This window comes from Neospora caninum, chromosome X (assembly GCF_000208865.1).
Source record: "Neospora caninum Liverpool complete genome, chromosome X".
NCBI lineage: Eukaryota > Apicomplexa > Conoidasida > Eucoccidiorida > Sarcocystidae > Neospora > Neospora caninum.
The window spans coordinates 6,291,003-6,412,898 of NC_018396.1; the positions used below are offsets into that span (position 1 = coordinate 6,291,003).

Sequence of the window (121,896 nt, forward strand, 5' to 3'; positions counted from 1 at the left end):
GGGTGTCAGCTGAGCCTTTCGAGAGCTCGGGACGCGAGCGGTCGCCCTCGCAGGGGTAGGCGGCAGGATGGCGCGCCGGCACGCGTGGCAGCCGTGAGGCGGCAGACACTTGCTGCTTCTCCGCAGGAAAGAAGGCGAACAGAGAGGCAAGTGACGCAGAGGGAAAACGAGGTTGTGTGAAGGAACCTGCCTCGGTCGCGAGACCCGTGCAATCACGAGGCACTGGCGGCAAGAAGAAGACGTTTCCCCGCCGAGCCGTAGAGATCGCCTCGGGAGGGGAAACCACACTGCGATAATACAACAAAGCGAGAGGAGGCGGTTTGCTTGCGGCTGTAGGCGGGGCGTCGAAGAGCCATGCAGCCACGAGAGAGACGAGACACAGCTGCCAAAATGGCAACTTGCGCGGCACGCACTGACGGGTGGTGCCGTTCGCAGAGAAAAGCTGTGACGAAAAGGGAAGAGCGAAGGAGGAAAGCTGGAGGCGAAGGAGGGAAAAAAGGAGAAGCGTGGGCAGGACAAGGAGACGGCAGGCACAGTCAAGTGGGGCTCGATGCGCGTTCGGAGGCGGGGCTTTTTTTTCGCTCCCCGTAAAAAAGGGGGGGAAAGCCGGGTGTGTCATTCTGAGTCATTTTCGGACTCAACACTTTGACGCAGAAAGTGATGATGTCTTGCCATCGTTCTTTTAAGTGGATTTGCTCAGGCGACCCTGGAACGCTGTGACGATTCCTGAAGAGAAGACACGCGGGAGACACACAAGCGAAGGCATCCGGGGCTGGGTTAAGGTGTCCCCCTCGAGCGTGCATGCGAAGGCTTTGAACCGGCGAAACCGACAGTGCCCCACTTTGGAAGTTGAAGTCGGCGCTTCACAATAGTTGTCTTCGTTCCACAACGCGTTCTTTTCATGGCATTTGTTGTTGTTCCATCGTGCAACGTCCATATACATGCACCGGTATGGCCCTCGGCGCTACGCTTCATTCTGTGCGAGTCGAGCTCTGCTGATGAAGCCGTTGACACACGTGGTTGAAATAGGCAAGAGTCTTTGGTACCTGAAGGATTACAAAACCTGCTTCTTATGTCCCCTTTTATTTGACTTAAAGATCTGTTGGGACGGGACTGTCGTTTCCGCCCCCCTCCGCAGGTACGACTTCGACCGGTGCGGTAAACTCAGAAGAATCGATTCTGAACTGCTAAATCCATCCAAAAGAGAGCGTACATCCAATTGGTCTGGGTCCCTCGAACGTTAACTCTAGCCTGTAGCCAACCTTCTTAGAAGTCTGCATTGTTTTAGTGTATTTCATCACGCTGGACGACCAGGTATATGGGAGAACCAAAGCGTAGTATCGGGACAGATCCCCGATGAGGGTCTGGAAGCCTGGAGACTTAAAGTCTTGCAGCCTGCACAAGCAAGCAACTAAAAAGACGCATGCAGAGGGTATCAGCGTGGTGATGCCCTGCGTGGTGTCCAGGGAGAAATCGCACTTTTGGGCAGATTTCCCTCCAGTATGATTGACCCAACACGCAGCCGCGCACCAGCATGATCCTAAGTAGCAAGGATCCCTGATCCACGGACGAAGGGATACCCCTTTGTATCAAGGCTGTTCGTACCAGTAAATGCGGTTGAAGAATTAAGGCAGACCTTCATTCAGGTGACCAAGTATGTGGCCAAGAACCGCAGGTGGAACGTGCATAGACGCGTCTGTTGATAGCTGAACGCCATTGACTGCTGAGACAACGGACCGAGATAGGTGCTCATCTGGATTGCAAACATCCCAAAAATTGCTGCTGACCACGCCGCCAGCGAGGAACCAGCCAACGAAAGCAAACGCAAACAGCCTACTGCCGGAGTCGAACCGACGACCTTCCGCTTACTAGGCGGATGCTCTACCAACTAAGCTAAGCAGGCGAGCCACTGTACGGCACCTCTCCCTGTCATGGCGAGATCGTTCAACACACGGGCGGACCGCGTTGCAGCTTGCAGACTCGATTACTTCACTCCATTGCAGTTGCTTTCTCGTCCAATCGACTGGAACAGTTCCGTCGTAGGCAGCTGAGGTCCACTGCGAATGAGTAACCGGCAACGCCGCCTGGCGTTGTGTGTACTGGCGGTATTGTCTTACGGTACTTCTTGTCACACAGCAGTCAGGATTGCGTATAACAGTATTGATCGTGACGCTGACTTCACAAAATCCACTCTTTGTGTAAGGCTGAACATGAGATGGCATCTGTCGCGGGAATCTGTGCAGTCGACCGTGTGAACACACCACAGGTTCGCCTCTTTCCACGTGCTAGTCCTCTGTCTTGTTGAGCACCTTTACTCCTCAATACTGCCACCAGATGATCGAAATAAAGTTGATCTTCGAAATTCAGTCTGAATCGAAAAACGAGACATTGCGTATCAAAGAAGCCTACTGCCGGAGTCGAACCGACGACCTTCCGCTTACTAGGCGGATGCTCTACCAACTAAGCTAAGCAGGCGTGAGTGCTGTCCGCGGATGAGCAGTGGTAGGCCGATAAAAACCTTCGGAAAAAAAGGATGCTTTTCTCAGTGCACTGTTGTTTTCTCTTCCGGGTTAAGTTAGTTATGTAATTGCCATGTACAGAGTTGTCTCCGCATGTTTGTATGTGCAACCTGGAACGGTGTAAGGTAAACTTCATGGTCTGCATGCAGCTCCAGTCACTCTACCGCGGTCCCAGGGTATCCTGGGTCACTGCCGATGGCCGTACTAGAGAAGCAGGCAATGTGAATGATTTACCAGTCCGTTTTCTCACCCCGTTGTATTCTGTCAGTGGTCAGGTGACCTGCGCTTAGTCGATGAGGACGGTTACTCCGTTCTCTGATCTGCCTGTGTCAACTGTCCGTGCCAGGGTGGCGAGTTCTCACAAAAGATCGAGGCGTAAGGCATATGTACCAGAAAGAAAGTTGTTTACTTGTACAAATCCTATTGGCTGACAAATTTGTCAATCCGAATACTGGAACAAACGTGGGTGACGTCGACCTGCTGTGTGCATCTTCTGTTTTCCGTTTATATAGGAGCGTGCATGCTTGTCTGTGCCGAGCGTGCCTGTCTCGTCACCGTCCGATTTCGCCGGCTTGGACGGCGTGTTTTTCCTTCCACAAATCAACGGATCCACTTGTCTTTCATTTTTCACTGTGGAGCGCTTCAGAATCTTTCTCCTTCTCCTTAGTATTCCGCTGTGTCTCCACTGTGTCGGCTGCAGGGGTAAGGTTCCCCTCCAGAAGGGCGGAGAGTTCGTCGCGAAAAGGCTTCCGAAAATTGCCGTCGCAAGGCTAACGCGGATTGAAACTTTCCTTTTTCCATTCCGCTGGACACGCTTGTGACTTGCCCTCATAGCCGCCGGTTCCGTCCCATGTGCTGAGACACACTCGTCCGGTCGTGGATCGAGAAACCGTCGTCCGCCCAAGCAAAAAGACGTTCAACGCTGTTCGCTAGATCAGTTCGTCCGCATCCGTGCAGACACAGAAACAACGTGCCTAAACGGTAATTCTTCTTTGCACATATGTAAGGGTTCGCCTTTTGCCGTCGCTTGCTGAGGTTCACCTTGGAGCACGGAGCAAGTGTGGCGACCCCCTGGCGGTGGCTCCGAACGGCGAGTTGTCGAAACCCAGTAGTTCGCCCCTCCCCGTCTACCAGCAAATCAAGATGATTAAGGCAGTTATCGTGGTGAACAATCACGGAAGGCCGAGGCTTCTCCGCTTCTATGATGGCACCGTGAGTCGCGCCGTGCAATCCTGTCGGCGAGGAAGTAACTGTCCTTTCTCACTGTCTGGAAACGATAGTCGGCTCCGGAGGCGGTTCAAGAGGCCGCGACAGTAGGGTTCTTTGTTTTCGACCGCGAAGGACCGACGAGGAAGATTTCCTCTGACTTCAGGTTCATCCTTCCTCGTCGAGTTCATCTCCGCACGGGACCTGAGAAAGAGTTTCGCAGTGGTGGTGTCATCGACAAACTCTGGCCTCGGTCTTCCTGCGGACGGACAATTCTTCCTGGGGGCTGTGTCACTCTCGGGGGAAATGAGGCGACGGCGCGGGTGGAGGGAGAACGCGACGAGAGCGAATCGAGAAAATGCCGGTCTGAACACGAAGGTCTGCGAGACGGCAGCCTGCTTTGCTGCTCCGGGTCGCTGGCGTTACGTGCTATCGTGTATTATCCGGCGTTCAACCCAGCAGCGGAGCACGACACACTTTTTGTCTGCGCGTGCCTCGGAAGGATGCTGTCCAAGTGAAGTCGTCGCTACCAGAGTGGTGCCTCTCTGAGCATGCGCAATACCGTCACATCTTCGCGTGCTACGGTCAGGCATGATCCCTTATGTCGAACTGCGGTGTACCTGGTTTTACTCTCAGCCTCACGAGAAGCAACAACACATTCTGCGGCGGACGTATCAGGTCGTCTCGCAGCGGCCAGACGACAAGTCTTGCTGCTTCGCGGAAGATAAGGAACTCTTCGGCCCCGGCACAAAGATCGTTTACAGGTCAGAAGAAAAGCGTCCAGGTGCTAATGTGCACGCGTCCTAACTTTACTGCAGCTCGCTCTTGAAGGGAGTCATGCAGTGGCCTGGGCACTCGCTTGTGTCGGGTTTTTCGATAGGAATTGTACGAGGCTCGGCCGCCTGACGCGCGGGTGTGGAACTATCATCGCTGCGGTCTGCTTGGCATTCGGGGACCTCGTTTTCTAGGTCCGCCTGAAACAGGTTCCCGATATCCTGTTCACATTTTTTTGGCGACCTTTTCTGGTCTATCTGCGTTCCTGTCCAACACACTGAAGCATCGGCGCACGAAAAACAGCCACTGGCTCACGCCTGTTTATAGAATATATTTTCTTTGGAGGCACATGCTATAGAGCAGCAGGGATGGCCCTGGCGCACCGTTGCCCCATGGTATGCTGCGTCCACACTGGCGTATGCCTGGCCCAAGACGGCATGCTTACGCAACGTGTGCTGAACGTTGTGCCGTGTTACAAAGGGCCGTTCTTGCTTCTTAGCTGCATGTCTTTCGAGCAGCAACTGCGCACCGGCGCCGCCCGTGCCGCAATCGTGTCACTTGTAGTGCAAGCATGTGTGCGTGGTGTCTGAAGGCACTTTGCAACTCTCTATTTCATCTTCATCACTGACGAGCTGGAAAGCGAACTTGGAGTTCTCGATCTCATTCAGGTAAGTCTGTCTGCGGCGAGAGGTCGCGCGAGCGGTCCCTCCTGGCCATCATGACAGTCGACGGCAACCTTGTTGCTGCTCTTCGTTGGCGACATCCTCAGTTCTCGCATCCTCAGTTGTTGCCTTACTGCGGCGGCGGACCTCTGCTCAGGAAAAAACAGTACGAAATCGTGCGTATCTCGTGGTGTGCGCTTCCTGTGTCTTCCGCTCAGGTGTTCGTACAGGTCCTGGACTCGTGCTTTGAGAACGTCTGCGAGCTAGATCTCATTTATCACTTCGATAAGGTGAGGCGTTTAACGTCTCGACGGCACTGAGACACGCATTCTTCGATGGCGATGAGCTGACACCGGAATACGGGACACTGTCTTTCATGTGGCCAGTGCCGCTTGGTACATGTCGAAAGAGGGTATACTACTCAGCGATGTGTGCGAGCGTGATAGAGCAAGTGACCCTCGTGAAACAGTTTTTCTGTTGGTTCTCTTGGCCGCAGGCAAATTTTATCTTGGACGAAATCATCGTCGGCGGTAAGGAGACTTGTGTTTATGCAGACGACAACGAGGTGCGCACTCAGTGCAGCGCTTTCACGTTGAGTGGACACCCTTTCGAAAAAAGCATTCCGGCGTGGCAATGAGGAGACGACTCAGAAAGAATTGCGGTCAGAGGTGCTTAGGATTAGCAATGCATGTTGTGTAATATTTGGTGGGTCGGAGGCCGTGCTGCTAGTGTGAGGTTCTTGCTTCCATATACAAAAGAATCAATTCTCGAAGCAATTTAAAACTAAAATCTAATTTTTGAATATGCTGGCATGCATGCAAATGTCCTGCAGGATTGGTCATTGAGACCAATGTCGACAACATCCTGCAGTCCATAAGCAGTGTCAAGAAACTAGTGGATAGCGAAGCCTCTCTATTTGCTGCTGCTTGAAGGGGTTTTTTAACAACGACACGTCCCGGAGGCGTTTTGTTCCCGCCCCCTCGGTGCTCGCGGTTCGACGTGCTATGAAAAAAAGAAAGAGTCTTTGTCTATTCTTCGCTAGAGCACCTCTTGCATCAGATACACGGGTCGGGTGCCCTGAAAACGATAGACAAACCCTTTTTTTAATTTGAAGCTCTTAGGACGAAGGTATTCTGAGTACGCTTTCGAAGATAAAAGGTCCGGGGCCAAGTTTCCCAAGGGATACCGGATGCCCCGCGTCCCGGTGCGGGTGACACGTCCAGTTGGCCAATTCTCCCTGACGACGCCCGCTCTTGCTTGTCAACTGTTGAAAAAACGAATTTCGCGTCACTAGTCTTGTGGAACATCGAAGTGTCGGTTCGTATGAATAGTGAGTGCCACCATGCTCACAGGTTGAGGGATGAACCTAACCAACGTACATTTTTCTCTCTTCTTCAATGTGAAATGGGAAGGAGGATGTATTGCCACCGTAGCCTACTTGTTGATCCGCTTAGACTATTCACTGCTAATGTGGGATGAGCATTACATGGCATTCAGAAAAGTTCATCCGTTAGCATAGAACAGTTGCATCTGGGAAACCATCAAGGCCACACAAAAGATATATTAACTTGTAAGCGGTTTCGGTTTCATAAAGACACTGCACAGCCGAACCGATCTAGCAAAGGATTATGTCAAGTGATTGGGTCAAGCAGCTGCCTAGGCTCGAACGAGGCGTCGAAGCAACCACTCCTGAAAAACAAAGAGAACTGGCACCTGCAAACCAACTGTTGTGCAACGGCTGCAACGTCTCAAGTTTTCTGGTAATACAGCGCGCTACGTAGTCAGACGGGTGAGGCTACACCGGAGATTAGTCGTCAAGATGTTGCAATCTAAACAGATATCTTGGTGACCCGCAGGAATCGTATAAGTCTCGAGCACGGAACGCATCGCCGCGAAATCAGCACTGCCATCAGTAGTGGCACCCTGGTGTGTCTGGTTTTTCCGGCCGCCTTTGAAATCGCACAGATCGAAAGACTTTGACGCCGTGGCTAGTCCATGTAGTTGTCTTTGCACGGCGGCCTTGCGCATGAAGCGCCGGAGTGTAGAGAGAAGTCTCTTTCAAACGGGGGTGCACAACGCCGCACATTTCTATTGTAGTTTCAACGTGATCGCTAAATTCATTCACTGGGAGACTGACGCCAACGTTTGGATCACTCTGGTATTGAACAATTTTCCCCAAATATCGCGTACATGATGGTCTGTAATCGGTTCACTGTTGTGTTCATTGCGGCGGCTGCCTCCGTGTGTGGGCTTCTCAAAACACCAGGTAAAAAGCAAATCAGTTTCTCCTGGAGACTAGCACCTGTCCTTCTGAGGTGCCCGAGGCCACATCCTCAGAAAAGTACAGTGGGTGTGTGTTGAACACGCTGCTTTGCTCTACAGTGATATAGGCATTCGTTGCTGCACGTTCACAACTTGCACGTTTGATTGAGTGTTATGCTTCGCCTCTATATAGGTCAAACTGCGTCACTCCAATTCTTTGCTTTTCACGAGTCTGCGTGCCTCTCCTCAGGCGCGTCTGCTGCTGGAGCTCATGTAGCCACGACTCCGCCGAACTCTACAACAGATGGCGCGACGGGAAACGCCCAGCAGTTCAGTGTCGACCAGGTTCAAGAGCTATTCGCAGCGTTTGTTGAAACACAGTTTCCAGCGAAGCGAGAGAGACTAGCCGTTGAGGCGCTCGTGGACTGGGCCGTCGCAGAAAGCGAGGTTGAAATATCTGGGGAACAACCAAATTTTGAGGAAGATGCAGCTGACTTTGAGACGGTCGTCTCAAGGGTAGCAAACTCCCTGGAGGCAACAATGGCTGCAGAGGCGGATGCTGAAAAGGACAAGTATTCCGCACCGCGAGGCGCAGCGAATCCCTCATCTCCCGAGGACATTGAAGCATGGATTCAACAGAAGAAAGCATCAAGAGATTCCTATGAGAGAGTAGCCGAGGCATTTTGGTCTTTCGTCGAATTTTCTCGACTGGTACCCCACGCCACGCAGGGTTCCTCGTCAGCGACCTTTTCGGCCCCCCAAGCGGAATCGACGGACCCCGCAACAGCAGTGGTTCCGGGAACCCCAGGTGGACAGCATTTCTATCGACCAGCAGCAGGCGATTCTGAGGTTATTATCTTCCTAAATGTATCGCCAATGACGCTGCTTAACCGGATTTGCCAAGGCCAGAGAGTCGCTTGCGCGGAGGTCTTCCAGGTATCGTTGTACACTGCAATACAAGCCGTCGTCAACGATGCCGCCTTCACACAGGACCGCGTCAAAATGGGAAATGTGGGAATGCGAGGCTCAGGAGTACAGCAGGCTGTCCTCATTTATGGAGACGGTGACCTGCGCCTCGCTGATGCTTTGGAACTCGTGCTAGAGGATGTGCAGTTCTGCAATGCAGATCCTTCGCGTCCTATCTGCCGGACTCTCACGGGTCAAACTCTTGTTGAGAACAATGTCACGCCCAAGGTCCTAACCAAACGGGTTGTCGGGTAAAAAAGTAGGATGCCTGTGTCAATTCAAGTTTTCCACGCAGAGTGAATGTGCCTTTTTGTCGTGAGAAGCTCTCGCTTCATCTCAACAATGGCTCTCTCTCTTTTTCCTTTGTCGACTCTGTTGCCATCGCGGCATCGTGACACATGCAAATGTTGACGACGAGGGTTGCCTGCACTATCGATGCAAGTGATCCAGCAAAATGATCTTCTCCTTGTGATTTTGGCACAGCGTCGACACGATCTGGGTAGCGAATAGCGCTTACACTCAACCAAACAGCAGAGCATGTGAAACGTGGATAGTTGTTCAGAGCACAAACATCTGTACTATGGAACACGGAAGCGCACGTTTCGGTGCAAACGCTGCTATGGATGCGCAGAAGCTCTCGCGAACGTAGTTTCTTTGGCTGGTGAGTAGACACTATCAGCTCTCAGTCCGGTTGTCCGTGTCTGACATTCAGATCGTGTGCCAGTGTCTTAGGTTTCTTTGTTCGGACACAGGAGGCTTTGTTCGAGAGCGGTCATGTAAGCAGAGTTGTGCATCGCTCCCCTTCATTGAGGAGGCGATACCACACCAAACGCGAGGTTCCATTTTCCTACGGTTGCAAGACTCACAGGCCTCCAGAACGGGAGGTCCCCATCATGCCGAAGTGTTGATTCATGAGCGGGTGTTTATTCCGATGGTTTTAATATCATATTTGTGGACGGAAGTGTAAGGACAGCTTTACCCCTGTTAGCTGAGAGAGCTGCTACCTCCTCGACTTCAGGTCGCCACGTGGAGGCCGGTGAGCAAGGAAAACTGTTGCCACAGTCGTTTCCGCAGTGCTCTACTGGCTATATCGTGGAAGAATCTAGGCGGTTGATGCGGCATGCACATGATACAAGGCATTTTTAGAAGTGACGTGCGATTCAGTGTACGCCCAGGAGCGTGACACCAGAGTTTCGAGCGGGGACGTTGGATATACACAACCACGAGAGAGAGACAGGAAAACTCCCTACGAAAATACGTCAAGGTACGCAGACACAATCGGAAACGAATTGCGAATTAACGAGCTACTAGAGTTTCTCACTGCTCAAAGAGTGAGATATACGGAAGGCATCGACTCGGTGGGAAAATGTACTCACCCACCTGTGCACCGGGACTGCGTCTCATGCATCCCCCTCCCGAAATAGTACTGTGTGGCACATAAACACATGAAACATCGCGAAGATCTAAAAGTGCTTCTCGATCTCCAATTTTCCCGACAGTCCACTCTCCCCACGGACCTTGGTTGTGGCGAAACGCCTCAGTTCCCCGGAGCGCCTTAGTGAGCTTTTTGCCTATCACATCTTGTAGCGAGGAACCACGGAAATCAAATCACTGACGCTGTCATCCCGTTGTTCGATAATACGGGCACGAATAATTCAGCCATGGATATAATTATAAGGAGCGATCTGAACGCGATATGGCATTGAGGTCTTTGGTCGGCACGAGAAAACGGCAAAATACGCCGTCCCACACTGGCACATTCACGGACCACTGTACACGAGAATTCGGAGGTGTGCGTTTTCCTGTCGCAAGTCGGGGGTACAGATGACGTCGCTTTGGATTCTTCTGTCTCTTCCCACGAAAAAGCGCCGAATTTGGGAAAAACGCCGCGAGAAAGACCTGAGCTGTGTGTGTTGGTTCAATTTCTCAGAGGTCCACGGAATGTCCAACCGAGAACTCACGTTCAACATTCCGCGTCCCAGAGTCATCCCTTCCTGCATTCGACGCGAAAAACTTCTTTTCTACGCCAAATCGTGAAAGCAAACTTGCTCAGCCTGGGTCTCTGCCAACGTCCCAGAGAAGGTGTAGTCTCCGGGTGCGCCACTTGGAAAGCTGCTGCTGCTGCTGCTTCCTCTCGACACCTCAAAACACGGATGGTCGCGCTCGACGCATGCATTCATCAGCATGACCATTTGACCAAAGTCGCTTCTGCCCGTCGCCGGCGCGTTCTTCTTCCCTGGACTGTTCTTCCTAGCGACGCCCAACCCATCCGACTGCATGGACATCAGCGACTGCAAAAGACTCTTATCGCACCGGTCGTTACCCTTCTTAGACTTCCGCTCGTCGGTCCCCTTCGCCACGCCGGCTTCGGCACAGAGAGCGCGGACATCGCCCAACGCGACTGCAAGCTCTTGCTCGAGTAATAGTCGACAGCATCTGTCCAGGGAGAGAACGTCCGTGTTTTGGTTTGAAGCCCGGTCTCCGCTGCTCTCGAAAGGGATCTCCGCAGGCGCTGCAGCGGCTCTGCTGGCGCCTCCAGACCGATCCACCTGCCGTGCCTGCTCCGCCAGCACCGCCGGCGGCACTGCGTCGTGATGCCTGGCCTGCTGCGGCGCTTGTCGTTCTCCAGTCTCCTTCGCCGGAGACTGCGATCCGTGCTGGGACGGCAAAACGTTGGGCGTCGAGGGGAAGGCATTCCCGACGGGGGCCTTGAACACTGCCGCCATTCCCTTTTGAAGCGTATGCGCTTCGCCACTCAGCAACTTCTCCAGTCTGCACTGGCGAGCCAGCTGACGCGCTGCCTCGTAGCCGTACTTCCCTGAAAGAAAAGGACACACGAACAGTGGTCATGTCCGTCCACTTTTACAGGAAAAAGTGCTGCTGTGGCAAAGTCCGGCCTGCCTCCGGAGGGCGTCCACCCCACCCCGAGATCGCTGTGATGCGCGCGCCAGCTGCTTCTGGGGATTCTCCTGTCGATCCAACTCCTCCACTATATACGCCGCTCTTCGTGCTTTTCTGGCGGGGGACTTACCGGCTGACCAACTCCGCTGATACTCCTTGCCATTCCGCGACCACGTGCAGACCCAGCGATTGAGCGAACGGTTGAAGAAGACGCCGCGCATGGTTTCGTCCTGGCCCGCAGCCATGGCAGCAGCTGCGCCTGCTGGAGACGCTTCCGCCTTCGTCCCCGGCATCCTGTTGGGGGTTCTTCCATTTTCGCCCTTCATCGCTCCAACGGAGTTCCCGAACGCACCCGGCGCCCCGCGACCTAGCAGCAAACCAGGCAGTTGACCGCTCGTCTTCGATCCAGGCGCCGCTGCCTGCTCGGGAACAAAGGACGACGCAGATCCTCGCTTCTTCCTTCCCTCCATGCCGCTCGCCGCAGCTTCTGCGCAGTTTTCGGGCACGAAGGCTTTTGTGGAAGCCTGACCCAGCGACAGGAGAGCCCGCTGCTCTCCTGAGAGCGGTCCTGTGAACTGTGCGGCCTTTTTACACTCGGCGTCTCTTCCCGACGCCTTTGCAAAAGTGGACGGGAAGTCGACGTCTGCTCCAGCCTGGGTTCCCAGAGTTGCTTTCTTTATCAAGTCCGACACCGCAGCCGCTCCCCCGAGCCTGCCGCTCTCCGCGGCGGCGCTGCAGTCGTCCTTTCCTGGAGACAGCGCGACGCCGAGAGCAAGGTCGCCCTTGGCACACGTGGGGGTTGCGTTTCGCAGCAACGTGAGAAGCTGCTCTTCACAGCTGGCGCTCCCCGGAGTTTCTGCGCAAGTGCGGCCGCCTGCCAGGGTCCGTCTGCACTTTGTAGGGGGTTCGCGAGCGCCGTCCGCTAACCACCAGCCTGGGGCAGCCGCGTCTCCACTCAAAAACTCGCCCCCATTGGGTGCCTGGCCAGGCTGCATGCACGCAGTCGCCAACAGTGCGAGTTCGCCGGCACTCTTCCGGCTGCGGCGACTGCTCGTGTTCGTCTCCTCCTCGTGGAGGCTGCTGGTTCGGCTGCTTTCGCTCGTTCGGCGGTCGCCGTCGCCCCCAGAGACAGCTGCGCCACGCTCTTCTTTCACGCCCGTCCCCGAATTCGGTGAGGCCTGGAGCCCACCGTGCTGCAGTTTCTGAAGAACTTCATCCAGAAGCCGGGTCCCGCGCTCAGCCAGAGTCTCGGTACAGCAGTTCTTCAAAATCTCGGCCTGGACGCTCGGGTGCCGGCGCTTGTTCACACTTGCAGAGAGGTACAGATCGCCGCACGATGTCAGGCGAGAAGGCGCATCCGGCGAAGAAGTCTCGAAACTGGAGGCGCTTCCTGCGCTGCCCGACGTGCACCAACGCATGTCCTGCGCCTGCTGAGACGACGCGGGCGAGACGACGCCCGTGCCGTTTGTCGCCGCGCCTTGCTTCTTCTGGCTCTTGCGAGATCCGCTTCCAGAACCGAACCCTCCCTTCTTGGCGGCACTCGGCTGAACCGTCGTCGCGGCGCCTCCAAACTGAACAGCGTCTCCGGGACCGCTCGGATCTTTCAGGCTCCTCTTGCTGGCGCGAGACTGACCAGCGAGAGACAGGCAGCCTCCGGCGGCCTCCCTGGCCTGTCCGTCACGACAAAAACGGTCAGTCGAGTCCGTCCCCGCCACTCCACATGCCGGCGCGCACGCATCGGCAGGCAGAGAGAAGCTTCTGCCGAGATGACTGGCCCCGCTGGCGGGGCGACACAGCGGCGAGCTGAAGGCCGACGCGAGAGCCGCTTGCCACGACGCAGCGTTCGGGCAGAAGTCCTCTTTGGTGCCCTTCAGGGCGACTCCGGGGAAGAGCTCCGAGGCGAAATCCGACTGAAGAAGAGGCTGCCGCTCCAAGAGTGTCGCGAGAGCCTCCTCTTCGCCACCGACCGCCTCTGCACCGCTGACCAACTGTGAAGCGGCTCCGGTTTCCCTCGTAAGGCCTCCAGCTGTGCAAGAACTTTGCGGCGCCGAGTCGGTCGTCGCCTCGCCTGGGCGATCTGCCGTCGGAGTGCCCAGTTTCCTCTCAGTACTCAGTCGCGGGGTGAAGTCACCCTTTCTGGGTGCCGTCTCGGGGACCGAGAGCTCCGTCTGGATCTCGCCGTTCCCGCTCCCCGCGTGAGCCGGTGCGAGAAACTCCGCGCCCTCAAAGGCAAACGCCGAACTCGGGATCCCCGCGAGAGGCGCGGCTTCAGAGTCGGGAACGCCACAGACGTGTCCAGCGACCGATCTGCCAGGCGGAGAGAAGCTCGAGTGACTCGCCTCCGGCGAACCATTCTGTTCTGCGAGGGCAGTCGCGAGAAGAGAACTGGACGTCGCGCAGGCTGTTTTGCAACACGGGCCGCCTTGGACACGCCCTTGCCAGACGCCGTCGCTGCAGTCGACTCCAGGCAACTGCTCCAAAGGCGACTCGCCCCCAGGCACCGTGGTTTCCGTGCCGCCAGGCGTACTGCTGCTCTCCGCGCCGTTGCCTTGGACCATTTTGTAGAGGCTGTAGGCGCGTTCGAGGGCGCCTACAACTTTCAGAAATCTCCCGACTGGGCACTTGCTCACGGAGAGAAAGATGGACGCATTGGGCGGAAGACCTTGAAGCAGCAGCAGGGCGAGAAGGGACCACCCGGCACTCTTCTCGTTCCCGCGCCCCTGGGCACACAGCTCGAGCGCTTCCAGAGCTGCAGTTGCCGTCTCGTGCGGGAAGCCGCTGTCGTGGTGAGGCTCTGGCGAGGCGTCGACCTTCTGTTCGTCTGGCGTGTCAAACGGCGCGACATCCGTGGTGCTTTTGCCCGAGTGGGGCTGGGAAAACAGACTGGAGGTGCACAGCGGCGCCATTAGGTCCGCGTAGTGGAAAAGGGTAGCCTGTGCTTTGGCTGCGAGTCGCTGAACGTGCCAGGCATAGAACTGGCCGTCGTCTTGACGCTTGAGCGGCGGAAGGAGCTGGCAAACATGCTCGAAAAGGAGGAGGAGCAGCAGCTGGAGGTCGACGAGGAGCTGCTGGGGAATCGTGACTGGATTCGATCCTTTCGCCGAGTCCGCTGCAGCCGCAACATCTGCCTCAAAGGCACCGCTGGAGGGGGCATCTGGCGGCTCCACAGCGGGGAGCTCCGCCAAGGAAGACACTGGAGGCGGGAGAGCAATGGGAGGACGGATCGACGCTTTGGACAGAGGCGGAGATAACAGTTCAGCGAACTTGGGCGACGAGGACAGAGACAAAGGCAACGCTGAGGAACTGGCGGAGACAGCCAAGCACCTCAACGAAGCCACGCTTGGCGAGGAAAGAGGATCTGACCACGGAACTGAAGGAACGGAGGGGGAACCTTCGCTTGATCCCGCACCGTTCTTGCTCGCCACCCAGCCTCCACGGGTCTGGCGGTGAGGGGGGCTGCTGGCAGCCTTCTCTCCGTCGCGTGCGGCTTCCAAGTGTATCGACAGCCCGGGGGAGAGAGCACCCGGGTCGGATCCGTTTGGCGGCACCACTGGTGAGGCGTGCGACACATGTCCGCGCGAGGGGATCCCTGCGTGACGGCCTTCCTCGTTCGAATCCCTGGATGCAACGCTGTCCGCCGCGCACGTTTCTGTTGTCCTTCTGGGGCCGAAGCCACCCACGCCTGCGACGTTTGCGGCGGGCGAACTCTTTTCGGGCTGAGTCGAAGAAACCGCAGTTGGCGCCGAACTCGCGGCATCGCCACTGGCCGCCCGCTCGGACACCGGCGCGGCAAATGGTACCATGATGGTCTTTGCAATCAGAGAAGACACTTCGGATGCAGTCGGCGGATTCGCACTCCTTTCGAGACCTTGAGACGCGCCTTTGGAGCCTGGAGCGACGAGGGGTGTGAGCATCATGAGCATCATTTCCAGGGTTCGATCTGCTTCGCTCCCGGAGCTCGTCCCTCGGTTTGCTTGAACCAGCGATGCGTTGTCTGCATCAGTCTGAGGCGTCTCTGACGCTGCGCACGGGGACAGCTGAACTGTCAGCCTGTTCCCCGACGCGGCGTCAGTGCACTGAGCAGCCGACGCCTTCACAAGACCGCCCGCAGACCCGGATTGTTTCACGCCGTCATCTGGAAGAGCTTCCTGACCACCGACAACGTCGGCAGCCTTCGAGAAGAAGTACGGGGCCTCGCCACCGTCCTGAGCGCCAAACCCCACCTCCGCACCGCAGTAATAATCCGGGATGGTAGTGGAGAGGGAAGACGCGGGGCAACTCGTAGGCGACTCTAGCCCCTTGGGTCCTTGGGCTAAAGCGGCGGTGGCCTTTCTGAGACAAAGTGCGTGGTTGTCGGCACCGTTTCGAGCGGAAACCTCCGCTCCTGTCTTTTCGGGGCGAGGCGCAGGGAAGTCGTATCCCCTCGCCGCCGCGTTGTCCTGCACTTCATATTGAGCGTCCGCGCCTGTGCGCGTGGACTTCGATTCGGACGGGCACGACGCCTCAGGTGGAGCGGCATCCACAGAGAAGGAACAGGCAGAGCTGACGAAAGAGAAGTCGGACCCCTTCAGTTGGCCTGAGATCGCGCCTGTCTCCGCTTCAATGCCTTGCGGCAGTGCGGGTGCGACGCGCCGCGTTCCACAAGGTAGAAGGCCTGAGTGTGCCGCCTTGGTCTTCTCGTCGAAACCATAACCCGCGGAGGGACCAGAGGCGTTGCCTTTGGAGGCAAGCACGGCGGGAACAGTGGAGTTTGCACTCGAACAAATGGAAGGCATGCGCGAGGGCGCACACGAACTGGCTGCCGCGGTGGAAATGTCGGAGACGATACTCGTGGTGCGATTCTTTTCATTCACCGCCGCTCCAGAAGATCCGTCCGCGCCAGCACCGTTGAAAGAAAGTGGATTCCCGCGAGTCACCACTGTAGACAATGCAGTGGTGGGGATGCCGAGACGCGGCTCCTCTTTCGCGATTTGCAATGTGGCGGTCGCGGGTAGTGCGTCACCGCCACAGAGCGGCTGATTACTGGGGAGGGCCATGTTGAAGAAACCAAAAAGCATACATCGGCGTGTATTTTTGACGTGCCGGAAAACGCTCTTCACGCCCTCTCAAGTTGGCGAAATTTAGGAGTCCGGTGGTCATCCAAGTGGACAGAAACCGTGACTCCACAAAAGTCAACGTTTGGACTCCCGGGAGCAACAACTCCGTCGTTAGGGTCGAGTGCAAGAACGAGGGGTTCACCTCCAACTACCAACTTCCACGGTGACTTAGACAGAAAAAAAGCAGAGGCGGCGCGATAAAAAAAAGGTCCAGGCAACGTCGGAGCTTGTCACACTCGTGGACTGAGCAGATTCTGAACGGTGAGGCGATGTTGCGTTCAAGAAATTCCCGGAAGAAGCACAATTTTGGCCTCGATGCGGCAACAGCGAAAGCGGTAGAAAAAAACTTGGCGATAGATTAGATTCACACTCGGGTACAAGTGGGGATTTGTGTCGAAATTCATCCGTGATGTGCACACTGCACCTCAAATCGAGTGCGGTCACTCGCCCCCCCTCTATAGTGTCGAGAGCCGATGTCAGCCACGCTCTTGCACGACACTTCTCTGAACGTGCACGTGCAGAATCTACGAATACGAAAGGCGCGAAAAACTTTTCGGGTTTTGTGAGGCACAGCAAAAAGTGCGTCCCGCGACTACACTGGGTTGAAAAACGGGGGAAGTGCCCTCAATCTCCGGGCAAGAACTTGCAGAAAGTTCTGCGCAAAGAAGGGGCAAAAAGGAAAGAGTCAAGACAGTAGACGGAGTAACTGCGGGCGCACCTAAAATCGAAATGTCTCTCGAAAAAGATTCATCGAAAAACAGCAGAGAAGAACCTCGAGAGTGAAAAAGGCGGTCACCCGCCAAGTGGTGACTGCGTCCAGGTAGCCTCCGCCGGTGTGACACACTCGGCTCGAGACCGGTCTACCTTTCTACCGCGGAAATGAAAATCGGCGAGACGGCAAAAAGCACGCACCGCAGCTTTGTGGGCGAATTTAAAAAGACAGAGATATTCAAAAGCGAAAAGCGAAACGCTTCCACCAAGTGTTTTAACGCGGGAAATATCGACAACCAACGACCAGGGGGGGCAACACGCGACACAATGCCCGTACAAATGGTCCTCCTCTCGCGCCGATATACCGGGTTCGATGCTCTCTGTGTAAGGGCGGTCGTTCCACTCTTTGCCTCAAACGACAGAATCGAGACAACCGCGTTCCATTCCCTACTGCGATTACCTGCAGCCGAACGCGAAAAACGCGGTTGCAGCGAATGGACAAGTTCAACGAACTAAAAAATCGCCTCTCTCTCGATCGGCAGCACCTGATACAAGGAAAAGACACGGCCGTGAAAACTGTATGCGACACGGACTCGGGGAACCTGCTCTCTTCTAGCCCGCCAAAGACACGCGACTGCCGGGGTCTTGTGGTCAATGCGAAAAAAAGAAAGAAAAGGAGTGGACAGGGTTTTGGAAGGAAATATACTGGGCGTCCTTTAGGTTGCACGTTTTTCTACGCAGCGCGCAATTCCGTGGATTCGCGTTGGGGATTCCTCCCGAACCACCGCGCGGGTACGTCCCGATTGAAACGCTAGACAAGCTATGACGCGGTGCTACAGACACTTGTTTCCCCCGTCACGCTCAACGACCGGGAAGGGGCTGAAGAAGAACTGCCTCTTTCTTTGGCCAAAAACGGAAGAATATCGGAGATTAACGGTTGCTCTCGGCGGGAGCAACTGTTTCCCGCGTCGGTCGTCTTTGAGCAGGACAGTGGACCGCCGACACTCACCGCGCGGTCACAGGACAGAGGAAACGTGGGCAGTGGATGACCGGTTCCGCAGGAAAAAAGGACGGAAAGACAAGGAAGAGAAGAAATGTGTCTACAGGCGGAGGAAATAGTGACGAAAAAAACCGGACACTTCCTCTTTATATGTGGGAGGTCAGGATATATCGACGGCGGCTCCCGTGGTTCAAGGGCACACCGCGAACGCCCTACCGTACTACGACCCCGGGAAGACGTATTTCCCTTGACGTATGGCGAAGCAGAGAACGGCGAATTCGAAAAGACACCAAAGAATACGTCGATTGGGAAAGATTACTTGAGCATGTTTATGTAAATAGGGATGTGTCTCTGTACCTGAAAGGATGGAAGACTGACGAGGGTCTGACTGACGCAGAAAAGAAGTTCGGTCCGAGAACGATATCGAGACACGGCCAGGCCTCTCAATGCGCGCTCATGGAAGCTGGCCAGGACAGAACCGAGGCGGCCTCTCTAGACACGGCATCAAGACGATGATGGGGGGGTGACCAGCGATGAAAACCAACAAGCCGGAAAGCGCGTCTCCCGTTGACGGAGAAAACCCGAATGTTTTTCAACGAAAAGAAGTGTGGAACACCCGATTCAGGCTCAGTTTCCCGATACAGCCGAAAAGAGCAAGACGGGCGGCCGGCTGCGTCGGCGATGCAGAGCGACGGAAACGTTTGAAAATTGGGCAAGACACAGTCAGCTGCGTGGTGGCGGGTCTGATCAACGCTGTCGTCTTCATCGGCTCTACATGGAACACGCTCGAGACGAGGAAGAAGGGGCAAGAAAGGGAAAAGGCATCAGATTTGCACCGAAATATCTGCGAAAATGAGAGGATGGACAGGTAGAGAAAGTGGTAGTGGTAAAAATGGCTCTTTGTGCGAAGACGAAAGAAGTTAGGGCCTCTCCTCTTCAGAGAGGCGAAACCGAGGTCGGCAAGACAGAGCGTTCCTGCCTCAATCCGATGAAACAAACACTGGATGCTTGCGGGAGCCTCGGCGATCGACACTTGAGCGCCGAGCGCCGTTCCTCCCACCACTCCCTCTAGGAAGTGAGCTCCGCGGGGAAATCCGACTTCGAGGAGATATCGACACAAACAGGAAGAGGGAGCGAAAAGGGAAACACGCCCTCGCGGAGAACCCTTTCCACCAGAATCTGATTTCAGCAAGTGTGGTTCCGCGTTTTGCCGTCGGCGTAAACAGTGACGAGGGCCTCGAGACTGCGCTCAACAGTGAAGAAAAAGTCTGCCGCTAAAAAGTGTGAGCTTCGATGAATAGCAAACAGCGGGTCTAGTGTCGAACAATGCGTATTTTCCCCACATATGCAATACCTTCCAGCTCTGGACACGAAATTCCCGTTGTTTAGCCCAGGTTTCCCCAACTTTTTGGTTGTTTCGACTCAAAACACAAACGAAAGCAAGAATGAGCAACGCAAGACGCAAAATTATCGAGGCGAACCCCTCCAGTACTCTGGCGTGAGATCCAGGCAGAAATACATGATTCATCGCTTGGCTGCTCGCTGGGACAAGACCTGAAGAGAAGTCAAAGTTCCCGTGGCACGTTTCGGTTGCCACGCTGTTTTCCGTTACCACACAGAAACTGCAAGGCAGAAGCTAGATACTTCTTATTAACTGGCCTGTTGCCCAAACCCGGCAGTCTCGCTTCTGTCGCCTGTTTCTATTTTCCTTTGTTTTCTGGAGCTTTGTGTACTTTTGGAAACAAGAGAAAAGGCATCTCTTGGTCCCCCTCAGCTGCAAGCGTGAAACACAGCGGCTTAGACTGAGTCTATGACTTCATTCAGCTGGCCCGGCAGGAGTCGGCCCCTGATAGTGAGCCTGGGACACTTTCCCTTTCGCTTAGTCTACCATACCTTACAAAGTAAATTCGTCAAGTCGATGGAACCGAAGTGAAACATATCGTTCTCAACCTGTACAGAAAAGATGCGAATTCAGTTGTCTTTGGTGCAGTAGAGACGTCAATCGCGAACAGCTCTCAAGAAAAACGGAAGAACGCACGGGAATCCAGTGCCCTCGCTGGAAAATTGCACTTGGTCTCGTTCACCACACGCATTCTGGGTCATATCCCTCTCTGGTGGCGAAACCAAGGAAAATTCATACCGCACTGCTCCTGGCGCGCTGTATAGAAACGGTAAACTGTCGTTTCGGTTCGATCTGTGGGCGCCTGAATAGTGAAAGTGCCTCAAGTTCTTTCCGAGAGGGATAGGAAGATCATGGAGGTCGTCCTCCACTAATGGGGAAGCGTGACGAATGTCACACAACGTTTAGGTAAAGATTTGGACGCAGGCGTTGTGAAACAACACCCAGTTTTCCTTCTTCGCAGATAAGCACGTCGGGAAAAAGCACTGGGGACACCGTATTCCCAGTATACCACGACACGGCTAGCAGGGGCGCTTAACAAAGAAATTTCTTGACATCAACTTTCTTTCTTCGGAAAAGTAAGCAAAGAAAAGATGCTTTGCTCCATGGGTGCTTATCACAGAGGACGAAGTGCAAAATGCGTGTAGCATCACCGTGAATCAAGCGACTGCGGGGACTCGCGACACGATTAGTACAGTGCGCTTTCTACATCTCATACATGGAAGAGAATCCGAGAGAGGACGAATCAATGGAGATCAGCTGCAAGCAGTGCATTGCTATGCCTCTCTTTTTTAAAGGTACAGTGTCGGAGAAGACAGACACTCAATTTCCATTGCGAGACTGCGTGAGGCGTGCCCACACATCACTGTATACGTTTTCACTGCTGATGGGGCAGCCCTCGAAAACTCACACAATGTTACACAAAATGTACGAGTTCTGTGACCAGCTGTACAGAAAGAATGATGCGAGGCTGTTTAGGGTATGACAGCTCAGCACAGTCTGGGGAAGAATGCGACTGTAAGTCAGTTTTTATCCGCTGGAGACTTCCACATGGTAGCAAGCGAGCAGAAGAAGCAAAGGACCCCCGCAAACGCATAGCAATACGGATATGCAAGGACTGTTTTAGAACAAGAAAAACGTTTGTAGACCATCCCGGCTTTTCGGGCAAGCGACACAGAAGTCGCAAGAAAAGGGCGATTTCACGGAGGCCCACTAAAAGACGGGAGGCCTAGAGGGTGCAGGTAGCTGCTTAAGGAAGCTACACAGCGGTCACAAAAGACGAGAGGACGTTCTGCTGAAAGGAGATGAGACATAAACGGGTTTGAGAGAGTAATTGGTGTGAACAACTACGGATTACTGTTGTTCAGCGGTTTGTATCTACCAACACTTAACCTACATCAGAAGGGCACACAGCCCACAAAGCATTACAATTTTGAAAGCTGACCAAGGGGGGGCGGCAAAAGACGCATCAAGTGCTAACATTGTGGCGAGCATTATCACATCAGTTGAGCATCGATTCTCAAAGGAACAAGATTTAGGATTACTTTCCTGTGCCGCAGCCGGCAGTAGCTCGTACGACAAAAAACGTGGCAATCCAGGCTGTGAGCAGGAAAACAACACTCGCTTCTAACTCTAAGGCTTTCCGATGGATCTCGCTGGAAATATCAGAACCGACGTAAGACCTTAACCGATTGCGATTACTCATTGGAGGCGGGAGCACACAAGGATGACGGGGGGAAAACCGAAATCCGGGTCAAGTGTTTGTGAGAGGCAGAGCTAACATATCTACGTTTCTTGTACGAACCGGACACAACATAACATAGGATCGAGAGCCAGGTTTCCACAGCCTTCTGCTTGTCGCCATCGCGAGTCTCGCACTCGAATCAAGGGAAGCTACCTTTTCTCCCTCTTGGGTCAGGCGGGAGCCTGGTGGAAGAAGCAGCGCTCCTTTTGGCTGTTCCCGTGTGTTGCACACCGACCCACGCGGTAGGCGGAACCGATAGAAATCAGAGTCTGTGGATTCAGTTCCACGACACACAGTGCTGATATATCGACATTCTAACGGCGTCGATGCCCGGCTCGTCGGACCGGAGACTTGCGCGAGCATGAGGACTGAACACTCGTTCGTGTTGTTCCATACTAAAGCGAAAATGGTTGAGGTGAAGTGGACGGAAAAGCGAACTTTTGGGCACTGAAGTGAGAAAATAGGGTGCTTGTCGAGGACGAGAAGTGCAAAAGAGTGCAGGTCCATGCCGGAAGGAACAGGACTCCACCGTCCGCTCGGCGTATGTGCACACAGAAAACGGTGGTTGACCGGTTTCGTGTACTCGCAGTTATCCCTCAAAATCTCAAGGCCGAAAAAAGTGGAAGTTTTCTGCATTTGGTTACTTTTAAAGAAGGACGCCGTTCTCTCCTCCCCTGATACAAAAAGATCTCGTGAAAAAACGCAGACACGGGTGTTTCGTGATGCTCCCCCCCCACACGAGATCGAGTGCTTGTGGTGGTGGTGCCAGGCAATCCTGCCGTCGCTAATAGAGGCACGTGCGCTGTCTGTCCCCCCTTCGTTGGAAAAACCTCTCCGGAAGTGGGATGTGCCGACTCCTCTCCGAACTTTCCTTGTCTTCAGGGGAGGCTAATCGTAACCTGAATCGGAAGAGACGTAGGCGTTTCACCTGGACGCCGTTCCGCAAAATACGTACAGAAAAGCACATAAACCAGTTACATGTACTTCCGTTTATTTGTTTTCCTGGGTATCAGTCTGCAGAGTTGCGTCTTCTACCCTGTGTTTCCCCCCTCCAATCGAGAAAACAGAAAATGCATGAGGTAAATACATGCCGATTTTCGTGGAAACAAAAGTTTTCTGATGGCGATTCCTCTGGTTAGTGCTTGTTTTTACCGTTTGTCGTGCCTCCGGAATCATTCCTTCTCAGTGTACTCAATGCGGTATTCTTTGGTATAGCTTCCTTCCGAGTTCCCACGTTTTTCTGGTCGCTTTCTTGCAAAGAACTAGTTTACGACTTTTTTGTCCGCACCATTTTTAAAGGGATACCCTGTTGTTTTCAGGTCCGCTTTTGTGCGGAGGCAATTTTCGTTTTTTGCCTTCCACGGTGTACTCCCTTTCGACCGACGTCAAGTTATCCGTTCACATCTGTCGGTGCTTGCGGGTCCACATGACCGCAGGTACACACAAAATTTCAAAATTCGGTGCATGAGCCTTTGTTTTTGTGTGTCGAACTAGATACGTGTGTAGCTTGTACGATCCACACATATATTCCTGTACTGACATATGCATTGGTCATCCATATATACATGTATCAATAAACCGAGGCATGCGTACGTGTTCGTGTCAGCACCCGCACGCAGTACCAGTTTTTACCCCTTTGCCCCGTTCGTCTGTTTTCTTCGCACCTTTCCAGTAGTCTGGGGACCGCTTCCTCCCCCTGACGTCTGTTGAGAGACCGTTAAAGAGCAATTTTTTTCGCCCGTTGACCAGACACCCTCGAAGAAGTTTGAAGGCTACAGCTAACGATACCTAGCCTTCGTTTTATTTACGGTGCTTCTTTGTGGGGAAAGCTTCCGGTGGGAAGTCATGCTGGCAGAAACATCGGTATGAGAGACGAGGAAGGGGGGGGCAAGCAGTCCCATCTGCGCTGGGGCGGAAAGTACTCTTGTGAACTCGTACCTGTAGTCAACGTGCGCTGTTCTCTCTGCACGCAACACGATTCTTCGCCTGAAACCGACCGAGTTTGCTCCGTCAAAACGTCTCTTCACCGAGGTGTTCTTTGGTGGATAAACTGACTTCCCCTTCCCATACCACATCTAGTGGGTCTTTTGACGAGAGATTCTGGTTCCGGACTGAACCTTCCGGCGGTCTCGTGCAACTCATCAAGCCCTGGTATAGTGTCTGCTTTTTATTTGCGGCCTCTCCCCTCGTGTTTCTCCGCGTTCCCCCTCCCGGTTGTGTCACGGCGATTTCTCCAGCGTGACCGGGTACACACAAAGTGACCAAGCACCTGTATTGACACGAGCACAGGTGTTTCCCCGCCGTCTCTCGCAGCTGTCCGGCTCTTGTCCTCCTAGGTCTGGGAGGGACGGGGACTGGATTGTGGCGCCATCTTCCAAGTCGAACAGCCGCATTCTTACAGAAGATGGAATAGGTCGGAGGAACAGTTTATGCGGAGAGCCCGTGCTGGACTGGTGCGCATAGGCGGCTCTTAAAACTTGGAAGGGGTGGAGATACGGACATGTGCAGCGTCGACGCCAGACAAAGTCGGCAACTTCACGGGAGATTCCTCAACTTCTGGTGTGGCGGTCCCAGCGTTTCCGTTTAACCTCCCCTAGAAAGACGTCGACGACGCCGACTCTGCGCATACTCGAGATTCTTTCTTGTGCCTGGTCACACGAGTAGTAGTACTTACTGTTCTCCCCACAAACTTGAAGCCACAAAGATGAGGGCGCTACGGAGCAATTGGACCGGATCGCTTTATCCGATTCTTTTTCTTCTCTTCCTGACACTTTATGAGGCTCCTGTGCAGCGTCACGGTGAGTTCTCGCTGCAGTGTCTGTACGGAGCCGAAGGTGTTCCCGATGTGACCACAGTGGCAGATGTCCGGAGGTTCGTCCAGAACTTTCGCACGATGAAGCGAGTTATCCCTCACTACTATGCGTCGTTCACGCATAGAGGGGACATCATCTACTTCCTTGGGGTAAGTGAACTAACCGTAAAACTGGCCCGGAGAAAAAGCAAATTCATGTCTTTTGTCTCGACACGGAGTGATTCGTGACTGCATTCCTCGTCCCCCAGAGCTACCACTCAAACTTGAGAATTGCTCTGCGGACGTTGTGCGAATGACTGAAACGTCTCTTTCTTCAGGCGAATATGAAAAATGGAAAGCCTGCGTTGAGAACGCTTGCACATGGGGGGGGGGGGGGGGGTCAACTGCATTACCTAGCGGACTTCATTTAAACTGACAAGCATTTCACATCAGCAGGGAAAGGCCAAAGAAAGCTGCCGCTTCGCTGTCGTGAATTCGTGGATTGCAGCTTTTTTCAGATAGAAATGTGGACACGAGCAGGCGTGATGGCTGCGGTGAAAGCCGTAGAAACCCATTTTTGTCTCTGTATGTGTCGACTCACTCTCGTGCGTGTTTGCAGCTGAATGACATTGATGTTCCCGTGCTGGAGGCGAACAAGAGACTGACACAGCGGGATATGGAACAGCACTTACACTTTGTACGGCAAATTGTGTGGGACTGTATTGTCTCTTTCGACGAGGACCCGCTCATGTACATGGTGGTGGACTTGCGCGGCCTTCAGGTGATGAACGCCTGGACAAAGAAGAACAGAATACTTACACAACTTCTTCGATCCATTCGCGACCGTACGTTCACCAAGCGTTTCCATCGTGTCCAGGTCGCCGCCATTTCAGACAACCGTGTGGCTCGGACAATTGTGGAGATGAAGCGTCACAAGTTTCCACCAGGAACCGATGTTCAGGTGTATTCTTCTTTCGATGCTTTTATCAATGAAAACAAACACATTACCAGGGATGTGCTTCCCAAATCCCACGGCGGGTCGTCCGATCTGAATCTTCCTAACGAAGGGCTAGAGTACATGATCTCATTCTTCGTGGAAGAAATCCTTGCCCGCCAACCGGAAGCACTTTACGAGTGCTCGGAGGCTCGCGGGGGAAAGTCTTCAAAACTGGAAAATTAACACATGACATGCATGAGCGGGTCGCCGGTGAAAGGATTTCGTTCTGAATTCTTTTGGCAGCGCTGTGGCGCTTTGAGGCCCCACGAGTGCATCACATGATTCGAAATGTCGGGTCGAGACAATGGCTGCCACTTCGTAGTCAGTAACCGTGACGCGTTTTGCCAAAAGGAACCCTGTAAAGTAGGATAAAGTAGGATACGGGGCTGGCGATCAAATCGTGATTTTCCGATGAATGGACTTCTGTCGGTTCTGTCAATCTCGAATTGTGATCTAGTAGGGGAAAGCCGCTCTGGGCCAGTGTGTCGATGTGATCTCCAGAATCGCTCTTCGGTATTCAGAAAATGGGGGAAGAAGCGTAAGGGCGTACGGGTGGGTGCCGTACAGGCAGGCCGGCGGGGGATGCCTTCGAAAACACTGGTGGACCAGGCATTGCAACTGGGGATGGCGAGGTCGCTGGAGTGGTGAATGGATCCAGCCGTCTGTCGGTGGTAGCGGAAGCTAGTGATGAGATAGTCGAGGTATGACATGCTGTAGAGGCTACCAGATGAATAGTAGTGAAGAGTATGGAACGCATTTGGTGGTCCACATGTGTTGGGAAGCGACTCTGGATTTTGTAGCAACCAACTCAGGGCTCCGTCGATGCGGCTGTTGTTGGTTATACTTCAATGTGCACAAGCTTCCACTAGGGGCATGATGATTCCGCTACACAGGTAGCAAGGAGCGGAACCGAGAAGGAATCAGTTTTCTCTCTTCTCAGGAACATTGTGTTTTTTAGAGGCGAGGCGTCGTGCACGAAGGGATGTGGGAGGAAGGGTCGGGCTGATACGCGTTTCTCTGCTCATTGCTGGGTACGCCCCTGCTGAGAGCGAGATAGACGCCCTGAATTTTTGTGTAGGCTACCAGATTAGACTGGTGGTGCCACATACATCCGGACAGGATTGGTACGTCCGAACTCTCGTGGTGTACCCGGATAATAGATTTTGCCTCGTAGGCAAAACTTACCGATGAAATACCGTTTCCAGATTAGGGGGTAAACAAGCTTTTTTGATGTGCTGGGAACCAGCCGTTGAGTATGCGGTGTACAGAGAGAGACCTTAATCTTATTTTTGTTGTTTTATGTGTGTGCATCATACGTTGTTTCATGCGCACGGGCGTTCCAATAATGCATTTCCGCAAAAGGAAAGCTTCAACAGGGCTCCGGCTTCCGTAGCGCAGCTGCATGTAGCGGGATTGTTGTGCGCCCACGCTGCGTTGTGCTGGTACTCACAGGATGGAGGGCACGGCAGCTGGCGCATGAATCACTGCTGCTGCTTTTTAGCGCGGCTGTGTGGTGTCTGTTGTTTGAAAACGGGAAAATGTTCTTCGGAACTATGTGGAGACATTGTGTGTTGCGCCGTACGACGATGATGTTGGTCTGCATCTGATCCCGTCTTCTCACGAAGCTGACTTTAAAAGTCTGTGTCCTACAGTGTTGACGTCCCATATTTTGGAGGCAACAGCAGTTATCTTGGTTTCGCAAAGGCGGAGTCTGCTCGTGTGACAGCAAGAAGTTAACCAGTGCATTATTGTAGTAGATTGCAGTTTGTTATCACTTCGTACAGCTGTTCTGTGCAAGAGAATAGCGGCGTCTCGATCGGAAATGAGCAATGTGAATCATATGCACTGTAGAACGAGTTCTATCAACTATTCGCAACAGGCTGGCAGTAATGGCAGCGTGGTCTTCGCTTCAAAGTGGTTAAGACGGATTTCCTATGCAGGATGACACCACGTATCTCGCAACATTACGGAAATTGCCGAACTGAAAGTGCGCCAACAATGAACGGAAGTCAAGTGTGCGAAGACTAAAAGGAACATTGGAGTCGGCCAGAGCAATACGCACCGCACTGGCTATCATAAGCGCGGCACTCCGCCGGTTCCTTCTTGCCAAAGCTTCTCGTTTGCCTTGGAGCAGTCATGGTTTCCCCCCCCGTAACAGCCTGTTGACAAACCGGCGAACACGCGGAAACCGCCAGAAGCTTGCTGGCTCCCACATAAGGGGCACGTGCCCATACCGGTAGGGATTTTGCAGCGCCCTCACGAGACTCCTGTTAACCGAATCACTGATGCCGCTGAGCTCACCACTTTTTTCCGGCTTCCAGAATCAAACAGCATCGCCAGCTTTACCGGAGAAGCTGTTGCCATTGTAGTCCTCTTGTAATAGAGCGACGGTGCGTACATAAGCTTGCCAAAAACCATAGCTGTTTTGAAACCCATCGGGAACTACGAGCAAAGGAAGATAGCCAACGTCGCCTTTGCTGTTGGCGCACAAGGTCCATCCGCCATTCTGTTTCCGTTGTGCTGAAGGTATGCATGGCGGGAAGAGACAGCGTCGCAGCCTTATGAGGAGGCAAAAAATGATAAGTTCTTCATTCTTTTCCACAGTCAAGCAGTGACTATCCTGAAGCCTGTAAGGCGGAACTGCCTTTGCTGCGCACTTCTAAGCAAAGAAACTACAACAACTGTTCATCATGCGACTGTGTTTGTGTGATTACCTTGGTGGTCCAGAGCTCTAGCTCTTCTAGCCGATGTGGAACAATCTGCCGATTTGTGACACTTTTTAAAGAGACAGCGTGGTCTGGGTGACTAACTCGCTACTGTCGGAGACCAGACTGTCTGCGAGGGCTTCTGTGGGAAAGACATGCCACGAAATGAGTGTGTCTTCAGCACACTGTTCTCCGCTAGCCCAGTTTTGGTGCCATGATCGTATTCAGAGATCGTCCTACTCGCTTGTTTCCCGGAGAATATTCAAGGTCGGTGATAAAAGATGGCCGACCTGTTTCTTGAGTGGTCATATCATCAGTTGGCGTCGGGCAGCAGGCCTGGCACTTCGGCGAACCAGGTGACCCCAGAAGTTTTGTATTTTTTCTGAACTGTCTGTATAACCTCCCATCGCATCCTCTAGTGGAGATTCAAAAGCGGGGAGCGCAGGCGCCTGTCTCACCAGATCATGACAGGTAGGCACGGCTGGGAAATCTGCTAGACTGAGGAGCGGTGCAGACCGCAGAGCTACTTCATTAGTTTCAGACAGATCCTCGACGTTGGCCGTTTGACCTGGACCAGGCACTCGGGGAGATTCTTGAGAGGTGAAGAGCCTGGACGGTCTGGACAGCTAAAGGAGTATCGCATGTTGTAAATCGATAACCACATGTCTCTAATAGGCCTTACCAGTTCTTGAAAACGTGCACAGGTCGAGTACCACACAAAACGCTTCGTGGGAAAGTGGGAGATCCCGACGTGATACAGGACCCCTCGGAGTCGTTCACACAACAAGGTGATGATGCAGGTAACGTCTTTTGGCAGTTTATCCGGGTACCATGCGAATGACGCATCCGTTGATACAGGAATAAAGCCTGAGAGGAACGGTTCCACAACGTGTTGTTACCTTTGCACGAAAGTGGCGTACTGATATTGGCTGATTGGAGGCCTGCCTACAACCCTGTCGGTCGAAGGGGGAGAAGACCCGTAGGCACTTTGCATGGAAGCAATTGCCTCCTTGTGTCCGTAGAGGTCGAGCACTAGTCTGTTGCAGGTGTTTGAAACCTGTACGAGATTACATAATGAAACGATGATGATCTAACCTTTCCCGCGGTAGAGAGACATTTCATTTATTCCAGAGTGGCCGATTGACGTCTTCGAAGATGTGTAAGTAGGGAGCGGTGTTGCTCATTTGCTCCCGCCGATAGTGATGTTTGCTGTTATATCCTGCTCCCCAACATTTTTTGGCAATTAAATCGTATAATGGGATCGTGTCCTCTTGTGACGTGCACTCCCATCCGTGCCCCTGTTTTTAAATGCCATATGACTGAACAAACCCGAATCAACAATGTATCGCCCGTCGAGCTTGATATCAACGTGACAATCACGACTGACAATGCAGGAAGCAGCTTCACTTTCAGGGGGAACGCATGTTCTTTCCTCTTACATAGATAATCGGATCTCCTCCGTTGAGGGGAGAGTTGAACTGCAGGTGACATCTAAGCAAATAGCACATGATACAGTAGCTTTTGCCACAGGACCGTTGAACACGAAAACCGCAGGTCGAGTTCAAGCTATGTGTGTCGTTATTGTAGGGTGCCATAAGTGTACGTACACCAGAATAATGGAGACTGAACCACCGATGGCACATCGAGTGATTGTGCGCGGGGGAAAAGACGGCACCTTGAACACAATACCGACGGCCATGACAGTTGGAAAATTTTGGTAGTTTTTTACTGGTGGAGTTCGTTGTACGTACGACGAGGAGGGCCGGATGCCCAATGCGTGGCCGGAACATGAACTTGCACCACTCATATGGGGAAAATCGTCGAAACACTGTCAAACTACAGATGAGCAAGGTGCAACGATTGCTTCACCGAGTTGCTCGTTTCGAATAAGATTCAGGTGGGTTCCCTGTGTTAACCAAGTGTGTAAATGAGGTGCCGGAAAAGCTCGGTGATAGCTGAGTGGAATGCACATTGCCCGTTGGCAGTCCGACAATTTTAGTCGAAAAAACTTCAGCTGATGAATGCCACAAAAACGAGGAACAACGTTAAAACTTCGTTCTTTGGTCTTGGGGACGCCCGAGAGGTGCCATCTACCGCCTTCATTCTTAAGCAACGAATAATCTACGGTGGCTCCCATTTATCCATGTGCGCTTCTGATTGGCCTGTATCCAGATTCATTTTTCGACATCGATGTACTAACGCATTCATCACCATGACCATACGCCTTTTTGAACCAAACGGTCCGGCACGAGTTTTACGACTTGTGGGCATATTACGCCGTGTCACGTTCGCTTGTATTGTGCCGGAAGAAACAAACATACAAACGGGTCCCGATGACTGATTTGAGACAGCTGGTGGCTAACAGTGTGTACGCTTCAAACCCTCGATCTGCCCGCATGGCGTGGACGAGTTGCTGACGCGGATGCATTTCAGTTCTCCATTTTAACAGGCTGACTTTGAACCGGGAGACAATATGGTTCGTTCAGGAAAAAGACTGCCAACGGACATTGTCGCGATACTGCACCTCCGTGAAAATCCTATCTCGTATTCGTACCACACGCATCAACATGATCAACACGCGCCACTCACATCATGGAATCTACGAATTTGTACAAGGGCGTTCGTAGACCTTTCCCGTGGTAACACAAGAAAATCAAAACCTGATGATCCCTTCTTCCTTAACCACAGGAAGCGACCGTATGCGCGTGCTGAGATGTCATACTTCAGCTGAATACCAGAATGTTTCTTTGCAGGATCCATTCACATCAGGGAAGCTGCGCCAGGCCACGCGCACTCGGCTTTGTCGCACCCCGAGACTCGACCCGGCGAAGAGAGAACAACGTTGTGGAGTAGGCAGCCGAACGAACAAGGTTGCAGCCAAAACTTCTACAGGAAATAATCGGGAAGCGAGCGCACTTGCTGGAGGAGCCGCAAGAAACAAAACACATGAAAAACCAGGCGCTTTGCAACAGCCGATTGCTCGCTTCAGGCATTCGTTGATGGAATTCATAATCAAGCCTCCCTTTCAATCTCTTGCTGCTAAGGCTGAGAGGTGGAGAGGGATCAACGTGCGGCGGAATAATGATATCAGAGCAGAGAAGCAAAAACGTTCACAGACAACTTTCACGATCGATCGCGAGATCTGAGCCTCACAGGACCGACTCTGGGTCCCGTCACAACCCACACAAAGAAAAGCAGCCTGGGGTTATATTCACGACATGGGCGCCACAGATTGCGCGCTGCGCCCTCTGTGTTCGTGAACACAACACCTACACAAGTTGGGAGGCATTCCATCAAATAATTAGGGCACTCTGCACTCTGTCCCTCTCCGTGGCCAATCGCCTTAATGACTCTGCAGTTAATGTGTCCATATAGGGACCTTTTTGCATGTTATGCGAAACCCCAGAATCTAACCGCAACAGAACTGGGGGCAAGCAGCAGCGCTTCTCTCCCTTACCTGAGGCTCTCCACGTTCCGGCGCCTGACCGAATTTAACAAATGATCGCTCCAAGTCATCGTTGACAATCATAAGGGACGCCTGCGGCCAGAATAGACACACAAATTGTGGACACATGTCGACTGTTTCCAAGAGACACGGGAAATTACACTCCTTCCAAGTCTGAGATATGGGATTCCGTCCGTTCCCCGAGGGAGCGAGATCTGATCCGCTCGTGTCCCCGAGAAAAATCGTCCAGGGAGGCACCATTTTTTATCCCCCGAACTGATGCACTCAGCTCAGATTCTATGCTGAGTTACCATGCGACCAAACGTTTGTTTATCCCACCGACGAGCTTTTTGATGCTCCTCGTTGCACAGGGGGATAAAGGAAGTGCCCATGGAGAGGGGGATGAAGAAAAGAAAGGAAGACAAGAGAGAGACCGACATGAGAATGGTACGTTCGAGAAGAAAGGTGCCGCGCCCCTACAGAATCCGCACCTGGTTGCCACAGCGGTAGCAGTAATTCGGAGCGCTGAAAACCGTGCACACTTTCTCGTTGTGGCACCTGAAACACCAGTACGCATCAACAGCTAGGGAAAATAAAATTACATGGCGTCCATTCCATTTGCTTGCCAAGTCCTGTATCTGGATCCCGTCTAGACTTCTTCTGTTTTGTAAATGTTGGGTCTCGGACTGTTGAACAGACAGATAGCAGAACTGTTTCCTGTCGGTTTCCATAGCCGTGAGAACGCTTGCGTGGGTTTGTGGAAAACTGCGGAACCTGGTCTACGAACCGAGACGGTAGCTGTCCCCTTCGCTTCTGGAGAAAACTTGTCCACAAGTCGCAAGTAGCCTGAAGCAGACTGGCGAGGTATCCATACAGCAGGCGTGGACGCAGGCGAAACAGAGCTTCTGCTCGACAGGAACCGCAAGAGTAACAAACCAAGCTCGACGACAGGCCTCGAGCCTTCATGTTCGCTGTGGGGCTCTACAGGCGGCTCAAGAAAAAGAACCCATCACCACGTCAGCTTCGTCGCAGCATGAAGCGGCGCCGAAGCAGCATGCGCGAAGGAACAAACTACGATTTTGTGTCTCTCCGTCGCTCAACAAACGCGACGATCGCCGATGGTTTGTTCGATATCCCTCACCACTGGTACCCATCCTGCGCCAGCTGATGGGCGCGGCAGATGCAACCAACTCCGTTGAGGTGGAGAAACTGCTCCGTCACAGTCTGCCGCGAAAGCACACCAGACACACAGAGTACAGAACCCGCACTGACGCAAGTCGAGAACGAGGGAGACAGCTAACTGCACGTCTCCGGCTTTCAGTGAGAGGAGCGGATCTCCTAAGTTTCCGGTTTCAACGGACACACGTTCTGAACCACACAAAGAACTTGAGTTCAATCGGAACTCCAGAAAGAACTCCCTACCTTGGCGAGGTTGGAACATGAAATGAACAAAACAGACAGCTTACGATCCTGCTCTCACAAACCTATCGGCTCGCCGACTTACCGGACCCCAGAGCATCCCAGCGCCTCTGCTACTTGGAGCCCAGCCGTCTTCGTCAAGGCCTCCTCCCAGGGGATCGCCAGCGGTGACTGCCGAGACACCTCCAGGTGCGTCTGTCTGAGGAAGATCCGAGAGAAACATCGCGCTGTCATACGGGTCTGACCACAGCAGGTCGCACATCCCTCCCTCTTGCGGAGGCTCCTGGAACCTGCAAACACAGGCAGCACCGCCCGCAAGACTGCTGACGTTGGACTACAGGCCGTCATGAGAGTGCTGGGACGCACAGACAGACGTTTCCCTATTCCTCCTCTTTTTCCCGAGCAGACTCGACGCACACACAGAAGAGTAAAACGGTGCCCGGCCTCGCTTTCATGCAGACAACCCGCTGCAACCCACGCCGCACTTCCGTGGAAACGACCTGTATACTCAGCTTACTCGCAACACATGCGTAGAGACATAAACACTCTGGAGCAGACCTCTTCATGGCTTGTCGCGCCACAAAATGCGTGAGTGGTTTTGTTGTGCATGCACATACACGCACACCCAGACAGGCATCTCTGCACATAAATGGGAGTATACACGTCCTTGTCGCTTCTTGCCCAATACGTGTCTCTCCGTGTCCACAGGTGGAACGCCTCCACCTGCCATGGAAGCGGAGAAACTCACCGGTCAACTGCTTGAATGGCGTCAATGGTCATGAGATGCTTGCTGAGGCCGCCGTGGTCACAGAAGCATTCGGAGCCAATTGCAGCAGTGAGAGGAAGATAATCGAAGGCTTCAGTTAAGGCGGTCCAGACAGCGTTGAAGCCGTCTCCGTATTTTCGCGCACATTCGTCGTAGAAACCATAAACTTGAGTGATGCCTCGGCTTTCGTGGTTTCCTCGCAGCAGAAACACTGCAGACACGTGGAACAGCGCAACGACGCATCACCCTTTTCCAGACTGGATCCCTGCTCAGTCCCTCGGGGCCAGTCGCCAGGCAAGACTTCTCAGGTCACGCGGCGAGACCCGTGACAGCTGTGACTCTCAGCAGCGCAGAGCTTCAGTGGGTGTGCAAAATTCACAGGGTGGTGAATACGCGACCGTGAAGATATACTTCTGGACAAGACTATACACATGTACGGACACATACATCTCCGTGTCAGCTACACACGAACACACGCGAGCAGAGACCGCCGTCGTTGGTCTACTTACTCTTTCTTGGATAGAGGACCTTGAACGCCGCCATCAGACAAAATACTTCAACCGAGTAGAAGCCTCTGTCTACATAGTCGCCCAAGAACAAGTACGACGTGTTTGGAGGCTTGCCTCCTGCAACCGCAGTTCCACACGCACCTTGTCGAAAAAATGTTCGCCACATGCGTTCAGATGTCACTTGCATCGGAATACAGGAACAAAACGAGACGCTGCAAAGTGCCTTCTGTGTGCTGAATGGAAGCACGCGTCAGCTCAGTGCCAGTAACCCAGCCGTTGCTACCAGCCTGTCAGACGTTAAGTGCATGAAGAGGAAACCGGCCAAACAGGGCTACCGTGCATCGCAGGACGCACGTCGCAGAGAACCGTTCGTGTAGGTCTAAAGTCACCCCTTTCCAGACGTCCACTGGCCATTGGAATAAGAGAACTGGATTTGCGCCTGACGGCCAAGGTAAGCGACGTGGTGCATTTGCTACCAGCTGTTTCTCCAGCCATCTGTGTCAAGGAGCTGATCTGCGTTGCCCTACCGACTCGGAAAAGCTCCAGCAGGTCGTAGAACTGGCCGTGAATGTCTCCAGCGACTGTCACTGGAGTTGGGACGCTGACGCAGTTCGGTTCGGATTTCTGAGGCAGCAACACACGAGAGAGGAACCCTTGACTTCATTGCCGCCATCGATACCGCCGCCTGCAGGGGACCGCACGAACCCTATACATTTCGGTGGCTTGTGCGTTACCGTGCACACCACGAGGTTCACACATCGCTCACCTATCTCCCTCACGTGTCAAACTGGACCTGAAAAGACTCTCGTCAGGCTTCTGACCTGTTCAATGCTGAAACTCTAGCAGACCCCCCTCAGAACGCGTGTCGGAAATGCGGAGAGCAGGAAAGAACACGATTCGGCAACAGTCGTGCTCGGCCGTTGTCAGCGATATGACGCAAAATTCCCGCCCGGATGCTCGACTCCGAAGAACTCTCCACAAATCACTAAAAAACAGAAACGCCATAGAAAGGAACTGTCGACGCAATACGGAACGCTCGTTTCCAACAGTGAACGTGTTTGTTACAAGGAAACCGCCCCTCTCTCTCTCTTCCTACGTACAGTAGACGTACCTATCCGTGCACATGCGATTCTAAACACACCAACAGGGCGGCTACATCTCTAAATCTAGAAAACACTAGGGGGAACTGTAACGCCGATAGCCTCATGCAACTACGTAAATACCCAGCACTGGCGGCGATCCTCGAACAGTTTTCCTCCGGCGACTTACCAGGGTGTCCTTCAAAAGTTCACACAGGAGTAACACCTCTTCCCTCCGAAGAGGCTGACATCGAAGAAGCTGTTCCACCCAGGCGTGCAGGTCGTTTTTCCGCCGTCTGTGAAGCTGAACCTCCCCTGCAAAACACGCGAAAAACAAAACTCAGGCGGACTCGCCCCATTGGCCGATTCGCGTTTCGTGTTTCACGGCATCAACGTAAAAACTTGACGCAAATGGCGCTCAGTGGTTCACGCCGTCTGCCACAGGCCAATTCATCGTTTTACTTGGCACCCGCCAGGAAGTTGCTGGACGTACACCAGCAGCCATTCGCCCCAACCGATGTTCCCTGAAGTGCGTCTCCGAATTGACAGATGCACTTGCTCTACACCGAAACCTTTTGGACTCTTTGGAGAGACGTCGCATGCGAACACCCTCGTAGAAGCGGTGTGTGCGTCGCCATTCGGGCGTCCCCGATCGCCCGCCAACGCAGCAGCTTCGCGACAGACCTACCGGCATGAGGAAACTCCTTTCCATATTTCTTCCCATGGGCCTGGTCCAGATCTATCTCAAGGAGCTTGGCTCCGCTGCGACGCTGATTCATAGAATCCTTGCCAGCCGCAGCGTCGCCGCTGTGCTCCAGGGCTTCCCTCGATTTGCCGAAATCGCTCCACCCACTGTCATCCTTTAGACCGCTTTTTAAGGAGCCATGAGTCAGGTCGCCACTGCATGCGCGAAAGTCCCTGCCATCTCGCAGAGAGGACGCGGCAACGCGAATTGAGGACGCTCCCGTGGAGGCGCTGCTTTCGTCTGCAGCGCCGGACACTGGCCGGGCTCTGGTACCTGTTTTCTGTCTTTCTCCCAAGAGCTGTCCATCCTCATGGCCTTCCGTCGCTTCGTGAGGCGGGGCTCTTCGTTTATCGCCACGAGGCGATTTCCAATCGTCCGAGTCCGCGTCATCACCGTCGCACTGCCCAGTCGAGGAGTCCTCCCCATGTTGCTGACGCTTCCGAAGTTGATGCTGCTGCCTCACGTTGAACGAACGATCTTCTATCTCCTCGACACGTCGCATTGCGGCGGCGGAGAGGAGACCTCCTGTGGGCCCAGACATGTGTGCCTCCAGGCCGCCCTGACGGGGCACCTCCATTGCGCTGTCTTCCATCGTACAGCTGTGCCCGTCAAAACCCAGGTTTTTGTGCGGCTAGAAAGCGAAGCTAATCACGTCTGAGATTATTCAGGGTGTCCCTTGAACTCCAGAGCTTGCTCGAGGACGATCGAAACAGACGAGAAACCGGAGACCAACGAGCAGATTCGCATGCTTTCTGATTGACGGCGGAAAACGCGCAGCAAGGAAAGCCGAAACCGACCCCAATACTCAAACCACGGCCTCGTGCGTGGCCAGCTCTGCAACCCTATGGGCTATTGTGGAGAGAACCGGAATAACAAAGCCGTTCCCTTGGGGGAGTGTGGACCACAAAACGACGTGCCTACGCTAGCCGTCGCTGGCCGGGTCTCGCTCCACGGAAAAGAACGGTGTCCTTCCTGACGGTCCGTTCTCTTCTCTAGCCTGATGTATCATCGAAAAGAAGAGTCTGCTTTTAGAACTTGTAGGGTTCCAAATATGTGCAAAAAGCCGGGACCGCGACTGGCGCCTTGCGGAAACTTCTGCGGTTCACGCTGAACAAGCTGCACGAGCCCAGCCCTTCTTCGACAAAATGCAACCGCCAGCATACAACCCTCGTTTTGCCGGGGATCGCGTGCGTTCACAAGGGGGTTCGATGGGGAGCAAAGTCTCTTTAAAGAGGGAGGAAGGAGGAGCTCAACAGAAAAGGTCACCCGTAACAGCCAACAGCAGTGGCCAAGAAATTGAGATCACGGTGTGGCAGAGTTCTTACTTTCTGTCATCCAGAGAGCCGTAAGGCACGACGCGAAGACACGTGGTTGCAGATTCAAGAAATGGCGAAAAACCGCCAGGAAGTGAAAAAAATCGACACCGGAGGCGGATACTGTCTTATCACGGACGTGCGCATCTACCACAGTTGTTGCACAAACCCCCTGAGAAAAGCTCGCCTCTCCACAGACGTCGACGAATGAGAAACCATGCTCTAATACGCCTGTAAAGGATTGTGTGTACATGCGAGTAAAAAACGCCAACAGCCTAAAGGCAACCACAAAGGAAATGCAACAATAGCAAACGACGAGATGGGAGCAGAACAGCGAGATTTTCTTCGGTTCTTGCGATCCACCTTCAACAAAATCGCACCCTTCATGTGACAGAGCAGACAGCGCGCACAGCATGCCACCCGAGCGATTGGCAAAAAACACACGGCAAGGGTACCGAGCAAAACCATTGATATCTCCTTTTCGGAGGCACCCTGAACAAACCGAGGCGTAAAGTCACAAGGTCTCTTGTGTACGAGGATGGAACAGAAACTTTTTCTTGATGTGGCAGCCATTTCTCGGCACAACTCCGCGTCGCTGTCGTGGTGGGTATCTTCAGTGAAAGACAGATAGAACCAGCAATCTCCCCTGCGTTTCACGCTGGCTTACCAGCAGTACCGGCAGGTTCGAAGGAAGTTCGTCTCGCCTCAAAAAGGCTCTGTGACTTTATTGGAGCACCCGGAGCGAAAGCACTCCTACTGAATTACTGGACCCGACTGATCGTTATCCGCACATCGCTCCGCTGAGTTAGGGGTTCTGTGCCTAATAGAGCACCGCTGTCTCCATACCCGTGCCCTCCACCAGGCAAAAGCGGCGCTAGCCTCCTCTAACTCAACGTCTAAGACGCCTCGCATGTTGCCTCCTTGTGAACTTGATGCAACGGGCGGCGTCACCTAGCATTTGCGAGTAACAGTGCCGAAACGGATTCACTTGCCAGAGTGCCGTACGCGTGCACGCCTACTGTAGTAGAGCCGAGCTATTTCGCATCAAGCCTCGTGCCCATATTACAGCAGCGATTCTTGCGCGGCATCGCACACGCGTGACTGCTGCAAAGCGAGACGACAGCGCATCTTTGATTAACCTCACAGCCGGGCGTGCTGCTAGCAAAATAACCCATCCGAGGCGCCACATGAGTAGCAGATGACGAGGAAAAAGAGGAGACCGTTGGGGAAGCTCGTGAAGAAGGACCGCTCATAAAATGTCGCTTCGACTGTCTGCAATTCTGGCACGAGGGGGGCCTGCGACTCCCGAGCCGACGTGGTCAGGCGCCCGATCCCAGATGCCTCTCTTGGCCCTGTCCACGGAAAATCGCCAGCAAGTGCAAGTAGTAACGAAGCATGGAGAGACCGTAGCGTGCATTCAGCATGCCCCATCTACCAGGGATGGTGAAGCCCATCAGCTGGCCCACGTCAGCGCGATAAGATGGCATCCTCGTAAGCCAGAGACTCCTGAGGAAGTTTGCGTGTTTTGGCAAACGCAGTTCACGAAATCGCCATACCGCTGATGGGAAGACTGAAGTTGCGGCACTCGTACCACACCGTATGCACATCCATGCGCATTAACCACCCCTGAAGTAGACATTTGCCTTTCGGACCTCAGGGATCGTGCTGTTCTTCGAGAAAACTTCTTTCGTGAGATCCCTGCCCTCGTCGGAAGGATCAGAATCTTGAGGACCTCGCTGCGGCGATTTGGAGCGAATGCCGCCGATTTAGTTTGCCGCCGCTCTTCTGAAACGCGATGGCACTTGCCTCAGGCGTTTCTTCTGTAGTGTCTGTGCTCTCGGATTGGATTCCACCACGCCCAGTGGGGTGGTGTACAACACTAGCACACAACTTGGTTCTCTGTACCTCATAATTGCAGTACTAGCAGCTGGGTGGCTGCTCAAGACTCACTGCTTCGTCAGGAGGTTTTTTCTTGTGTGTTGTAGTCAAACGGTGAGTGTGCGCTGAGCATGGAGAGGGGGGAAAGGGTTGAGCACCCCCCCCCCCCCCCCATAGCTGTTGTTTCCCTCGCCCAGCGGTCGAGGATCGGAAAAGCTGTATCTCGAAACTCCTCTCAGTTAACGCCAAGTGACGCCGGCAGCTTTCACTTGACCGGTTAGTCTGCCGGTTCCGTGCGGCCCCCTAGCGCTGACCCGAACAGGCTGCGCGTTTATGTTCCTATCTGTTGAAAGCCACAAAACTGCCGGATCCGCCTTTCGATTTCTTCCTGGTTCGGGCTCAGAGCACACTACGCTGTTTGTCGGTTGGACATCCGGCCGAATCTCCCGCTGGAATCACAGAAGTGTCACGACCAATTCAAGTGAAGACATTGCCGAAGAGGGCTCAGTCCAGTTCATCGACCTCCCTCACAGCGCAGCCATCACCAACATCGCGATTTCGACTAAGGGCCAACTCTGCGTTAGTACAGACAGCTCTGGAGGAGCCGTTGTGTCCTCACTTGAAGAGGATAACTGCGCAGGAAAGATATTGTCTCCGATCTGCGAGTACCATCAGCACGAGGGAATCCGTTTCGTAAGCTTCCCGGTCGACTGGAGAGTTTCAACCACCTACTGACCCCCGTAGCACCTTCGTTCCGTTCGTGTGTTGAGATCATAAGCCGACAGTCGCGCAGATTGGAAAGCACTCAGCTTGTCCCTCTACCGCAATCGCGTCACGGAGAAGAGTCGAGGCACACCAACTGCGTCTGACCGCGAATGGACAGAACACGGTCCGATATTTTAAGAGGCTGCTCACGCGACAACCTTGCACATCGTGAAGAGAATCTGAGACGCAGCCCGTCTGTAGAAAGACGATAGCTCCTCTGTCGTGGTTTTCTTCGGTTAATTCTGAAGAAACGCTGCGGAAGAGGCATCTGAGGGAAATCTGCGCTGCCTGCTGAACGATGAATCTGTGTGCAGTCAGCTTTCCGATGCAGGAAGAATGGCTGCACAAGCAACCAGGAGCAGCCAACGTTCTTTTTAACAGGGAATTCCGCAGTGGTCTTAGAGGCTGATCACCTTGGTCACTGTTTCAGACGGTGAGTGAGCCGTCACGAGCTAAGCCATGTTCAAGACGAGAAGAGCTAACCCCACCGCTTCTTGTCCATCGTTGGAACTTTGTCCGGGAAACAAGCGTGATGACGCAAACCCACCCGTGATGTTTAGAGCCGCTAAAGAGAAAGGGGTAAGGAAGGCACTCCAGGGGATCTTTCCTCCAGTTGCGCACGGCAAACCCTGCACTCGCCCATCTGGAGGTGTTCCCCCCTTGCATTTTCAGTGTTTCTCTCTGGGAGGCTGACAATTGCCTGTTCCCAAATAGGTACACTTCAACCGTGCCTCTCCTCCTCGTCGACTACCTGGCCGCCTCGGACCGCCTCGTTCTTCTTACGGCTCAAGGCTGTCTGATGCAGCTGGCCTTGCTAGAGGACGGTCGCGCGCGCGTTCTGTCTCAGATAAAACTCGCTGGGTTCCACAACTGTGCCGCAGTGCCTCAGTTTGTTTGGATTGACGAGAACATCTTGGCCTCCGTGGTAGAAGAGCGGGTCATTCGGTTCTGGAACTTGGCGACCGAAGAGACTCAAGTTCTCAGCCTTCATGCAGAGATGAGGAACGCTGGTCTCTGGGGTGACACGGTTTCATGCCTCGCTTTCCAAAGAAGGAGTGCATCCCTCCTAGTCGGCACCGGGGGAGGCAAAATCGCTCGAGTGAGACGCTCCCGCTGCGCAGAGCAAACCGCCCCGGACGACACTGTTGGCCGACGCCATCGTCCACGCCAGGGCGTGACGCCGGAGAAGCGGCTGCAGGGGGTTCCTTCTCCATAGCCGATGTGTCACCGATGCACTGGGAACTGTTCCCTGAAACCTCCTCGCGGGCACAAGAAGCAAGAGATCCACGAGTCGTTTTCAAGGTCTCTTTGGTCTTTGCCCTAACACCGTCGCTCTGTGTGGCCCAACGATTCTAGCAAATTGACGACTTGTTTTACACCTTTTACCACTGTGGGATTGCCTGCATACGTCATGGTTTTTCCCCGAGCCCCGCCGCATGCCCACGCAGCCCAAAGAAGAGAAACGCGTGGAAGAATGGGAAGCAATCGAGCACCTTCCTCGCTACGAGACAAGAGCCGCACGTAGAGGCCGTCGTCGCGTGTATTGTCAGTGCAGGCGTCGGCGAACGGCTCTCTCTTCGGAGTTGGCGTGGGAGGATTTCGAGTTGATTCATGAAGCTGATCGTGATAGTTGCTTGAGTGTCGCTGTATTCGAAGGTAGGACGTTCGCACAAGGTTTTGTGGAGGGCGACAGATGCCTCCTGCAACTGTTTCTTTCGAGCACGCAGGCTTGGGGCAAGGAAACAGTTTCGTCCTAGCATTCCACCTGCACACTGCAACGGAAGCTGGGCCGCGATGAGGCAGGCCTGCATCCACTGCACACGCTGTGTCGGTTCTCAGCCGTGGCTTACGACTTTGGGTTATATTGCAACAACAGCGCACTCTGAGTGTTGGAGGTTGCCGAGATGGCGGACCTCTCGTGAGACCAGGGTAATTTCTTTCCTCGGTTGATTTCGACTGAATATCTCTGGAATTACTTCTTTTCCAGGAGATGACGAGGCTGTCGCAATCAGCGGCAAGGCCGCACTGTCGCTCCTGTCTTGGATCGAACCGACATTCGCGGCTGATGCAGGCCTCATCGCTCTACAAGTATGTGAAGACAGCAGCCAAATTTCGGCGGTGTTCACCTCGCCTCTCGAGTCTCGCCAGCACATTTGAGGGCGAAAAATCAGGGAGCGACGTACTCAGCGCCGCGGATGTAGCCAGACTGTTTTTTTAGTCTAGTATCCGCAGGGATCCGCTGGCCTCGCAACACTTCTGGAAAGAAAAGAAAGGACAAAGCTACAGACCGCCTCCGACATGATGTCATCAAAGAAGGGTTAGCCGACGTGCGTGCGCTTTTTTTTCAGTCCGGTCTCACGGAGATCAGCTTGTTTATGGAAAAACAAAGAGAAGAAAAGTCAGGGGACAATGCCGAGCCTTCGCCATCAGGAACAGACGCCCTCCGGCCAGCTTCACCTTTCTTCTTTGGCGACTCCCTGCCTTCGACCGCGTCTACGCGGATTACCACGCGACAGCCCTTCACTGGGTTGACTCTCAACAGATCTATGTTGACGGTGTTCAACACTCAGTTGGTCACCGTTTTCAAAATCACGGAGGACCACGGAAGCCTTCTTGCGTGTGCTGTGTCGTGTATCGAAACAACCGGCGTTACTGGAGCAGCCGCGTACGTCGCCGGATCATCCACGACACTTTTCCTCGCGACTCCACGGGGTGTCCAGCAGATGTCCCTTGAAGTGAGAAAGAATCACGCACTGACAGAAACTCGACAGGCGTGACAGGCGAGGCAAGAACCCTCCCTCTTCTCTCGTACACACAGCGAGACGTCTCGAATAACGGCTACCGTACCACAGACCTTGGTGGCCCCAGGAAGTTGGCATCGGCGTCCACGATTAGGGACACAGCGAGCGCTACTTTCGGCCGATACGGCGGCTTGGAAACTCCACAAGGTTAAATGATGCACGCGAGAGAGCCGACCGGAAGCTGCACAGTTCTATCCTCTTGCAGCTGGCGAACACGCCCTGCCGCCATAGTTCTTCACTACACAGAATAGCAGCAAACACTTTCACCGGCGAGGCCTCCTGGTCCTCCTTCACTTTGAAGAGACAGCAGTTCGGGAGAAGTGTGCCTGGAGAACACTGGACCGCGTTTTTCCTTGATCACTGTGAAGGGAAGCGCCACGGGAGTCTCCCAAACCCCGGCGAAAATCAGGATTTTGACCGACTGTCTGGTGTTCACGAACCCAGGGCCAGGATCGTGGACTCCTCTCTGAACGAGAGACATTGGATCCTCCTATGGCCGCTCCCCAGCTTCTCTGGTTGAAAGGCGACACCCTTGGAGTGCTGAGTGAAGACACCTGCCTTTCTGTTTGGAGGCTGGGAAAGGGGGCTCCTGCGCTGCTGAGGTAGGCAAACAAAAAGTTTCGATCGCTAGCGACGATGCTTGCTCTGAGCAAACTCGACGTCAGCAAACACGTCGGCAAAGCCCAACTGCAAAGTTTATGACAGAACAACTTGATCGTCTGTTCGACCGTACTGACTGTCTGGCGAATCAGTCGCGGACGCGGAGTGCGATCGTTCATAGTTCGTTCGAGGCAGCTGCGAGAGCGACACACTCTCCAGCCGCGCTAGCCTTTTTTTCTGTCTCTTCTTCTCGCGGAGACGCCGTGATGACTGTGACAGTATTTCCTGACCCCTACAGTCTATGGAGGAAGTTCCGGAGGGAAACGAAAAAAACAGCCAGAGTTCTCTCTCGGGCTCGGTCTCTTCCTTGGTATGTCCAGCACTGGGAAGGTGGAAGCATCCTTCGCTGAAGATGAGGCGATACTTGTCAAGTCCATGGTTGGAGCCAAAGACGGCAGCAGGATCAGTTTCGTCTTGAAACGGAGGAAACAGAGGATCTGCCTACCAGACGGCGGAGACACCTCCAATCCAGATGGATGTTGCAACCGGCCAGTGCCCGTCGCTGAGCGAAGCTCAGCAGAGCGTATGACTGAGGAAGACGCCGAGGAAGAACTTGGAATATTCGACGTAGCAACGTCTAGCCTTCGGATGTAAGCAAGATCCCAGTACACTGCAGGGGCTCTAGTCGTCGCGCGGCCGCAACGTTTCAGGCTCGTGCGCGCACACGTAGGGACAGCTCGCAACCTCGATGACATCCGCGAACAAGGTTCAGAGCCGTTGCCTCATGCGTTTCTTGTGCAGATACGGCTCCGAAATACTGGGAAGCACGAAGATAACTTTCCACGGGTGGGACGAACGGGATACCCGTCTTCTGGCGTGCTGCGTGTGGCGACCTGAGAACCCAGCCGACACAGGCTCTCGGAACGAGGAAGGAGGTTCTCCCAGTTCGAAGGTAAGCTGCCAGCGTGTCAAGAGACTGTGAGCACTGAGACCGTCCTTCTCCTGTCGCAACGCGCAGTTTCTGATGAAAGAAAGACCGGCAAGTGGAGGGTGTGCAGCTACTATCACTTACTCCAGCTGGTGAGCCCGCGAGGCGTTGCACTTGCAGCCTCTTCTTCGCTGGGTCTCATTCCCCGAAAAAAAACTCAGCTCCGTGGCCGGATCTCTCCCCCCACTGCTACTGACGACGGGACACCTCACCCTAGCATGGGGCTAGAAGACTGGCCTTCTGTATGCTGTAACCGCAGCAAATGGACAGCTCTCGGCCTTACCTCGTGACCTTCTTCATTGACCCTGATGGCCGGTTGGCCGAGCAGGTGAGATCAAGAATCTCCAGAGACAGTGGTTGCGCGGCACCCTCCGCTTTCGTCGGTTCTGCCGCACTGCCTACGGAGAGCAGGCTGGAGTGCTGCGCACGAAACAAAGCTTCTCAGATAGGTACTTGCGGAGACGCGATGCTCTCTGCGGTCCTCCGCTGAAGAAAAGCCTGACCCGAGTGCTCCGCTGCCGTGGCGTCTCATCAGCTTGTTCCCAGTGTTTTCCCCCATGAGGGTTTTATCGGTTCTGGCCCGAAAGGCCGCAAAACGAGGGATCGGGGAAACCCCTTCCACGCATTGCACCGCATTCGACACTTCGCGCACTGTGTTTTGCCTCCAGGAGTGCATGCCATCATGTGTCCCTCTCGTGGAAGCGAAGTCCACGTTAGCAACTCCTCCCCGGGCCGTCATCGATTCGTTGACAGCTTCAGGTTGGCCCGATTCGCGACTCGTCGGTGGCGCCTCAGAATATCTGCCCAGCAAGCTCGTTCAGCCAACACCGGTCTGTTTGGGCACGCCTTTTTTCTCGTTTGTTTACTTCGAAACCTTTTCTGGTCCAAACGGTCTGTCGAATGCTGTATCGGACGAACGCGCCTCCGCGGGAGGCACACATGGAAGATGGGCAGTGCGCTCGTGGACGCAGCTCCCCGACTCTCAAGAGCAGCGGCGGCAGACCTGGCGGGTCGATGAGAAGGCAGATCTTGCTTCCTGCACATCCAGTCTGAACAGGACCGGACAAGCAGCAAGCCCTCGCCTGGTGAAGAGGTTGATGCGGGACTTTCGCAGCTTAGACCTGAAGGCCTTGACAGAGGAAGTCATCTGTAAGGTATCCTACTTTGTGGGATTCCTTTCACCATTGAAAAGCGCAACTCCCTCAAACGTGCAGCCGAACTCCACAGAACAGATGAAAAAGAAAACCCACAGACGGCGAATAGACTCTTGCTGCACACGCACCCGGTTGTTTCCACTGCATGACACTTTCGGACCTACAAATACCACACCCAGATAAAAAAAGTGTGTCAGCGTTCCATGCGAATGCTCTGAAGCCTCCGTCACGGACGTCTCGTACTACCTGGCTTTCAACAATGTGGAGAAAGCGTACCAAGCCCTGAGCTTCACTACTAGCTCCAAGCCGCTATACCCTGAGATGGCGAAAATCAGTATCAAGACAAGACGGCTAGAGATTGCGCTCAAATGTATTGGAAAACTAAAGATGCCCAAACTCCATGCAGCTCTGAGGTATGTGCTACCCCGCGACACCGTAGCGTGCTACGGGGCCGTCCTAAAACCCCTCACAATCAACACAGCCGTGTCACACTCGGGGCCCGCTCTACTGTGCAGTTGTTTACGCATTAGCCCATTCAGCAGAAAACACGAGTCACGGGAGCACCTATGTCCCTCTCGCTTCATGTTTTCTGGGGACGACGGTGTAAATAAGAGACAACACGAAATGATAGGGCTTCGAACGAGCGAAACTTGCGTCCAAAAACTTACGGACAAGGGCGCGGAGTGTCACACACACTGTCGCTGCGATGACTTGAGAAGGGAAGCCTTGCCCCTAGTCACCAGGCGTTGGCCGGTTTGCGTGGCCCCTTGGCTGTCGGCAGACACTTGTTCGATCTCCTTTTTCGGGTCTTTGGTGATCGCGAAGCCAGTTGTACCAGCTACGGTTTTGGCACATTCGTAGAAAAGTATGGTTAGACGTTACGATGAGAGGCAGGCCTAGACGCCGCGTGTCGCCGAATTGCCGAAACGTCCTTGCCACAGGAAAGCAGAACACGAAGAAGATGAAGTCAAGCTCGCATTGGCTGCCATCCATCTTGGCCTGGACGATGAAGTTGAACCTCTATACAGGAGCTGTGGAAGATTTGATCTTTTGGAGACTTGGTTGCAAGCAAATGCTAAATGGGATGACGCCTTGCAGGTCAGAACGGACCAGGCCAACGACTTCCTCGTTGACAGAGAAATGCAGGCGCGGACGGCGACAGCTAACCCCGTTCTCTCGTCCGTGTTCAGACAAAGTACAACTGTGTACTCCAATGTGGCACATTTTCGTTTTTCTACGAAAACGCGAAGAGATTTCACCAGACGCGAACGCTTGTTCTCCCTCGCAGTCCGCTCTTTTGTTCTGTAGCGAACGCGTGGTGCGAGAGTTTCGGGCGTGTCACACTGAACGCCGGTGTCGCGAAGGCGCAGTTAGACTAGCCACTACTCTCGCCGCTTTTGCGCTTTCTCATCGTCCGCTGCCTATCTAGACCATCCATTTTTGTCGTTCACAAAGCCGGCGCTGTCCGCAGCCTCCTTTGTCTCTAACCGTGCAGGTTGCAAGTCAAGCTGGTCGCCTGCACTCGTTGCACACGCATTACTTGTACAGCATGTATCTGGAGAATGCTGGAGACTATTCCAATGCCTTAAATCACCTGCAGCTCTCACGCGCCTCGCCTGGCAGCCTTTCCCAAATCACATCGCCATCCAACTGTCCTTCCGAGCCGGCTGTTGCTTGTGAAACAAAACGGCCGCTCCACTCAGCGCCACCATCCAGATGTTTTTCTTCTGTTTCTTCCAAAGAACTCGCCTCGACCTCTTCCACGAAAGAGCCTTCGTTGGGGCAAACGACGCGGGTCACAGGCTGGCGTTATGAGAGTCCAAGGGTCCTACGACTCGCCGAAAAAACTGGAGACGTTGAGGCATTCCTGCACCAGCAAACAGATCCGGAGCTGTATAGGTAAGCCTGTGTGTGCGTACACGTGTGAGGATATTCGGCAAGTGCCCAGGCAGTCTCTCCGCTAGATGTTGCGCTTCGCTCCAGGCGTGGGCAGAGGTAACCGCAGACCCGAGAGAGACATCCTGCTCGGAGCAGCTTCGAAAAAGCATTTCGAACTTCAGAAGGCTTTTCCGCCGTCGCCACCCTCTGCGGGGAAAACCGGAGAGCTGGATGGTTGTGTGGATGGCGTACGTGCAAACCGGAGAGCTGGATGGTTGTGTGGATGGCGTACGTGCAAACCGGAGAGCTGGATGGTTGTGTGGATGGCGTACGTGCAAACCGGAGAGCTGGATGGTTGTGTGGATGGCGTACGTGCAAACCGGAGAGCTGGATGGTTGTGTGGATGGCGTACGTGCAAACCGGAGAGCTGGATGGTTGTGTGGATGGCGTACTTGCAAACCGGAGAGCTGGATGGTTGTGTGGATGGCGTACGTGCAAAGACCCCCTGACGGAGGTGCTTGCGTGTCACGTAGATGGCACGGCGTCCGCCTCGAGAAACATGCGTGGGAAACGGAGCCAGGGGTAAACGTGTATCCGCTGGAAACGCCCCAAGATGCGAAAGCCTCGAACCCGCGAGAGAAGCTCGGTGCGCAGGCACGAAGCAAGGAAGCTCTGTTGAAGCAGGCGCTGAAGTGGTACTCCCGTGGAAAGCTGCGCAGCCACCAGGTTCGCGTTTTGTGCTCAACAGATCAGATTGACGAGGCCAGAAAGGTGTGCAGCGAAACAGGAGACCAGGATGCTTGTCTTCTGCTGGCGCATGAGCTGGAAAAACGCGGACAAGTGCAGGAAGCTGTGAGGCTCTACACAAAAGCCGGTAGGCTGCGGAAGGCACTCAGGTATGTATCGCCGGCGAATGCAGTGAAACGGTACAACAGCGATGACGAAGGGTGAAAGGACTGGGAAGACGCGAAAGACCGCCACATCACAGCGGAGCGTTTATAAGGGGGAACCGACGACATCATATGCCTAGTTATCAGCGTTTGACTGGAAGCCCGCTAACCTTACGGCAACATGTCCAACACAGTAAAACACGCGAACCGAACGAGGGAAGGCAAAAAGCTGACACATTCGATTCCTACCGATTGCCCATCCATCGCTACTGCCATGGCCGTTTTCACACGGAAACAGGCTGCTCTGTGGTGGCGACCAAGGGTGTACTCAACCCTCCAACTGGGTCAAGCAGGAAACAGAGACTCCATGGTCGTATGGTTCAGCTGGAGCACGAGTTGCAACGATTGCTCCTTCGAAAGGCATCAGTCGAATTCTGCACGGGTGTCTTTACTGCACTAGTATGTGCGTGTTGATGAAGCAAGCATCGGGAAAGTTGCAGGCCGTATCGTTCGAACTGATCTGGACGACAGACCCTCTTGTCCGAATGCCTCACAGTTTGGGCCAGCAGGAGGAGTTGGACAGCGACTTGATGGCGGCAGCCTTGAATGCCAGTCACGAGGACTTGGTAGCCGCTGCAGCAAGCTTCTATGAGGTAAACGTGCGTTGGAGCATGGAGGAACCCGCCGGCTCAGCGTAGTGAAAAGCAATTTGTCGAGTCCCAGCAGACAGAGTAGAGCACAAGTCGAGAATGTAATAAGACTTTCCGAGGTTTCTTGCTCGTGCTTTTGTATACATTTCTAACGCGGTCTAACTGTCCAACATGTCGAGTGACTGCGCAAGACGTCACCTTTAACAGGAGACTTCCCCATCTCGCATTTAACACTGCTGAAGTTCGACGTGACTGTTCGTCCCAGCGGCGCGAGTACGAGAAGGCGGTGGCGCTCTTCCGCAAGGCGGGTCAACTCGACACAGCCCTTCAAGTGTGTCTGGCTGCGAACTTGCGAGACTCCTTGCGGCTCCTAGCAGACGAAGCAACACCAAGCAATGATCCGTCTGTGGTCGAGAAGTGTGCAGCCGCATTCGTAGACGCAGGAATGATCGACAGAGCCATTCAATTGCTGGCAAAAACGAAACGCTTCGATGCGGTATGACCTAGGGGCGTCGGCACACACACACACACACGCACCGTTGCATGCGTGACAAAACGCAGGGAACATTCGCTAGAACTGTATCGACAAGCGTGGAGCTGCATGAAGCGAACCCGTCCGAAGGAATGCGGGCAACACAGTGGACCCACTTTGTGTTTTTTATCCTGCAGCCGTGTTTCCATTTTAGGTCACTGTGTTGTCTCGATTACGTTTCCGACCGCTGACGGATTCAAACGCGAGTGGAAAGGGTGGGGCGAGTCTACGCGGCATCGTTCGCCTGAGTCCATTCAAAAGGGTCTATCTAGCGACATACAGAGTAGTCCACATCGAATTTAACTTCTGGGAGTTTCCACTTGTTCGAGAAGAGAAGCAACTGAAACGGACGAGTGCGGGCACACACAACATCCTTCTGCTGCTTCGTCCTATTGGTAGCTGGATATTTTGCTGCGGGCGCGTTCGGCAGGCCTTGCAGCTGTGTGAAAATCGCCACCTGGTCCTCTCCGACAGCCTTGTCAAGGCTCTTACACCCAGCAAGGACGACGCAATACACTGCATTCCTTCGACAGCCACCGATTCGCGCGGCGACACTACTGGAGCCGGAGGATCTGACACAGATGACGAGCGAGATCGCGAAACACGAACTGCTTTCGAGGCCAGACGGGGAGTGCTGATCAGACTGGGGAAGCTTTGCCTGAGACAAAAATTGTTCCATCAGGCCTGCAGATCCTTTACTGCTGCCGGCGAGATTGTGACGGCGATCGACTGCCTTCTCAAAACTGGCGACACCGAAAAGATCATATATTTCGCACGTAGGCATCAAAGTGTTCCTGCCGTGTGCTATACTATATAGATCACATGGCTTTTAGTACTTCAAGATCATACTAACGGCGAGAAGGGAAGTATACGAATTACTGACCATTCTAGCGCAGTTACGCCTAACGATTTCCTCACGGCTGAAATGAGTTGAAGCTATTGCAAAATTTGGCCGCAACAATCTGCAGCAATCGACCGCCTTCACGTCCGCCCCGCGGTGTTGCGCACGAATCGGTTATATTGTGTCTTGCGTAGAAACGGCTCGACATCCCGAAGTATATATCGCTGCGGCGAATTATTTACAAGGACTTGATCATTTCAGTGATGCGAAACTCCGCACCTCCATTGTTTCCTTTTATCAAAAAGCGAAAGCCTTCCCCAAACTTGCTGCGTTCTACATCAACCTGGCTCAGGTAAGTGATGGGCGGGCGGCATGCATGCTCACTGGACCGGAAAATGCGACATCTGGAACAAGTCGCGATGCCTGCTTCAAAGTTCTCTCGATGATGGTAATTCTCCCTTGCAGCAGAAGTGGACTTCAGCAGCTGCTGAACGAGAGAAAACCTGCTGCAGTCAAGGCTTTCAGTCCCCTACATACGCGATTCAGTGTAGAAGATGCTGGCCTCCAGGGGTCTGCCATCGTGAACGTGGAACGCACACAGGGGTGGGGTACAGAGAACCTGTGTTTGCATATTCCTCGGCGACCACCGGCTTTAGATGGTATTACTTTTGACACGCGTAGTACGCTAGAAAGTTCCATTCAGGTGCGATAAATTTGGACAGCTGTGATGCTAAGGAGCCGTACCGCTCTTGCTGAATATCGCGCTTCTGGACTCATTCTACAGATGGAGATAGAGGAACACAGCGAGTACGAGCGCGCGCTCTCCTCATTGCAAGAGAGTCGAGACTATCTCATCCACTGTCCAGATGCGGCAAAGAAGATAGATTTGCTCGAGGCTCGCATTGACATCATAACCAGGTATACGGCCAGCACATTGTGACTGCTAGTTAGCGCTACGGATCACACCTGGGGCGCCAACAAGCGTACTTTTCATCGGCGGACATGATTTGTACGGGTCGGCAATGTGGACATCCCGTGTTGGAAGAAAATATTCCGTACACACAAAACATGCCCTTCAGTTTCCTGGTTTCGTTACGCAAGTTCGCATTGACCTCGCAACGACGCAGGCGAAGCCTCATTTTCAGCGATAGCGCTGTGCTTCGACATCACCGGAAGCGTGGTTGCTTGTAGTTCCTGTCAAGTTCTGGACCATTGTGCCTGTTTCCGCAGCCGTATTGTGGTAGGTCCAGCCGTTTCCTTACATGCTAGAGTGAACCTCCTCGGGGAATTCTTCAGAGCGCAGAGGGGAGATAACCAGAAACGCGCTCGAGTGGAATGCCTTCATGCTGCACAGCCTCCGGCGCTCAATCCCTACTAGTCACTTGCTTGCACGGGGAAAATACCGCTTCCGACGCGTGCCTAAAGATGCGGGAGTGTAATAAATATATTGGAGGGCCCTGCGTTTGTCTCCCCCGAGGACGACGTTCTAACAACAAACTGTACTGGTTCTGCAGATACATTGACGCAACGCGACTTCGAGCCGAAGATCCGGACGCCATGGCTCGGGAGTTGGTCTTGCTCTTGAAGACTCCGGCTGCAGAGAAAGTTCTCAAAATTGGAGATGTTTTTTCAGAGTTGGGCAGGTGAGAGCTGTTTTGTTAATACGCAGGCTGAGCGGGAGAGCCCTTGTAACGAAGCGTACATTATGCTTCTCTTTCTCTTCCAAAGAGTGAACTGCACGGACCAGCGGCAATCCCAACCTGGAAAACTTCGCTGTCCGTAGCACAGCGTTTTGGGTAAAAAACGGATCGGTCTATACGTGTGACTGCGATTCCTCCGCATATCCTTATGCCACCGGCCATGTGGTAATAAAGTAGGCGCGGTGGCAGCGGGAATTTGAGGTCCGCGGGGCCCTGATAGACGCACAGAACCCCCAAGCTCGTATACGAAAGAGAACTTAAAGATATTCTGAAGCGACGCAGTGGCGCGTGCCACAGCCTCTTGCCGAGTTTCCCCCAAAAGCACTGCCTTACGGTACACCTCCCATCCTACTGCTCCTGTGCGATGAACGGAGTCCCGTGCGTCCTGATGAATGCCGCAGGTACTATAACTCGATTGGGAACTTCGCCGCAGTCCGTTTTTTGATAAAGAAGATGCAGGAACGCAATCTCCCGGTATCTCTGTATTTGAGTCAAGAAATCATCGGAGATGTGTGCGCCGCCACTGGCAGTGTTATCGACGAGGGAGAGTTTCACGACCACGGAACCTCCCCTCCTCGTCAGATTGATAGGACCTCCCAGTGGAGGGAAGGTACCCGGAGAGGTCAAGACGTGTCTCCTGAGTCAGCTGAAGTTTCCCAAGGATTCGATGAGCGTTCTTCCGCAGTTGCGCTCATGAGTGATTTCGAAGAGCCTGGAAACACCCAAGATGACGGACTTCCGGACGACCCTGTCGACAGCGATTGGGAAGACGGCCGCACGGTCGAGGCTCCCTAGAGGCTTCAAAAAGAGTGGACCTTCCGTGGCTTCTTCGTGAGACCCGGTGGCATCTGCTGGAGTCAGTATCGCCGGATTTGTCGGCCAGAACGCCGGCGAACCAGTCGGCACAATGGACATGTGACTGTACCGTCTCGTTTTCACCGGCAATGTACCGTATGCATGCTAAAACCTGCAAAGAGGTTACACTCCTCTGTTCCACATCATATTGTGGGGACCCATTTACTGAAGCTGGAAACAAACTTTGGATTTCTAGTGCTACGAGCCGCCACGCCAAAGTTCCACCCAAATCTTCAGAATACACGCAGGGGAATGAACGCTCTTCGTTTTCCGGTGGCAGGCTCTTGTGCTCCATCGGTGGAGATCAGTTCCGTGTTCCTTTGTTGTAGCTGCGCCCCAGTGGTCCCATGTGAGAGATACGGGCCTTGCATTCCTCTCAAGTTCCTCGGTTTTATTCACTGCGCTGCCAGCACGATTTTTCGCAGACACTTGTCGATACCACAGCCGATGCCGTAGAACCGGATAGTGCTGGATCAGGCATGATGCAACGAGCGTTGCTATCACACATGCTCTGCACTGGAGGCGCCTTGCACTTAAATTCTTCGAAGCGTTGAGCCTGTTTAACATTCGCTTTTTGCCCGCGACTCGACTCATGCGCCAGCGCTGTTTTTTCACTACCTTGCCGGTAACTATTCGATGCTTATGAAAGATAATTAAATTTACACGGGATGCCAACGACACAAAGACGTAGTTTGACAGCGCAACGTGGCACAATGGTAAACCCGGTCATTGAATCAGAGTTCTTTGCCTCTCGTTCCCAGGACAGAAAGAGCTCTGCCCATCGTTTGACCGGTGGCTGCTGAGTCAGGAAGCCGGTGTCCTTTCTGGCTTTCCGTCTTGTAACAAACGCAGACGTGTGTAAGGGCATGGAGGCCCACACGCTCGCAAAGGTGTTTCAGAACGGAATCTTAAGTACACGGGTGGACGACGTTTTGTTTCCACAGCAGATCCAACCGCGCAACCACTCTCCGGTACATGACTTCTTGTGTACAATCTTGCGAAAACAAGCCCCGAAAACTCTCTGTCCTCCAGGTGCCCCCTCTCGCTCGTTGAAGCGAGAACGGCATGTGGCAGCTGTGACCCTGTCTATGTTGCTTGCTTCTCTTGCCATGCCTCTGCCATCTCAATTGGCCAGCGGTTGAAGCCCAGTGAAAACATCGGAGACATACCGGTAACAAAACGACGCAGCATCCTGAAAGAACTCAGCAACTGAACTCACTGTTGCCTGGCTGGACGTTTCTTCACCTGTCTTGCTTCGGTGTTTAACAACGATTCTTTTGAGATTGCCGGCTCCTCCTGCCCGGACGTAAGCCACGGCACAGAGATCTGCGAAATCTTCTTCACTCACTTTGCCGCGCCAACTCGACAACTGACCCCGGCCACCAACGGGCTCCACCCCGACCAAGTCGTCTCCTCCGTCTTCCACACCAACTTGCCACATTCGCGCTGCAGATGCTCCAACGGCTCCTGCCGGCGCCGTTTGGGCAGGCCATGCCCTCCTGACTCCCGTGGCATCAGGGGCTGCCGGACCTCCTGACCCCTCTGAATTCCAGTATCCACTCCCCACTGCCGCGCGATTTGACGCAGTCAGAGTTGCAGAAAAAGGCCCATTCTCTGCTAAACCTAAGCGACGCCGTTCCTGCTCGATCACTCCATCGTACTGAGCTACATTCACGTTCAGTTGAGGGTCGACAGGGTCGTCTAACGCGTCTTCCCATGGCTGCCGCCTATTCTCGTCCTCAAAGCGTATCTCAAACCCAAGTGTCAGGCGTTCTAGAAGCTCCATCTTGTCAAGCATACGCCGCAATCCGTCGATTCCTAACAGCGTAAAATCTGGGCCAACCTGACAATCACACGGAAACCACAAAACCGATGGGGAAGTCAGCAACGAATTAATAGCGACAGAACAAACACGGTGCAAAGAGAAGCCTTTCGTTGCAAGTTTCTTCGTCACAAGGATATAAAACAACACACGCGGACTCTACTTTACTCTTGCGATCTCCTGCTTCCGTGCAAAAGTGGTCAACCCGACACCGCCCCCGGTCTGCCGAAACCATCACATGCTGCCGTATGTGTGCCTGCATCCTCCTAAAGACGTCCACAAGCACTCATTGTTTGCGGCATCCTTCCTTACGCAGCATCCCATGCAGTACCTACCTTCCACGACCAGTGGATACTTGCAGGAGGGAAGTACGAGACTTCGAACCTCTCAACAACTGGGAAGTTGCAGTTGCTCAAAATGTAGCCCCACTCAAAAGCTTGGGACCCGATCAGCGTAATAACACGCAGCCGCGAGAAGCTCCGCGGTTTAAACGCAAACGGATTGTGCAACGGCGTCTCGTCACAAAGTGGATTCTCCGGTGAGAGAAGGCGAAGCGATCGAAGAGTTCGAGCGTTTCTGTACACCAGAGCAGCTACCTCCTGAATAAAGATGGAGCCACCAGTGAAGGCTTCTGGTTGTACCTGTTAGATGAACCACACACCACAAAGCGCAGGTACACACTTTTGAACGAGCTCAGTCGCCGTTTGGACGCACCCTTTACCCTCATATCGAAGAGCTAACGAGTGACGCTCTGCCTTACGTGTTCAAATCAGTGCCCTTCCCGAGGGTGTACCGCTTCATCAGAAAGGTCAGCTGTGACGATCAGGCACTGTTTCAATGTGTCATGACCACGTAACCAGAAACGCCCGCACGTGTACCGTAGCTCCAGTTCTGCTCCGCGTAATCCAGGGTTCCTATTTGCGCCCAACCTGAAAGATTTCCCATGGCTTCGTAAGCGCATCTAGTGTATCCCACGAGTGTGACGAGATTCCGGATTGGGGACACCTTTTTTTCTTGAGTTTGAAGCTGAAGCTTTTCATCTCAAGCCCATCCCAGCGTTACCTCCAGGTGCTGCAACTGAACCATCTGTAGCAGCATTTGCTGTCTCTCGTGGATCTCCAGCTTTGCCCACTTTGCGTCCAGTACGAGAGACCGGACATGCGTGAACGCTCCAATTTCATCTCGAATTGTTGTGAAGAAAGCCGAGCTAACGACTTGCATTCGAAGAATATCCTCAACAGGCAGAAGGTGGAAAACTGCTTGCACGCACTCGGCCGGACAGGTGTTGAAGAAGTCGCCCTGCAGCTGTGGGGAGGATGACGAAGACGATGAAGCCGATGAAGAGGACGAGGACAGCGGGAGTGCATTTCCACCAGAGAAAAAGAACAAATGACGAAAAGAGTACGTAGGGCTTCTCCGAATTTCTTTGTGGCGAGAGGGTAACTCCACCGCTATGTACCGAGCGCTGTCCGACGTCTGACAGTGTCCACTTTCACCAGCCAGGGGCGATAGAAGTTGATCAACAACTGGTAGCTCTACAGGATTGTCTCGGCTGTCTTCACGTCCCCTCTCTTTCTCCGACACTACGTTTGTGTCGCCGATACTTTCCTGATGCAGGGCCCTCTCTCCGGGCGATCCGCGTCTCCTTGTACTTCTCATCTGCCCTCGGCCTTCGTCTCCCGAAGACGAAGCCGACGTCATGCCCAATGCTTCGTGGGCGTTTGGAAGTTCATGGACTCTCCCTTCTGAGTGATTCCTCTGCATACGTGCGTGTTTCGGCGAGCCTCCTGCCGCTCTTGCACCCGCTTCGTTTGCTATAACCTCACGATCCGGAAGGGTTCCACGTACACCGTCTGTTTCGTCCTTCTCACGAGAGCCGACGGGGGGCATAAGTTCTCGCGTGGGTCCTGACCCAGAACCCCGAGAAAAAGTGTGTAGAGCTGATGTGCTCGCCGCGCCTTCTTGGAAGCCACCACTTCCTGACGCTGCCCCGCCTCGACAAAGCGTCCTGGGCGGCACAGAAAAATCGGACCTCTCCAGGGTGTTCGGTCCGTCCATGCTGCCTCGTTTTTCTCTTAGGAGATGCAAGCTCGTGAACGGTTTCGACAGCACCACTCACGCGTTCCCTCCTGTAGCGGTGTCGGGTGGTTCGACCAAATCCCACGTCTTGACAACTGGGTGCCGTGAAACTCAACAGCTTGCAGCATCACATCGTCAAGATGAATTGGAAGAGCACTGAACCAGACCAGAACCTCACTTTGTAGCAAACTAACAGCCACTTTACCACCAATTCCCTCCAGTTTCGCGCGATCTGGGCTGCTGGGTTTCCGAATCGGGCAGCATAAGGCCACGTAAGCACTCCGACCCAGGTCGTCACTTCCACGCGCAGAACTCATACGCTAAACCCCGTTCCTCAACGTAACTTTCACACACGAACTGCCAAACGGCGTGAAATTTCTAAAGAAAAGGCGAACATGGAAATCCATACAAAGAGCAGCTTCATTCGAAGCGCGCGGCTTTTATGCCGAGGTTGGGGACCGAGCTGACAAGCCGGAAGCATTCCGACGTTGAACGCAGCCAGATAAAAGATTAAACCCTATGCATTCATTTTGACGACACAGATGGAAACACAATTGGTCCACGCGTGTATCGCCAGCGGGTAAAAGTGAATGAGAGCCTCCATGGATGGCAGAGCTGCCAGGAGTTCCAGTCATGGCGTTTGCAGTCGGCACAGCGACCCGCACGTTTTTGAATGTGTAGAAGGGGGTTTATTAGAACCGAGATAGCCAAGGTAAAAAGCAAGCAAAACGAGCAGCGTCAGATAGTAAGAAGTTAACAGAGTGTCCTAAAGTGTGAGGGCAGCCCATGCAGCGAGCGAACCCTTTATTCCGGAGCAGAGTTGTCTTCTGCGTCCTTACCGTCACAAACACATTTTCACAGAGTTTTCACATAACGCCAGACGAATCACTAACGAGGAGATCTGCACGAGTTAACAAGCTTTCCAGTAGTAGCCTGTAAAAAAACCGCGACTTCCTACTCTCTTCGATGCTGCGCTTTTTTTCGGAGGCATGCAATTGACTGGTCTCGACAGTAGCTGGTTGCCCATGTATCCGAACTAGACCGCACACGTCGGAGCCGGTCATAAAAGGATGCATATCTCCATCATCACAAGAGTCGAGTGGGTTAGGGAAAATGGGAGCCTATGCCCCTCTGATTTGGAAGTTTTTACTAGAGACGGACAGACGTCCGGGTGGTTTTGAAAGCGTCCGTGCTCCAATGTCGCCTCTCAGCGTAGCGAAGCCCTACGCGAAGGTTAGCGTGCACCCGGGGCGGGGAAGGTAGCCGCAACGAGTAAAATTTCCTTGGAACTTCGCCCAGCGGGCGATGGGGACCACAGCGGTACCTCGATCCCCTATTTTTCGTTTGTTGGAGACAGGTATCATCCCTTCCTTTGCATTTCATGTCAGCGCCTGCGGTTTCCGACTCTCGACCAAGGAGCATCTCCAGGAGCTACTACAAAAGAAGTAACGGCTTGCCTTGCAGTTGCGTGAAGGGATTTCCCTCGTGAACGCCTGTTCCGAGCTAGCAGCAGGCCTGCGCTCACAGAGCCGTCCACGGGAGGATGACGGGACTCAACCCCATTTTTGAGGTGCTCTGCCGCCGCACGCAACATGATCTATCTCATTCCAACAAAACACAAATGAAGTGCTTGGTGCACTCTACACTATCGCGCCCTCAACATTGTTTTTGTGACTCCCTCCCTTCGAGTGGACTAAGACTCTCGATTCACCGGGCGAAACTGCAGCGTCTCACAGAGGAACCCCCCGCCCCCCTCCTCGCAACGACTGCAGAAACAACATGACTAGTTAGGCAGTCGTGACCGGTTAGAACAAACGGAAGACAAATCGCTTATCAGCCCAAGATCCGATGACTTCGTTTAGTCCGGGTGTTTCCAGGAATGGACGCACACCAATATACTCATGTAGACTTGTAGGTGTAGTTCTCCTCCTCTTTTCCCCCCTTTCGTATTCGATACCGGCGCCTACTTAGCACCTTGTTCTCCTACAATTGCTATACTACCCCCTACTGCAATTCCGCCACTGATACGAGCGTGTGCTTTCTTTACAAGAACCTGCCTGCGAGGATGTTATCGTACTAAACAATCGTCGACGGATACACAACTGGATAAATGGTGGGGCCGCCTACAGACTCCAGCACACCATAGCTCGTCTTTTGTAATGTTCTCTCCTATTCTCTTGACTAGTCATCCCTCGTCCCCGCACGTCAAACTAAACCGGTACAGCAGGGCTACGTATTGATACGTCGGAGCACACAGCTGATGTTTCGGAGTACAATTTAACCTGTTGTTATTTTCGTTTGCTCCTAACATGAGTTCTTAGTGGTTTGCTTTCCTTTATGTACCGACAGACGAATCTGATGCTCACGACTTGATCGTCCTGGCATCTTGGTAAATGTGTCTGCTGATGCTCTGTCGGTAGTGTCCATGCGACTCATTTGGCGGGTGTGCACTGAGATCGACTGGGGTGATAATTTGCTACTGGGAGCCTGAAACGTGTGGTACAACGCTGTGGACTAGACCGTGAAATATTTTATGTGGTGCTCACCTCTGCTTGCTGCGTGCTGAAGAGGAGGCTGGACGCAACTTCAACCAATGGCAACCCATACGTCTAGATGACCGGCTGAGAGCGGATAGGAAGTTCGGTTTTCGGAAGGATCTAAACATAATAAGCGTACGGCGACCCCGAGATACCATCACTGAGCAGTAGGCGACGAAAAACATCTGCCGTCAATGGAATACGCGGAACCCCCTGGCAGGCGATATTTTACGGTGGCGCTGTGTTCTAATGAAATCCCTGGCGGAGAAATCATGCATGGAGTTGTAGAGCTCTTGGAGGTACGAATTGCAGACAGCTTTTAGTCTGTCTCCCCCTCAGGGAGTGGGCTTCTAAAACAGCATCAGCGGGGCGGGGGGGTTAACGGCAGATGTTCATGTTAACTAGTTTGTTTCTTTTGTATTGCCCGGCTGTTCACGCTGTGGCTGCCCTTGGAAGGGGGATTCCGTCCAGGCCTTGCCTGTTTGCGGCCGCAAATCGTGAAGCGAGTTGAGCCTGAGGACAGGAGGCGCAGCTGGTTTCTTGGTGTCGCCTACAACGTGAGCCTTTTCGACAGGTGGATAGTTTGGGATATTTCCTCTAGCACGTGTGCCAATGAAGCATTTGAAACTACCGTACGGTGGCTTTGAAGTGTCGTATCGCCTCTCATGATAACCACTTGTTAGAAACGGCGTCTCTGTGCATCGTCCAGAGTCTGCGCCTGGCTAACCACGACAAGCAAGGCACGAATTTTGATACAGTTGACTGCCCGATTGGATCGGTCTGTTATGAATGTTATGGCGAACGCCCTTGTCGGTCCTGTACAAGCGTAAGGGTTCAGACAAGGTTCAGTTCCGCCTTCTTCGTGTAATGTGCAGGAATTGCTGGTGTTAGGAGGATAGAAGATGTTCTCCCCCCTAGCCACGCAGCGTTTCATGTAGCAGTAGCGAGGACATGAAGAGATCATTGACGTCTCCAGCAACCGTTTTCGCGCTTTTTCACTTTAGATCTCACTCTTTAGAATTCATGTGGACTGTGCTGACTGAGGTGCCGGTTCGATCATTTATGAATTTTCACCGGCGCGACGGAGCGGCAGGTTCGTATGATTGTTGAAATGGGCCTCCAGCGTCTCAAGAGGTCATCATCTCCAGCGCAAACTGCTGGTCCGCGACGTCACGGAACTGGCAGCGATCAAAGAGACGCGTTTTCTCACCCGAAACGCTTGCGACTCCTCGCAAACTGCAGCGTCTCGGTCAAAACCACGCAACGAGCAGATATTCATATGAATTGCGAATCTATCATTGTCTAGCCTCTGAATTCAACACGTTTTCGTCCTTTTTTCGAGATATTTCGTGGACTCACAGTAGTGAAGGGGCGCCTCGATGGAAGAGAACTGGCAGGTGTGAGACGACTTACTTTCGGTAAACTGTTCCGGTGCCCGTTTGCATGTGGATTTTGTTGTGTATGGGCAACATGGCATGTACATCATCGTATCGAGGCTCAGCAGCGCTTCCCAGAGGGAAGCGTTGCTCTTCCACTTTCACGACGTGCTGTACCACGCCAAATTGTTTGCGAATGGTGCTGATGGCCATCGCTTTAGTCTTCGCATCCCAGGTTCCGGCATGGGCCGCGTCAATGGTGTCTTTGGTCGATGCGGTCCAGAATTCCCGAGTCGGTTTGAATGCGGAAGCGACGGAGCGAGAGATGAAAGAGCCTTCAGAGTTACAAAGAGACGTGAGCCCAGTAACGCCTGGAGGCGATAGCAGTTCGGACGCCGATACCAGTCCCGGGATTACCAGCTTCAACTTACAGAATCTACAGGTTATCGTGGATGAATTGAAGGAAGAAAGGACAGTTACAGATGGATCCACGAGTGGCGAATCTAAGCAAGAGAGTGGTAACAAGGAGGGAGCGGAAACATTGGCGACAAAGCAGAAGGTGAAGGAATTCGTAAACAGTGAAGGCGTCGATATGGAGGCATACGTGCCTGGCAGCCAAGGTAACAATTCATTTCGCTTGCATTAATGAACACGATCTTTCTTAACCATCTCTTTACTAGAGCGCCACCGGCGTACTCAGACATTCCTACCCGAACGACTGCCTGCCTTCCGTGTTCGCCGTACAACATGGATCATTCCCATAGGAATATCACATTATGCATGGGAGCCTTGCTGAACGTCGCATGTGCGTTTCGTGTTACTCTCAGTCAAGGCCAGCCTCTCGTTTTCAAGGATTAGTGGTTTGCAGGGCTTCTCGTCTCTAGTCCCTCATGAAACTCGCAGAATGCCCGTGCAGTAGTGGTTCTACAGGCGCTGTTAACGTTTAATGGACCAGGTCCTTCATATCGGTCATTACCTTCATGGAAAGCACTTTATTGGATTCGTGAGTATGCATGACAATATGGTCTCAAGTGGAAGCTTCCTCTTCACACAACTGGCCAAATAAGTTGTAACCATTGACTGCCGGACACCAAAGAACATTTAATCACAGGCGGTTTAGTGGGAGGTGTCTCGCAATGGCGAGTCACCACTCCATTAGAGTTTCACATGCGTGTTTTTGCTGCGTGTATATGCAGGTGCTTACCTACAAAAGGCATTGAAGAAGTTTTACCATCCACAATCTCTTCTTGAACCAAGCAAACTGAAGGCCTATTTCTTTTTTCACATAGGCATCATTGAAAACACCGGCGCATGGCTATCGCGTAGGTCAAAGTATTACAGGAAAAACATTGAACCGGCAGTGACAAATAGTCTTAATTTAGCCAATACGTTCGCGGCGTCCCTCGAGATCGTACTGGCGGAGGCGTTAACCGAGATAGAAAACCTAGAACGACTTCGTCTGCAGACTGCTGACCGAAAGGCTTTCGAGCACGTTCGTGAAAACAATCGACTTGGGGTCTCTGTGTCACGTCTTCGTGAGATAACATGGAAGCTGGATGCGGTCCTCGGTGAGGTGTCCGGAACAATACGAGCATACAAGTGCCCGCCGCAATGCGTTTCACTCAGTTGCCGGTGGACCTGTGAGATGAAGAAAACTCTACCAGCAGAAGTTGAATCACTTGCTGCGCTGACGACCCATTTGGCAAGCATCTTCGAAACTATTCAGGAATTCGTCGAAAAAGACGCAGACGTTGGCCTGAAGCGTGTGTTGGGGCGCACTTCCACGTTCGAACGCCGTGAGGCGGAGGAGACTTTTGAGCGACACGCAAATGCTTTGTCAAGCAGCGTCGAAGAATTTCAGCGGCTACTGAAGGGGACCGGAGAAAACTTGCTGCAGATTGATGCAAGAATGCAAGAATTCACCTCTCTACTAAAGAACGGGCGCAATTGATCGACACCTTTTCCCTTCTTCGTTATTGTACGGGATATACGCCAGTTAAATAATTTTTGCTTGTGTGGCGGACCGGCGAGTTCACAGACCCTGGCCTGCGAACGTCCGAGTACCCTTAGGAGGATAAGGCAGACTGACTTGCAGGTTAATTTCCATTCAGATCTGTCAGGATGGTCGAGCGTAGATTCCACGAGCACTATCGAGGCTGAATTTCGAGTGTGGACTCGCGCAGTGGGCGGAAACAGTCGCGTGCCCCTTGCTCATATACTCGCACCGTAATAGATGTGGTTATGCCCGAACCACATTGTTTGCGATTTGCGCATACACGTTTTGTCGTATTCTTGACTAGAAACATCTGCGACGAGACTTGGTTTCGTGTCTCGTTGAAAACCGACCTGACCGGGGTCTGAGTGCCGGGAGGTTTCAGATTTCTTTAACCGGCCCCTCGCGACACTCCTCGACCCACGCTTCCGTCATACGCTTGTGACGTGATTCAGCCTTTTTAAGATGTACGTTTGCATTTGTCAGTGGTTGAACAGGTAAGATTTCTGCCTCTCAAGGTGAGCGACAGGGCGGTGCCCAGTCGTCAGTCGCGCTGACGAGCCGGCCTGTAGTTCGAATGAAAACCCCGCTGAACCAGCGTTTTGGCGCTTTTGAGGATGTGCAAGGGGGGAGAGTGTGCTTTTTTCGGAGAAGCGAGTCGAGACCGCGGGGGAGGGGTGCGAAAGGATTAAGGCAATCACCGCCTAACTCCGTGTTGTTCGAAAACGTGTATCCCCCCATCACCTGTGATGACGAGATACAGTTTTCACTTTGTTCGATGACACCGTGCATTCCAGGGCACACTCGTGGTTGTCTATGTTGTTAAATCTCTATCTTACAACAAAATGAACTTGTGTTTGTTGTCTATGCACCTCATGAACGCTTCGCCCCAACACAAGAAAGGGCCAAACTACTCGGCAGTTTCGCCTTCAACCGCAGAGCCAACCGGAGTGTCACCAGAAGACTGGAGAAACGAGACAAATACTTTAAGCACGTGATTGTGCTTGTGACGCAAATGCAGTATTTGTGATGCAGCAGCGATGTGGGAGTTTCCAAGGAAACACAGCTAAATCTCCCCCTCCGAAAGAGACTCGAATGCCACGCACGTTTGGTGCTGGACAGTTACAGGGTTCGTGCCCGCGCTGAGAGAGCAGAAATATCTTCTAGAGAATCGATCATGTGTACTCTGTACACGGAAAACCGTTTCACGGATTCAAACGGACAATTTCCTTCCTTCCGTGCTCATCCACACTGTCGGAGCCTCTAGTTTCACTCCTAGCCGCCCGCCAGGAGAACCATTCCCATCGTTTCACCGGTACACGTCTGTTTTTAAAAGAACACAGCCTTCTGCTAGAACCTAAGTGCGCGTCGCTCTCTTCCGTGACAAGACAAGGCTGGGCACCCCCGTTATACCTCCTTCCTCGCACGCCGCTACAGAAGTCCGAGACCGGTTGCCTTTGAACATCCCCAATATGGCGATCCTTAATGACCGAAACTCTTCACTCTTCAGTCTGCACCTCGAACTCCTCGTCGCTGCTTTGTTGGTTGATCCAGTCCTGCGGCAACGGGGACACGCACGCACAGACAGACCAACCGTGTAGGCTCAACATCGAAGGTGTACGTGAAACAACGCCGGTGATGACATCACATCATATATATATATATATATATGTATACACTCACAGGAATGCAGACGTATACAATCTTTCAGTTTGTTTTTCTTGACCAAACCTCTGGCATGCATATATATGCAAATACATCTACTGAATTTGGACCCTCTGCGGCCATTGATTCGTAAACCGGAAGACCATGCAGATGAGTATCCAGTACTTTACTTCACAAACGACGCACGTACACACTCTTGCCTCACTGGAAGGAACGCTGTACACCGGACCTCTGGTACGCAGCACACGTTAAGTTTTCTGAACTACTTTTGCATTTTGTTTTGCCTCGACAGTTTCCTCTGCTTTCCCGTTGTTAACCCGTCGAGACTTCCGGCCGCAGGCTCCGGTTTGTGGCATGCGCTCGTCCTGCGTAGGATCTTAGCCTCTATAATGGAACGGTACAGCTGGCGTGAAACATCACGAAATGCTTCTGCCACAGAAACAACGACTTGCCCCAAACTTGTCGAGACGCGCTGCTTCGTCGTCCTTCCCTTCTTGGAGCTCGTGGTCTTCCTGTTGCATCCCTCCTTCGTTCTGGCCGGCACCTTCTGATCGCGGAGCTTCGCTAGAAGACTGAGCGCAGAAGGGGAGAGCACACAAATCACAGCCCGACGTTGAAGACTGGATATATGAGAAACGGACCAAAACAGGAAGCGAGGAAAAAGAGAGAAAGGGAACGGTTGTTTCACGCAACAAGTGGACAACACACAAAAACGAGAAAGCCCTGGAATCACTTCTCTTCTCGAAGGGTATGTTCAAAAACCGCCACGCGCCGTGTATCGCGTCCTCTACAAAGGCTTCTGTCTCTGCCAATGTGCAGAAGGAACGGCTCTCTGCATTTTTGCAACTTCCTTTCCCCCTCGTCATCCGCGGAGGAGAAAGGCACGGCCCAGATACTTGGGATTGCCAACCGCTCCAAAAGCCCCGCCGCCGAAAAGAAAAACATGCACGTGGGGAAGAGAGTTGTTATCCCCACAAGCACACACATCACCTCCTACACACACCATTTCGCCAGGTAGATACACCTATGCAGAAACCGATCGGCATGTCCGTCCCCACAAAAACATCCCAGCTTTCGATGACACGCAAGCACCGAGATGCACGTGTTGCGAAAGCGACAGTGCCTCCGCTTGCCCGAGCTTCTCCCCATTCTCGCTTACTTGGGAAGAGATAGGGGCGAGAACCTTTGGTTTTTTCGCGAGGCGCGAAGGAAGACAGTTCGCTTTCAAGTCGCTACGTCCATCGAAGAAGAAGACATCCAGCTGTCGCCCGTCGAAGTATCGTCCCCGAAATTGCTGCGAGCACGGAAACAGACCTTGTGGGCGCGTCAAGACGAGATCGAAAGACAGCCGAGCAAACGCTCTGGTCCAAAGAGATTTCCGAAGATGCCTCCGTTTTTTCCCCAAAAGAGAACGTACCTCGATAATGCGCTCCGCGTCTTCAGCCGTCTTCAGCTTGACGCAGGCAACGCCCTGGACGTGTCTCTGAAGCACCCCACAGAGACACGGAAACAGCACTGCCATGGCTCGAGGAGCAAGAAGGAAACTTTCACACGCAGAGCAAAAGAAGAAACCCCATCCTCTCTCTGTCGCAGACTGGCCCTCGAGTACAAAAGAAAGCGAGGAAACGCACACAACAACTGAGCGGAGTCCATCCGCCGCAAGCATCCTGCACTTCGCTGCATGCAACCATTTTAACAAATAGACCGACAACCACGACTTGCCACTCTCAACAGACACAGGAAACGGAATGCATCCAGTACTTTCTTTTGAATGGAACACAAAGGCGTGATTTGCACAGTTCAACAAAATGCACCCCAAAAGAGCCATCGATCCCGCCTGTCTGAAGATCCACTATCCTTGAACATGTATCTTCAAGCACCTATACCTATTCATTTCTGTCTGGTCCATTTACAGTTACATGTATATGGGTTGATGCTCATACACAGATAGCTTGTAAAGAGAGCCCGAAAAGACTTACAGGGATGACTGTAACCTTTTCTGGCTTGGCGAACTGAGCAATTTCGTCGAACAACTCTTGGCGAAGTTCCTCGTAAAAAGCATCGCCTTCCTCGTACAGCTGAAGACAATCACACCCGTTGCATGCACGGTCGGTGACGACAAGGCTTCTTGAAGGGTCATCTGTCATCTGTGCTAATCAATCTATTCCTTCCTCTGCAACCCTGAAGACGAGTCGTTGAGTGACAATACCTGTGGTCTGTACACGCACATTGCTAGGTGCCTACGCCCAGCTACGCAGCGGCGCCGAAGGGAAAAGACAAGTTCTATTCTACCTGTATATATGCATTGATGATTTTATGGGAGTACAAACACTGGAACGGTGGTTCTGTCTGCGCAAGCGTCTCTCCAAATTTTTTGCCCCCACGTCCACGAATCGTTAAGACTGGAGATACCATTGATGAACATGCCGGTTCACACACGTGCACAGAAGTGCACACGGCCTTTGCGGCAGCGCTCTGCACTTCAGAAAGAAAACGTCACTCCCGTCCGGGTTCGGGCCCCCCTTCGAGTCCCTTTTTTTTCAAAATCCTTTATAGGAGACGCACCTCCGCCTCTTCGCTCGAGTACGTCGGTTTCAGGATGATGATTCGGCGACCTGTGCCGTCGTCGACAGCGTCTCCCCAACTCAACAACCTGGAAAAACCCGAGAAGAGAGATGGAGAGGAATGCACAGAAAAAAGTTCGTCACGTCTCGTCCCTAAACACATGCATAGATATCCTTTGGCATCTCTACAAAAATGCAAATCTATGAATTTCTGTACCTCTACGGACATCTGAAGACCTCTCCATGCCTGTACGTGATGTAGCGGTATACAGAGATACCTACATACATAAGTATACACACAGATATATATATATATATATATACATACATACAACGGTATACAAGTATAGAAAGATGCACGTGAAATGACGGAGGCATTCATCTCTAGGTCTGCGAAGGAAACTGGCAGTTAGACGGAGACTATTGTTTCGGCGCCTAGCGTCAGGCAACCGCGTATGCCTTCTGGACATCGCAGACATCCAAATGCATGCATATACACCCAGTGAAATGGTACAGGTACATCTGAGCAAACATACATATAGAGGCGCTCATGGTTCGTCAAACCTATTATGTGACCACGCTTTCGCTTTGCCGCCCATTTCCCTCACAAATATACACAGGGACATGTGTGCTTGTGTGCATGAGTATCTTGTGTCCATTGTTCGCACATAACAGAACGTGCGATTAGCTTTCAGGTGCGAATTGAGAGTTTCCGATATTGACGGACAAAACGGCTCTCACCTCTCCTGCTCATATTTGGCAGCGAGGTATTTCCTTCTGTCTCTTTTTCCAGGTCGCGATTCGGAGACACCCCTTTCGAGCCCGTCCGCTGTGGGGCTCGAGCCCTGTCCCGCCTTGGGGGCAAATTCTGCACGCTGCACCTGCGCACCAAAACAAAGAGATTTGAATCGCATGCATGTCGAAGGAAACGCAGCGCCAGTTTCAATCAGCAAAATGCACACATATATACCTATTTATATACTTATATACATATATGTATACAAATGGGGCGACGCCCATGTGTTCATTCATCTGTGTCTTTCTCTCTATCTTTGCGTCTATCTATCGGCGCATCTGCCTATCTGTATATCTAAATGTAAATACGTATATTTACACATATATCAATATATCTGTGTATTGGTATTTGCCAACACAGATTTCTGGATTTGTTTATGGATTTAGGCACCCCTATGAACCCTGGAAGAACCAGGTTTGGCTGCGTTTTCCACGGTGCGACGTTCTCGCGCGTTTGCTGAGAGACCGCTCCAACTTTTTCCTGTGTACCTTCAGAGTACATGCGCCGTCTCGGAAGGCGAAACCGTCAAAGTATTTGATGGCAATGTCAACAGAATTCTCGTGGACGAAGGAAATCAACGCATCGCCTTTGCAGCGACCTGCGTCGTCCGCGTACACCCGAATCTTGGGTTGCACTGCACAAGGCAATCAAGAGGCGACACGAAGAGCGCAAAATAGGAGACCCTCTCTGCGCCCCACCCTGCGTTTGTTTGTCCCAGTGTACAGACACTGCTGTGGAAGAGACGCCCAGAAGCAGACCAGAAAGAGCTGGAAAAGCACGACGGGGAAAGGAACAGCGCCGAAGAGAACAGAGTGAGACCTAACGGGAACCGGGAAAGCGGAAAAAGAACACTTGAGGTGAAGACTGGAGACAAGAACGGTGACGATAACTCCTATCAGAAGAAGAGAAGAACCCTCACCACCGAAGAAGGAAGCATCTCGAAGAACACACGCAATTCTACATGCGCGCACGTGGAATACGCATCCTATAAGCACACATCCATATATACATATATATATCCGATATATCCATATGTATAAATATGTGCAGTTAAGGCGTCCGCGCGCAGGGGTTTGAGTTTAAAGCAACAAGTCGGGAGTTCCATAGATCAGCGGTTGACGGACTAGAGCGGCACGGACGTGTTTGCGCTTCAGACATTTTGTGTCTGCAGAGAGCCGTGTTTTTGCTGCCAGAAAAAAGGCTTACGGGTGTCGGGATCGATTTTGAAGACACCTGCCTTTTTGAAGATTTCGGCGAGTTCGGCTTCGGTGCAGTCAGGGGGGAGGTTGGAGACGTAGATGTTTGGGTTTTTTCTGCTCACCACCCAGCGGCCTTCCTGCTTCTTCTTCTTCAGCCGCTGTCTGTACAGCCGCCGCTTCTCCGCGTTGATTTCCTTTTTCTGTCTCTCCGCCTCAGTCAGCTCTCGCGTGTCGCCCGCGCCTTCTTTCCCCTCGCCTTCTGTGCCCGCCTCTTCCTCGACTGCAGCGAGGCCAGGGAAAACCATATCCTCCTCGCGCACCTGCAGCGGCGGACTGACGCCCGAAGACGGTTTCTCTCCAGGTGAAGAGGCGGAGGGAAGGGCGTCGGCTTCTGCTAGCAGCGAGTAAAGCGCCTCGTACTCCTGCAAAGAACAGGGGCAGTGGACAAGAACCCGGCGACGCTTATGCGAGAGAAAACCCCCGGAGAAAGACTGTGGAACCCGCGGAAAGGAAGAGTGACCAGTCACGAGACACAGAGAGAGACTCCGCGGAAACCAAGAAGAGCCGAAAAGACAAAACTGAAAAGTTGAGAGGCTCCAGAAGGCGTGTTCGTCTCACACGGGCGACGGGGGCCGCCGAGAAGCTCTTTCAGCAAAAAATCACTCAAAAAACTGCTAAACACTGAAGAACAAAACGGAGAAGCAGCCTCGCCTCGTTTCTTCCTCTCCTTCTCCTCTTTGTCCCCACTCTTTCCTTCGCGGCCTCCCTTGTGTAGGCCTGCTCTCTTTGGTGCCCATTCCGTCCCCGTCTTGCGCTTTCCACCTCTTTCTCTGAACTTTCCCGCCGTTTGCCTTCTGTCCTTTCTTCGCTTTCCATCGCTTTTCCTTCTTTGTCGCCCGCGCTCTCTCTGCCGCAACGTACCTCCGCCGTGCGCCAGGTCTTGTCGCCTTCGTCGAACACCATCTGCACGCCCTCGGGTGTCACGTACTTGAATTCCGGAGGGATTGCGTCGACGCGAGCGCTGCTTGCCGCCTTCTCTCCGTCTTCTCGCCCTCCCTCGGTAGGTTCGAGATCCTCTTCTTCTTCCTGCAAAACTTTCTTCAGCTCCTCCGTGGCACAGAGCGGCGACCAGGCAGCCATGCCTGACTTCCAACACTGCGTGTAGCCGTCCACCAAGCAGTGCTGAAAGTAGATGCGAATCGTCTCTGCGGAAACTGGACCCACGACGCTCGAGTCATTGCCCCCCAACGCTGCCACGCTCCCTCCTTTGGGGCCCTCTCCCTTATCTTCTCTTTCTCTCTTGTCTCCTGTTTTGGCTTCTGTTTTGTCTCCTGTCTTGCCTTCTCCTTCTCGGCCTGCGGCCCCCCGTAGGTTTGGTGCATTTTGGTGGTTCTGCTGCGCGCGAAGAACGGCCATGGCATCCTCGGTGAGGATTAGGTACCACTCTTCCGCTCCGGGCCGTCCGTCTTGCGCCGCTGTCTCCGCGTGTTCTTTCATCTCTGCTTCAATTCCGCCCCGCTCCGCTGCCTCCGCCGCATGCGCGTCGGTCCCGTCTGCGCTCTGCGCTGGAAGGTCTCCAGAAGGAGGCGCGGCGTGGAGAGTGGCTGGCTTGACTGTGGAGGATGCACCCGAGTAGGCACCAGCAGCGGGCGCCTGCTCACCCTGATCGTTGGGAGTCGGGTGAGGCAATGCCGGCCGTTTTCTCTCTTTTCGAGGCGCACGGGAAGACGCAGAAGGCGGAAGGGAAGCCTCGGTTTCGGGGGTGGAAGTCTCGGCATTCTTTGCCGCGGTGCGCACGCTTCTTCGCACCATTGCGACTCTGTGCTGGAACCTTGAATTCCCCAGACAACAACCCTCTTGACGCTCGAAGCATCCGCTTTCCTTTTCTCTCTCCCTCCCTCGTGCACTCTCGCTTTTTCCTCCTGGAATTCTTTCCTTCTCTGTCTCTCCTTGTCACCTTGCTAGTCTCCGCTCGTCTTCCTGACTTCTCTCTCTCGAGCTTTGTCACGCATCGACCGCCTGCGTCTCTCTCTCCTGTCTCCACGGCCTCTACTCCTCTCGAAGAAAGCGAAACTGACAACAGGGAAACGGGGAAAAACAAAGAGCGAGGACACAAAGCACCCATAGACGAGAGAAGCAGGCGCCTCTGGCTCGTTCACGCGCTCGGGAATGCCGAAACCTCAGACGAAGGAGACAGACGGAAGAAGACGACGAAAAAAAGAAGACACGCTTCCGCCAAAAGCGTTCCCTTCAAGACACTTCCGTTTTTCCTGTTTCTCCTGTGACGCCTCTCTCCCTGAGTGTGGACGTGCTAGCGGCTGATGAGACGCTTGGAGCACAGAGAGGCACCCGCCTATGGCCTGGAGAAAACAAGGCTCATTTTTTCACAAGAAAACGTTCTCTGTGGAGGAGCGGTCTCCCGGAGTTTCTGCTTACGGGCCCCTTTCTGCTCAACAGCAACACGGGTGTAAGTACGCCCCAGTGTGGTTGAGTTTCTTGGGTCGCCTCGCTGAGACGGCGTCCAAGACAGGGCGCCAGGAGAGGGAGAAAAACGCAAAAACGAGGAACACGCGCGGGCAGGCAACTTGCAATCGAGGATGGGGCATCGACGAAACAAAATGAGTTCTCCAACGACACAAAACGCAGAAAAACACGTGCCGTTTTGCCCCTGTTCTCTATTCTTCCCAGCAGGCATACGGAGTACAGAGAGCATGCGTTAAACGCAAAAAGGGACCCCGAACTGAAACGCGTTTCCTGTTCCCCTGGCTCACACCCTTTCGAGAAGGGAACCACGGAGTATATGAAGAAGCCAGGAGCGGAGCCTTCTTCGTCTAAAAGTGCTCCTTTTCCGCTTTGTGTGCATCTCAACCGTTGGCAATCGAGAGCGCGGTGCACATGCGCGCGGTGAGGTGTACATACACTCCACAGCCAGCTGACGGGCACGCGTTCACGGAAGCGCGTACATGCGCACATGCTTATTTACACAGCTGAAGGGTCAACTCACGGGCGAGAAGTTTCATCTTTCCTTTTTCTCTCTGTTCGGGACAGTCCCTGGCCCGAAATTCTGTTCCTTTTCTCTCCTGGATCCCTTCCTCTCCTCCTTTGTCTGCTTCCTCGACCTCCGCGTGAGTCTTCCTTTCCGCCCTTCTCCATTTCTTCCGTTTCTTCTCGTTTCCTCTTCTGGCCTCGATGCTCTCTGCTGGTCAGCCTTCCACTCTCCGTGTTCCTGCTTTCTCTTCTGCTCCTGTTTACTTCGCCTCCGTGCCTTCGGCACAGAGGCTCCTCTTTCTCGCTTAGAATTCGTCCTCGGCCAAAGCTCCCTGGCGTCCCGCCCTTCTGCCGATGAGAGGCGGCACGCCGGCGCAGCGCTCCCGTCGGCCGCGGCACCTCAACGCGCTTCTCTCCAAACGAAGTCGCTTCGCCTTTTTCGCCCTTTTCACAGGCCTTTTCTCGGCCCTGTTCGTCGGCTCTCTCCCCCCTCTTTCGTTGTTTGGACACGCCCGAGGCGCGCCGCTGCGCGAACGGAGTTCGGAGAAGATGCGTCTCCTGGTGGACTGCCTCGGCGAGGGCCGTGCCAGTCTCTCCCCCCACCATAACAGGCTGCGCTTCGTTGGGCGTTCGCTTTCAGCGCCAAAAACACCCATGAGAGGGCGACCGTCCGAATATAGGGCGATACCGCAGCGACAGAGAGACGAGAGAGAACGCGGGGGCAGCGAAAGGCGAGGAGGCGAGAGGAGACTTTTCGGCAAGTTGGAGAAACGCGACAACGCAGACGGGAACGGGGTCAAGAAGGACTCCAGGTTGCTCTCCTGCGTGTCGCCTCTCTCGGTTTTGGCACGACCGGTGCTCAGATTCTCGCTCGCTTTCCTTCCCGACGCCTCTTTCTGCCCCTACAGTTCCTCGCGTGCTTTTTCTTCCTCTCATCGTCCAATCTGTCATCTCGACACCTTTCTGGCTCCTGCCGCCTTTCCAAGGACGCCCTGCTCTGCCGCCGTCTCCTCTCCGTTGTCCTTCACTGCACGTTGCGCTTCCTGCCCTCCGCTCCATCCTGGTGATGCTCATCGGCTTGCAGATTATCCTCCATCTTTTTCTTCTCCGTCCTCATCTCCTTCCCCGTCTTCTTCTCTTCCCTCTTCCTTTCTTTTTTCCTCGGGTCCCTCTCCTTCGTATTCTCGCGCTTCTCTCTGCTCTCCGTCCTCGCGTCACTTGCCTGCGGTCCCAGCGCCCCTCACCCTCTGGCGAAAGTGTCGAGAAGAGGCGTTGTCCACCACGCAGGCGCCAGGAGTGACTTCGGCGCCCGCCAGTGTCTCCGCTTGTCCCTTTCGTGCGTTTTCCCCATTTTCCCGTTTCTTCTCTCTCGCGCCCGCCAGACTGGGAGACGACACCGCATGCAGTCAGCCAGCTGCTCGCAGCTCAGGAGCTGCCGCCGAACCGGACTCAGAGCACCTCAGAGATCTCCGCCTTCTTGAGAAGTGGTTCATCTCCACTTCCTCTTCCTCTTCAACGTCATCTTCATCTTCTCCCTCTTCATCTCCAGCTCCGCGGTTGTTTGTTTTGGTGCTTAATCGCCCACTCCCTGCGTACGCGTCGCAACTCCTCGCTTCGTGTTCGTCTTATGTCGTCTCGGACGGCGGAGGGAATGCTCTTCTGGAACTACTTCGGAAGGAGAAAGAAGCGCACCGAATCCAGAGACCGGGGACTGTCCAAAATGCAGCTTCTGAGAGACAGGAGTTACATGGAGGCGAAGGCGGCAGCAGAGACAAAAGAGACACGAAGAGAGCCCGGAGGGATGCAGAGAAGATGCACGGCAGTGACGCCTTCGACGCGCAGCTCGTAGCCGAGCTCTCGAGAGACGCGCAGCTAGCCGACTCGCGTTGTTCTCAAATTTCAGAACCAGGTTCGGACCAAAAGCGGCCGAGCGCGGCCGACGCCCAAACACAGTGGAGAGGCCGAGGCGATTCCAAACACACAGACGGATGCGGCGCGGGGAGCAACCTCCTCACGAAACTCCCGGAGGGTTTGTGCGGTGACCTGGATTCTCTCTCCGATGAGGTAAACGAGGCGAAGAAAGAAGGGACTGAAAGAAAGTTTTCAGACAGACAGGAGAAAAGCAAAGATGAGAAAGAGATGCACCTCTGCCGAAGGCTCACGGAGTGAAGGAAGAAATGTGTGTAGAGGAAGTTGGTGTTACCGATTTCTCTGTTTATGGGTTTTTGTGCTTTTTATGTCTCAGGCGAGAAGATATTTCGAGAAGGGCGGGGTTCCGGTGCTCTGGTGCCAAGACCAGGATTTGACGGACTTGGAAAAAGCCTGGAGGTTGCTGCTCGCTCCGAAACGGTATTCGCAAAACGACGTGGTCGTCATTCTCGGTAAGAGAAAAGAGAAAAGTGTGAACCCGAGGGGGGAAGAATCGCGCACAACTTTACCCCTGTGGCTTTCCCATCAAGAAGAGCGACTCGAGCGTCTCATCTGCGGTCCCACTCTACCAGGGACCCGAAAACAGAAAGTCAGCTGCAGAGACGAAGGGCTGTGCCTCAGAGTTCTTCTTGTTTCGATTGCGGTTGTGTTTTCTCCGTGTGGGGTTTGCCTGTCAGGTGCGATTGGTGGCAGGTTGGACCACACGTTGAGCGCCATACACTTTCTTCACAAACTCCACGCCGAGCACGAGGCTGCGAAGGCAGGAAGTGCGCGTGAAAAGGGGGAACGCGAGGCAGTCCCAAACCCAAGCCCGACCGCAGGCTCCGGTGTATCTACAGCTTGCGAGGGTCGCTTCCCGCGCGTCGGTCCACTACCCCAGGCAAGCGTTTACAGACTTCTGCTTCCTCTCGCGTCTCACTCGTATCCGTTTCACAGCGCTTCGAAGCACTGATCTCCCCTCGATGTGTACCAGCGAATATACAGTCTTCACCATCCCTGCACACATGCTCTGAGTTCAGGTGTGAAGACGCGCAGAAGTGTCTATGCAGCCCTGTATCCACCTACCGTATCCCTGCATGCAGTTCTGTCCACAAGTGTATCCATACACAAGTCGGTATTTGCTAAAACATGCACATACGCTCCTGTGCGTTCTTCAAAAACTGCCTCCTTATCGGGGTTCCTGGCCTGTGTCTTGTTCGTCGCCTTCCGCGTTTTGCTTTCAGATTTACCTCCTCGGAGAAGACTCGCTCTGTTTCCTTGTCTCAAAGGGCCGAACGCGGGTTATTCCCTCCCGGGTCCTGGTCACTAGTCAGTGCGCCCTCGTCCCCTTTGGTAAGCAAACAGCAAGACGAAGGACAGAAAGCGAGAGAGAGAAGCCAGGGACAGGCCAGAGAAACGCCGGAGAACGCAGAGGACAAAAAGCAGAGACGGAGAGGAACGCAGCAACAAAAGTGAGAGACGGAATGATGGAGAGAAGGATGCCCACAAGGAAAACCAAGGTGGGAAGAGGGAAATCAATAACACGAATCGATAGATGTCCATGCACATGTATATATATATATATATATATATATATATGTATATATGCGTGTATGTTTGTATGTGCGTATGTGCGCACTCGACAAACTGCTAGGAACGTGTTCTGGCCGGTTTCTTGCGTGGACGGCAGATGTTTGTTCATATTTGCTGTGTGTATTCTGCGCCCCAGAAAAAGCTGATAAATAATCCCGTGTGTCAAGGAAAAATTATGGATTTCAGTAGCCTACGACCGCCTCGTCGCTAGCTCCTCGCGATGGGTCTTTGGGTTCTTGTGCGTATATCAGTCCTTGTGTATCTCTGTGTCAACTGTGTTGAATCGGTCGTCAGGAGACCCTGTCTCTGGAGTGAAGACAGAGGGACTGCGTTGGAATTTGACCCCCGACATGCGGCTTAAATTCGGAGAATTCATTTCAACTTCGAACCAGGCAAGACCCATGAAGCTCGAGCCACCACTGAGAGGTGCAACCAGAATGTGCCTCCTCCTGCGTCTCTGTCCCCACCTTCAACGTTCCCTCTGTGATTCGCGATTTCAAAAGATTGCCACCGTGCATTTGCCTCGCTAAGAATCTATCTATGCTCAACACGTGTCCGAGCCTGTCGGCCTGTCCCATACTCGCTGCTCGATCCCTAAGCATCTAAACTGCCAACATCTATATATCTGTACCTGTGTATCCCTCTATCCAGTATATCTATCTAAATTTATCGGTATCTATATCTGCCGTGACGCCCACATGCATGCATAGATTTCTGAGGATGCGCGGATGCAGTTGTACGTGCCTCTCTTGTTGCTCTCGCGCTCTCTGCGTCGACGATCTTGACGTTCGTGTGACTGCTTGGTGTGAAAATGCTTGGGGTTCTCAGATTGCACCTGACGTCCTGGAGGCTGCGAAGAACTGCTCAGACAGTGCATGCGGTGTCTCCATCGACACTGAGGCATCCGTGCTCTGGTACTCTCAGATGCGACTGCAGCCCTCGGGGGCCTTCCAGCCTCCTCTGGATCCATCACAGGAGTCGTCCTAAATATACACAAGACTGCGTGCACATATGGATACAGGCAAACCCACAGTGTCATTCGAATCTACCGAATTATACCCAAACCTATCAATATTCATGCATATGCATGCATACATCTGTACACCTGCACATGGCCGTTTACGCCCTGGTTGGTATCACCGTGTGTATATTCGTGTGCATGCAGTCGAAATCTGCATTTCTTCAGGATTTCTGTGAATTTCTGTGGATCTGCTGCGTGGCCACGTGCGCGCCGTGCATTGGCCTGCAAGAGGTGTTGCCTGGCGCTGGCGGTGGCATAGACCATGCAGAAGAGCGGAAAGTCGAGAAGCACGAGAAGCTGCACGTGCTTGTTCGTGCTCTCTAAATGCTTTTGCGCGCGTGGAAGCGTGCGTCTCCCGCGCGCCCGCCTTCGACGTGCCACTCTTCAATGTTTGCCTGAAAATGGCATTCACAGAAGACATATGGAAATGTGTGTATACACAGACACCTATCTCTCTATGTATATATATATATATATATATATATATATATATGTAAGGATGCATATGTGTAAGTGTAGGGAACGTGTGCAAAGTGAAGCACATGCATCCACTGCATGCCTTTTGCGGTGGAAATGAAGGTGTGTATCTGTTGTTCAACGTGTGCATGTGTCCAAGGTCTTCGTCGCTGACTTTCTGTGTCATTCACGCTGAACGCACAAACAGCGAATGTGTGGTGTCGCCCTCCCCAGGAGTGTGCTTCTCGGGTCTGCTCGGATCGCGAGAAAAAATTGCATGCATCTGACCCGTGAGATCCTCTTGTTTCCGAGTAGAGGCGGGAAAGCAAACTATCAGACAGGTTAGTGCCTGCAGAGCAAACACAACGACGCCTCGCTCTCTGCCTAAGAGAGAAGGGCCGTTTGTCGACTGTACAGACTCCCAACACACAGTTACCTCGAATGGGTGGTGCTGTTGCCTCTTATCAAGGTGCGCTTTGCCACCGCTCAAACGAAGATCAACCTGTGTTTGTGTCTTCATCGATTGCGCTGTGCCGGGAGTTTCCTTTTGAATCCACGTGTCCACTGCGAAAACGCGGAGTTTCGTATGTGTGCCCAGGGTGTCTCTACAGGGGAGAAAATGGGTGCCGAGTGACTGCTGCCTTTTTCTTCGAGGAAAGTTGTTTCCAGAGAGGTTTGCAAAACCTCCACTTCAGGGCTCTCTTGACACCTGAGAGAGGCACACATGCGGAGGCGAACAGGCGCCTCCGGGTTCGGTTTGCTTTCTGCCTTTCGATTTCGAAGCGTCGCCACTCTGGCTGCTCGCCGTCCCTTCTCGCGCAAACAGCAAACATGCTCCATTTGCGTTGACGCGCCCAAGATTCTCTCGCGAGGCGCAGTCCCTCCACAGAAACAGGCGCATGTTTGTTCGAATACAGACAAAAGTGCTTTCTGTGGATACTTTCTGAGCCCAACAGGTGCACTTGTATCCGCAAAGACATTGCAGGTTTGACAGGCATTCACATATATATATATATATATATATTTCTACATATGAAGGTATGTGAAATTCGGATGAGATGACGGCGTACATGTGTTCTCGTGTACGTGCGACTTCCAAGTGTCCATGAAGCAGTGGGTGTTCGCGAAGACGAGTAAGCTCGCGTGTGATTCGCATTTTGTGCGAACCTCCGGGAAGGAGGGAGAGGCGAGTGAAGCAGGGTGTGGGAACGGAAGTCTGCATGCGAGGTGGGAGTCGGCCTCGAGCCGAACTGGATTCACGCAGAAGACAAAAAATAAGAGCCGATGCTTCCGTTTTACGACTTGCGAACCCATCTTTCGCGTGTCGCTGCGCTCGGCGCACCGCCGTCTCAGAGAGAGGCTTCGTGACGCACGCATGCAAACACAAACGCGCGTCTTTTATACAGAGCATGCAAGCGTTCAAACAGCCTTAGCGCAAATGCACTCTAGAGATCGTTTTTGTATTCACACTCATGCACGCATGCAGGTTTGCTTGCGTTACATCGACACGGAAGGAAGTGAAATCGTAGGGAGAAGAAAGGAGAGCAACGCCGACAGGTTCGGCTGCCCATGAAAACGATGCGGTGGATAGCGTCACTTGACACAGCTCCGAAGTTCGACAGGACCCCCTTTCCTCTCTTGTAAACTTCAAGCAACTGTGATTCACAGAACGATTACGACCTACGATGAACGCAAATCGGTTTCTACACCTACACCTTGGCCAGTCCACATGCACCTATTATAAGCATATATATATATATATATATATATATGTAGATGAATCCATTGGGGCATGCCCGCATGTGAAGACGCGACAAACATCTGCGAGTGTTAAGATGCAAGAAGGGCGGAATGATGTAAAGACCACACTCGCGTTCCTTGGAAGGAGAGCAAGCCCGAGGAATGACAAACACAGAAAACAGACAAAACCTGCATTCAGAATCCGTCTCTCTCTGGCGATGCATGGCCCGCTAGCTGGCTGCCGGAACCCAAACCCTCAGAGCTGCGTCCAAACAGCTGAGAAACCCCCGACGTCTGTCTATTTCCCTGAACATTCGAGCTTGTAACAGCATGGAAAAACATTTACGCATTGCACAGTCATATATATATATATATATATATGCATTTTCGTGTATAACCGTATGGATATATATAAACGCTTTTTCTGTGTATGAATAGAGAGAGAGAGAGAGGAGCAAGGTGATTCTTGTCGGAGACCCCTGCAAGTTACTTTCGAGGCCAGTATTCGTCCCAACTGCGAATATCCCAGAAGAAGCGGCCTTGCGCTTCTTTCGCTTCTTTCTTGTTCAGCGCCTCGACAAACATGCACGCCACTTTGATGTTGGTGAGGAGGGGAACTGAAGAAAAGAAGATCGGACAGGCAGTCTCTTCTCTCGTGAGACGATGGACACGCGGCAGAGAGACGCGGCGCGACGGCACCCGCCGCTACGATTTATCCACCACGTCAAAGAGACTCTTAGATACCCCCTCCTCTACAGATGTGTCGACGCACGCAAGTGCACGCAGCAAGGAGTTAAATGTATACCAGAAAGAAACGTGCATGTACACGGAGAGACGGATGTGTGCAGAAGTAGAACGAATTTATTAAGAATCCACACACGTACGAGAATACCCACATATCTATATATATATATATATATATATATCTATATCTATATATATATATATCTATATATATATATATATATATATATATAAATTTATGTATACATATGTGTACGTAATGCCAATCTATCTCTCTGTGTACTGTATATATAGAGCTGCATGTCGATCCTTTGCTGCAGCCGTTTTCACAAATCGAGCTGGCGTGGGACTCTGTTGGTTGTGGTGCGTGGGATCGGTCGTTGGGCGTTCTCGGTTTCGCCTTTCAGACTTGGACAACACAGGAAGAAGGCTGTCTCTTTTCGGAGACAACCCGAGTTCTCTGGCTTCTGGAAAAGGTAGCAAGGCCGCATAACCACACAGACAATTTCTACGTTTCCTCCCCATCTTTTTCGACTCGAGACAGCGCGAGAGCGATCGGTTGAGTGCGTTCCCAGCCTTTTCCTCTTTCCTTTTTCGTCCTCGTGCAACTGAGGAAAAGACAAAGCGACGCACCTCCACAGTCGATCGCTGTCCGACGGATCAGATAGCCGTTCGTTGCCGCCCTGCTGTTCATGCTCTCTGGCACATTTATGACCATCTCCACCTTCCCTGGTTCAGAAAAACACACAAGTTCTCAACAGGGGGCGACCCGTGCTTATCTACATGTACTTCGATTCTTATGTGCTGATCTGGCCAAATATGTATATCTGTATATAGGTGTCAAGCACCTGCATGTATATGTGCGTCACCACTACGCCTGGTGAGAAACGATCTGTGTCGAGGTGTCTCCGTCCAGTGAAGTGAATTTAAAGGTAGCCTAATTCCCAATCATCCACGCGTTAAAAACCACTACAGATCAATCTGTGCGGTGCGTGTTTGCTTACCACTTTCAATGACAGACAGGGCCTGCTGGGTGTGGTCGTCTCCGAGTTGCGCCTCCTTGGGACGGGGGATCGGTTTCCGCACGCGAATGATTCGAGACGCATATTCGGAGTGCAGGCGTGCATTGTCGTTTCCTTCGGCGTCTCCCCGTTCAGAAGGCGAGGGAAGGAGTCCGCTGACAGACGCTGGAGAGATGTTGCCAGGGAGGTTGGTTCCCGACGCACGAACGAGGCTGTTTATGATGTACTGGTAGGTGCCTGGAGATGGAATCCGAAGAAAAGCGGAGATGCACGAGATGAGGGACGAGATGAGGGCCGAAGAAGGCAGAGAAAACAGGAAAGACGAAAAGGCAGAGCGTGAGCGGAAAGAGACAGGAGCAAACAATTGCCCTCCGGGCGAGAGAAGAAGCCTCACGCGCCGAGGCGCACACAGCGAGAGAGGATGATGCGAGCGGGAACGAACGAACACCGAAAAGAAACCTTCCTGGCCAACAGACACGCCGTTCAACGAGAGGCAGCAGCTGGAGCCACATGGTTACACAGTTCCCACGAGGAAGGAGAGGAAAAGAGGAAATGGGCGAAGGACAAAACGAAAGCTCCCGTTTTCTCAGATACCGCGAACTACACCAAACATCCCAGGCGAGGCACGAAGGCGCGCTAAGAGAGAAGAGGGTTTTCAAAGCAAAAGAAGCTGGCCCCGCGCCCCGCCCCCCCCCCTCCCCCCCCGCGACACTCACGTCCGCCTCGACACACAGCTCTACGCCGTCAGAGAAAATAAACGAATTCAAATGCATTCAAAAATCGATAAAGAGAAAGGGACGCACAGCCATCTGAACAAGTGCATACATACCCGATACGAAACACCTGCACTTTGACACATGTATACATACATATACATATACATGTATACAGAGTACATGTATATGTATATATATATATATATATATATATATATATATATTGTATGTATTTTTATATATGCATAAAGACATGCATTTGTGTGAGATGGAATGACGTGGCAGGGACGCGAAAGTAGGATGGCGGCTGCGCTTGCCTTCGGTTGCGTAGATGGTGAATCCTAAATCGAGGAGAATTTTGATGTACGGTTCCAGCTCCACCTTGGACCACAGAGGGCCTGCGAAGAAACAGGCGATCAACGCATGCGGCCGTGAATGCACAGCTCGCTCGCGGAGGTGACTGAGGGGCCTCGCGTCGTCGCGCGAACGAGGGGCGGCGCACGCTGGGTTTGACAAAGTCTTCAAATCCTCCGCCCGAAAGCACAGAGCGGCGAGAAAAGGGGGAGGCGTCTCCATTGTCTCGAGCCGCGTGGGGTTTCAAGGTTCTGTGCGTTTCGTCCCACGAGCACGCCTCCGAGCTTTGAGAGGCATCTGCAAAAGCGCGGAACTGCATACAGACGTCTCTTAGAGGGGAGAGGCGGCTTCGCCGCCAGAAGAAAGGAAAGGAAATCACTCACCTGTGCAGATGAGAATCGTCCGCTTGACGAGAGGCAAGTGCACACCTGCGGAGATGAGAGCCTTGAGGAAGGCCTCGTGCTTGCTGGAGCCGAAGCAGGCAACCTGAGGCAAAAACGGATGCAAGAAGACAGAAGGAAGCACGACAACGGAGCAAAGTGACATCTGGACTGAAACACGCGGTCGCCTCCAGCCGCCCTCGCTGGAAACAAACATGAGCCAAACCCTTCTTTCTTGCCCGCTGCTTGGGCTCCGTGTGCTTTGGTTTCCTCAGTCTCTCGGGTGTCTCGCCGTCGGTTGGAGAACGGGGAGAGCTTCTGGTTCGCCTTTTCGTTTGTTTTCGCCCTTTCACCGGCCTACGCACTTCGCCAGTTGAGCGCATTTCCACGCCGAGGACAGGGTCACAACCGCGAAGGCGGGCGAAGGAGAAGACCGGAACTTTCACGCAGACGAAGGAAAGATCCATCAGGTGAATTGGCAACGGACTGACGGGCGCGCCGATCATCACTCTGACGAACAAAAAGACAAAGAAACCGCGAGTGATTCGAGGACACAGATCGATATCATTCTCACTCTACACGCAAAGAGAAAAGCAGCCGTTATATATATATATATATATGTATATACATATACAACCAGACGAGCAAACGGACACACGCATGCAGACATAGACACAGATATACAGCTTTGTCGGTTTGAATAGGTGTATCTGTATGGAGAGGGAGAAGGAAAGCGAGCAAAGGAGAGGTAAGGATCAACCGAGACCTCCATATATATATTTATATATATATATCTATATAAATGAGCATGAATCTGCCTGTATCTTGCGGTTCCTATACGTGAGATGGAGGACTGCCCTTCTGTTGTGGGTTCACACGCTTACTTTGTTGCGAGGTCAATGAGGTTCACATTGAAGGCCTTGCTGATGAAGGGGAAGGTGCGCGACGCTCTCAAGTTGCATTCGATCACTTTCACGTCGTTTTGTTTGCAGATGAATTGAATGTTGAAAGGCCCTGGCAAAGACAGAAACCCGACACGCAGTCAAACAAGCACTGAAACGGCGCCATCGACAGATGCAGCGCCTTGTGTTTTTTTTGCATGGGCATGCACTCCGAGACCGTTTGAGGCGCGCGTCTGGAGCTCCGCAGAAAAGGGTCGCAGCCTCGAGGCCTCGGGTGTCCCCGTCGCCGGCGCACAAACTCAAGGCGGGCAGTTTGGGTCCGAAAGCAGACGCCAAACGAGGAGCGAAAACGTGAAAAGGGAACGACCGCGCTTTCGAAGAAGCGTTCCCCGCCGACGAGGACAGAGCCACGAGCGAGGGTAAGCCGACAGAAAAGGGCGACAAACCGTGAGGAAGCAAAAAAGCGGACGAAACTACCAAGAACCTTCATTGGAGCACAGACACACGAGGCAGAAGAAACCGAGTCACGTGCACCAGACAAAGGCAGAAGAACAGGAAGAGAGCAAGAAGGAGAGAAAACGTGAGAGCTGTAGAGCGCAGAGACGAACCTGAAACTTGGAGAGCGCGCGCGAGCTTCTGGGAGATCTTCTTCACGCGACTGCACAAAACGCATCGGCAGACGAAAGTTGGCATGTTTGAAAATTCCCAAAAACGGTCAGGACTCGGGTCGCCCTCGCGATCGATGCCCCCGCGCCACAGGCAGTTCAGAGCACACGGCGTTGGACTCGCTATATGTCTCTTTCTGTTCACCTATATATCTTTCTATATAGAGGCGTGTATCTATCTACATCTTTTGGATATCTATTCACCTACCTGGATCTATCTGTAACTATCAGCACATCTATCTGTGCGTACGTGTGCCTATGTCTCTCTCTGTATAGTATCGCTCGTGCGCTCTGTATTTGCTGGTGTGGATCCTTCTCTGTCTCGTTCTCTGAATCGACAACTCAGCCTTTCTATCGACCGTTCGGCGCGCGTTTCTCTCTGCTCCTTTCGCTCTTTCAGTCGTCCGCTGTCTGTCTGCGTCGCGTCTAAGTTTCAACGCTGGGCACTGAGGGCAAGGCGTTCGCAGGGAACAGCACAGTCGCAGGAGGGGCGCCAGGAAGAGGCGCATTTTTAGATAACGTCTCGCCCTCTCGCGGCAGATGTCTTCGGTTCAGCTTTTGGCCTTTCGTCGAAAAGGCGCCTCTCCCCGTCCTCACCGAATCGTTTCCACGTAGAGTTTCTGCCCGGGAAGAACCAAAGTGGCGTCGCCAGAGTGTGTCCCTGCATTCTCCACGTGCTCGCTGATTGCGAAGTTCACAATCTCCCCGCGGCACGCCACACTGTCGAACTCCACCTGAAAGTTTAGAGAAAAGTAAATCACCACTAAGTTGGTTTCTTAATAAGGACATAACAAAATTAGTTGCAACAAAGCTAAGCGAAACTGTGAAATCAACGGGCATTTAACCAGACAAAATAGGACACTCGGCACCCGAACGAGGTACACCCCAACACCTCCAAACCATCTATACGCATATCATGTGCATGCATCAATGGCGTATACATGTGGTACATATGTGCGTCTCAGCGTGTGTTCCTCCCCACAGACACATACATTTCGCCCTTGGTACTCATCTATCGATCTCTAACTCGCTATCTATATAGCGCATGTTCAGTCTCAGAGACAAAAACCGGGACATCCGTTTTGGTACAGTGTCCCCCGTCTCGCCACGGAAATACAGCCACCGCTGTCACACCGCACATGCACCGTACCACGCAGGCTCCAAAACTCTACACAAATCGATACTCGTACGAATATGCATATACCTACAGACTGGAACATACAGACAGGTACAAATGTCCATATGTATCCATATATATATATATATATATATATGTACATATCCATATATATATATATATATATATATATATATATATATATATGTACAAGAAAGTGTGTCAGTCTTGCGAAGGCGTGTCCTTTTCCCCCCTACTTCTTTGGCGTTTTCAACGAATTTGGAGATGACAACGGGCGACTCGCCGCTGACGACGGCGGCGATCTTGAGGAAGGCGTCGAGCTGTTCGTCGTCTGTCACCACGCGCATGGCGGCTCCACTCAGCACGTAGGAGGGGCGCACGAGAACCGGGTATCCGACCTGCAGCGCGCAGAAATTTCGGGTTTTTTTAAAAAGACGCAGCGCCGGGAAAATCAAAGACTGACCAATGCACATGTTGAAAGGCGGGGCCTTACACGAGGCCTCGGAGCAGGACGCCGGTTGGCTTTCTGGGTGTGTGTACACAGTGGCGCACCATGCACGACAGAGCTGAAAAGGGGAGTGGAATTGAGACTCGCCACCAAACCTTGTGTTTGTGTGTGTGTGCGACCTCTCGCGTGTTAACGTTTAATTGCATCCTGCAACGTCTATGGAAGTTTGACGCTCGAAGATTTGACCCCGTCTGCCTTTCGTCCGCCGCGCGCAGGCGCTCGCCCACGGCATGCGAAACCGCGGCTTCTCCGCCCTGCGGCAGCAGACGCTGCCCGGGGACCCGGTTGTCTTCAGGGAGATCGCCGCTGGCACGTCGAAACCTTCTTGCCCGAACTCCACGACGCTTGCGCAGCCCCGGCGCTGCACCCTCGGCTCTTGTTCTTTTCCAGCTTGTCGCGTTTGCGTCTTTGGCTCCGTACCCGACTCTCGTCTTCTGCTCCGCTTCGTTTTCGTATTCGATTCTCTGTTCCGTCTCTCTCTCTTGCCGTGCTCATCTCTCTTGTTCTCGCCTCGTTTTCTTTAACTTTCTGCGGTGTCTTCTCTCTCTGTCTCTGGTTTTCTCTCGGCTGTCGCTCACCTCTTGACAGAAGGCCTTGGCGGTTCGGAGGTCGGTGAACTCTTTCCACCTGGGTTGATCGATGTTCAGCTCGTCGCACAGGCGCGAGAACTTGTGCCGGTCTTCGCAACAGTCGATCGCCGCGACGCTCGTCCCCACGATTCTCACCCCGTGCTCTTCCAGCTGAGAGCAGAGTGTGTTCGGAGTCTGGCCGCCGACAGAAATAATCACCCCTGAAGGAGACTCGATGTCCCTGGCAAAGAGAAGATATGGCGAGGATGCGAGCAGCAGACCAGAGAGATGGAGAAGAAACAGACGAAAGGTGAGAAGACCGCGCGCGCGGAAATGACACGCAAAGAAGGATAGAAACACCGCGAAGCGCAGAACCCAGGAGGTAGCGAGAAGAACAAAAGTACCACACCGGCGGCAAAAAACAAACAAACCAAAAGACCAATCCGAAAGAGGAGACACGGCGCGCCACGGGAAACAGAGGCGGCGCACGAGGACGCAAAAGAGGGAAGGAAGCCAGGGGAACAAAGATTAAAGATGAGAGGAAGCCAAAGGTTCAGACGCACACCGGAAACCGCCGGTGTGATACCAGACGGCAACTTGGGGGCACATTGATGTTGAGTTTCGTGGCAGGGAGACGGCGAAAGGCAGGGAGAGAGAGACAGCGGCCGCGTCAACACGCTACCAGAATTTAGAAGGAAAGCAGTCGCGAAGGCCCCTCGCGAGAAACGAAGAGAAACGTGAAACGGCACAGACTCGGCGAGAGGGCCTCTGCAAAAACGAATCGGAGAGGCCCAGTTGCGCCGGAGGGTACTGGGCGCGGACATTCGGATTTTAGTCGGGGACTCCAACACTGACCAACGCGGCGGGGGCTTACCAGATATTCAAGACCGTCTCCAAGCTCAGGTCTTCAAAGTACAGCCGGTCGCTCACGTCGTAGTCCGTCGATACTGTCTCCGGGTTGCAGTTCACCTTATCAACACACAGAAATCATGCGTAAAAAGGGCATGGCGACAGCCAGCAGACATATATATAAGCTGTGGAGCAGCTTTGCTACGTCTAGCGTTTCGATTTCCATACCTGCTGGTATATATGTGAAGACATACAAATTCCACCTCTACATGTCCTCTTCCACATGTATGTGCAGGCATCGACATGTACATATAAATGAATAGATGCATACATGCACACATCGGTAAACATACCTACACGTATGCAGGTGTAAATATATATATATATATATATATATATATGCATCTCGTTTACCAGTAGACATATGTACGTACATATATTTTCATATATGCATGCATGCATCCGTGTTTGTAGGTGTCCGATTCCGAAAGGCTGACGGATGCACCATGTGGCGGCAGTCATTTGCCTTTCCCCGCCGCCGAGGCAGCTTCGCAATTCGCGCGGGGGTCTCCACCGCACCGAGGCACCATCTTACCACAATTGCGTGGTGTCCGAGAGAGCGCAGTGTACGGACACACGAGACAGCTGACCAGTCAAACTCGACGCTGGACCCAATCCGGTAGCAGCCGCAGCCTACGGGCAGCAACCGACGTCGGGACGAAAAAAGCCAGGAAACCAAAGCAGCAGGAAACGCAGACAGCCTTTTGAGAGAGATGTTTGAAGAGTTTCCGATTCAGTGCACTGCGGAGAGTAGCTGGCATTTGATTCGTGTGTCTCGCCTCTTTCTTTCTCTCCCCTTTGAGTGTCGCTCGTTCTCTACTTCCTCTCTGATTCCTGTGTCTCCCTCTCTCTTCTTTCACTCGCCCTTCTGCGCCTTACCTAGAACAACGTAGCACTGTTTCCCGAGCGCGTCGACGTCTCCAGATCCCATGCGCGCTGTCGTCGAGCGTCGGCTGAGGTGGCCGAGCACACTCTCCTCTCTCTTGATACCCTGTGTCTTGTCTCTCGTGTTTCCCTGCGTCTCCTTGTCCGCGCAGTCTAGCCCATGCAGAGCAGCTGCGGCTGTGAATCCGCGGGCAAGGGGCGCGACGTCGTCTCCGACCCCCTGGTAGGTCAAATAGAGGTAGTTGGTGTGCGCTGGAAACTCAGCGGCCAGAGTGTCGATCTGCTTCACAGACGGCCGCACTCCCAGGGACAGGCGCCTCCGGCGAACGTCGAATTCCGACGAACCGCGAGCGGCAGAGGGCGACGCCTTGAGGTAGTGCGCAATCTGACGATCGCTGAACCCTGAAAAACCCCACGCGCGTAGCAACAGAGCCAAACGAGGTGCACGCAGGAGAGAAACGGGGCCACGCGACGGCGAGAGCAGGAAGAGACTCAAAAATGGGGAGGGTTCAAACCACGTGAGTGTGGCAATCTGGGAATCGGAAACAACACAGGTCGCCGACAGGAATCTTGTTTGTCTTCAGGGCTGTTGTCGGCGTCGCCCGGTTCTGCGTTCTCGACGTACAGTCGCCGCGCGTGGCCTTACTGGTCTCCTTTGAGCTCGCCATCTGGTGGTTTTTGCGTTCGCTCTTTGTCGGTCGATCTCGCTTTATGTGCGTCGATCCTTGTCTCTCTGTGCCTCCACCGATATCTAGCTTTACCTCTCTATCGCTTTCTCTCTCTAGTTCTTCCCTCTGTGCCCACTGTCTGTTTCGCGCCAAACTGCGACACGTCTGCTCGGAGTCTGCACGCGCAGCTGCTCCACTCCCTCCTGACGCTTCTCGCGCTCTCCTGCTCCGCACAGCGCTGCCTCGCGATCGACCGTCGGACTTCTCCAACGGTCAAACTTGCATCACGTGAGTAACTAACGAAGTACATGTCCCGTAGAGAGCCCCCCCACGAACGCGCCACGTCATGCTTCAGTGGATGCAACGACAAGACGTGTTGCCTACCGTATTTCTTGACGTAGAAGAGGTCGGAGCGGTCGAGATCCTCGAGCGTGAGGTGCGCCAGCTGGCATTTTATGTCGTTGATGTTTTGCAGCTTGCTCAAAAACCACTTGTCGATGTTCGTCTTTTCGTGGAGAGCATCGACGGACCACCCGAGCTGGAGGGCCAGCGCCAGCGCCCAGATGCGATTCGGCGACGGCCGTCGCAACTCCGCCTCGAGGAGCGCATTCTGCCCCACAGCTGCGCTGTCTCCGCGGGGACCGGCCGCGCGGCCACTTGCGCATGCACTGGAAGGGCATGCAGGCGATGCGGCGTCCGAGAGAGGCGCGGCGTCTTCCACGGTGAAGAAATGGCAAACCGACTCGTCGAAACCGCCAGCCTTCTCGTCCACCATTCTGAGCGGAAAATGAAGATTCGCCAGGGGCAGAGTGGAGACAAGGGCGAAACGAACAGCGAAGGGGGAAGAGAAAAAAATGGGAAAAAGAGGGAGGAAAAGCGAGCGAAAAGGAGACAGAGAGACCGCGAGAGGTAGATCGCGAAAGAGGGAGAAAACGACAGCGAGACAGAGGCTGACAAACAAGCAGAGGAGAGAGAAGAGAGAGCGAGTACGGCAGACAGGAAGGCAACAAGGAGAGTCCTGAAGGCTACTCGCACCGCGTTTTTCGTTTCATACCTGAGAGCCTTCTGCAGCGACTCCTCGAAGGTGCGCCCGATGGCCATGACCTCGCCGACGCTTTTCATCGCGCTTCCCATCAAAGGATCACATGAGTCGAATTTTCGAAGGTCCCACCTGAGCACGACACGCCGCAAGGCCACGCGAGACTTCAGCGATCACGGGCGAGAGTCCACGGGACTGTGACACGCCGTCGGGCTTTCCACAAACACAAACGGCTCCCCAAAGTCGTTAAAAAGCCTGCATGCATCCGCTGCATGCGCGGCGCAGACAGGCGGTTGACGGAAGACTCCCGCCTGTTGCAGAAAATCGAGAAACTTCCCTCTGTACAGACACTCCCCATCGGAAAGCTCTTAAGGAAACAGGCAGACTTCTCTACCGAGTTCTCCACCCAAGCACCTGACTGCCGGTGCAGAGTCCTGCCACGCGCAGAGACGCAAAGACGAGAGGGTTCTTAAGAGAGAGGGAAATTGAGAGCAAGAGAGAGAAAGAGAGAGCGCAAGAGAGAACGAGACAGAAAGAGATATTGAGGAACAGGAAGAGTGAGAAGAGAGAGAGAAAGGGAGAGCGCAACAGAGAATGAGAGGGAAAGAGAGAGACATCAAGCGAGCGCGACAGAGAGAAAAGAGGGACCCATAGAGGGAACAATAGAGAGAGAAAGGGAGTGATATTGAGGAAGAAGAGAGCGAACTGAAAACCATCGAGCCGCCGGGAGCAAGGCACAAACCTCTGGGAACACAACGAGCAGGGTTACATCCTCAGCGTGACTGCGATGTTTTTCCTGCTTGCATTGCAGCGAGTCTCCCACCTGGGCACTTTGGTGACGACGTAGTCCAGAGAGGGCTCGAAGCACGCCGTCGTCTCCTTTGTCACGGAGTTGCTCAGTTCAACCAAAGTGGATCCTGCACGTGCGCGAGAACACGGCGACGCCAAAATATCAAGAGGCTCCGCCGTCGAAACACGGACTGTCTCACGTGTTTACGGTTTAAGTTGATGGAGAGGCACATGCGCCGCGTGGGGTAAAAAGGAGGCAAAGAAGAAGGGGCGGGATGCACCGTGGCGACTGGAAGTCTCCGTAAGCACCCACCGCGTGACGGCCTTCCACAGGCGTCCAGCGAGCAATCAAAGCGACGAGCCGGAACGCATCCGGGCGAGGGAGAGGGCCTCCCGCAACACAGCAAGACATAGTCCTATATAACCAAACCTAAAGACGTCATCTCCAACTAGATACCTAGACATTTATATATATATATATATATATATATATATATATGCTTATGTAGGGACATGCCGTAGATGCACAGGCACAAAAATGTAGGCATATAGATATATTTATATGTATACGTATATGTGAGTGTGCATGCTTTGCCGTCGCACAATGAGCGAAAATGGGGAGTGAATGGGAGGGCGTCTTTGTAATTCTGCTGGAACTTTCGGTTGTCAATTATAGAGACGCGAGAGCAGAAGACGGAGACGGACCTAAAGCGAGCTTCGCCGCAATGTACGCGAGCGGATAGCCGGTCGCCTTGGACGCCAAGGCGCTGCTGCGGGAGAGACGCGCGTTGACCTGCGGTGAGAACAGACATAGACGGCGTGATAAGCGTCGAAACGTGATTACGAAAAGGCAAATGAAAACCCGCCTTCGGTTTCAAAGGGCGAGTGCCAGCATGCGGCGACAGGCAGGTGTAACGGGGTTTTGCGTCCACTTCTGTCTTTTGTTGACCCAGTTTCGGTCCTGTTCGCGCCAACCAGGCTGTCCCCAGCTGCGCAACGCGAGTCCGCCTCGTCTGAGCCAGGACCGGAAAGGTTCCGTTTTCTGTCTTTGTTTCTCCTTTGTCTCTACATGTGTCTCTCTGTTGCCTCCCTCTTTCGTCGTCGTTTCCTCTGCTCTCGTTCGTACCTCGACAATGTAGTACTTTTCGGAGGCAGGGTCGAGAGCGTACTGGATGTTGCATTCGCCGACGATGCCAAAGTGGCGAATAACTTTCAGCGCAGTGTCTCGGAGGCGGTAGTAGTCCTCGTTCGAAAGCGTCTGGGGAATGCGAGAGGCCACCGCATGCAGACAAGTTCTAACTCGCAAATCCGAGGGCGACACACCCGGAGGCGAAGGGTCGCGGGTGGCGGCAAAACAAAGGCTGAAAAACGGAAGAGACTAACGTTCGACACCGAACAAGAGAGACAAAGAGGGCAGGAGCGAAAGAGAGAAAGAAAGATAGAGAAACAGAGAGGAGGAGAAAGAGGGAGCAAAAGAGAGAGAGATGGAGAGAGAGAAAGAGAGAGAAATAGCGAACCAGGGAGAGGAAAAGAGAAAGCAACAGATAAATGGAGAGAGCGAAAGCGAAACCCTCACCTGGGAAGGAGCAACGACAATCGAGTCGCCGGTGTGGATACCTAGGAAGAAGAAAAACCACGCGACACTCCCGGGTGTACAGGCATCGATAATTGAAATTCACGCACGTTGGGGGCGTGCCCACGACGAAACTGTTCAAAGTGCGAGCGCTCAAGAGAACATGAGTCCCAAGCGATGCGCAAAGAATTGTGGAAATACAACCAAGATACGAAAATATCCAGAGAGCGTGCATAACTGTAACACATATATATACATGTAGATAGTTAAATAAGATTTACACACGCGGGCTGATGACCAGATGTGGCGATAAGGAGATACAGACATAGAGCGCTACACGGACGGCGCTGTACAGAGACACAGTCACAGAGAGGAACAGACAGAGAGACCAAGAGACGAACTATTTCAACAGACACGTAGTGAGCAAGCGCCACTGCGGCCGATGAAGACATCGAGAAGAAGAGGCTCAGAGAGAAGAGTCGAAAGAGGAAGAAGTGTGCTTCTGGGGGGTGTGCGCGACGAGAGGGTGCCGAGTGCTTATCGTCACGGATCTCCCCTCGGCTATTTACGGGGGCACATTGAGGCAGGCGAGGCTTGGACGCTCCAAAGAGGACAGCCGAAGGCAAGAATGAAACCACGAATGAAACAAAAAACGCACAAAAAGAAAAACGCGGCACGCACCGAGGGGATCCAAGTTTTCCATGTTGCACACGGTGATGCAGTTGTTCTTGCAATCGCGAACGACTTCGTATTCCACCTCCTTCCAACCCTTTAAGCTCTTGTCGACGAAGACCTGCGAGCGGGCATGAAACGGAAAGGTCATGCGTTTCGCGATTCTCCTTCTTCCAACCCTAAACCTAACGAATCCGCCGCCGCCTACGCAGACGCTAGGCATGTCGATCCACAAACTGTGAACGCCCAGGGACTCATCAAGAGGCTTTTTTCATCTCGCCACGAGCTGACGCAAATCTCTCTTTGGGTGGTATCAAACGCATGCATGCAGTCGAAAAAGGGAATGTCCCTACAGCAACACTTTGCAGACGGACATACGTTCACGGCTAGATAAACATGCCAACATGTGCACATCTCCACATATGCATGCACATATCTATCTATCTATCTATCTATCTATCTATCTATCTATCTATCTATCTATCTATCTATCTACAACGATGACGAGAGATCGTGGGTACGGACCTGCGAGGAGTGGGCGAAGGCTTCCTTGCAAATTTGGCGCACAGTTTCCTCGTCTTCAGCAAATCCCGAACCGAGCCCGCCTGCGAGGAAGATGAAGACAGTCCCCCTAAAATTCAATCTCTCCCTCTTCTCTGTGTTCGCGTTCTTCGCTCTCTGCTTCTCCATGCAGAGTGGTTCTCCTTTGTCCTCCTTGTTTTCGTCTCCTTTCACTTCTCTTTCGTCTCCTTTCCGTTGCCTTTCTCCGCCTCCTTCCCTTCCCTTTCTTCGCCTTCTTTCCCTTCCTTTTCTTCGCCTTCTTTCCCTTCCTTTTCTTCGCCTTCTTTCCCTTCCTTTTCTTCGCCTTCTTTTGCTTCTCTTGCGTCTTCTCCGTGTTCGTCTCCCCGTGGCGGCCCTCTGCCTTGGTTTCCCCTTTTTCGTTTTCTTTTTTTTTCGTCTCTTGTCGTCTTCTACTCGCACTGACCGAGTGCAAATGCCGCGCGAATGAGGACGGGGTATCCAATCGCATTCGCCGCCGCCACTGCCTCTTCGGTGTTTGTAGCCGCTGCACTCTCGGCAACTTTCTCGCCAATCTCCTCGAGCTTCGCCGCGAAAACCTTGCGGTCTTCCGTGGCAATAATGGCCTTAAAACAAAACAGACTACAACAATACCTAATGGGCCTTGAACAAAAAGGTTTAAATTACGACACATGAATACACAAATATATAGACACATATACACTAATATACATGTATGTAGATGTATTTCTGTGACTGCTCATGCATATCAATACGCAAATAAATAAACATATATATATATATCCTTACGTGTACAAGCATGCCCACTTACTTCGATTGGACTGCCGAGAATTTTGCAACCAAACTTTTCCAGCACGCCTTGCTCGTGGAGCTTCACGGCGCAGTTGAGGGCCGTCTGCACGCAAAGAAAGGAAAACCGCAAACCCAATGAAGGGCAAGGCCAAACATTCTCACCTGTGTTCACGTCTCCACCTTTATCTGTACAGTGTACATCTACTACGAATGTCCTATACATATCTGTACAGCTACACAACAACGTTCGTGAACACCATTTTGCCTCTAGACAGGTGCCATCTAGTGTGTATTTATATCCGCATATCTTCCGCATTCCCTGTCTGCTGTGAGATGAATCTGTGTAGGTAACTGTCGCAACAGAGAATTCATTCCACAAGCCCACGCACCTGTCCACCGAATGTGCAGAGGATTCCATCGGGCCTTTCCTTCTCGATCACATTAGTCACAAACTCGTCCGTGACAGGCAGGAAGTACACCTGAAAGAAAACGATCGATGCACGCGCCTAGTCACGCCTTAGTCACACCCGCCACGGGCGGCTGGAGTCACTCCGCCGAGCCTCAGCGCATGCGCTCGCGCTTTGTTTGCAGTGGCTCGTCTCTCCCAGCGCGAGGGCGATTCCTATAGAGCGCCTGTTCGGTGCAACCCTTCGGCACGAGACGACGACTGGCGCTTTCGGCGTTTCGCCGTCTCCCTGGAAAGCCGCTGTATCCTGTCTGTTTACCCAGCTGCACAACGGAAAAGCTGGGGAACACTCCTCCCTGCCAGCCTACTTCGAGCAAGCGATCCCCGTCCACCAAACCCTGTGCTCGCCTATGTCGTTGCGTCCCTCTACGCCTTCCTCTGTGTCTCCCTTTTCTCCCCTCCCTTCTATCAAACTCCACCTCCGTATCTCAACCGCGTTCTATTGCTTCCTGGCTCTCCATCACTTTCGCTTGTTCCTCTGGATGCCTCTCCTTTCTGCCTGCCTGCCTGCCTGCCTGTTTGCTCTCCTTCTGTCGCCCTCTTAGCTGACTCCACATCGCTGTCTGTGTCGCGCGCGTCCGCCTTTTCACCCTGTGGCCGGGGAGTCTCGCGTGCATCGGAATCCCGTTTTGGTTCAATTCAAAACGCGTCATGTTCTGAAAAACTCTCACCCTGTCGGCCATGTGCTGGCTGGTTTGCACGGTGGCAATGTTCGGATTGACAACGACCACGTAGATGTTCTGCTCCTTCAAGGCCTTGATAGCCTGAGACCCGCTGTAGTCGAACTCGCCGGCCTGCCCGATGCTGAGGCCGCCGCTCCCTGAGAACGTAATTTTTCGAAACCTCACAAGGCCCAAACTCCCCTCTCAACTGACCTATCAAAGGGTGCGCAAACCCCCACTCTGAGCGAGAGGCAGATCGAATGCGCTATCAGCACACCCCGAGACAAATAGACAGCGAGAGAGACACGTAGCGAAAGAGAGACACAGACAGATCCAGTCACAGATATGGTTCGAACTCGACTCGCCGACGACGGCGCGCCCGTCGCGAAACTGTGCACTCATCCCACAAGAGCCAAGGAAGCCTCTCGACGATAGTGGACACATGCATGCATTTGCGCAGGAAAAGCGGCGGCGGAAGATAACAGTGGGTTCAAGGGAAATCCAGTTCATGCAGCTGTCCAGATATGTTGCGGAATGCATGTGCACTCGAGGGCGTGGCGGTGGTCACAAGTCAAGAGAGACGCTCTTATTCCACGAGAGGAAAGAACCCCCCTGTGGTGAAAACGAAGCCCCAAACCAGCCGACACCGATAGGACAGCGGGAGAGAGGCCAAGATATGAGGAGACAGATCGGCGTCGACTCGCGGCGCGCACACGCGCGCACGGGCAGACGACACGTGGGGAAAACGATTCGTGAAAAAAAACAAAATCGTAGTACGATCACGTGAGACATGCGACGCCCTTTCCAGGCGTCGGGGGCCACGCCACACGCACACACCCACGCACTGCGGCACTTGATGCATATACACACATGTGCATAGCGAGATGAAAGGAGTGCCCAGCATCCTCGCATGCGCCCGTCGGGCGCTGCGTATTTGGCGCGGGAAGAGAGCACCTTGTGCAAACGGAAGAACTCATGCAGAGCGACGGCAAGAGCGTGGAAGCATGTTGTCGATTGCAGGAAGACACAACGAATTTAGGTCTGCAGGCCTGCGGCAGCCATGCGCACACGAACGCGAAACGCTTCGAAGCCGCTGCCACCATGAAAGGACGCGATCTTCTTTTCGACTGTTCGAAGGCCTGCTGTTGCCTCAGGCCTGCTGTTGCTTCAGGATGTCCGTCCGTTCAGCGTCGCGCCTTACCGAGGAGCAGGACTTTCTGGAATTTCTGGGGAAAGGAGAAAGGAATGGTGTGGACCTGCTTCAGCGTCTGGGCCTTCATAATGGAAGCGATGAAGTCGCCAAACAAGTAAAAGGTGTCAGTCGGCCCTCCTGGGAGAAGAGAAAAAGCACGCGACGCCGACTGTATGTACACCCTGCACAAGTCCCCAGTTCCGCGACACCCACCCCGCTTGCCCCGAAAAAACTCGAGCGACACGCGACGCATCAGCGTTTAAGAGTAGACAGTGTCCGTAGAGAGCGGGAAGGGAAAACTAAGGGGGCGATTTGGCTGGGCAACTTTGCAAACAAACATAAAAACCGGCAGATTGCCGTCCGAGCGGCTCTCCAAGACTATAGCTCTGCACAACGGGGAGGCGAAAGGCGAAGACGCCGCTCCCCTGAGGGGCGCGTCTTCACCGCGGCGATGCGCACACACGTGCCACGATGAAACATTCCTTAACCTCTCTCTACAAGACCTGGAGCCTCGCATGCCCCATTCGGATGCCCAACGCAGCGGACCCGGAGTGCAGAGCGAAAGGTGCACTCTGGTCCCCTCACGCACCTGACGCTTCCGGATGAAACTGGGCGGAGAAAAAAGGCAGTGTGCGATGGATGATGCCTTCGTTCGAGCGGTCGTTCGCGTTCACGAAGAGAGGCAGGAAATCCCGTGGCAGGGTGCCTGTGGAAAAAGGAAGCGGAGGGACGAAACCGATCGCAACGCTGTAGTCGACAGTCGCAGAAATCCCGGGGGGAGCCATAAGTTACCAGTATCACCGAAAACTGAAGAACATGCCAAGGTGTCGAACGCAGAAACTCCTCGCTTTCGATGGTTCCACGTCTTCACCACTTCGTCCAACGTCTCGTCCGAATACGCGCACATACATATACACAGCCTACTGTCTACAACAAATTCATAGATTATTTAATAAAATATTATATCCTAAGAAATATAAAAAAAAATCGTTTCATAGCCATACGTTTGCAGATGCAGATGTGCCTCTCTCCTTAAATGCTTTTTTATATATGGTTGCATGTTTGTATGTATGCATCGGCACGGTATGTATAACTATATGCTAAAGAGAATGTGAAACGATCACAGCTCAAGTTGCGAATGGGATGAGGGCCGTGCCGCTTACTCTCGTCGACGGCAAAGCCGTGGTTTTGGGGAGTGATGTAACATCTGGTTGTCCTCAAGTCGATAACAGGTTGATTCATTCCTGCGGCGCAGAGAAAATGAAAAGGCCAAGCCGGCACTGATTCGCGATCCCTCTTCGGCTGCCCATCGCTTCGCATTTCGGACCCCGCCACGCCGCCATATGGCTGTTTTCGTCGCCCCATAAATTACCTCCTTGCATCCAACTGAAGCGTATCTACATAGCAGGCCGGTGTACATACACCCGATTAAGGTGCGGGTACAGCCGATAAGACGAACACCGATGGAGTCCGGGGCCTGTTCCTCGTGTGAAGGCGCTCTACCTCTGTTTCCGTATTTCATTTTGTAGGTTTGTGCTCCAGCAGCCAAAGCGAGAAGCTGGTTCCCCAAGCAGATGCCGAAGATGGGGATCTTCCTTTCCATGACGCGTCTGAAAAAGGACAAAAAAGCGTCGATTTAACGCGGCAATGGCGAAAGGTAAGACGGACTCCCGATCGCCCGAGCGGGGCAGCAGACTCCATCTGCCCTCTCTCCAGACCCCGAGGCGGCGCGACGAGGCGAGAGAAACCGGCAGTTCCTTTCGCTCCGCGCACTTCGCCGTTGTGAGGAGTGCACAAAGTCGAAACACCCGTAGGCTGGTCGCGGACACCCGCCTCGCCGTGCCACTCAGCGAGGAGAGAATAGACACACGCGAGGACGGAACAGCCGCGTAGCGAAACGGACAAACATTGCTTTCGAATTGTTGCTGACACGAACGTAAATGGAACCATTTCCTATCCTGCTTGCTGCGGCGCTTCCAGTCAGCTCCGCACCGAATATTCTCAACGGTTTTCCCGCATTTCTCGGGGTCGCCAGGGCCGTTGCTGATAAAAAGGCCGTCGAACTCCTCGTCCCCAAAATCGTGGTCCCACGGAACAACCTGAAGGCATACAACGCATGTTCCCTACCAAAACCTTCAGAGCCACGCAAGCCGATCCGCGTCCTCCCTTTTTACGCGTAAATGTATATGGGTTAGATATATACGTATATGTATGTATGTATGTATGTATGTATGTATGTATGTATGTATGTATGTATGTATGTATGTATGTATGTATGAATTGACACCGCCAGGCACATGAATTCTTCGTTTCGTACTTGCCTCTGCCTTTTGTCACCAGGTGAGAGCTGACAATAAATCGGCATCGAAGAAGGAAACGGACACGGAGATCGGCCTGCTGAGGGCCACCCAGACAGACGCCCAAGGACCGATATCTCGATGCGCACGGATCCATGTTTTAACAAACGATGGTGGACCGCGTGAGCGGTGTCGCTGTACCTTGAGAGTGATGTTGCAGTGCTCGAATTTGTTGTGCAGGAGCTGGCGGTAGATGTTATATTTCATCCCGCAGTCGACGCAAAGGATGAGGACGTCGCGCAGGTTCTGGGCACGTAGCAGGCACAGATCGACGAAACGGCAACAGCTCAAAAAAGAGAGAAAAGCGGACCGCAGACCGACTCCAAATGCGCCTCGCGACAGACGGGAAACCGCGACCATCCCGATCGATGTGGGCGACCCTGGTGTACGTACACTGCAGCCGCAGACCTGAGGTGCCATGGCAAGCGTGCATCCGAACGCTCGCTCGGTCGAGAGTCGCCTGCTCGTGCGGCTGCGAGCAAGACGGACCGAGACGGGCGCTGCGTTCACACTGCAGGCTTTCCGCGAGTTTTGCCAGCGTGCGTTCTCCGTACCGGACTTGAGACGGTCGACTTGAAGACGCGAACCTCCTTCCGCGAGACGAGGGCGACGAGGTTGTCTTTGTTGGGGTCTTCCCACGGCATCTTCGCCGCTTTGGCGCGGATGGCTGCGCTCCATCTTTCGGCGGCTTCCCGTCGCTTTTCGAGTCTCAAGCGCGCCTGTGCTGGGTCGCGTTTCTTCGCCTCGTCCTCGGGTGTCTCGGAGCTGTCCTCTGTCGCTGGAAGAGCCGCAAGGGCGGCGAGCGACAAACCAGCCTGTCGCTCTTCCTCCTCCCCGAGCACCACAATCTTCCCCAGCATGCAACCGACCTCTCGGAGGTGCTTCGTCAAGGCTCGCGTGTCCACGCCTGGGAGCCACAAAGAAAGAGAACGCAGCGATTGCAGAGAGAAAAGCCCACAAGAGGCAGCGAGAGAAGAAGTTGCAGAGCCATCGAAGACTCCGGAGAGGGAGAACGGAATGGGCAGCCGCGAGAGCAAAGACGCGACACCGACAAAGGGATAAGGCAGGTACACCAGATGTGGACGTCAGATCCCGTACAGCACGAGGCGGCGGAAAGCGAGGGGGAGCCGAGCAAGGGCAACCATGTGCGAGGCACGCAAGCAGACTGAGACGAGAGAAGAGAGACGCAACCAAAACGAGGTGTTGGCGAGCGCGAAAGACCAGGAGAGGGAGGGACAAACGAACCACGACGGAGGGGCCCAAGACCAGCGGACCACTGCGTGCTCGATGTTCGTGAGAGAGGGCTGGGAGAAGCCAGGAGCATCACTCGACACAGCCGCCGCACGCAAAGCGCATGCACGCAAGGGAGGTCAACGAGAGGCAATGCCATTGAAGCCTGCCAAGTCCCAAACGTCGGAAACGGTTCCAGCGTTCGCTCGTCCGCCTCACCTGCAATCGCCGGCACTTTGTGCGTGTTCATCCAAGCAGCGAGGCTGTTTTCTGCCCGGAAGTGAGCCGTCACCGCCGTGGCGTCATAGTCAGCCACCACCAGAGCGCGGACGTAAATTCGATCACCTTCAAAGTACTTCGGCAGGCCGTGCTCGTCCTGAGCAAAAGAAATCAACGTGAGACGAAAACGCCTTCTTACGTAGTTCACACCTGAACCAGCGGTCTGTCTGGATGTCGACACACATCTATACACATATACGGGTCTCTCTCTAGAGATACCTACATACATACATCTCCACAGATATATACATACCTCTCTCAATCTCTCTGCCCATGTGTAGATAGCCATCTAGACATCCATGTAGAGAGATGTACAGGCAACTTCACACAGATCCTGCGTAGACACAGATACTTGTACGCAAATACCCGCACATAAATACATAGATATGTATGTATATGGTTCGCACGGACGGTGGGACGGGTAGTGTATGCAGAGACTCACTCTCTCCACCGGGCCCTCTAGGAGTGTGTTGAGCAAATCTGTGCGTTGATGTGTGTGTGGTGTGTGTGTGTGTGTTATGTGTGATGCGGAACGAGACCGGGGGAGACTCTCGGCTCTCTGCGCCTACTTGCTCGGAGGAAGGGACACCGTAGTTTCCAATCAGGGGATAGGTGAGGACGAGAATTTGGCCTTCGTACGAAGGGTCGGTCAGCGACTCCGGGTAGCCGACCATGCCTGGAAACGACACGGGGAGAGCGACCGGAGAGGCGCATGTTGGTCGAGACAGAGATTCAAAAAACAGATTCTGGCAAAAAGCGGAACCACCTCGAAGGGGAAACAGGCGCGCACATACAAGGGTTGTAAATACCTCCCTATACCTATAAATATACACAATGATATATGCGCAAGCGACTATCTGTATATATATATATATATATATGACTATGTAGTGGTGGGTCACACAGCGTTAGGGATTGGCATGCAAGTCTAAGTCCTGCGAAGTTGTCTGGCCTTCAAGTTTCTGTGGAAATGGGGAGGGAAGCGTGTGTTTGGCAGGTTCGACCCGACCCCCCACCTTAGAAAGTGAGGTCGTGCGTACCCGTGTTGAAGACGACCTCGCCGCCCACGCTCCCCGGAAAGCCGAACGAATACCCGAGAAACTCAGTGCCGTCTGCCAGCACCAGCATTGCAGGCTTAAGGCGACCTAGAACCCAAAGGAGGAGGAGCAAAGCAACAAGAGAAATGAAGAAAACATAGAGAGTCATCTAAGAGGCAAAGGAGGATATCACAAAAAATGGAAAGAAACACAAACGAAACGTCGGGCTACCATCATATGCATACAAGCATACGCAAATCACAGGGTGCACATAGACATGCATCTACATATATATATGTGCATCTACATATATGTATATGCATATATGTATATATATATATATATGAATGTGCTACGATTCGTTTCGTCACCTTTGCGCCTATCTCTCAAGAAGACGTTTTGAGTCCACCATTTTCAGATTGAGATGTTCCTTGGAAAGATGGCAGGCGACCGAAGTGGGAGCGGTGACGCAGCAAGTCAAGATGGAAGTGCCAAGCTTAATTAAGAGGAACGGGGGAAACCGGGAAGAGGAGATGAGACATGCGAGGGCGAGAAGACGGGGAAGAAAGCAAAGAGAGAAGAGAGAGAGACGAACACGGAGAGGAAGTCACGCTGCGACTGGGAAGGCCGAGAGAAGAGAGGAACTCAACGAGAGGGAGAGGGGATACCCACAAAATGCGAACGAAAGACGAGCACGGGGAGATATGAAAACCCAGCAATCAGAGGACACACAGAGAACAAGAAGTAAAAGATGGAACCTCTACCTGCTAAATCGAGGGGGTACAGTGGAGCGAAAACTCCACTGAGTGCACCAACAGGCGATTCGCCCGCATCGCTGGAAACTTGATCGCCCGTCATTTTCGCTTTTGGGGTCGAGAGAAAGTTCCTGGTCGAGCTGTGTCCCTCTGCGGTGTCTGCAGAGTAGGCCCTCTAAGCGCCAACTGCCTGCCGCGACGGTGGTTTCTGCGGAAACCCAAGAGGAGAGAGAACGGTCGGCCGGAAGCAGAGAGGCACAACCTCGAGTACGGGAAATCGGTGTAGCGGCCAGGATGCAAAAACACAAGAGGGGAGAAAAACAGAGAGGACACAGCGTTGAGAGAGTGGACGATAGAGAAGGAAGCGACTGAAGAGGAGTCCGATGGCGAAGGAGGGCGGCAGCAGAAGATGGAGACAGGAAAAGGAGACATGCAAGAACAAACGGGGAGAAGACGGGAATTGAAGCTTGAGGGGAGACGATGGGACAGCAGCCGAAAAAGAGGCGGCAGAGAGAAGAAACGAGAGGCAAAATTCAACGGAGAGAGGATAAGACCTGGAAAGCGGGTGTGTCACTGAGGACGAACAAACGAGTGACGGACGCTGCGATGAGTGGGGGAGCGGCCTCACGCTCGCAAGGCCAGCAGAGAAGAGAGAATACGCGACAAGAGACAGCAACGGTGTAGACACGAAACCAGAGAGGAGCCAGAAAAGTGGAACCTTCCTCGTTGGGGGTCGAAAGAAAGGTCAAGCGCAAAGTCTTCGAGTACCCACCCAGAGATCCTGCACTAGGATCATGACACTGTACTGCGGGAGAATCGATGCGCGTGAGAGTACATGCAGATTTGCGATTTTTCCCAAAGAAAAACGTCAAAACGATCCGTGAATCCCCTCTATCGAGCACGTGCTCGGAAAAAAAAGGAAGAAAAAGAGCAGAAGATCTGATCTCAAAGGGGAGTTGCAATAACTCGTCGATGTTGCAGCCATGGAGACGGCGGGGACCTGATTGCTAGGCGAGAAGGCGCTTGCGTACACCTCTGCCGAGACACCCGAGTGAGCAGAGTAGCGAGGCAATCGGGGTAGGAGCGACGGAGAGCGCAGGCGACCATCAGAAAGAAAATCTACAGACTGTCGAGAGGGAAGGGAAGAGATATAACTGAAGCGGCAGAAGGTTCAATGGACAGACTTGAAAAAAAGAAATGCCGAAAAACGGGGATGCTGGAGGCAATCGACGTTTTCGTACACCCTCACTGGGGAGCTGGCGCCGCCGTTTTCAGCCCCAACAAAAAGAACGCGGTTCACGAGCGGTGGAGTTCCCAGGAAGGAAAAGAGGATTTCGGCAAGGAGTGTTTTTTTGCGACAATTAAGCTATCCTGAGGCCGTACCCGTGGCTTCGGGTTTGACCACCGAGAAGACACAGCAAGGGAAGACAGACAGAAACTGCAACTGGCCAGCCGTACGTACAGCTGACGGAAAGGTGGATCACGGCTCTCAGTGGAATGTTATGATTTCCAGTAGACGCAGTTTCTGTTTAGACGAGCTGCAATCGCGAACTGTACATCAAAAAGGCGAAGTATCTTAAACACGAGACAACACCTCTCTTTTACTCCTATATGGGTAGAGGGGCGAAGCCAGAGAAAACCCCACAAAACGCATAGTCGCTGTGGTCTGCCATACAAGGCGAAAATGGAATCAGGAAGTTTCAGCAAATAGTTCCAAAGTTCTCGCGAAAGACAAAGACAGAGAGCCCCCCCTAGTAGCTCGTTCTCGGAGGATCGCCGCGCTGTACCGTTTGCTGGCGCCTCTTCGCCCTCCGGAGCGCCTCGGTGTATTTACACCCGAAGGCCCCTCAACGAGCCAGTGTAGCGTTGCGAGCGCAGTGAGGGAAGAGCGCGAGACAGGGTGTTGTTTCCGGATCTAAGCCGACGCGTTCTTCTTTTCTCCAAAGCTGTTGTTCTTACACGTCAGCTGAAAGGCGTTTTTGGCACAAGGGGCTGTTTTTTTGCCGCAAAGAGAGAGCGTGCACGAAGCAGTTCATCGCCGAAACAGCAGGCAAGGCCGAAGGTAGACACGAAAAATGTTTTTCTCGACGGTTTGTCGATGTTTCTCGGGTTTCGTGTCCACGCATGTGTGTTCACGGCAAAAAGAAGGAAAATTCCGTTTTCCTCTCCGTCGACTATCAACTTTCTAACCTCTCAGGTAGAGAGACCCTGTTCGTAGCGGGTTTTGCCACAGCGACGGCACCCCCGATATCTCTTCGGTTCAACGAGATTTCTCGCCGCGGGTTTTTCTAGTCTCGATTTTTCCCGATCTGGCGGTCCTTATGTTTTTATTTCACTTCCTGCGACTCGCTGGACGTCCAATCCTTTTCCCGTCGCGCAGCGAATCGTTCTCTTTTGAACGCGGGACCGGTTCCCGAGCAGGAAGACGAAACGAAGAAGCTTCTGTAGAACCTTTTTTCACGGCACTCGCCAATTCACACTCGACTCCGCTCGCTCACGCGATATATGCCAAACAGACCCGAATCTAAGCGTCTAGACAGAAATATGCATCAAGGCATGTTAAATATATAGATGTATAATTTGGTTTGGCGGATCTATTGCTGCTTTTTGTGTCTGTGCAAGTTTTTTCCGACAGCTCTACAAGATTCTTTGGGGCCTTGCCAGTGTTTGCCATCCTCTCATTTTGTTTAACGCTCATTTCATGTTCCTTGGGCTTTTTGCGTCACCTCCACTCGCGTCATCATACCGTATCCGCCACTGTCTCCGTTTTTTCTTCGCCTTCCCCCTCCGCAGTCGCTTTCCTTTGGTCGAGGCTACTTTTTTGCCTCCGCCGACAGCAGGACTTTCCGATCCCCTCTCTGCTGTCTCTTTTGCCGGCTCTTCTTTGGTCGTTCGACGTAATTCCCCCCTCCGATTGCTTTTTCCGTTTCCGAGTCTCACCATCAGTCCTCCCTTGCCGTCACCTCGACGCCGCCGTGGTGTATGTACATCTGAAATTCGGCGCAGCTCTCGCCCACGTGCCTCTTCGTCTCTCGCCAAAATGTTGGCTTCTGCACTCCGCTCCGTGAGGGCAGCTGCCTCGTCTGCCTCTACGGCTTTCTCGTTTTCGCGGATCTCACCGCTTTCTGCGGGTGCGCAGCGCCGCTTCTCCGCGTCGCGCAGGCGGCGTCTGCCGGCTCGCAGATGGAAGGACCAAAGACAGCAGACGTCCGCACGTTCGCCATCTACCGGTACAATCCAGAGACGGACAAGCGCCCGTACATGCAAAAGTACGAGCTCGATGTCTCCACATGCGGGCCGATGGTGCTCGACGCCCTCATCGCCATCAAAGACCGTCAGGTGAGCAGAAAGAGAAACGCGCAACCTGAGCGCCGGCAGCAGTCTCGACACGACAACGCGGCGGGGGGCGACAGCGTTGCTTGGAGAGAATTGGAGCTGGGCCTGTGGAAAATGTCGCGATTTTCTCTTCTCTGTGTCTGCATGCGCAGGACCCCACCCTTGTGTTTCGCCGCAGCTGTCGAGAAGGCATTTGCGGCTCGTGCGCGATGAACGTGGACGGGAAAAACTGCCTCGCCTGCCTCACCCCCATTCAGCGAGCAGAGCGAGAAAACGAGGCTATGCGTCTCATGCCAGGTGCGTCCTCCCTCGTATCCCTTCGCCAACGCCAACACTTGCATACTAAATCCACATGCATGCATCTGCATACCCATTTACATACATTCCTGTACCTGCACAGTGTGCAGGATATATGTCCACTTACGCAGATGTACAGATATACACGTATTTGTATGTCACATCTTCCACGTGCATCTCTATGCATATATATATATATATATATATTCCTCGAGAGAGTGGCAAGGTTGTTTGGGCGTGCACGCCTGGCACATTCGCTTTCGTCTTTCAGGCCAGGACATTAAGCACGACCGGCACGAAGAGGAAGTGGTGAGCCGCGTCACAGACAAGATCAACCACGCGTTGTTCCGTGAGGCGAATCCCCCCGTGGAGATTCTGCCGCTTCCCCACATGATGGTCCTCCGCGACTTGGTGCCGGACATGACCAACTTCTACGCGCAGTATCGCAGCGTGGAGCCGTGGCTGAAGCGGAAGACGGCGAAGAAGGTAACAGACATGTCGAGAAAGACGTGTCGAGCAGCGCGCAGGGTCGGCTCTCTTCCCTGACTCCTCGTTCCTCTCTGACCCCTCCCGCGTTTTCTCCCTGATGCTCCAGTGTTTTGGGAAAACGACAGCCGGGGCGCGTGTGCGCGGCGCTGCCACCTTTCCCTCTGTGTGGACTTCTGTTTCCTCCTTTTTCTGTGCCCCTCTCGGGGGATGCCTTCCGGTCTGTACTTTTTTCTTGGGTTGCGCCGGCGCTTCTTTCGGCCGCGATCGTCCTTTTTTCGAGGAAGCGGGCTCCTCCCAAGAGTCGAGGCCGGCCTCCTACAAGCGTGCGTTGGGATGCATGCACCGGTTTGTCCACAGGACCCCAACGTGGAGAATCTTCAGTCGATCGAAGACCGCAAGAAACTCGACGGAATGTACGAGTGCATCCTCTGCGCCTGCTGCTCCACGTCGTGCCCGTCCTACTGGTGGAATCCACAAGCCTACCTCGGCCCGGCTGTCCTCATGCAGGCCTTCAGGTGAGCCTTGCATGCAACACAGAGAAACATTTTCGCTTCCACAATATATTATATATATGTATATATGTATGTCGACTGAGAAGTAGGTTGCTCGGGAAGGAAACGGAGAAAAATATCCGAACCATGCTCGGAGGTAGAGAGAGGTTGACAGAGACAGAGAAGATGTAGAGAACGAGAGTGAGAACGAACTAGAGTCAGAGATATGGGGACAGAAATGGACAGGTGGCTGTTAGCTGCGTTGAGCAATGGAGTGACATACGCGCAAGATACTTGTGTGGAGGCGCTTCGTTATTTGGTAGGGAAATGTGTAACGAGAGACAGAAGTCGATCGCCAGATGCGAAGTGTACTCGTGTTCCCTTCTTGTTTTTTCCCCAACTGTCTGCGGGTCCGGTGCGGAGTCGATTTGCAGGCTTTCTCTTGTGGTTCCGCAGGCACTCGCGCGTCACATCGTTTTTGTCTTTTCTTTATTGGCGGTTTCCCTTTTCAAGCGACTCCTTGTCGTCTGTGATCTTGTCGTGGTCGTAGAGTCTTTGCGCCGCTTCCTTCCTGTCTGTCTTTTTCAGGTGGATTGCGGATAGCCGAGACGAGTTCACCGAGGAACGCCTGGCAGCCATCAACGACACCATGAAGCTGTACAGGTGAGGGCTCTCCGTGAGCGAAGGCGTTTGTGGGGAATGTTTTGTTTCCTCCGTGGGGTGAGTTGAAGAAACTGGCAAGTCTGCATGCGGACACAAGGTGTGCCTCGGAGATTCGTGTCTCTGTTCTCAGGTGTCACGGCATCATGAACTGCACAGTCTCCTGCCCCAAGGGCTTGAATCCTGCAGGTACGGTGCCTTCTCCTCGACGCACGTTTTTCTTCTGTCCCGCCTACATGCAGATGCGGATAGATACGTCTGTATATGGCTTCTGTTTGCTCTCTCGAATCATCCGTGCATTCATGCTCTTCTTGTTCTACTTTCTTTTGAACTCGCGCAGCTGTGCAAATGTGCGTTTCCCCCTCAGGAGCCATCAAGAAAATGAAGGATCAGGTAGAAGCGCGTTTCTCGCCGGACTGGAAGAATCTCCAGGCGCAACAGATCCTGCAGAAGTCCCAGAAGCTTGCCCAGGACCTCGGACTCTCTGCGTAATCGCCGGGGGTTTCGTCTTTCATTCGGAGAAAACAGTGCACCTGCAGATCAACTCCATACATATGTAAATACATAATTGCGTATTCATATGGGCGTATGTGTATCTGTTTTCGTACGGATGAGTCCGTAGAGGGATTCTCTGTATGCAATCGGACACATACATAAACGTGTACATATGTATAGGTATATTCATGTAGATCTATTTTTATGTATCATTAGCGCCAGCCTGTTTGTAGCTGACGCGTCGACGTCGCGATGAAACTTCGTTTCGAAGTGAAACAAGAAGGCAATTTGAAACCTTCGCGGGTGGAGCTCCTTTTCCTCTGCATCAGTTTGCGAGGGCGTGTACGAGGATCGGGCTCCGCGCAGAAAGCCCGGTCCCGGTCTTTCGGGTGTCTCTACACTGCGCCAGCTTGTATGCGGTTGCCTTCGTTATCGCGAGGAAGAGGATCTGAAACTGCGGTGTTTGCGCGGGACGGAACTGTGACGCTCGTTTTTGGCTGCTTCAAATCACTCAAACGGTCCTGAAGTGGATCGGAAAGGAGACGTGAAAAATTCAGGACCACATCTCCACATCTTTCCATATCTACGTTTGTCTACACACACGTGTTTCTACGTGCGCATATGTAAGCGCAGCCAAGGAACAAACACTTCTGTGGAGGCCTTGCAGGAAGGAGACTCAGCGGTCGTCGCGTGTGAACGCTAAAGATAAGGATAAGCATGTGAGCGTCTCTAAAGTAAAACACACAGCACACGTGGGTGTACGTAGGCGTCACTTTCTGTCCTAAAATTTTGCCAGTGGGTTCTTTCGTAGACGCAAGTGACAGGTGCCCTCGAAGTCGGCGAGGCTTTCAAATACATCGATGCGGACCTCCGCTTCGATTCCGCCGTTATTCGTGTTAGTGTCGAAAGCTCGCCGAGTCAAGTAACAATAGGCATATCAGAAATCCCGCTTCTTATGTACGCCCATGCACACCCACCGAAAGAAACCGGAAGAAAAGGGGAGCATGCATGATGAAACGGGCAATTAGAGAGATCGTTACAGCTGAATGTGCCACGAGAAAAGGCAGCGGTACAGGCAATGAATCCGGACGTGAAAAGCCAGGCACCATGTGGCCACAACTGGCGTGGCAGGATGCCCCCCGTGGCGTACGAAAAAACACACAAGAAAAGTGAACACGGACACGAAGCGAAACCGTTTGCCGTCAAACGAAAGGCGACTTTCCTTGTGCCACCGTGTTCGCAAGTCGCGATCTCCTCAGCTACACAGACAACTCAAAGGAGGAGTGTGGAAACGAAGTTTGCCGTATGCTTTCTTCCTCATCCGCGTTCACACCTGACGGCTTTTTTTGTAACTGGAAAAGATAGCGCGGAAGAGGGGGAGAGGCGTGCTGCTGTAAGGGGAGCTCGAAGAAGAAAACACGGTGGAAGGCTTCATTTTCATGGCTGTTTTCCAGCGGTTTGAGGGACGCCGGTTTTTTCTGGCAGGGCAAGGTGCCTAGAGCATCACTGTCAGTTCTTGGTTAGGATTTCCTCGTTTGAGTTGTTCTCAAGTTCCTTGACGTTCGGACGCAGCGCACGCGAAACGCAGACTGGATGTTCTGTGCACTCTCTTAGGCGGCGTGGCATTGGTAGGACTATACTTTGCCACTGGGGGACTCCTTGTTGGCGCAGTGTTTTTTTTGTTAGTCAGTTTGAAGTTCGTCAAGGGGGTGCGTGCAGATCCCGCCCATTGACGTCCAAACTTACCTCACAAACGGGAAAAGTACCTTTTCTGCCTCAATGGGGGAGACGCACCCACAGGTGCGAACATTTTTAGGAATGCAAACCAGGCTTTTAGGAATACATACGACGCGCTTAGGAATCCATAAAACGTTCTTGCGAATAACTACAACGCTCTTAGGAACCCATACAACGACTTTAAGAATAAATACAATTTTTTAGGAGTTTGTGTGCTAATGCGGATGTCTTTCCCTTTTGGGCGCCGCCAAGCGGTAAAAGCTTCTGGAGGCAGGAGCCTCGCGAGAAAGAAAGTCTTTCTGCTGCAGAAGCAATTTGCTTGCCGGAGACCTCCCGGCAAAACGGAACACGATTCCTCCACGCACGCCAAGAGAGATGGCGAAGGACCTCATTGCATTCACAAAAAGATGCGTGTGAACAAATTGTATACAGGGTGAAGCGCACAGACAGCAACCGACCGACATTTATATGCCTTTTCCCATGCATTCTCTTAAACATATATACACATGTCTACCTGGATTTGTAAAGGGACACGTATACACCTTCTTCGTGTCTTTGGGTGCTATTTACATGTTATATATACAAATATATATATATATATATATCATACTTGTTCAAGCGACCTCGTCTGATGCCAACGGTCAGTGAAGCTTTCGGTGATTCTTTCTTTCTGAGAATAGGGGAATTAGTAATGCTCTCGAAGAGGCGCAAGTGTGTTCGCGTTTCCAGCGATGGTTTTTGTGTTTCCTCAAAGTGAATTACTTTACACATGAAGGGCGAGAGAGTGGTATTCTCCTGTTTTTGTTGAGAGGCTCCAGTGACACACACGGGAGACGCGGGAGTAGGCCGTCTCATACCGAACCGGAGGCGACAGCGCTCCTTCACATGTCATTCCATTGCATGAGAAACGACGAAAACCGTCGTCCCGCATTCATCCTGTTTCTTTTCGTCGTGAAATTACCGGTCGCAACCATCGATTTCGCCGCGCTGTCTTCGTGGGCTTTCGCTGGCAGGCCACCGCAGGCGCGCGGATTCTTGACCCGAGTCACCGGCCGCTCTCTCTGGCAAAGTCGCATTTTTTTCCATCTGTTTCTCGGCAATTTTGCGATTGTCCGGTTCGACGATCTCCTTGCACCGTTCCTCAGATTCATAAACAAAGGAGTTAAGGTTCACGCATTCATTCTGCGCGGTTCCAAAAACACACTCTTCGGGTCACCGCACACGCATCTCTCCGTGGAGGGCCTTCGTGTCAAAAGAGCAGGCAAGGCTGAGACTTCGTCCACTTTTTCAACGGGTCAAAGGCTGCACTTGTCCTCCCTTTTCAGCTTGCGTCCCATGGCGAAAAAACAGCGACGGGCGCATGTTTGACGGTTTTGTGTGCGGATCGATGTGCGCATGACTTTCCTCTCTGGAAGTGTGGAGGTGTGAAGACCCAGGCCCGCGAGTTGACACAAATATATACATCTATATACTATATAAATACACGTGAATTTATGTGTCACTTATATGTCTCGCTGTCTCTTTGGAGGGGCAGTTACGGAGATTCTTTGGAGAAAACTGTGAGAGAAAGGACTTGCTTTTCCTTTTCAGGACGATGGAGGGTCAACCGCTCAACGACGCAAGTCGTGAATTCGACATTGTGGTGTATGGCGCCACAGGGTTCACAGGAAGGTAAGAACTCCACTGCAGCCCTCCGACTCTTTCTTCACATCTCCGAATATCCTGCATTGCGACACGTGTGTGTGTGTGTGTGTGATAACTCCTCGACGTACCGGATTTCGACACCTACACATAACTCTCCATATGCAAATCCGCATGGCCCACCCTGCCAACCGGTCGAGCCCTCTCTCTACCCCCGTTCCTTTGTACACACGACTAAACGCAGCGATTTATAAACATATAGCCTACGTCCTTCTCGCTTTCCCTCCATATATATATATATATATATGCATCCGCATACGCCTTCGCTTGTTTATACATACCTGCACATTCCCGCATGATCATCTGCCTGCGTGTCTCCGCCCATTTCTCAACATTGCATGTCCACATGTGTACGTAAAGGCCTGCTTTTGCCGCGTCGTCTTTGTGTGTCTAGACTCGTTGCAGAATATTTCTGTAAGCAATATTTGACGGACAGCGGGGAGTTTCTGGTTAAATTTGCGTTGGCGGGGCGTTCGATGAAGAAGCTGGAGGAGGCGTGCGAAGCCGCGTGTGCCCGCGCTGGTCGCGAGTCTAAACACATCCCCTTGATCGTCGCGGACAGCTCAGACGAAGCCTCGCTCGCGGCCATGTGCAAAAGAACGAAAGTCATCATCACCACTGTCGGTCCTTACCTCAAATACGGCGAGCCGCTTGTCAAAGCTTGTGTGGAGGTGCGAACGCACTACTGCGACCTCGTCGGCGGTGAGAAAAGAACAACAGACAACCCTTGCATTTGCACCCTGGAGAGCCGAGCGCATCGGCTGAAGCGACTTGGCTGAAACAAATACCCCTTCCGCTCTCCGAGCCGCGATTCCTTGCTTCTCGCCTTTTTCGCGGCGAGACGATCTGCCGAACCGAACGGATACGTCGCGGCGTTCTGGCGACAGGGTTGTAAACCGTCCCGCTGTGGCGCACTCGCGAATCCAGAGTTTCCCCCCTATATACACCTCAATTCCTCTGTCCCTCGCGCGTCACGCTTCCTCTCTGCACGTGCCGCGTTCTTGTCGCGTCCAGCCTTCTGCTCTCGTCTCTCCGCTTTTCCTTCCTTTTCTTCAGAGGCGCCTTTCATCGTCGCGACCAGCCAGAAATACGGACACCTCGCCGCCGAGAGAGGCGTCAAGATCGTTCACTGTTGTGGCTTCGATTCGGTCCCCAGTGACCTCTCCTGTCTCCTCCTCGAGGAAACTGCACTGAGGACAGCCAAAGCTCCTTGCGAATCGGTCAGCAAAAACCAGCGGTGCAAGCCTCTCTTTTGTGCAATCTAAAAAACCCCTTGCAGCCATAGTCACGCCTCGCTTAATTCCCCGACAGAGGCGCAGTGACAGTCACGACGCATGAGTTGTGCGCTGGCATGTCAATACCCCTTACTGTTTCCATCGTCTGTTTGTCTCTATCTGTATATACATATTCACAAATTATTTGTGGGTACATGGAGAGCTAAATTTACATGACAATCTGCGCGCATAGGCACATGGAGGTATTGAAGTGTATCCATTTCGATGGCGCATCTTGCGGTAGCTGTGTGCGATGACACGGAACGTGGAGGAAACAGAGGAAAGGGACACATGTCACAAGAAATGGTTTTTTGCGTTGCAACGCGCGCAGGTTACCACAGCTGTCACAGAAATGCGCGGCGGCTTCTCGGGCGGGACCGTCGCCTCTCTTCTGAATCTCTCTGGATCCGAGGACACGTACAGTCCATACTATCTTTGCAACCGGGCGTTGCCAGAAAACGTGTCGTTCACGCCTCCCTCCAAACCGTACTTTCCCGTGTAAGTCCACCACACTCTTGCAGCTTGACAAGCGCAACTGGTGCAAGCACTGTGAGTCACAAATGTAAGTGTAAAGGTGTCTCCATATGTTTGTACAGGCATCTCTATGTGTATGTGTCTACATATGAGTGTACGGGGGCGGGTTTGTAGGAAGGTGTATCCCTATCGTATGGACTGCCATCTATGCGCGCAGTTGACGGGAGTGATGCTCATTCTTTCTTGGCTTAAGCCGTCTGTTTTTGAAACGCGCTGAGGCCGCACGTGCTGCAGTTAAATGTTTATAACACCAAGGTGCCCAGGGGTGATATGTGTATGTACATGGATATGAATGCATACGGATTGGTGTCGCCGTGTACAGATAGAGATGTATTTTTACGTGGATACATGTTTGTAGGTGCAAATGTGCATACGTTTCCTAGGACAGGTGCGTTTCCCATTTTCTTACTTTGAGTGAACGCGGTTATTGATATGCATATCGTCCTCCAACATGCGATCTCGGTTTTTTGCTTTTTAAGGCGATTTTTGACCCACGACAAGGACTTTGGCTATGGAGCCTTCTTTATCATGGCGCCTTTGAACGAGCAGGTTGTCCGGTGAGTCTCCCGCGTTGCAGCTGTCGAACCACTCAAGCAAACAGGAGTCAAACCGGAGTCCGTCCGTGTGCGTCGCTACACTGGTGTCTCGTTTTTAAAGTGCCTTTTGTGTGTTTTGCTCTGCAACATAGATAGTCCAAAAACGCGGTGTCCTGATGCAGGGTACGGGCGAAGAAGCATTTCATTTATGGCGAGCTGCGCAGGAACAGATTTGAAGGAGGCGAAGAGATCCAGGCACACGGAAGATCGCAGCCCAGCGACACGCGTTTTCACGATCTTCCGCGTCTCTTCGCTCGTTTCCGGTCTCAGGGTTGTTTTCGATGCACAAATTGTCGAGGCAGTTTACTCTCTGTGTTTCATCCGGTAAACGCGACGTGTCTCTATAAAGCGATCTCTCGCTCTGCTTTACATTGTGTCTTTGTATTTGCGGATATTATATACATATGCAGAGATATGAATATGGTGTACATCGTTGTCGGTCACCTGTGCCTCGGAGTGGAATGCAGTGTCCGTGTCTCAGCGTTTTCTCGTGGAAAATGCAGGGGAGTTCGGCAGCGAAAGCAAACAGTTTCACGACGTCTCTGCTGCGTGCGTGTTGTTCTGACAGGTGGTCCAGCGCTCTCATGGGCTCAAGATACGGCAAGGACTTTGCCTATCGAGAAATGATGAGCGTCAACAGAGGCGGCTTCTTCTCGGCGCTGTGCACCTCTCTTCTTGTCTACACTGGGCTACTGTGCATGAGTTTCCGCCCTCTTCGATGGCTCCTATTTGCTCTCAAAATTCTTCCCCAACCCGGTGCGTGTTATGATTGCGTGGTCTCGCGGCCTCAGAGGAAAACCGTCTCGCTGGATTTGCGTCAGTCTCTACGTAGGAGTCGCGTGCGTACTTCTTACCGCTCCCGTATGCTTCTGCGTGGATGAGTTTATTGATGCATTCGTGTGCGCATGAACTCAAGCGTTTGCTAGCCCATGTGGCACTCTCAAAACACCTGAAAATGTGTATGTATATATATACATATATATCTGTATGCATATACCTTTATATATATATATATATATATATATCAATACATGTATATGTGCATGAGCGTGTGTAATCGGATATGTGTGTGTCTCTTTCTGTTCATATCTGTGGATACACTGCTGTATGAGATGCCTGTCAACAGGTGATGATATTGTTCACGAATCTGCCTGCAATGCGTCTGCATGCGTTCCCCGTGACTCGTCGACGTGTATCTGCAGGTGAAGGCCCTTCTCAAAGGCTGTTGGATTCTGGATTTTTCCAAATGCGAGCTGTCGGCCGCACGCGCTGCGTGGAGCAACCTGGGCGCGCTCTTCGCGTTTCCGTGACGATCGGCTCAAAGCTGGGAGATCCCGGCTACCGCGAAACGGCCAAAATGATCGCGGAGACTGCCCTGTGCATGGCGTTGAACATGGACAAATGCACAAAATTCTGCGGAGTCGGATCGCCAGCTGCGTGCGTGGGAACCGTCCTGAAAGAGCGCCTGGAGGCGAAGGGATTCTATTTCGAGATCGACACGAAAGAAGAAGAGGTCTAGAAAAAAACGCGTCGAGCGAGGAGCAGACGGGAAAGGAAGGCCTTCCCAATGTACGAGAGAGCGACATGCGTCTTTTGGCAGGGCGTGACGGCAAAACGGGGATTTTAGTGGCATGTCGCAGTAGTATGTTCACGTGAATTTATCTCCATTTTTATGTATCTATATATACATGTATATGTGCATGGGCCTGTATATTTATATGTGGGTGTTTATTGCGTGTCTGTAGAAACGTATATACGTGTATGTGTATGTTTTATATTTCTCGACGTTTTTCCGTAAGGTGTACTCGACGGGGACCGGTGAGTGCGCACTCGCTGTTTTCATTGAACGTGCTGCAAACAAGAAAACCGCTAACGTACGTCCACTCGTTTCGATTTGGGGTGTTTGAGGCGGTATCAAGGCGGCTCCTCCAGAGGCTGACGGGTCTTCCTGCTCGAAGGGGATTCGGCGCATGGGGCGCCGTGAATGCAGAGGTCTCTCTGTGCCGTGAAAGATGGGGACAACGAAGCATGTGGGAGACTGTGTCCTGCGAGGTGTTTCATTGCCTGTGACATTCGTGGAAGGATTTGGCGTTTCGGTGGAGAGACAAAAAAACTGGGCTAATGTCTTTGCGCGGCGTGTGGGGGAGCGCTTAGGGTTCCCCGTTTCGCGTGTGCTCCAGCGCCGATGGTCACAAGCGACCGTGTTTCCAGCTGTCTGTTCCACAGAACCGGATAGCGAGGGGTTTGTCTCTCGTTAGGTCGCGGCTCTGCGCTGTGTGTCACATTTAGTCAGCCCGGTCGTGCACGCATTAGAAGTCGCTTGGTGGCCAAGTTTCACGTTAAAACGCAAGTGATGTCTCTCACCTTCAGCACCAGGTTCTTTTCTGCTGTGGCAGCTACACAGGCACTTTGCGCGTGACTCCTGTGAGTCTCCTGCGTGATTGTGGCTGAAGGACCTTTTCGCTTCCTGCTTTGGGGGCACACGATTTCTTCTGGCGACCTGAAGAGGATCCGCGGTTGCTCAGGGCGTTGTGGGACTCCGCTGTACTTTTGCTAACCCGTCGCGACTAGGACACCTTCGCTTCAAGCGGGCACAAGAAACCGTTCATGGCTCGGCCTATTTCTAACCCACTAGCGCTCTCCGTCTATCCGACAACTGTTCTATCCACCTTGTGGGGTCAGTTCCGTGCAGAGAGAGGAAGCTGCCTGGCAACTTCAATGCTTCGGCACTGGAGTCATATATTCAGTAGCGTAGGTACTCTAATATCTCTGTTCGACGTGAGAAACCTGACATCGTCGACAATCTGATGGGCCGCTCTTCATCGGCGTGAACGTCAGTTACACAAGAGAACAGACGGCACTCCTTTCCAGAAGAAATCGGGGGGCTTCTAATCACTATACGTGTTTTGTGCGAAATATCGCGAGGAGTGGTGCGCTTTTCGTTAGAAAAACAGGAATCTCTCTAGGGATTTGCACAGATATAAATGCATAATGCGTGGGTTTGTCGGGTTTTCTCTCAGCAGCGGGATAAATGCGGGAACCTGGGTGTCTCGGAGGAAAACGAATTGCCGTGACACACCACCCTTCTCGTTCTTTACACATTCCGGCACGGTGCTCACCTGCCGAAAATGCGTTATCCTCCGCCACTAGCTGGTGAACGCACGGGATCCGAAAGTCACCTTTCAAGCAAAGACATCTTACAGCAAATTCGAAAGCGACGCGTTTTGCGCCTTGCTTCCCGTCTGTGGCGCGCCAAGTCCTGTACGGGGCAATTTCTGTGCATGAACCTCACGTAGGGGGATTTTGTAGTGGTAGAAAGGCATGAAGACGACTAAATTCCATTTAACAACCCACCGATTGTCCATCTTAAGCTGAATTCCCGAGGTGTTTCGAAAGGAAAGCTTGGCTATTTCCTCTCTTTTTTCTGTGTTGCAACTGGATAATTTTTCCTCTGAGAAAGAAAGGGACGGTCTACGGTTCTCTTGTGCATGCCGGAGCCGCCTTTTCACGAGAACGCTGTTGAGCGGGTCCCCGTGTTAGAAACGATGTGTATTTTTTTCGTTTTTTCGTTCAGACACTTTGTCTCCTCTCTCTTACTCGCTTTCCCTTCTGTCTCTCTTGACGTTTAATCGGTTTCGCCTGCGCGGTCTCTGCATTTTCGGCGGGTTTTGTGTGCCGGCCGGCGCCGGTGCGCACGAGGCCGCTCTTGCGTGGAAACACACCGCTTCTTCCGATATCCGAGGGGGAGTTTCCGTGCTTGATTCTCTCAAGGGAGACGCTACGATGGGGGACCAAGCGGAAACGCAGGATGACCAAGTCGTCGACTTGACTCTCGACTCTGACGAAGATGGCCGCTCGCGAGGCGAAGACCCCGACGAAGACCACGCCGGAGCAGGGGAGAGGTCGGAAGAGGGGAGCGAAGAGGACCGTGAAGAAGACGAAGGGGAAGACGAAGGAGAAGATGAAGACGAAGGAGAGGACGAAGGTGAAGACGAAGGGGAAGACGACGGAGATGTCGAAGGAGAAGATGCAGGAGAAGATGAGGATGACGAAGGAGAGGACGACGAAGGGTTGGACGACGAAGACGAGTGGCTGGGTGAAGAAGAGAATGATGAAGAGTACGACCACGGCGACCAAGAAGGCGACGCAGATGGGAACGAGGACGAGGAATTTGCCTCTGAAGAAGAGGAAGAATTCGAACGCCAAAGGCTCTTCCACCCTTCTGCGCGTTTCCCCGCACGTGAGAAACACGGCCGGGAAAGTGAACCGCATCGCCAGTGGAGGCAAGAGGAGTCGGGATCTCATGACGAAGAGACGCCCTCAGATGAAGGAGACGCGCAGCCACAAGACCCAGGGAAAGGCAAACGAATGGCCTCCGAAGTCGAGCGTCTCCAAGCGCAGGGTTTGCACGCGCATGCAAGTGAGCGAGGCGACAAAGAGAGACATCCACAGCAGACAGAGCCGCCGGAAGACGGACAACACAGAGGGTCGGACCACGCAGAAAAAACCCAGGAAGGGACGGGCCGCGAAGGGACCTGGCCACGAAGTGGCGAGGCCAGCGAGGTGCCTGAAGAGATCGCAGAGAAGCCCCGCGAGCAGGGGACCGGCCAGCGAAGGAAGTCGGGGATGCTGCGTATCGAAGAGGCCAACCAATTCCTGCTTTCCTACCCACAGAAACCGCCCTATGCCTCTGGGGACAGAGACTCCCTTCCTCTACCTGCGCAGAGTGTCTCCACCGACTCGAACTCTTCCACATCGGTGGGCGCCTTTTCCTCCAGCTCGTCGGCAAAGGAAATCCGCGTCGACTCGCTCTCAGAGTCTGCAGTTTCCCGAGCCGCACAAGAGGCAACAGACGGCACATGGCCTGCGGACACGGAAGACGCTGCCGCGAACGACCTCCAGAACGCCCCGGAAGAAGCTTTCTGGCAACCGCTTCCGGGAGAGAGACTCGAAGCTGCTCCGTAAGGGACCACAGTCTGAATCGCCTGGAGCGCTGCGTCTCCCAGCGATTCTCCGTGGGCGTTTGTGCCGACTCCGGAAATGGCTGGGGCGCCCCGTGGTGTGCATCATCGGCACCCGTCAGTTTCCGAGGTCGTTTTTGCCGCTTGAGCCGCCTTGACGGGACAGATCTGACCGACTGTTGCCGCGTTCATGCGCCGCATTTCAGGAGAGACAGAAGTGGTGTCCGTTCTGAGAAAAAAATACTACAGGCGCGTCATTAGAACCGGCATCGCGTGTCCTACGGATTCCTCGTCTTGTTCTATGTTGTGACGTCGCCGTGCGTGCAGGAAGTATCTTGTGGCGACTCCAGATTTTATTTCTGGAGAGGAAGAGAAGAACGGTTGCTGGCGCAAGCGAAGGCGTAAGTGGGTGGATCCGATTTCCCGTCTGGAGACCTTGGACCGTTTTCGGTTAAATTCACGTACAGGGGGACGGAAGCAAAAGGCGTGAGGGTCGGAGGAGCCCAGCGGCTCCTTGTCCCGTTTCCTTCTCGGAACGGCTCTGAGAGGGAAAAGGGTGAAAAAATGTGTCGACTGTGACGCCGGCCTTCATCCCAGTTCTCCCCTTGATTTCCGTCGTGTTTCCAGGCGTTGACATCCCCAGTGCGCCGGCAGTTTCGGCTCCCTCAGTGAGAGGGGACCGAGACGGAGGCCCGGTACCAGAGACAAGCAAAGACGGTGGAGCGTCGAGGATCGAAACCGAGCAAACGATGTCTGGAGAGTTTTCGGAGAGGACGAGAGAGCTCGAAGAGCGGGGGCGAGGAGACGCTGCACCAGAAGGCAGGCGTGGATTTGCGCCGAGCCTGTACAATTCCGAGCGACGAAACGCTTCCAAGTTTGAATGCAGACTGACTTGCCTGACGAGAAGTACGTCCATGCTACTTGCTTTATGGGACGGCAGGAGCAACGTCGTGTGTGCTCTCTGCTGAGTCACGAAAAACAGGAGAAGACAAGCTTTGCTGTTCTTTGTGTTCTGCGCTCCCTGTGGTGTCTGTACAGGCCAGCTTCTTGATCTCGTGATGGACCTCACATCTCAGTTTCCGGAGACTAGACAAATGGTACGTGCGTGAGATTCTCGTTTCAGAGTGGGATGGACCCCTCGTGGGGGGGGCGGTGTTGTTTTGGGAAAGTCTCTAGGTCTCTGCGTGAATGTTTTCTCGCATGTGTCCCTGGTCTCCGGTTTTGTCAGGTGGAAGACGCGGTACGCCACCGGTCTCTACAGCCCGTGGACTTCCGTTGCAGGTGATGGATTTATGGACAGCTCCCTTTCTGGTTTGCGTTTGACCACGCCGGCAGCGTTCCTTTACGATTTCGAGCGACAACGTTTCTTGACAGGTTGTAGTTTGTCCTTTTCACGGCGCCGAACGTCTCCATGAACATTCGCGACGCGCAGTGCGCGTCCCGAGGTGCGGGAGAAGAGTGCAGAAAAAGGCTGTCTGTTTGCCGTGGTAGACTACGGAGAACTGGGGTGGACGCGATTTCAAAGTGCTAGTCGCCTTTATCCGGAACGGGAAGGCGGAGGCGTGTGGATAGAGCGGACACTTCCGCAGGGGAGTCTCCAATGCAGTGTAGGTTCAAGTGGCATCGCTGTGAGTTTAAGTGACGGGATTTTGATGAGGGTGTAGTGGTGCGTGAGGCGGTTGTAAGAGACGGCCGAGGCAGAAAGCATTCATGCCTTCGTACCTAGGGTCTCTTCCGTTCCTCCTGAGATTTCGTTCTGTGTCTCCCATGTGTGTCTTGGGATTCCTCTGATATTTTTTCGTTATTTTCAAACAACAGAATAAAAATGTTGATCTTGTTCTTTGGATTCACCGGCGGAACGACCGGTTAGCGAATCGACGCCTTTCTTCGTGTGGTAGTGGTACGACACTGAACGTTGAGAAGCACAAGAACTTCTTTGCTTCTCGAGCGGAACCATCTAAAAAATAATTGGCCGTATGTTAGTGCAAGTAACGATAGAGCTCGTAATTCGGGTCTGCTTCGTTTGGCGAGTTTGGGACTACAGTTCGCAGATAATAACGCCTCCACACGCCACGATAAAACACCAGGAACACCGCAGTTAACCGGGGGACTCGATCGCTTCGGGGTGATTGACCACCTGTGGGCCCTGACTCTTAGCCGTTCGAAGATTTTGGTGCAGTCTGCACGACTAACGGGTTTCGTTGACGTGTTGTAACGCGGTGACGGCTTGAGAAGAGCTGTCGATGTGTCTATGGCGAACAGTAATCTGCGGGTGTCGGCGGCAGATGCCTGACACAGGGCTACTAGGTGGGGCTACTAGGTGTCGATGTCTTGTATGATGACAAACTCTGGTTCACCGGCTCTATTTTTCACGTGTGCTGAGAGGAACAAAGCCCCCGAAAACACCAAGAACGCTGCCGAGGAGTTGCGTGGTTCGTCGTCCACTCTGTCCGGCTACCTGCTTCAGCCAGCCAGCATCTCCCACCAGTAGTACCCCGTCGGGATGTATGTTTTTGCGCGGGGCATATTAACAAAAATAAGGCTCCTCGTGGTCAACGCGGCTTCGATGCGCGTGTGTGTAGTTGTTCACATGCATCCACTTTTCTCTTCAGCGTCTGAGACACGAGGTCCTTCGTTTCCGTCTAATTCACCGTCCCTTCCGATTGTCTTGTGCCCTTCAGCGTGAGCAGCGTTAGGTTGCTGTGGATCTCCAGCCAATGTTGGCGTGCACGCTTCCTCAACGGCTGGTTTCAGTAGGTTCGGTGAAGACTGGATAGTGTAATTGCTACTCCGCCAGAGTTCGCCCGTCCCCCGCATGTGATCAGCGGCGTTGTCACCCAGCCTATCTGGGTCTTCACTTTCTTCGTCGGAGTTTTCCTCCGTTGACGAAGACCTCTCGAGACGCCGATGCGTGTTTACCTCCTTAAGACTCAATCTCGAGAGCTCTACCGGCGGCACTGTCCCCTGCGTCGCCGACTCACAAATCGCGTCGCCAGGCAGAGCTTCTTGTTCACCCTAGTGCAGGGGGCATCCGGAGAGACACGAAGCACCGAATTCGAGTAGCTCGGATGGATTCCTGTCCACTCCGAATACTGACTATTCAACGAAGATTAGCATACACAGCGACGGAGGGAATGACCCTTCGACTCGCTTTCTCTTGGATAGGAAGCGCTCCTGTCCTCGCAAATCCTTTGGTGCATCATGGCAGGGGGGTCTCGCTGGTCCAGCAGCGGATGCTACATTCTGTCTTGCTTGCTATTCCAACAAAACGGAAATTCATGAGGTCTGCTTCAGAGCGTGCCTTCTCCGCGCTATAAATACCACAACTTTCACTATCTCACGACTACCAATCTGAGACGTCATCATTGCGAAGAAGTCAGCTTTTCTGCATCTCAAAAGGCGTCGGCATTTGGAAAAGCCGAGTAAGCAAACACGTCCTCCAATGCGGCTACCGCCGATTGCACGACACCGAAGATAAAGCAGGTTCACATAGGGTACCAGATTCATCTCGTCGAAGTTACGGCTTTCTAATGCACCGGGCCGGTGATATCTCGTGTCGGCCGCGGCTGACTCGCAAAAAATTACGATCCGCCAGAAGCTGTCACAGTTACCAAACAAACCGGTGGAAATGTGAAGTCACCATTCACCTGCGCCTCCAGCCGCTCGAGCACCTTCGGGAGTGTATTCTTCTGAACTGCAGAGA

At 53.1% G+C, this 121,896-nt stretch overlaps 14 protein-coding genes and 2 non-coding genes across 16 annotated transcripts; 9 read left to right on the forward strand and 7 right to left on the reverse strand.

Annotated features, from left to right (window-relative positions):
• Positions 1-1,830: 1,830 nt before the first annotated feature.
• Positions 1,831-1,903, reverse strand: NCLIV_t120010. Its single transcript has one exon. It is a non-coding gene; the product is annotated as a tRNA-Thr (tRNA).
• Positions 1,904-2,402: 499 nt separating this feature from the next.
• Positions 2,403-2,475, reverse strand: NCLIV_t120011. The gene has a single exon. It is a non-coding gene; the product is annotated as a tRNA-Thr (tRNA).
• A 1,187-nt stretch (positions 2,476-3,662) lies between these two features.
• NCLIV_052120 (putative adaptor-related protein complex 3, sigma 2 subunit) lies at positions 3,663-6,091 on the forward strand (the record flags this gene model as incomplete). Its single annotated transcript, XM_003884765.1, has 6 exons — positions 3,663-3,731; positions 4,362-4,489; positions 5,092-5,167; positions 5,380-5,451; positions 5,658-5,691; positions 5,994-6,091. 6 exons carry the CDS (start codon positions 3,663-3,665, stop codon positions 6,089-6,091), a joined length of 477 nt encoding a protein of 158 aa, XP_003884814.1.
• A 1,260-nt stretch (positions 6,092-7,351) lies between these two features.
• On the forward strand, positions 7,352-8,644 carry NCLIV_052130 (conserved hypothetical protein; the record flags this gene model as incomplete). The annotated part of the gene is made up of 2 exons (XM_003884766.1): positions 7,352-7,427; positions 7,701-8,644. The coding sequence occupies 2 exons, from the start codon at positions 7,352-7,354 to the stop codon at positions 8,642-8,644; spliced, it is 1,020 nt and encodes a 339-aa protein (XP_003884815.1).
• A 1,766-nt stretch (positions 8,645-10,410) lies between these two features.
• On the reverse strand, positions 10,411-16,326 carry NCLIV_052140 (uncharacterized protein; the record flags this gene model as incomplete). The annotated part of the gene is made up of 2 exons (XM_003884767.1): positions 10,411-11,207; positions 11,421-16,326. The coding sequence occupies 2 exons, from the start codon at positions 16,324-16,326 to the stop codon at positions 10,411-10,413; spliced, it is 5,703 nt and encodes a 1,900-aa protein (XP_003884816.1).
• Positions 16,327-24,634: 8,308 nt separating this feature from the next.
• NCLIV_052150 (conserved hypothetical protein) lies at positions 24,635-25,712 on the forward strand (the record flags this gene model as incomplete). The annotated part of the gene is made up of 2 exons (XM_003884768.1): positions 24,635-24,703; positions 25,152-25,712. The coding sequence occupies 2 exons, from the start codon at positions 24,635-24,637 to the stop codon at positions 25,710-25,712; spliced, it is 630 nt and encodes a 209-aa protein (XP_003884817.1).
• A 5,408-nt stretch (positions 25,713-31,120) lies between these two features.
• Positions 31,121-36,789, reverse strand: NCLIV_052160 (Serine/threonine protein phosphatase, related; the record flags this gene model as incomplete). Its single annotated transcript, XM_003884769.1, has 10 exons — positions 31,121-31,153; positions 31,692-31,772; positions 32,171-32,237; positions 32,821-32,903; positions 33,184-33,388; positions 33,847-34,075; positions 34,374-34,490; positions 34,901-34,997; positions 35,643-35,767; positions 36,141-36,789. The coding sequence occupies 10 exons, from the start codon at positions 36,787-36,789 to the stop codon at positions 31,121-31,123; spliced, it is 1,686 nt and encodes a 561-aa protein (XP_003884818.1).
• Positions 36,790-41,589: 4,800 nt separating this feature from the next.
• On the forward strand, positions 41,590-52,982 carry NCLIV_052170 (conserved hypothetical protein; the record flags this gene model as incomplete). The annotated part of the gene is made up of 17 exons (XM_003884770.1): positions 41,590-41,809; positions 42,141-42,241; positions 42,502-42,888; positions 43,399-43,556; positions 43,935-44,204; positions 44,356-44,506; positions 44,802-44,870; positions 45,211-45,691; positions 45,917-46,109; positions 48,108-48,470; positions 48,925-49,117; positions 49,380-49,610; positions 50,077-50,422; positions 50,793-50,839; positions 51,272-51,405; positions 52,002-52,130; positions 52,589-52,982. The coding sequence occupies 17 exons, from the start codon at positions 41,590-41,592 to the stop codon at positions 52,980-52,982; spliced, it is 3,867 nt and encodes a 1,288-aa protein (XP_003884819.1).
• Positions 52,983-54,165: 1,183 nt separating this feature from the next.
• NCLIV_052180 (putative F-box domain-containing protein) lies at positions 54,166-56,922 on the reverse strand (the record flags this gene model as incomplete). Its single annotated transcript, XM_003884771.1, has 3 exons — positions 54,166-54,885; positions 55,200-55,505; positions 55,927-56,922. 3 exons carry the CDS (start codon positions 56,920-56,922, stop codon positions 54,166-54,168), a joined length of 2,022 nt encoding a protein of 673 aa, XP_003884820.1.
• Positions 56,923-60,923: 4,001 nt separating this feature from the next.
• Positions 60,924-62,807, forward strand: NCLIV_052190 (conserved hypothetical protein; the record flags this gene model as incomplete). Its single annotated transcript, XM_003884772.1, has 2 exons — positions 60,924-61,476; positions 62,053-62,807. 2 exons carry the CDS (start codon positions 60,924-60,926, stop codon positions 62,805-62,807), a joined length of 1,308 nt encoding a protein of 435 aa, XP_003884821.1.
• A 2,123-nt stretch (positions 62,808-64,930) lies between these two features.
• On the reverse strand, positions 64,931-70,885 carry NCLIV_052200 (putative splicing factor U2AF-associated protein, related; the record flags this gene model as incomplete). Its single annotated transcript, XM_003884773.1, has 9 exons — positions 64,931-65,086; positions 65,674-65,808; positions 65,932-65,997; positions 66,494-66,592; positions 67,080-67,167; positions 67,820-67,959; positions 68,363-68,508; positions 69,081-69,495; positions 69,995-70,885. The coding sequence occupies 9 exons, from the start codon at positions 70,883-70,885 to the stop codon at positions 64,931-64,933; spliced, it is 2,136 nt and encodes a 711-aa protein (XP_003884822.1).
• A 2,988-nt stretch (positions 70,886-73,873) lies between these two features.
• NCLIV_052210 (hypothetical protein) lies at positions 73,874-74,942 on the forward strand (the record flags this gene model as incomplete). The annotated part of the gene is made up of 3 exons (XM_003884774.1): positions 73,874-74,125; positions 74,307-74,442; positions 74,668-74,942. The coding sequence occupies 3 exons, from the start codon at positions 73,874-73,876 to the stop codon at positions 74,940-74,942; spliced, it is 663 nt and encodes a 220-aa protein (XP_003884823.1).
• A 4,323-nt stretch (positions 74,943-79,265) lies between these two features.
• NCLIV_052220 (hypothetical protein) lies at positions 79,266-100,958 on the reverse strand (the record flags this gene model as incomplete). Its single annotated transcript, XM_003884775.1, has 35 exons — positions 79,266-79,396; positions 80,157-80,252; positions 80,528-80,782; positions 81,999-82,101; positions 82,361-82,505; positions 82,880-83,009; positions 83,506-83,555; positions 84,160-84,296; positions 84,937-85,098; positions 85,787-86,018; positions 86,652-86,746; positions 87,222-87,319; positions 87,566-87,973; positions 88,624-89,015; positions 89,294-89,410; positions 90,102-90,195; positions 90,773-90,860; positions 91,194-91,325; positions 91,644-91,684; positions 92,322-92,433; positions 92,838-92,917; positions 93,298-93,457; positions 93,664-93,747; positions 94,034-94,123; positions 94,782-94,930; positions 95,974-96,102; positions 96,554-96,670; positions 97,128-97,208; positions 97,468-97,574; positions 97,957-98,063; positions 98,463-98,567; positions 98,876-99,228; positions 99,771-99,927; positions 100,400-100,506; positions 100,871-100,958. 35 exons carry the CDS (start codon positions 100,956-100,958, stop codon positions 79,266-79,268), a joined length of 4,932 nt encoding a protein of 1,643 aa, XP_003884824.1.
• A 3,365-nt stretch (positions 100,959-104,323) lies between these two features.
• On the forward strand, positions 104,324-107,387 carry NCLIV_052230 (Succinate dehydrogenase iron-sulfur subunit,related; the record flags this gene model as incomplete). Its single annotated transcript, XM_003884776.1, has 8 exons — positions 104,324-104,369; positions 104,762-104,961; positions 105,111-105,255; positions 105,527-105,741; positions 106,102-106,259; positions 106,824-106,898; positions 107,029-107,084; positions 107,263-107,387. 8 exons carry the CDS (start codon positions 104,324-104,326, stop codon positions 107,385-107,387), a joined length of 1,020 nt encoding a protein of 339 aa, XP_003884825.1.
• A 3,334-nt stretch (positions 107,388-110,721) lies between these two features.
• NCLIV_052240 (putative saccharopine dehydrogenase) lies at positions 110,722-114,751 on the forward strand (the record flags this gene model as incomplete). The annotated part of the gene is made up of 8 exons (XM_003884777.1): positions 110,722-110,798; positions 111,223-111,530; positions 111,885-112,048; positions 112,434-112,600; positions 113,116-113,193; positions 113,503-113,556; positions 113,801-113,988; positions 114,435-114,751. The coding sequence occupies 8 exons, from the start codon at positions 110,722-110,724 to the stop codon at positions 114,749-114,751; spliced, it is 1,353 nt and encodes a 450-aa protein (XP_003884826.1).
• Positions 114,752-117,015: 2,264 nt separating this feature from the next.
• NCLIV_052250 (conserved hypothetical protein) lies at positions 117,016-119,765 on the forward strand (the record flags this gene model as incomplete). The annotated part of the gene is made up of 5 exons (XM_003884778.1): positions 117,016-118,193; positions 118,521-118,594; positions 119,232-119,290; positions 119,422-119,433; positions 119,685-119,765. The coding sequence occupies 5 exons, from the start codon at positions 117,016-117,018 to the stop codon at positions 119,763-119,765; spliced, it is 1,404 nt and encodes a 467-aa protein (XP_003884827.1).
• Positions 119,766-121,896: the final 2,131 nt, after the last annotated feature.